Source organism: Armigeres subalbatus, chromosome 1 (assembly GCF_024139115.2).
Source record: "Armigeres subalbatus isolate Guangzhou_Male chromosome 1, GZ_Asu_2, whole genome shotgun sequence".
Classification (NCBI taxonomy): Eukaryota; Metazoa; Arthropoda; class Insecta; order Diptera; family Culicidae; genus Armigeres; species Armigeres subalbatus.
Window position 1 is genome coordinate 212163425 of NC_085139.1, and position 144179 is coordinate 212307603.

The 144179-nt window shown below is 41.5% G+C and overlaps 4 protein-coding genes across 9 annotated transcripts; 1 reads left to right on the forward strand and 3 right to left on the reverse strand.

Annotated features, from left to right (window-relative positions):
- Nucleotides 1–13364: 13364 nt before the first annotated feature.
- Nucleotides 13365–73952, reverse strand: LOC134210602 (uncharacterized). 2 transcript variants are annotated; one of them, XM_062686735.1, is made up of 7 exons: nucleotides 72585–73952; nucleotides 47014–47335; nucleotides 46835–46930; nucleotides 14645–14816; nucleotides 14422–14583; nucleotides 14238–14364; nucleotides 13365–14051 (listed from the first exon to the last, which is right to left on the reverse strand). In XM_062686735.1, exons 1-7 carry the CDS (start codon nucleotides 73462–73464, stop codon nucleotides 13816–13818), a joined length of 1995 nt encoding a protein of 664 aa, XP_062542719.1. In that variant the 5' UTR covers nucleotides 73465–73952; the 3' UTR covers nucleotides 13365–13815. The 2 variants fall into 2 exon arrangements, with proteins under 2 accessions (XP_062542719.1, XP_062542710.1); XM_062686726.1 differs by having other exon boundaries at nucleotides 14118–14364.
- Nucleotides 73953–89333: 15381 nt separating this feature from the next.
- Nucleotides 89334–90076, reverse strand: LOC134210611 (peptidoglycan-recognition protein 2-like). The gene is made up of 2 exons (XM_062686749.1): nucleotides 89736–90076; nucleotides 89334–89673 (listed from the first exon to the last, which is right to left on the reverse strand). Exons 1-2 carry the CDS (start codon nucleotides 90011–90013, stop codon nucleotides 89364–89366), a joined length of 588 nt encoding a protein of 195 aa, XP_062542733.1. The 5' UTR covers nucleotides 90014–90076; the 3' UTR covers nucleotides 89334–89363.
- Nucleotides 90077–99983: 9907 nt separating this feature from the next.
- Nucleotides 99984–102300, reverse strand: LOC134210617 (uncharacterized). Its single transcript, XM_062686762.1, has 2 exons — nucleotides 100721–102300; nucleotides 99984–100663 (listed from the first exon to the last, which is right to left on the reverse strand). Exons 1-2 carry the CDS (start codon nucleotides 102182–102184, stop codon nucleotides 100460–100462), a joined length of 1668 nt encoding a protein of 555 aa, XP_062542746.1. The 5' UTR covers nucleotides 102185–102300; the 3' UTR covers nucleotides 99984–100459.
- A 14313-nt stretch (nucleotides 102301–116613) lies between these two features.
- On the forward strand, nucleotides 116614–136167 carry LOC134205742 (bis(5'-adenosyl)-triphosphatase enpp4-like). Of its 5 annotated transcripts, none has more exons than XM_062681308.1 (5): nucleotides 116614–116688; nucleotides 117047–117484; nucleotides 117579–118260; nucleotides 134805–135080; nucleotides 135167–136167. In XM_062681308.1, the coding sequence occupies exons 2-5, from the start codon at nucleotides 117092–117094 to the stop codon at nucleotides 135448–135450; spliced, it is 1635 nt and encodes a 544-aa protein (XP_062537292.1). In that variant the 5' UTR covers nucleotides 116614–116688; nucleotides 117047–117091; the 3' UTR covers nucleotides 135451–136167. The 5 variants fall into 5 exon arrangements, with proteins under 5 accessions (XP_062537292.1, XP_062537289.1, XP_062537288.1 ...); XM_062681305.1 differs by lacking the exon at nucleotides 116614–116688 and adding an exon at nucleotides 116709–116768 and having other exon boundaries at nucleotides 117081–117484; XM_062681304.1 differs by lacking the exon at nucleotides 116614–116688 and adding an exon at nucleotides 116710–116918 and having other exon boundaries at nucleotides 117081–117484.
- Nucleotides 136168–144179: the final 8012 nt, after the last annotated feature.

Sequence of the window (144179 nt, forward strand, 5' to 3'; positions counted from 1 at the left end):
TTCTCCAAAATTTCTGTCACTCGGTTGCGCACAAATACTTCTAGAGATTATAACGGCTTTTTCAACCAAGCAAGCACTACCTGACTATCACACCATAAATTAACGTTGGATATTTGCAGTTGGAGACAGTTCAGTACTTTAACCAGCAGACGGGATAATAACCGGGCACCAAGCAACTCCTTACGCGGAATACTCATTTCTGCAATCGGGGATACTTTGGATTTGCTGCAGAGCATGTTGACTGTGATCGTATCATTCGGCAAAATACAGCGAAGATAGATGACTGCTCCATATGCAACTAGGGATGCATCGGAGAAACCATGGATTTCTATGGCGGTGACACCATATGGTATTGTGCATCGAGGAATCTTGACTTTGTTTATCTGGATCAAAGCTTCGCGAAACTGTTGCCAGGATTGGTACAGTTCTCCTTCCAGCGGATCATCCCACGTTAATCCGGCCTTCCAAATCCTCTGCATTATCAACTTGGCTATGACAGTAACCGGAGTTACGAGACCTAATGGATCGAATAGCTTACCGATTTCAGAGAGTACTGATCGTTTTGTGAGTTGTTTTGCTTCTTGATTGGGATGGTTGACTTTAAATAAGAATTGATCTTGTTGCGGGCTCCAGATCAGACCGAGTGTCTTCATTACATTCGTGGTGGTGTTGTCTAGATGCACTAACCTTTCACGTTCGGCTTCCGGAATCGAATTCAAAACTTCCGAGGTGTTGGAGCTCCATTTGTGGACGGGGAATCCACCTCTTGCAAGCAACTGTTGTATTTGTCTCTGACTTTCTACGGCTTCTTCCACGGTATCTGCACCAGAAATTACGTCGTCGATGTAACAGTCCACTCGAATTATACGAGCTGCAAGCGGGAAAGAACTGCCTTCATCGTCACAGAGCTGGAATACACTGGTGGAAATAAGTATAAAGACAAGCTCGGTTTCCATACAAAATGGCCATATTGGGAAGTCAATATCTCGATTCTTAGCGATTCGATTGGGCTGATTTTTTGCCAACAAAATAAAGACAGTTCCGTTGTATGGAGCTCCATATAAAAAAGTGGTGTCTTTATAATTATTTCCAGATTTTGAGGTCAGAATCAACAGAGATGTATACAATTTACTCAAAAATCGAAAGTTCAAGTTAAAAACAGGTGCCTAGTAAAATTTCAGCCAAATCGAATCGCTACGAATCGAGATATCGATCGTCAATCATGATGAAAATGTATGAAAGTCATGCTTGTCTTTATACTTATTTCCGGCGGTATAGACATCTAGTTGCCAAATATGGGGCGGCAGCTGTCCCATAGGTTACTGTTGTGAGTTCCAGGACACGAAGAGACTCTTCCGGATTTGTTCTCCAGCAAATTCGTTGGAAGCGTGCGTGCTCCGGTTCAATCCGTATCTGCCGATAGATTTTCGTGATGTCAGCAGTGAATACGATCTGATGTTTGCGAAACCGTAATAAGATGCTGAATATATCACTTTGTAGTGTTTCTCCGACATGTAGAACGTTATTCAATAACTTTTCAGCGGGAGCTGCCTTTGCTGACGCATCAAAAACTTCTCGGATTTTGGTTGTAGAACTTGATGGACGAAGAACGGCTTGATGGGGCAAGTAGTAAACGCCTTGGTTGGTAGCATTGGATACGTTTACTTCGTGGCAGTGCCCCATTTCTTTATACTCATCGATAAATTGACAATATTGCTTCTTTAGTTCCGGATTTTTCTTGAATCTTCTCTCCAACGAAAGAAATCTACGCATCGCCAAATTTCGGTTGTTCCCAAGTTGATTCACCGACTCATTAAATGGAAGACTTACTATATATCTGCCTGATTCATCTCGACGATGAGTCAACTGGAACATTTTCTCACATTCATCTTGATCGGATACTGGTTTTGCTGACTCTGATATTTCCTCTATTTCCCAGAATTGACGAAGAATGTCGGAAACAGGATCCACTGTCGCAGCTAGGCATTGCTGAGAAACCGAAACTTCGTCGATGTCTCCGGCAATCACCCATCCAAAATGGGTTTCTTGAAGTTCGGGTAACGTATCATTCAATTGAAGACGTCCAGATTTCAGCAACCGCAAGAAATGGGAAACTCCAATCAACATATCAATTTGAGAAGGAATATTGAATTTAGGGTCTGCCAAAGGTAGATCGATATTAATTGGCCATGCAGAAATGTCGATTTTCGCTGCAGGAATAGTTCCCGTTATTTTAGGAACTACGAGGCATTCGATGTTGGTAGAGAAATCGGAATACCGAGACTCCACTTCCACTATTAGCTTTTCCTTGGCGTAGGTTTTGACTCCACCAATTCCAGCGATGGGTATGTGTGCCTGTAGTCTTTTATTTGCCAAACGATCGGCCATTGCCTTACAAAGGAAGTTTACTTGGGACCCGCTGTCCAACAGCACACGACAGGGAACTGTCCATCCTCGAGGGTCCTTGATGTGCACCACGGCAGTCATAAGCATCACGGTTTTGGCAGCCTGGGATTGACTGCACGACACAACAGCATCGGAAACTTGTTGCGGGATTTGGGCTTGGATGGCTTCTTCGTCGTCTTTTTCTTCAAAAGCGGCTCGCTCCTTCGATGTCGATGATGTTCGTTCTTCATGCAATAGTGTATGATGCCTCCTTTGGCAGCGGGAGCACGTCTTTTTTGATGAGCAGTTAAGGGATCGATGACCTGGGCGAAGACAGTTGAAGCAGATTTTCAACTTGGTGACTTCCTCCCTCCGTTCAGCTGGTGTCAATTTGTTGAATTCCGGGCATTCGAAGTGGCGATGGATTTCACTACAGAATTGACAGGAACCGGTGATGGTCACAGTGGTTGCAGCGTGTGATTTGTGTCGTTGAGAGGGTTCCTTCAAGGGTAGATGGTGCCTATTTTGAAATCGTTCCAAAACCTGGCATTCGCTTCGTAGAAACTGCATCGTATCTTCAAATTTGGGTAGCTTGGCGTGCTGCTGGGTCTTTTCCCACAGTTGGAGTGTTTGGTCATCCAATCGCAAAGTAAGGATCTTCGTAAGTATGAGACCAGAAAGTTCACCAACTACTAGTCCCTGGTACTCGAGACCGCCAACATGACGGTTGAATGTCTTCACAAGTTCGAGTAAGTCCTTATGACTGCGTTTGGTCATCGATTTCATCTCAAGCAGCCCTTCGAGATGAGTATCGACGATTACTCTGGGATTCTCGTATTGGTCGCTCAGCTGTTTCCATGTTTGCTGGTAGTTATTTTCAACAATCATCTTTGCCGTGATCCACCCGGCGGCGTCACCGATTAATGCTTTGTCCAGATGATGAAGCTTGACTGCATCAGAATCACGGCTACGGCCAACAATATCCTCAAACATTGTCCGAAATTTCGGCCAATTTTCCGCTTTTCCGTCAAATGAAGGAACTGGAGCTCTTAATGGTTGTTGCTGAACGATAACAGACGGATTCTCTCCTCCGGAACCAGATGGAGATAGCTTCTCGGTGAGATCCTCAAGTACAGCAAGAGTGTCGGTGTGAAGAGCGTCGAAAATATCCAAAACTTTATCTTCTTCCTCAATTTGTGCTGCAGGGGTAACGGCAACGACCGCTTGATGAGCTGCGAGAAATTCATTATAGTGCATTTCAAGCTTCTTTGCATACACCTTCAACAAGGATGCACTGATTCTTCTTGGGTCGTCGACGGCTTCTTCCAGTGATCGGCTTATCGAATTTACTCTGGTCTGGATTTTGTCGCGCTGGTGAACCAAAGATGTTTTGAAATCTTCCTCGTTCTTCATCGGACTGGTTTTCTTCGGTGTGCGTTGCATTTTTGGAGGCATTTCTTACTCACGTTGTCGGAGCCACGGAGACGCTCTGATTCCACTTGATTTTACTTTTACACGTTGTTTGACCCACGTGAGACGCTCTAAACTTCACTTTTGGAAATTTCCACCATGGCGTATTCGGTTGCGCTGGTGGAATCCGGTTCGAAGGACCATTTGTTGGGGACAGGATTGCCCCAAGCGGGTTTTTTGTCAACTGCGGTTTGGCTTTCCAAGACCCTTAGAAGAATACAGGTTTTTGTTTTGCAGAGCTTTAGCCAGCTCAAGTTTATTCACTTAATCTTCACAGTTCGCCGGTTCGAAAAATACTGAATAAGAATGGAATTCCCTAGCGCTATTTATACTTAATAAATTAATTCTAGAATGTTCTGTAAAATCGTAGTTGGCAATTGTTAGGTGTCGCTGTTTGTGGTCGGTCACGTTATTTATCTTCGGTATCCATGGAAATTTGTGTTGCTAGTGTCGTAACTATGGTTGCTGCAGGTTTGTTATGTTTATTCCGGAGCAGTCGATTCGGCGCGGATTGCTGATTGTGGTTTGAAACTATATATTTATTTTGATGTGGGTTTTATATCCACCGAGAAACGCAAGACGATAAAATAGCAACACTCGAATAGAGACAGTGAGTGTTCTGCTGGAAAGTCTAGCGGTCGTATTCCGAGAGGTTTTTAGGCAAACCGGAATGGTGTGAAGTGGAATGTGTTTTTGCCCGAGAACCCATTTTGAAAGTTTTCTGCCGTGAGGTCACAGAGCAAACCTTATCCCGCATAACATCGTACTTGTCAGATTGTCCTAGCATCACTTCCTCGCTGACAAAACATTCCTTCCTCCCATCAATACGGCGTGCTGTGGAAGGAGTTGTCGAAGCTCCGGGCCAGCTACGGCGTTTCCTGCAGCAGAAATTAACCACACGCGACGGCCGGTCTAAAGCCGACGTATAGCTCCAGCAAATTCCCAGAGATTCTATGCTGACAAAATCAAACCACTGAAGGTCGCCAGCTGTTCGAGAATGACCCGAGAGCTTCCGTTGACTTAATTCCATAAGCTTGAGGCTTAGACACGACTCCTTCTGAGACGGAGCAGAACTTCCAGTGTCAAAGCAGCAAAGACCTTCTCCTTCAGATGAAATGTTGGTTCTCCACTTTACTGACAAGCTTCCAGTGAGAGTGAATTCAGAAGACTTTTTTCCATGGCAAGGGTATCCGAAATTAATTTCACCTTACATTGCTTTGTCAAACCTTTCCTATCTCTGAAATGAAGCATTGAAAATTAAAATGTAATCATGTAAAATGTGAAAAGTGTAAAGTTTGATACTCAATTAGATTGTTGACGAAAAAATAACAAATTTTGGGTTGTCGTTGGCGACGAAGAACATCAATGCATGCTTAGACGATGATTTCAGTTCAGTGTCTGGAAGCAGTTAGTGTCAAACTTTTTATAGCATCCGCCATTATGGCGAGCATGGAAAGCTGGATCCAGCTTTCCACGCTCGCCATAATGGCGGCTGCTATAATAAAAGTGACATTAACTGCTTCCCGACACTGAACTGAAATTCCGGTCTAAGCAATCGTTGAATATTCTGGTAACCAATGACTTCAAATGAGTTGTTTATTCCTCTATCAACAAACAATATGCACCAGAATTGAAATCTTATAATTTATTTTTTTTTCTTCTATTTTTACCTGGCACTTCTCTATTTCAGCAATTTTTGGATAAAATAAAACAATGTGACCACAGATTGGATCATGGAACATTCAACGTTTATCGCTGATGTGTAAATTATTATGCAATATTCAAGCACATTCAAGGCCGCCATCTGAATTTATTACGAAAGGATTCACTAAAAACGAAAGGTGAAGCTTAATGGGCTTTCGGAACGATGAACCTCCTTCTGTTTATCCGGCATGACCATTCAAAAATTGCCGATATTGGGAAGACATTCTATAAAACTGTTCAATTAGTCATGTCATACTCACGCTCATACGGTACCTAGTCCAGACAACCACGGATGAAAGTTCCTAGGTTCTAGATGATAGCGTAAAATTTGATTTGTTCCTTTTTTTAAAGCGGTCATCTTATAATGATTGCAATCTATTTCGATATTCAAACATGGATGTTTGCTATATTATTATACACTGTGAAGTATTTCCTATAAATTTGTCACAGGTTCTGGTACCAAGTACTGTGCAAACTAATGTGGTCTCATGTCTCCTCATATGAACACTAATAATAAAACATTCTTCAATCAGATACGCTTCTCAATCAGATAGATTTGTGCTTTTCAAGTTTTTCTACGAATAGTTGTCCAGCTTCTTCTTCTTCTTCTTCTTCTTCTTATATGGCTCTTCATTCTATATTCTCGACCGAACCGAGAATCGAGCTCGCCATCTCCGGCTTGGGAATCCACGTCTTTGCTCGCAAGGCTAGCTGGAGACCACGAATTCAGCTATTTACCCATATTTCTTACGTACACCGGAACTTTTCTGATTCATTTAAACTTAAACTTTTATTATAGGTCTTGAAGTAGGATACGAGAGATTGTATAAAGGAATACATTCATTTATAACCATGTGAAGCCAGCATTCACGATTTCAATTGTGTCGTTAAGTAGCACTAAATATTCGGGAAATCATCGCCAACATTTGCTCAAATGAATGACTCTCATTAATTTTAAGACGGCAATTGATCCATTGACTGATAAACTATATACAAATGTCTAACTGGAAATAATGCTGATGTAATAATGTTTTAATTTGCAATTTATTAATAATGTGTCAGCTTATGTATTGACATCAGAATAAGTTTGGTAGGGTGGTAAATATGCAATCCGATTCACTTTGTGAAGTAAAGGGGCCTGGAAATGGGCCATTTTTTTTGACGAATGAAAATATATCCAAAAAGCAGGGAGAGAACCAAAAGTTGCAGCTGATGAATATTTTCAATAGTTATTGTCAAATTGTTCCAATAAATTATCTGAAATGTGCGTATATGATAAGTTAACTATGTAGTTGATTGAAAAATATTTAACGATTTTTGAAACAGACTTAACTGACGTGACTTATCGAACAGTTTTATAGAAGGATGTTGCAATCAGAAGGATGTTCATCGTTCCAAAAGCCCATGAAGGTGCACTTTTCGATTTTAGTGAATCATTTCGCAACAAGTTCAGACGGCGGCCTTGAATGGTCTTGAATATTGCATTTTAATTTCAACATCAGTGATGAACGTTGAGTGTTCATCTATGATCCAATTTGTTGTCATATTGTTTCACTTTTATTCAATAATCGCTGAAATAGAGAAGTGCCAGGTAAAATTAGTAAAAAAGATTTTAAGCTATGAGATTTAAATTCTGGTGCATATTGTTTGTTGATAGATAAATAAACAACTCATTTGAAGTTATTGGTTACCAGTAAACTTAACGATTGCTTAGACCAGAATTTCAGTTCAGTGTCGGGAAGCAGTTAATGTCACTTTTATTATAGCAGCCGCCATTATGGCGAGCGTGGAAAGCTGGATTGTTACAAAGTGACCCATATAGGTTGGGTCAGTGTATATGAAAAGATAGAACATTTTGCTGGGAAAGATGAACAAATGTAAAAATGCTATGTTTCCATGAATTCTGAAGAAAACCATCAAGCTCAAACTGAAATCCATCTACAGGGCTACGCTGTCATCCACTGAACGATTTACAGTAAGGCCGAAAAAAAAAACCCGAGCGAGATCGGGCAGGTTTGACTACACTTGTCATAAGACGAGTTTGTACCATCCCAATTAATTCAACCATATACGACATATACGTATTCGGAACTCAACAGTAAGGTCGTCTTCAGTGTCTCGTACTTGATTCGACTAGGTTTGACTAGTTTTTGCCTTTCTCGTACAACTAAGTTGTACCGAAAGGCTATCATTTCACTCCGAAAACGAACTTTTTATAGAACTCTCTGAGACCCATAGTATTATATACCAATCGACTCAGCTCGACGAGCTGAGCACATGTCTGTCTGTCCGTGTGTATGTGTGTGTATGTGTGTGTGTATGTGTGCGTATGTGTGTGACAACTTTTCGTATAGTAATCCTTAACCGATTTTCTCGCAACAAGTTTCATTCGACAGGGGACAAAGCCTTGTTGATCACTATTGAATTTTATAACGATCGGTCATTTCGTTTCAAAGTTATGAAGAAAATGGTACATTGGACCATATAAACCCCATATAAGGTTGGTGTCTTAACGAAATGCGAGAAAGGCACCACCAACGCTAGGTGGATTGAGCTGGGTTTTTATATTAACAATTGGGCAATAACGGGAGAATCTTTTGAATTTCACCTCAAAATTTTGACGAGAGATTTCCAATTTTTCCAGAATATTCATTTGAAATTTTTTTTTTTTTATTTCAGTGCGTGATTTCTCTTGTGTCGGACTGCAGAACGATGACGCGATCGGCCGAAATATTTGTTCTGCATTTCGAGGCCGGTAATAAAAATCAGTTCAGTGCGAGATTTCTCTTGTTTCGGACTGCAGAACGATGACGCGATCGGTCGAAATATTTGTTCTGCATTTCGCGGCCGGTAATAAAAATCAGTTCAGTGCGTGATTTCTCTTGTTTCGGACTGCAGAACGATGACGCGATCGGCCGAAATATTTGTTCTGCATTTCGGGGCCGGTAATAAAAATCAGTTCAGTGCGTGATTTCTCTTGTTTCGGACTGCAGAACGATGACGCGATCGGCCGAAATATTTGTTCTGCATTGCGCGGCCGGTAATAATAGTAGCTATCGAACAAGTAAGTGCAGTGCGTGTTTTAGTAGTAGGGAAAGAAATAAAGTATCTATCTTGTGTTCGGTGGCTCATGCGCATGTCGCGCGCGGTCGAGTTTTTCAATAGTTTGCTGTAGCCATCGAACAAGTGAGTACGGAGTGCTGCGCTTTCGTGCGGTCGTCCAAAACGCGAATCTCCTTTGCTTTCATATGCCACCGGGCGTGCATGTTTTTTAACTTTTAACTCGTATTAGTGTCATTTCCCATCCCATAGATCGCATCGCTTACCAAAGTGAATCCAGATAAATTATCCTTTGTAACTAAGACGATATCCTATCCCAAGACAATCGTGGAGATCCAGAGGTATACTCGGTCTCTAGTAGCAACGAGAGTCCGACTAACAATCCTTCCATTCCTATATGACCGTAAGGACGTGGCCGGCGCCGTTATTGACTTTAAATATTTGAGATCCCGAAACGTGTACATTGAGAATGGGTAGCTAATCCCAAGCCCCATTCATTGTGTTCTCTGTACAATTTCGCAAGTTCAGTCAATCACGGATTTTCCACGAGAGTGTGTCGAGTGTGTCGAGAGTGTCGAGGACTCTTTAGATTTACCAAAGAAAATTGTTTGGAGATTTACATGAGAATTCATTGGAATTTTTCCGGGAAGTTGTTCCAAATTTCTACAGGATAATATTTGGAATATCCACGGAAAGTTCCTTTTGAGTTTCTGTTGAGTATTCTTTGAAATTCACACAGAAAATTGTGACTGGTAAAAGAGGTGCTTTAACGTTGACTTCCCCAATCTAGATTAATTCAGACATTTAGTTTTTTTATCCTTTAGTAGAGTGTTTTTTTCGCAGAAAGAAATTCATCACTAAACGGCTGGTTTGGCATAGTCAACTTTAAAGCACAGACAAACAGACGTAACACTCGTCGAATTTCCATCGTTTACTGATTTACTGGTCAATTCAAATAATCATTAGTTGGCCAATCGGACACTAGTGGCGCGCGTATCGGATTTGTTCGAGTTTGACATTTGCTCACTACCGCCATCTGGTTCGTGATTTGCCCAACTAACTGAAACCAACAGATGTCGTTAATGTTTAAATGACGATGAATTTGATGAGTAAATGTTCAATGTGTTATGTCTGTTTGTCTGTGTTTAAAGCATCGACATTAATAAAGTTAAAAAAAATTAAAACGTCGGAAAAATGGTCGAAATTTTTGAGGATTTTTTTGGATTTTTTCAGAAAATTCTTTCTATTTTCGATTAGAAATTCTTGGTAAGTTCCATTGACCGAAAGCGACAGACCGAAAAAGCCGTTTGCCCTAACATGTTGTCCGGCCAAATCGATCGTTGGCCAAAAATGCCATTTAGCAGAAATAGTTTTTTGACAGAATGGGCCATTTGGCCCAACGGCCAAATTTCAATGACTGAACCGCGTACTGAACGGGTAATATAATCAGAAATGGCAATTTGTTTGGCGAAATGGTCTTTTTGTCAATTGACCATTGAACAAAATTCCGTGGCCTCTCTATTAAGTCGATAACATTAAACCAGGTATCATTTAGCAAAACTAAACGTTCAACGGAAACTTTTATCAGATCAAACTGGTTTGACCGAAAATGTAGTTTGGCCGAAAGCAGTGGACAGCCAAAAGGAAAATTTGGCCGGAAAAGTTGTTCACCCTAAACAGGCCATTTGGGTGAATATGCCATTCGGATGAAAAAGTCGTTTAACCGAATATAGATCTTTTGATAAAAGATGCCTTTTGGTAAAAAATGTCATTTGGCAGAAAGAGCCATTCGGCCCAAAAATGTACTTTTTGCAACCTTCTTTGAAAAGTGTCGTTCGGCTGAATTGATCATTTTGCTAAAAAGACGTTTATCCAAATAGATTCGGATGAACGTTCAATTCGGCCTAATAGGATTTGGTTAGATGGCTTTTGGCTTGAAGGCCAGTATTGACTTAAAAAGTAGAGGGGATACTAAATTTCGTTCAGCGGTCGTTTGACAATAGGCTTTTTCAACGTAAACATCAAGGCCAAACTGATGAATATTTTTGATTAAATTACCCGTTCAGTTGTTGACATTTGGCCGTATAAGCTGTTGGCCTAAACGATATTTTCGGACAAACGTTCCATTCTGTCAAATGACCAATTCGGCCAAGTAGCATTTTTTGGCCGATGACCTATTCGGACAAACGACCTGTAAGAGAAAACGACTTTTTCGGCCAAATTACCGATTTGGTTAATGGAATTTCCCAAGATTTTTTTATGGATAATACAATAGTCGTTCGATAACTGCAACATGTTTTCGTTTCAGTTAGCAAATGGCGTTCGATAATTGCGACGCATTCTAGACGGCAAACAATTGAACCGTTTGTTTGAGAAACTGCATATGTGACATTTTTGGCCAAAATGAGATTTTCATATATTCTGAATCCTTGTCCAATAATACGTATTCTGGCAAAAAAACACGAAATTTTTTTTTAGGAAATGTTGGAAGAATTTTTCGTTTGTTTGAGAAACTACATATGTACAGGCACTTTGAAGAGCAATTGAACCGTTTGTTTCGAGAAACTGCATATGTAACATTTTTGGTCAAAATGAGATTTTGAGGATTCGGAATACCTCGTCCAAAAATACGTATTCTGGCAAAAAATACGAAAAAAAATTTTTGTTCAGGAAAGTATGAATTTTTTTTCGTTTGTTTGAGAAACTACATATCTAGATCAACATTTGAAAATAGCGTAACAGCCAAAAATTATTCCTTCTGATTCTTCGTCTACATATATGGCTATATAACGGAATATAGCCATATATGTAGACGAAGAATCAGAAGAAATATTTTTTTGGCTGTTACGCCCTTTTCAAATATTGGTCTAGATATGTCCACTTACTTTGAAGGGCAATTGTGGAGTACTGCTTACATTTTTTGCAGTTTTTTGTTGTTTTCTCGGTGTAAAATGGACTTATGCAGTTTCTCAAACAAATGATTCAATTATGAAGTACTGCTTGCAGTTTTCAAACTGGAAGTGCCTCAGGATGTTGAGTTTTGCCAAAAACTATTGATCTGTATCGAAGAAATCAAAAGATTCGGTGCCAATTTGTTCAAAAACAGTTTTTTGTTGTTTTCTCGGAATTGTGAAAAATGAATATATGCAGTTTCTCAAACAAATGATTCAATTGTCAGACGACGTCAGTATAGAAGTGCACCTAATCGCTTCAGATTTTGACATCGTTTTGAAGCTCAGCTGTCCGATAACTGCAAAACTGATGTGTCGGATTTCATTTTTATTTTCTTCACTAACAACTATCGAAGTGCAGTTAAAAGCATTTCAGTAAAATTACATTCAGTTATTGGATGTCTACTGTACAAAGAATTTCCCGTAGAAATCCAATAATTTCGAACAATTTTTCGTTGAGACATTTTGAACAATCCTCCGCAGAAATTCTAAAAAAGTTTCCGTTAAACTTACGGAGAATTTCTCGTTAACATTCCAGAGAGTTTTTCTTGAAAACTCCTTAGAGTCTCCCGCGGAAATACTTTACTGTTTTATCATTGACCATGGCAAGCTAGCCTACAATTATCAAGCATTTTCTGTGAAAATTTTGAAGTATACTCAACAGAAACTCAACAGGAACTTTTCGTAAATTTCATAAGTTTTTCCTGTAGAAGCACAGAACTTTTTTTTTTGTGAAATTTCTGAAGTTTTTCGTGTAAATGGCGACCACGTGAACAGATTTTGGTCAGTTTTATATACCCTCCTCCTAAGCATGGACAATTGCTCAATTTTTTTTTTTAAATTGTATGAACCGTGGACATTCGCAGTATCCCCCCTCCCCCTTAACTGTCCACGTGGTATATGGACAGCCCCTTATAGATTTTTCTGGAGAAGTTCATTAGATTTTTCATGCGAAATTCAAAAGATTCTTCTTTTAATGTCTTGAAAATATCCCGAAAAAATGCAAAAAAAATCTTAGAAAAACGTAATGAAAAAACAGCCACGCCGATTCACGCCGACCGAAATTCTGACAAACGCCGCCGCCGATGAATATCGGACCGGCGCACACCTCTTTCTGGAATGCAGTGGTACCAACCAGCATGGGAATCACATGGCATGATATGGTTTATTCAAGAGGCTATAACAAGAACGCGGATCTCGAGATCGTTCTGCTCTTCCAAACAGGTTCAATTAAATTTTCTTTTCAACGACTCTACGACACGAAAGGAAACCATAAATACCACGAGCATAACTAATCCTCCCACCCTAACTAATTTGGCATGAAACATTGCAGGAGATTGAAGCAGCTATTCGAAGCATGAAATCCAACAAAGGTCCTGGGGTCGATCGCATTTCAGCAGAAACTACAGCGCTGGTGGCCTACTGAACAAAGTTAGTCCTCTTTAGGTGCCTGTTTGCAAAAAAAACATGAGTTTGGGCTATGCAGAATAGATTGTTATTATTTGATCCTTACCTTATAAATTTTCTATTTCTCATAGCGTAATTTATATTTCGAAGCTCCTAAAACCTGTCAATCACACATACCGCGCTGGACCCAATTCACTTTCACCGAAACACCTCTCTGAGCTGTGAACCAAACCGAAAGAGGTTCAATAAATCCATATGTTGGAGAATTTGCATACATTTTCGATGGGGAGATTTTTTATACATCCGACAACTACCACAGCATACTTTCCCCACAGATATTATAGAGTTCCTGATATTGAAATAAACAACAACACGTGTATTCCTCATTTTAAAAGTTTAATTGAATGGTATTTTGTACAGAGATTTTGCACGTTTCTGTTGATAGAGCTCAATTCCCAAGCATGCGAAGAAGGAAATTACAACTCATTGACTAGAACTGTTTTTACTGTTGTACTGAGCGCGCCCAGCTAACACTATTTACATGATTAGAAGTTTAATATACATTATGATTAAAGTAATTTAAATATTGAAATTAACAAAAAACTAAATGAAAACAATCACACGGACTAGAAATCGGTTGCACTGCACACAAACTCTCCTTTGATTTTTTTTTTTTTCAAACATTATTTTCCGCTCTGTCCAAACAGTTTTCGGCAACCGTATTGGCAAATCCTGTAGAATCTAAGCTCACAACTTCCGGTGAAACCGCTTCTTCACAGCTCTGTTGCAGAGGCATCGCCAGGTGGACGTTGCTGCTGGTAGAACCGGTGGCACGTCGTCAAGTCATAATGTTGTTGCCGAAGTAGTTGAGATTGAAATCGTCCTCGAACAGGATCTGATCCTCGTCCTGACTGGTGCTCATGTTGATACCCAGCTCGATCGGATCGATCGTGGTGATGTAGTAGTCGGTTGGCGGGGCGGCGTCCGACCGATGAACAGCCGCCGATCGCAGTCCACATTCCTGGACGATCTCCTCCTTCGAAACCGGATTCAGGTAGTCCGCTAGATAGTAATCTGAAAAATGTCGTGGACAGGGATTTCATGAGAAGGAAACAACGGTTCGGGTGGAGGATCAAGTACCGGAATCGAGCAATGCATACGCCTGGAAGTTGTTTGAATTGATCGGATGGACAATCTGAACTTCGACATTTCGTCGAATGCCATTCAGAATTTCACCGGCTGATCGTTTCAGTTCCTCACCTTGAACGACCTCGTATTGGTTAGTCTGGATGTTGGCATACATTGGTTGTTGCTGCTGGGGTTGACCAAGAGCGGACTGCATGTGTTGCCCCGATGATCCGGGCTGAGCGTGTCGGTAGTCTAAGGCCTGTATTGTATTGAAATTAGATATCGATTTATTGAATTACTCAGCTCATGAATTTACCTCACTGACATGCACGTGAGCTGGAGAATGTGGCTCATACTGTGCTAAGCTGGCTGTGGCTGCCGCAATTTCTTCCGAAGTGGGTGATCCCGGTGGCGGATCTCTCTGGTTCTTAGCATTGGCTGCCTCCATTTTAAAGAACAATTCTAATCGTTGCCGTTTCTGAAAAACGAGTTTTAATTCACAAGCCACTTATTAATCGTTAACAATTCTTTTTACTCACGTGTTCCCATGCAAGGAAATTTGCCTCTGAATCCCTGCTGGAGATGGTCCATAGATGACCAGCACCTTGTGGAGCCTTGTTTCCTTTCCGAAAGTGTGGGTTGATCGACAGGTTATGGCGGACTGAGTTCTTCCACCGGTCATCGTTTGATTTATAGAACGGAAAATGATCCCTGAAAATAAGAAACATATTTGTTACAATATTGGTCTTCATATCAAGCTTCTTCAAAGCATTTCAAACAGTCGAGATAAATCCAATTCTAGTAGCTTTTTTGCCTATACACGCAACAACTTGGCACAAATGTGCACCCTCGGTAGAGTAATCGATCGACGAGATAATTTACGACTTCAACCTGTCCTGTCTCGCATGCCACATCAGGAGCTCCGGTGCTCCCTAACTGTCCCTTTCCGTGTCCCAGTCGATGACGAAAGTTTCCCGGTATATCGGCAGTGCTATCTATTTCATATGTACGGCAATAAAAATTAAGGAATGATAGCGACTTCACCAGTAGCGGCAATCATAGAGCGAACACGGAAGCCTGGGCCTACTGGTTCCACATGAATAAACATTTACATTTATGGACTGCGGATATTGGTTTCCTCATTCCCCTTCTGTGCCCGGGTGAGCTACGCGCAGGATCTTCGTCCTGTTCCAACTATAGATAAATGCATAAATAGAATCGTGTGGATTTTTTGGTGCATGATTAATGGTTTCAGCGTTAACATTTCGTGGGGTTCTGAACTGGCCCCCGTGGGCGCAGAAAAGAATGAGCTGAAACACGTGCTGAAGGGTATAAAAAGCACAGAAACATTCAACAAGGCACAGTGCATACCGGCTCGAATAGATACAGGTGTGTAATGGCTACTCGGGGTGCAGTTAAGTGTAGCATTTTCATGGTTCACTGAGCATCGTCCATCGGTCACGAATGGAATAGAAGGAAAGGACATTTAAGGCTCTTTGAAAGGGTAGGGAACGATGACGCTTTATCCGAGGCAAGGTACGTCCTGACGGACAAATTACCGTTGAATTGACGTTGTAGGTTCGAGCGTCATGTTTCCTTTACCAGGGGAGACAGATTCGTTTAAAGGGCATGATACGACGGCTGACGCTTCGGTTAAGCTCGGTCAGTGAGGCGTGAGAACTTCTGCAATGCGACAGTTTGAAAACAGTTTAAAAAGATCATTCATATACATATAAAAAATATTATTAGTTTTCATTACAGGGCGATGAAACTTAGTTTTAATACAAATAGTAATGTTTTATATGAAATAATTGAGCTAGTAGAAGCACAGAATATGTTATGGAAGTAGTGTGAGAATTTCGAGATGAGAACTTAGCTGCAAAATTCTACTTTCCTCAAATGGTGTTAACGATTAGCACTCGTCGTACTCTTTAACAGAAAAATGGAAAACATGTATGTTGTAAAATGGCGCATACGTCACTTTTTCAGATTACGGCAGTATAATAGCTTTGTGGTGTTGACAAGATCTTAAATATTCATTGCTTGAAATGCCTTATTCAATTGAGGTAATTAACTTTACAAAAAAGTTAATAGTTTCTAATGAAAAAAAAACAAAGTATTATGGGTAGGATAAAAGTTGTCAGATGTAAGCTTTTCATTGAAGAATGAAAGATATTCATATTTTTTTATAGGTAGACATAAAATCCACTATTTTTACTGAAAAGGTTTTCAATGTTTCTACAAATAAAGAAACAGATTAATACACCTAGCGTTGATAGCACATTTCTTGTGCACTATTGAAAAAATGGGAAAAACACATAAAATAGGCCAAAACAGCACATTTGAGAATTGATTACAATTTGCATCTTTTTTAACGATTGCACTGCCCACGATCACCTGTTTTTAACTATCAACAAAAGTAGGCATGGGAGAATTGGAAGGATAATGTTTGAGAAACGCATGAGTATGGAAATCCAAATGATTTTCCAAAAATTGTTACAAATTACATAAAAACTTTTTCCACGATGACTATTACTCAATAACACCTTTTTCGGAAAATGGTTAAAACGTCACTTTTTCAGATTACGGCAACGACTACGAATTGGCTGATGGCTTGCAATCTTCGCTCAACGACGCTCTGATATGCAGAGTAAGCTCAACGATCTTGCCGAGCACTCCTCATCAGCAGGTTTAGTCATCAACGTAAACAAACTCAAATCGTTGGATGTAAACACGATGACCCTTTCCAGTTTCACAGGGCAACCGGTGGAGAATGTTGAAAGCTTTCAATATCTAGCCAAATTGCGTCAGACGGCGGTACCAACATCGGCATAGGCGCACGAATCAAGAGAGCAAGGGCTGGCTTTGCAAGTTTAAGAAATACCTGGAAAAACAGGCAGAGAAGTGAACACACAAAAAAAAAATTTTTCAACTCTAACGTGAAATCTGAGCTGTTATACGCTAGCGAAACATAGTGTGTATCAGTGGAGAACACTCAACGGCTGTAGGTGTTCATTAACAGATGTCTGCAGTATATAATTTGGGCCTGGTGGCCTCACAATTGGATCTCAAACAACGAGCTCCATCGTCATTGTTACCATAGGCCGATAGCAACAGAAATTCGTGATCGGAAGTGTGGCTGGGTTGGCTGGACTGTAACCCAGCGGGACATCGTAACAGAGGCAGACCCAGAGGCTCATGGCGGCGAATCCTCAATAAAGAAATAAAAGAGTCGACTGAAATCTAACCTGGTAACAGGTTAAAGCACCACCGGAGCTGTACAGAAAGCAAGTTAGCTTAGCTTAGATTGACGGTACATATCAATGGATGCTACTCCGTGATTTTCAGAGGCCCAAAAGAATTCAGGTCGGTTACTCAGGAGAATTCCGTGCGGAAGTTCAACACAATGTCATTCGAAAGCCCTAAAGAACCGGATTTTTTTTAAGTACAAGAGAATTCCATACGGTGGTATTCTGATTGAATTTATTCGGAAACGCAAAAGAGTTCCTTTAAAAGTTCAAAAGAGTTTTGTTCGAAAACCCAAAAGCATTCCGTTTTTATTTTCGTTCTTAACCCAAAAAGAAGCCCAAAAAGAAGGATTCTCTAGTAACATTGACGGATTTATTAGCGTTTTTTAGCACACTTGAAGGGTAAATCGATGTCTTCAAGTGCCTTAAACCATAAAAGCTATTTGGTTTCCGTTCAGAAGCCCAAAAAATCCATTTTGAAGCAAAAAAGAATTCTGTTCATAGCATAGCATGGAACCCTTGCACAAATCATAGATAGAGTTGCAGATATAAGCATATCCACTGTCATTGTAAATCTGCCACAATCTACAATTAAGCGGACCCGATTTTCTCCACACATCTGGCTACGTCCTGTTTTTATTTTTTAATAGTCCTATCATCTGCATAGAAAGGCACTTGGTTCCGAAACAGCTTTCTTTTAAAAAGACAGAATCACCGTCTTCGACCAGAGGTCGCACAGACTGAACACTTAACATCTAGCATGAGACAACGGACAGGACATTTACACAACACCCAGTGGACCAGTGGAGAACTTTTCGCTTTACGAAAAATTGTTTCCTTACCGGGGCGGGAATCGAACCCACACTCCACAACACATGCATCTAGACGATTGCCGTCGCTAACCGCACGGCCACGAAGCCCACTTTCACAGATGAAGGGGAGAAAAAAGAATGGCAAACATATATTTAAAAGTGTGAGTTATTTTGAATTATATGATGGATATACTGAATCTACGATTAAATATATGGATGAGTGCTATCCACCGATACAATTTCAATAGAGAACAAAAAATAATATACAAGAGCATTGGTTTGATCTCACCAAATTCCGTTCGAGACCTGATGAAAACCTTTGATTCCCATCCTTCAGAAACGGTTTATCCTATAAATATTTTCTGGATGGCACGGAAGTGCGTAAAAGTGGACTTCAAAATTGCAATACTGAAACTTGATAAATCATCCAAACCCGGTGCCATCATCGCGTCTAGAAAGTTACTGGAGCATTCGTCCCATTTTGACGTCAATAAATTAAAGCAATCGTTATTTTAGTTAAAAAGAATCCCGTTCCTGGACTAAAAGGATTCCTTTCAGAAGGCCAAAAGGATTTTGTTTGTAACGACCAAACGACCAAAACGATTCTTATAGGAAGTTAAAAAAGATAATCTGGCCCCGGAGCTGATAATCGTGCCCTACCCTGTGTTTTCTTGGCAATGTGGCTTTGCCAAAAGTCCACAGTAAGCACATCGTAATCAGCGGTGCGAGCCGGAGAGTCGTCTTGATAAGGTTCTACCGGAAAATGTTTGTTCAGAAATTCGATTGCGAGATTGGTGTCATCATGAATGAAAATGTATTCGGTCCTTCTTTTCCCTCCTGTAAGCATTCGTAGTTGGCCCCACACGACGGCCGAGGGTGTTTGTGGATCAATACTGGTGACGAAATCCTGGAACTTCGCCCTCGATGATTCCTTCTTTATTCTGACAAAGATCGCTTCCTTTTTCTTGAAATCCAACAGTTCCTTGATTCCTCCAGTTCTATTGAATAGCATCCTGGCAGCTTTTTTGTCCTTCCAGGCTTGCTCAACTTCGTCTGTCCACCAGAATTTCGGCGAGTGTTTGTTCTTCTGTTTGGAATTCTTTAGAATCGATCTTGTTTCTCGTTGAAGATCTGCCATGGTAGTTACGCTTTCAGCATCCACGTTTTTAATCTCTTCGAAGACTTTTTTCCTGTTGATGAAATGTTCTGGTTTTCGCGGAATGTTTAGTTGAACCACTGTCTCCAAGGCCACATGGTGACTGCCAACTCCATAGTCCAGAATTGTTGTAGTCGTATCTAGAAGCAATGCAGATGACACCAGCACTAGGTCTATGGCTGAAGGGCGCTTATTCACATCGACCGGGTAAAAAGTTGGTTGTCCATTATTCATAATGACCAAATTTTCATTATTCACAAGATCGAACAATATCGAACCTTTTCCATCCGAATGCCGCGAGTCCCATGAGAAATGGTGAGCGTTGAAGTCCCCTCCAATTATCACCTTTCTGTATCCGGTAACCTGACGAAAGATTTGTTTTAACTGGCTCTCGAAGTCGGTAGCGGTTATACTTGGCGCCACATACAGCGATACAACCAGTATATCCGCAGCCAACAGATGACGACCAACCGCTTGAATTCTAGGGAAATTAGGTAGGAAAAAAACCCTGGTATTTTGTATTTCGTTTGCTCTAATTCTAGTTTACTCCTTACACTCTGAGATGAGAGCTATGGTATAGTCCTCTTTGATTAATACTCGTGTTAGCTCTTCCTTATGTTTTTCTAAACTCTGAATGTTTATTTGAAAAAATCTGACTTCTGACTCTGACATTTACTTACGGTTTACATGCTTCGTTGGATTTGTCTCTCAACCTGCTCCTACTCCGCGATCTTTCCTTGCTCTTCTTTTCGGTGTTGATGCTTCTATTCATCGCGCCCAGGGATTTGGACACGCCTTCTGCTCCGCTGCTACTGGCACTGGCATCAGATAGTTGTTGATTAATCTCCTGTGATCGCTGTTTCGCCGTTTTTTGTGCCCACCTCTCAAAGTCCGTAACACGAAACTTGTTGAAGAGAACGATTCCGTTGTTGCTTGATTCGGATGCTTTTTTCTTTCTGTCTGCGAAAACTTCAACTTAATCCACAATCACCACTTCTTCTAGCGGACGCTTTGTCCTCTGAGGTTTTGGCCTGAAGCTGGGTTTCTCTATGTACTCTCTCATACTCTCCGGCAACCATGGCGGAGTATGATTGTGGCAATGCTGGATACTCTTCCTCGTTCGATAGTATGTCGTACCGATTTTGGGTCAAGATGGGACATTTTTTTTGGGTTATCACATTCTCCTGTCTGCAAACCTTCGTGTACTGCTGCACAATTGGGACAGCGTTTCTTCGATCTGCAGTTTTCTGTTTGGTGGTTGTATCTCAGGCAGTTGAGACACAATATCGGCCTGTTAACGAAAGGACGGACGGTGTTGATGCAGCAGAACATGCGAACCTCTCTTGGCAGCTGACTCGCGCGGAAAATTATTCCAATTCGGCTCGTTGGGATTTTCCTTCCTCCTTCAAAGCGGTGCAGTCTGTTGATATTTAGGATCGGGCACATGTCCACCGGAACTCCGGCTACCACTCCGGAGACAGAAACGAAACTGCGCGGGATGTACGCTTTGTAGTTATGCTCGTTCAGCACAGGGTCTTTCTTCAGTTGGTTTGCTGCCTGCAAGTCTCCCAAGAAAACGATCAGCTTGTATTTACCGAGAGTTCGGATGTTGGTGATGTTCTGTCGGTATGTTTCCGTTTTCGTTATCAGTTGTCCAAATGTCAGTTTGTTTATATGAACGGCTCCATCCTTGTCGTCTAATAGCTGGACGATAACGTGACAGGGCGCCACGTCGTTTTTGTTGTATTCATATTCTTGGTACGTTTTGCCGTCGGGCGGCTTCCCCATCTTGCCGGTCACTTCCACACTTCTTCTATCAATCGGGTTTTGCACAGTCAAAAAAGAACGTAGACCCCGTTTCTGACTATTTCTTCACCTCCCCAGTGATTTACACACCGGTCACTTTTTTATTTGTTCCGAATTCACCCGGAAAAATAAGAATTTTCGCACTACAAACGATAACAGCACAGACAAACAGACGTAACTCTTCATATAAATTGTTCGAAAAATTATCGTTATACCTTTTCAGAAAACACTACTGCCATCTATTATCAGAATCGCGAGAAACACAGTCGATCATGATTATTTCCTATTTGACGTTTGCTCCTAACACATACTTCTATATGAATCATCATCATCATCGTCATCAACACATAAAACATTCAGCAGCATATACACTAATCAAATGTCAAAGCGATTGAACACTAGCGCCTCTCTTGGCACAATCGCGTAACACAGATGAATTTCAAATCAACCGTTAAACACGTGAACGATGTTGAAATGAGAAGTGTTACGTCTGTTTGTCTGTGATAACAGTATGGCGACACACCGAAAGTGATACTTTAACTTTTAACATTCTGACAACACTGCTATGTTTGTTTGACTTGTTGTTTTTGTTCATAACTTATATCCATTTCGTAAAAAAATTGTGATCGTTTAGTAATAGTCGAGTGACTACCCAAGTACTACAAAATTTTCGATTGATTAGATGCTTTAATTAATGCTTGGTGGTTACTTGGGTAGTGTATCCAGTTGGATACTGATGTATCTCTATTCGAAACGGTGTATAAAACAGCGGCGGATCGTTCGCTGTGCGTGAAATTCGTTTCAATCAATGCAATGCAGGAGTCACTAAATAAAAACACGGATCCGCGTAGATTCCATTATTCCATTATTCAGTGGAAGTGTAAATGACGGTTGCCGGTAGCAATGTGCAATACATCCGAGTATTTGACTTGCCTCCAGAACTGCCAGATAATGTACTTGAATAGCGTCTTTCGGAGTACGGAAAAGTGGATCGTGTGGTCCGGGAAAAATTTCCGATTAATTTAGGTTTGGATCATTTATACACCGGTGTGCGAGGTTTCTACAATTGATGTCCAAAAGGAAATTCCTACATCGCTGGAAGTTTCGAACTGGAAAGGGAACGCGTTCTACCAAAGTTTGAGGGACAAATGCTTTTTATGCCGAGCGGAAGGGCATCGTAAATCAAAAAACCCAGATTAATCCACCTACAGTAAGATTTTGACCCTTCCTTAGTTATAAGGATTTTTTTTCCAGACTCCAGTATTTAAAACGAGATAAAACTACTCGGCTTCCCACGGCGATTTACCGTGAAAGTGACAAAATAATTGCCTACCCAAAGGCGGATGTCATGGGTTGAGTGACAACTCAACGAATGATAACGTACTGTACTTCATGCGGCCTATCTATAAGGCGCTCGTCGGATTGAATAACTATCCTGCTTTCCACGCTCGGTAATGGCGGCTTATCGGTGTGTAAAAATCAATCGGTCGCTGTACTGTTTGACACTAGCTGGAGGAAAACACACTGTCGAAAAGGCCTTTTTTCCCTTCCCCTCACCCAGGAACGCCAGTGGGCTTTCCTCCAGCTAGTGTCAAACAGTACAGTGACCAATTGATTTTTACACACCGATAAGCCGCCATTACCGAGCGTGAAAAGCTGGATTGTGACATGGTTAGCAACTATCGTAACACTGGTTGCATATATTGTACTCGTAACTTCCAGAGACCTCGATATTAATAATTCCAGAACTAACTAAATCAGTCATTGATCTGAGCAAAACTCAATAGCGTTCAATAATAACATATATTTCGCCTTATGGATGCCTAATTTGGTAAAACTAAACTTGTTCAATACCTTAAAAACAAGCGAGATTTTTATGGTAGTAAATTTCAGAATTTGCACACATACGCACACATACATGCATACAAGTGATCTATTAGTGTCTCAAAACATGCTCACATTTGCTATCTAGCTTCCACTGAAGAAATTTTTGAAATCCCTTTCAATTTATACGTTTTTGCTTTCCTGAGAAGATTTTTTTGTACATGCTTCTATATGTTCCTCAATTAAAATCATTTGTTTCTTTGAAACAAATCAGAAAAATAGGCATAACTCCATGTTATATCATTTGTTATAATTATACTTTCAATGTCAAAGTGAATTTGTTTAAAATACCATACATTTTATTTAATAATTCACGAGATTTCTTGATATAGAGTAGAGTGGGGCAAGAGTGCGCGTGGGGTAAGAGTACGTTTTCGATTTTTTGAAGTAATAAAAAAAGATCAACTAGCAGCACTGCATCAGTTTGACAGGTATTCTGACCAACAATTATCATGTGTAATTGTAAGCGATTTGAATAAACAACAAGGGAGATATGGAGTTAGATAGCTTTTTGGTCATTTTGCTAAAAATAATTGGATTTCCGCAACTAGTATTTTATTACCATGTATACGTTCAATCAGGTGAACATTATACCATTTCGATAACCTATTGTATAGAGTACTTTATGGTACAGAACACCAATCCGGTTGGTTTTCCAAGAAGTCAAAACCATTACTTGAATAATTTTTGGGACTGTGGGGTAAAAGTACGCAGGAACCGGTGGGGCAAGAGTACGCAAATGAATTTTTAAATTATGATGTCAAACCCGTATCTCCGGTCGAAATAAGACTTCTTACAAAGCGTAAAGATCCACAACTAAGAAAAAAGGGACAGAATTCGAAATTATCACAAGTTTTTAGGATAAGTTGAAGTAATTCGGTGTTAAAAAGGACTTAGCGAACAAAGCACTGAAGCGAAATAATGAAATTGTATTAGGACTTGTTGTACACCTAAACATAGTACGAAAACACAATTTCATCTAAATGATCATTTCATTTAATCAAAAGAAACATTCATAAATTACGCAACGTTTAGCTGGGAGGGTTTGCAAGATGTGTGACGATCCATATAATTTTTGAGGATTCATACAAATCTCGCTTAACTTTTCAAAAGGACCTAAGTAACATTTTTTTCATGAATTAATTTGAATACTGCAATCAATAGCTTTTATGTTGTTCTGTTGATTGCGCTATTCAAATTAATTCATGAAAAAAATGTTACTTAGGACCTTTTGAAAAGTTAAGCGAGAAATAGTGTAAGATAAGGGGGAGAGGTGATGAAATAGCCTACTTTTACGTTACGTGATTGGTGGACTTTCTTTAAGGAAAATGCCTTTGTATACGCCACGCGAAACCTGATATATATTTTTACCTCTGTAGTTTTTTGTATATATAAAAAACAATGTTTTTTCGTATGAAAGTGCACATTTTTAGGACCCCCTCCCCCTTTAAGAGTTACGTAATCTTTAAACATTCCCTAATATATGCTCATTAAACATCAATTAAATGTTATTAACTCTTATTTGTGTAAATATATACTTAAAGCACATGATTGGATAAATGCGTACTCTTACCCCACCCGATGCGCACTTTTACCCCACCGGTGGGGTAAGAGTGCGTTTTTCACTTGTCTTGCAATAAGGGTTCTACTAAAACGAATCTCAATAATTTCAATATTTTTTTTACTGAGTAACATAAAGGAAGATTATATGAATCATCGACACAGATTTGATATGCAGAAGCTTGCATCATAAGGGCCACATGATCGATTGAAAACTAAGTGCGTACTCTTGCCCCACTCTACTCTATTAATACGTGACACACCTGCGTAACGCATACAAAGTGAAATTATATACACTTCCGAAGGAAGGGTCAAAAAGAAGCAAACAGACGGAATAGAAGTGGAAAGGCAAGACAAGCAACGGAAATCATACTCCGGTGTAGTTGTCGGATTTGAAGCAACGAAGAATGTAATTGAAGTGCCAGAGGAAGATGTGGTCGTGTTGGATATTGGCTCAACAGAAAGAGCGGAAACATTCGAAATCCCCAACTCGATGGTAGAACGAGAGAAGCTAGCGGAGACGATGACCAAAAACAAGACAGACAGGATTTGGTTTGTTAAGAAGGGAGTAATGGGCTATACTGATCACTATCAAAAAATGAAAGAAGAAGAGGAAAGAAAGCAACAAGCGCAGTCAACGAGTCAGCGACGGGACCATTTTGTTACTGCAGGGGCGGTGGACCGTTCACCACCGAAGAAGACATCGCGCAGAAATACATCTGAAACTTTTTCGGAATAATTTATTATCTTCGAAGTTTGTGGCTCCGTAGAGTTTTTTTATTAAACAATTGAGCCTAATAAATAAACGAAATAGTAAAAAAAAAAAATTAAATGCAAAACTTTGCTTACCTAAAAACTAAATTCAAAATAACGTTCCCTCTTTGCTGAATTTTATTTACGCTTCCCAGTTTTGGGCGCAATAAGAGCATCGCTGATTTGACTGTTATTTGTAGCATCTTAGAACAACTGAACCTAGGGTTAACCCTCTAAAACCCAAATTTTTGTTTTCGCTCAAAATCACTATTTTGCTTCCTAAAATCGATCTAATCACGGTTTGGGTATTACATTTTTTTTAATGCGCGATTCCATCAATTTCACATTTTGATTTTTTAGAATTCTGTTTTTCGGTTTTTTTTTCCAATCAAATAATTTCTTGATTCTATTAATATTTATTGATTTTTCAACATATTTAGAGTTTGAAGATACTCATCCAATGCTGACTAATTGCAATTTTTAAATTTTCAATGCTATTTTTTTTATTTTTCGTGTAACGAGTTGGATACATAATTTAGAGTGTAACATTCACAACTATAACCTTTTATTAAATAAGGTTAGTTGTAGAAAAATACTAAACTACAAATATTTCACTCCTAATGAGGTATACGAGCGAAAACACAGAGGAGCAAAATATCACTCAATTTTAATTTTTTTTAAATTTGTAGAACTTTGAAAACTAACTTTAAATTACATTTAAACATGCATTAAAGTTCATATTATTGCGTTGCGTTGCGTTGTAACGGAGTATTTCGTAGATTGCATACTGATAATTGTCATGTATATTCTTTACCTTTCTTACCCCAATTGCTTATGGATTTCCATTTGGGATTCAATGGAAATCCAATTGGGGGTCCAAATGATAAAACATGAAAGCTATCATTGCCGGCCACGCCCATCTTCTCCGTTACTAGGAAAGGGAAGGAAATGATGATATGACATCTACTTAACGAGAGGCCAGCGATTCACCGACGCCCTCATAGATGTCAAGGAATTGGATGGTGGGTAGGGTATGTGGTTTAGGAGTATCATTATAAGCAAATGATAGAAAATTTGTGGAAATACGTTGGGAGTGACTTTGCTAAGAAATTTATGTCACTCCATTATCCTTGTCGATGATTTTCCTCGGATGGGGCGAAGGTACTAGCCTTGCCCTGGCTAATAGCCTAGGTTTAAGCGCCTTTGCTCGCTCTCTGAAACGAAAAAAGAGCAAAAAGAAATTAAATTAAATTCCCCTTCCCCCCTGATATGATGCGTACGAACTATCTGCTTACTGAGCAGAAACACGACAAAACAGGCACTGATTGGTTTTCATTTCGACCGCACAAAGCAACAAAATCGGCCCGCGCGAACTATCTGCTTACTCAAAACGAATATGCCAACATAACTGAAGATTTACTCGTATTACTATTTTACGTAATTGAGCCTCCTTACAGTGGAATTAATTAATATTCAAATATTTATTGAGAAATTGGCTCTTGTACTAGGGGTTAATCTGATATTAAACCGATTCAAACTTTTTTTTTTTTATTAAAGTTCATATTATTGAACAACATCAAAAACTTTTCGAAATCTGATCAATTGAAAACTACAAAAACCAAAATACCCCGTCTAACTAAAGGCGGTATTGAGCACTAGAGGGTTAATTGTTTAGGTTCAAGATTCAAAAACTTCACATATAAAAAACTGAACATTTTATTTTCCTTAGTGAGTAAGGGGCGCCCAATGTAGGTTCCACCAAGGGCGCTGACCACGCCACGGCTCTGAATATAATATATTAGAACTTTGCCGAATCAAAATTGCTTAATTATCCTAATCTGTAACTGATGGAAACAGGTTCTAACTTATGAAGATGAAATAAGGATTCGAAATACGAACGACAACAAAAGATATTTCAACGACGAAAATAAGCAAGCCCATATCGGAAAATCTATCGTTACGAAACCACAAAATCAATATGTCATTCGCGGGGCACATAAATTGGACACCGCATTTTTCATTTTTCCTCGCCTTGCGCTGAACCTTTTTCTTACAACCACCCGCGCTGTCATGTCAGGAACGATGTAAATCACCTATCTCCGCTTTTGACGAATGGCTTTCTTCCGTGTGATGCGCGAAACGAATATTATTATTACTGGGTATCTACCATTGCGCGATTTCCCGCAACGTGATTGATTTTCCACCGACGACGACGACCACCGCCCAAATGGAGCTGGAGGTTGCAGAATTTCTCTCTGCGCTAGGATACTGCGTTCGCAGTAGACCCCGTTTCCTTAGCTGTCATACTCGGTGACATGTGATTTATATGAGCGTGTTTCTGCCATTTGTAGTAAACTGTCTTTCGTTTCTTAGTCATTGCCTAACACACAGTAATAGTGCCGTGCAATGATTAAGAACTGCTCCTGTTGAATCCATGTAGCTGTACTCGGCAAAAAAAACACAAATCTTTACTATGTGTATAACGTTCGTCAGTATTATTCGTTTTACCAAAAAGTGAACTAAAACGATCATCTAAGTTATAATGAGAAAAAAGCTGAGATCCTCGCGAGCTTTGACCATAACCAAGAGTTTGTGGGGTATTACGATATACGTTTGGATATAATAGCAGGACTCCACTTTGCTTTCTTTCCTTATTCGTTCTTGTCTTATTTCCTCAATATTTTTCTTTTGTCTTGGTCTTCTTTTCCATTTTCAATTTTTCTTCTTCCTTTTCCCTCTTAAGTACCTACTTAACACTTTTCATAATCTAGAAAAGAATTGTCTAATAACTTATTTCTCATTTCACACTTCTCGATTCTCACCTTCTTCTAACTTGTTTCAATTGTTGGAAAAACAACTCAGAACTAGGTAGAGCATGCTGCGTTCAATTTTATCTGCATCAAATTTGAACACGTAGTTACAATGTTAGATCTTTATTCACTTTCATATATCTATTGTGTTATGGCATTTTGTAATAACGAATGCATTTTGTGTACAACATTATAAAATTTGAATCAAAAAATGTTATAAAAAAAAAAAAAAAATCTAATTGCAAAAATGATAAAGAGCAGATTTAATCTAATTCATGTAAGATAGTAGATGATTTTCTTCCAGATTAACGCATGTCACGATGCGAGATAGCTTTTACATGCACAAATGATGGCAATCGATTTGTTATTTGGCATAATGTATGCAGAGAAGAAATTCAGTTTGTTTCTCTGAAACGTTATTAGATATAGAAAAATTCTTTAACCTCTTTTAATGAAATGTCTTCAACTGTCTAAGACGAGTATAGTACTTTCCATTGAATTCCACTACGTTTTATTAGCTTCACAGATACGTATTTCAACCTCAATTGTGAGGCTATCATCAGTACTTGGTACTGGTACTGGTACTTGACTCGACTTAGTCGTCGAGTCAGATACGAGAAACTGAACACGGCCTCACTGTTGAGGTCGAAATGCGTATGTGTAAAGATAACAAAAAGGAGTGGAATTAAATGGAAAGTACTAGTCTTAGATAGTTATTAGATCTGAAAATTCGTTGTCGCATTATGTGATTATTAAATTGTGAAACGAAATTAGATTCCGATGAAATCTATATACCTAATTAGTATTAGATTTATTAATGGTTTTTATTCTTTGTTTTGTCCGGTGCATAGTCAGAACGAATTAATTGACATTCAATTGAAGGCAGGACCAGTTGGGTGATAGTTTCGGATACGAGAGCTATTATACACAAATTTTAGCTCAGTTCACCCATCACCATAATGAAGCGAAAAACCATTCGTGCTCACGTGAACTCTATAACTTTCCATGTGACAATTTCTCTACCCGCACGATATTTCGAGCTGCTATAATCGTCGTCATCGATCGATTGATGCACCCGAAAAGGTACAAGTTATGCGATGGCGATATCACCCACCATGCAAGCTTTATTATAGAGAGAGCGGCCAATTCTTAGATTTGTGGCCGAGCAAAATAGATTTGATCTCATCCTTTCTACAGTGTGTGTGTCAAGAATGGAACCTCTGGTGGTGATTCGCCATCGATACCCTATCCGTGCATGTCTGGAGTCAATTTGGCTATTCAACTACTTATGCTACTAGTTTTACTACAGTTTGAATGCTTTCGTGCAACGCTGACACTGGCACGGTCGGTTGGAAAGGGGCTATCGAAAGGAAAATTCTCCGCCCCAAAAGTTTTTCCCTGTCCATTTTCTAGCCTTCATCGCTATACCGAAAGGAAAGCAAGCCGTCCAATAATGCTGATGTCGTATTCAAAACGAAATACTGGAAGTGGACACGCGCCTGTGCGGCATATTCGTTTTTATTTTTTCTAGATTATGATGCCACCCAACCAACCGAGGTGTGTGAGTTGAATGTATCTGCTTTTGATAGGTTTTGTGGTCAAATGAGAAAAAATATTTAGAGCTTTTTAGTGGAATGTCTCTACTTGCCATAAGACGAGTTAGTTGCATTCAATTCCATCACTTCATTGTAATTTTAAAAATACGTATTTCGACCTCCTACTTGACACTGAAGACGGCCTTACTGTTGGGGTCGAAATACGTATCTGTTGAATTACAATCAAGTGTTTCCAACTCATCTTAAGATCTATTTTTTTTTAAATGCATAAATCAGACTTATTTTTATCCTTCAATAAGGCTTCCGAAACATGATCATCGTAGTATTTTTCCTAAACAAAGAAAAATGAGCTCAATATAAATGAGAGAAGACCTCATTTACCTATCACAATCAGTATAAAAGATTAAAAGAATGGTTAACAGTTCTCTATGAGCTCAAGGCTGGAATACCACAATTGTTGAAGGTATATCTATTTTTCCTATGGATCACACGAGCTTCATCCATTTTTCAAAAAGTTATTAGAGGCCGGATACGAAATGGTAAGCTGACATTTGGGAATGAGCGTCAAACATAGCCCTGGTCCTCACAAGTTCCAATTCTCACGCTTCCACGGGTCTGCCGATGGCAATAGACCGCCAATTATGGGTTGCGTACTTAGCCTGGGCACTGAGTTGCCCTTCTGACATCAGCTAGAGTGAAGGGTCTGCCTAGGATATGGTGGAGATTGCAAAAGCAGGCCCTGTCAAAGCAACCATGTGTCGCTTAACCCTCTAATGCCCAAGACCGTCTTTAGACGGGGTATTTTGATTATTTTTTTGTAATTTTTAATTGATTAGATTTCGAAAAGTTTCTGATCTTGATCAATAATATAAACTTTAATAAAGACAGGAACACCGTCTTCGACCAGAGGTCGTACAGACTGAACACTTAACACCTAGCATTAGACAACGGACAGGACACATAACACCCAGTGGACCAGTGGAGAATTTTTCGATCACGAAAAGTTTCCTCCTTACCGGGGCGGGAATCGAACCCGCGCTCCCTAGCACATGCGTCTAGACGATTGACGTCGCTAACCGCACGGCCACGAAGCCCACGATGTGTTTAAATGTGGTTTGAAGTCAATTTTTAAAGTTCTACAAAAGTTTCTATTTATGGAAAAGTATTAAAAATTGAGTAATATTTTGTTCTTCCGTGTTTTTGTTCGTATACCTTATAAGAGTGAAATATTTGTAGTTTAGTATTTTTCTAGAAGTAACCTTATCCAAAATAAGGTTATAGTGATGAATGTTACACTCTAAAATATTTATCCAACTCGTTACACGGAAAATTAAAAAAATAACCCTGAAAATATAAAAATTGCAATAAGCAGCATTGGATAGGAATTTCCAAAATATAAATATGTTAAAAAATCAAAAAAGATCAATAGATTCAAGGAACTATTAAATTTTGAAAATCAGATTTTGATTGAATAAAAAAAGTTGAAAAATAAAATTCCAGAAAATCAAAGTGTGAAATTGATAAAATTGCGAATTAGAAATTTTAAATGCCCAAACCGTGTTTAGATCGATTTTAAAAAGCAAAATAGTGATTTTGAGCGATAACAAAAATTGAAGCGCACTAGCCTAGTCCTGAAGTGGGGGAACTTTAATCAAACCTACATGAGCGTCTGTTTCCCATGTTAGGGGCAGCCCAAAACAGCGTCTGATCTTTAACGGGCGGCTGAACAAGAAATGCGGTGTCATGTCAGCTATTCCTAAGATGGCAGCCCCATTACGTAACTAGGCATCGCAGCCCTGGAAAGGCGGCATACCGAAAAGTCAACAATCTACCCCGAAAAATGTAATCAAAAATACCCTTCTTGTTCACACGAGTTGCCCTTCTTGTTCGAGAGCTGAAAAAGGTGAAGATGGAGGTTGCAGCAATTCAGAAGGTCCGATAGCGAGGGACAGTAAAAGGGGAATTCCGCGCAATTGATCCAATAGTGGGTACTTTTGTAAGTATCACATATACTACAGTGGCGGTGAGAAGGCGGAGCACGGATTTGGTTTCGTAGTACTTGGTAAGCGGCAGTGTCGGGCAAGGGCAAGTTCTTCAACTACAGCTTGATCAATGGATACGCACCAACCAACGACAAACCCGATGATGTGAAGGACGAGTTCTATGAGCGTCTAGACAAGACCTACGGAGAATGCCTAGAACACGACGTGCAATTCATCATCGGTGACGCAAATGCAGAGGTCGGAAGGGAAGAGTTCTTTCGCCAGAGTCATTGGAAAGGAGATCCTCCACGCAACTACTAATGACAACGGTCTGAGGCTAATCAATTTACCGCAGCCAGAGGAATGGCTCTCTATAGCACTTAATTTGCAAGCAAGAATATTCGAAAGCACACCTGAGGATACCAAAATGGCAATACGTGTTCTAGAATCGATCAGGTTTTTTTTCCGAAACCCAAATATCGATTCTGACCACTATCTGGTGGTATGTTAGAGTCGCGCCTACTACGGCGAAAAAGTACCCTCGGAGGCAGAGGGAAGCTTAGCCAGAGAAGTTGATTCAGAAGTATAAGATTGCTAATGTCGTTCCTGTTCGCGTGACTAACATCTAGGTTACTTTGACCTGGCAGCCAAAGTACTGGTACTACAAATGTCAAACCGATTTTGGTGATGAAACCAAACATGCACTACAACATGATGTATAAATTATGGCCAATTGAAGCTTGTTGAAGCCTAATTTGGCAAAATAATTTAAATGACTACAGCGTCACTAGCGTTCTAGTACTTATGCTTCTACTGCCAGAAACGACGCACGGATATTCTACGAAAGATCAACAACAAGCATAAGAAAAGCGCACCGGCGCCAGTCATGATCGATGACAGCTCCGGAAATCTGTTGACCGACCAAGCAGGGGTGGCTGCTAGGTGGAAGGAGCAATTTGAATTATTGTTTTATGGACAAACGGACAGAGAGGGCACAAACAGAATCAGGTTTGAGGATGATGGACAAGCAGTGGAACCTCCAACGCTAGACGAAGTGAGAAAGGCTGTTCGAGAGCTGAAGAACGGCAAGGCCGCTGGGATGAACGGAATCCCGGCCGAGCTTCTGAAAGTTGGAAATAACTGGCTGAATGATTAAAAATTCACCAAGTGATCGAAATGATTTGGGAGGGAGAATAAATGCCTTCGAGCTGGCTTGATGGCCTCACATGTCCTATCTACACTAAAGGACACAAGAACACTCCTTAAAACCGCCTACAAGGTAATCTTCCGAATTCTGTTTAGCAGACTGCGTCCGTTTGCGAAGACCTTTGTCGGCGAATATCAAAGCGGTTTTTGAGAAGGACGATCAACAATGGACCAGATGTTTACTCTGCGACAAATCCTTGAAAATTCTGGGAATACAACTTGCGGATTCATCATCTGTTTGTAGATTTCAAGGGAGTGTGCGACTCAGTGAAACGGAACGAACTGGGCACAAATATAATGCTCGAACATGGCTTTCTGGCAAAGCTTATTAGGTTGATTCATGTGACGCCCGTTGTTGAAGGTGTTCTATGGATCAAAAAGGAAAAGAATAACAACACTTTTAAGTTTTCACCCATGTTGGCCTAAGGCCTATTCTTTAGGAAATTCTTGGATGGCCTGGAATAGAACTGGCATTGAAAGCGAATCTAAATGGGTTGAATAGATCAAATAAGCCAGGAACCAGTATAAAAAAGACATAACAACCTTTTGGTGGAAGATGCATACTACATAGTTCTTCAAGTCTCTTAAAGTGCCTTCAGATAGGTTTACTTTTGGTTGTCAATAATGCTTAAAATTCTTTTTATGTCACAAGACGTAAAAAGGAGACCGTTAATCGAAGTGACGTAAGGTACACCGGGGCAGGTTGAAATGCGGGGTAAGTTGAAACTGAAGCTGTAATTTAGAAAAGAAGTAACTGAATGGTTTGGTTATATTTTTCAACAAACTGCTCCCCTAGACATACCTTTTGACTGTCATTCCCGGAAGATTGTAGCTACTCAAAGCACTCCTTGCCATTGTTTACTTTTCGCCCTTTGCAAAATCCAAACCAACTTTTTGGCGTGCCAATGAAGTAGGTTTCAAAACATTGTTTGGAGGATTTTTTACTTAAAATTTTGACGGTAGGTAATCTCTCTATTATAAATAAGCATAATGATTATGAAAAATCGATGTTAGGCCTGAAATGTCTTAGAACTTCTTAGAACTCATCGGGGAAAATAGAAATGCGAGCTGCGGGGCAAGTTGAGATAACGATTCAAAACGTCGTAAATAAAAGTAATATTATATTCCAGACTTCAACATGGTCCATTAATACATCCGGAAAGCTAGCTTAGCAACAAATATGCTCAGCTCACCAATAATTGAATACCCTTCTTGGAATTAGAAAACTATTTGCACTATACACAAGCTTTGGAGTATCAATAATTTAAGACCAAGAACGATGCCGGCAACGTCATCACATTGATTTTAAGCAGGGTTTCGACTTTTCGTTTCAATGAGACCAAAGCAAGCGTTTTTCGGGCCAAGGGAAAATCTTGTTTCGTTGTTTATGTTGAGGATCATCTTTCACCCATCAATCTTTTCTCTAGAATTAGCATTGGAAGATGATCGAAAATCTTGCCTATTAGATGAAAATTCTTTTTCGTTTCATTGCTTTTACCTCTCACTCACTTTTCGCGAGAATTATCACAGAACAATAACAAAATTGTATAGTCGCGCCGGGATTCGAACCCAGAATAGTAACAATAATAGCTGTGGGGATGCGCTTACTTTAGCCACACCACCACGCTATCTGTATAAAAGCGTTAAGTTATTTGTTCCACATAAGCTACTACCATTTGCATTGATGATGCCACGAAAAGACTCGAATATGAAAGAAAAAGAGCAAACCAACGTTTAGCGGCAATCAAAGTGAGCGAAAAATTGTTATCACCCTCCAGGCTGTTTTTCTTTCCCGAAAAGCGATTTCTCCCCGAAAACTTTCGTGAGGGAAAATCATGTGCTCCTGAGATTGAGTGAGCATAACGTACCCTGATTTTAAGATTAGGAGAGGAAAGTTAGTTCAACATTCATTGCTACAAGAGACCAAGGAATCCTCTGCATCTCCTTGAGCGCCACGGGAGAGGGATAGTTGGTTAGATGAGAAGATAATTCAAAGGAAACCGCCTTGGGAAGCGAAAGAATAATTATTTTGTACAGTACAGTGAGCGCTCTCCAACTCGATGTTCTGCTTCTCAATATTTTCCCCTGCTCGTTGATATTCAAAGTCCCTTGAATCTAGCATACTGCGTTCCCTCCGTAAGTCGATTTCTTTCTTACTCGATATTCTCTAAGTCGAAGTAATTTCTCATCTCGCCAAGTCGATGTTTTCAGAATCAGTACATATGCATGATATAGTTGTAAGTTAGAAGTGATAAATGATAGGGGGATTCCGTAGCGTAGTTGGCTACACGTTCGCCTTATGAACGAATGGTCATGGGTTCGATTCCCAGCCCCTCCACCAAACCCTCGTCAGTCCCCGGATGCGCAGCCCATGCGGTAGCGTAACAATAATGGCAATGGAAATCTAAAAATAGATTCTGTGTCACGGTGTGTCTGTGACCATTATTAACGAAAAAAAATGTCCATCCATTCTGAACTCGCCTTTCGAAAGATATAATATCCAGGCGTCTGCTATGAAAATTTCAAAATCTTTCATCTAGGGAATCGAAAGTTATAGCAGTTACAAATTTAATGATTTTTGCGTTAGATATCTCACTAATATGCAACCATATATACCGTGAATTTCCTCCTGATTACATCCAAATAAATTATCATCAAATATGCAATTTGCAACCTCAATCAACTATAACCTAAAACCTATTCTTTGAATAATAGAAAAAAATAGCAAAGGATGTTAGAGATAACATTGTACAAATATCGATGGCAAAATAGACAATACAACCAAAATACAGTATTCGGAATTATTGCACTTCAATCTTCAAATCATACCAAATTGTCTATGACAGACAAGTAACTACACTCTGTATGATGATTCTGCTTTAATAAAAATGATAATAGTTGATAACATAGAATACCGTGCTGAAACAATGTTGTATTTCATGGGTACTGGGTAGTTAGTAAGACTAGTAACCAACATTTAAACAACAACGTGCATCATTTGTTATCAGTTATACAACCATCATCCTGTTCGATTCAAGCAGTGGTACGAAAACGAGTTCCATTTGGAAAAAAAAGGCTAGGAAAGGCTAGATCACCCGAGGAAAACCGCCTTTTCCGAGAACGGTACACGGAAAAAGCATATATGCAACACTTCGGAACGTCTCAACAATTTAACTGACTTGCTGAACTACGATACATTTACTTCATAAATTAACTGACACAGGGAATACTAGTGTCCGACTAGAAGATAGAAACCATCGCATTTCCATGAATTCAGGTAAGAAAATGAGAGATTTCAAAAGACTGAAACTATTTAAGAAATATACTGTCATGAGACGATTTTAGTACAATTCCATTTAATTCCACCAAATCATATTAAATACCGTATTTCGACCTCAACTGTATGGTCGTCTTCAGTGTCTCGTACTTGACTCGACTCAAGTCGAGACACTGAAGACGACCTTACAAGTCAACAGACTAAATACTCACGCTCCTCTAATGTGGACGTGTACTATACACATATGGAAGTTGGCTTGACAAATGGATTGCGAGTGATTTGACTATGCGTCCAATTTAGGAATCTCGAGCTCATTCAGTAGCCTCTAGGTTGCGAAGGCCGATGGAGGTCCTTCGTAGCTTAGTTGGTTAAAGCACTAGTCTAGCGTTCTGTAGGGTCGTGGGGTCGAGTCCTACCGAAGGGAAAGTGGTTACCTCCAATACATTTTCAAATCATTATCTTCCACAAAATGTACATATTCACATATAAGTTTTCATAACATTGTAAATTAATTTATGTAGTAAATGCATTATTTTATGAAGTAAATGCATCGTTTTTCAGCAAATCAGTTAAATTGTTGAGACGTTCCGAAGTGTTGCATATATGCTTTTTCCGTGTACCGTTCTCGCAAAAGGCGGTTTTCCTCGGGTGATCTAGAGTTTCCCATTTTTTCCAAATGAAACTCGTTTTCGTACCACTGCTTGAATCGAACTGGATGATGGTTGTATAACTGACAACAAATGATGCACATTGTTGTTTAAATGTTGGTTACTAGTCTTACTAACTACCCAGTACCCATGAAAGACAACATTGTTTCAGCACGGTATTCTATGTTACCAACTATTATCATATTTAAAAAGCAGAATCATCATACAGAGTGTAGTTACTTGTCTGTCATAGACAATATTTACACTTTGGTATGATTAGGAGATTGAAGTGCAATAATTCTGTAATTTGAATACTGTATTTTGGTTGTATTGTCTATTTTGCCATCGATATTTGTACAATGTCATCCCTAACATCCTTTGCTATTATTTTCTATTATTCAAAGAATAGGTTTTAGGTTATAGTTGATTGAGGTTGCAAATTGCATATTTGATGATAATTTATTTGGATGTAATCAGGAGGAAATTCACGGTATATATGGTTGCATATTAGTGAGATATCTAACGCAAAAATCATTAAATTTGTAACTGCTATAACTTTCGATTCCCTAGATGAAAGATTTTGAAATTTTCATAGCAGACGCCTGGATATTATATCTTTCGAAAGGCGAGTTCAGAATGAATGGACATTTTTTTTCGTTAATAATGGTCACAGACACACCGTGTGTGTGGATTCTGCACAGCAGAGTACCACAGTAGATCTCGGCACAGTAGCGTTTAAGTAACGCAGAGTGCCTGAATTAATAAATAGAGGAATAGAAAAAAAATGTGATAAATGATAAGTGAGAAGTGAGAAATGATAAGTTAGAAGTGAGAAATAAAAGGTTAGTAGTGAGAAATGAAAAGTGAGAATGAGAAGTGAGGAGATCGAAGTAAAAAGTGAGATGTAAAAATTAACAAGTCAAAAGTGAGAAGTGAGAAGTGAAAAGTAATAAGATAGAAATTAGAAGTCAGCAAGATATAAGAAGTTATAAGTGAGAAATGAGTAGTGAGAAATAATATATTATAAGTAAGAAGTGCAAAGATCGAAATCAAAAGTGAGAAGTGCGAAATAAGAAGTGAGGAATGAGTAGAAGAGAGTGAGAAATGAAAAGTGAGATGTCAGAATTGAAAAATTCTAAATGCGAAGTAGTACGGAGAAGTGAAAAGTGAAATGTTAGAAGTTAGAAGAGAGAAGTGAAAAATGTGAAATGAGATACAAGAAGTTATAAGTGAGAAGTGAAAAATGTAAAGTGAAAAATGAGAAGTGAGAAGGGTTAAATGTGAAGTGAGATGTGCCTAGTGAGAAATGAGAAATTAATGATGAGAAAAGCAAAGTGAGGAGTGAGAAGCGAGATGTGCGAAGAGAGTGAGAAATGAGAAGTTAATTGTTAGAAAAGAGTAGTAAGATAACTGAAGACCGAGAAACGATAGGAGAGGAACAAGATTCTTTCTCTTTCCTTTTTTTTCGTTCTTCTACTTTCCTTTTTTCTTTGTCTCATGTCCTTCCAGTCAATTCTCGCTACTCAACATCTCGTTTCTCACTTCTTAATTATCATCGCTCACTTCTCACCTCTTGCTTCTGTTTATTTCACTACTTATATCGAACTTTTCACTACTAATTTCTCACCACTCATTCTCACTTCTCATTTCTCACTTTTCACTACTCACATGTCACTGCAGGCATCTCACTACTCAATATTTTTTTCTGTTTCTCAGTACTCATTTTTCACTACTCTGTACTCATTTCGAACATCTCATATCTCACTACTCGGTTCTCGTTGTTTACTATTCACTTCGAACATCTCACTTTTCACTTCACTTAATAAGAAAACAAATGTCAACTATTCGACCAAACGGCACTCGGCAAAATATAAATGTGTTCCCTATCGTGATACCTCCATAACTCGATGGTAATATCGAGTAAGGGAGAGTGCAATGTAAATCATTCTGCGTTCAATAGAAAACAAAACCAAACGTACACTCTGGTCCGTCAATACATCCGGAAAGCATAAATTTATTAAAAGGCTCACATTTCTGAAAATAAATTTAATATATTTACGTCCCTTTCTTTTGTATTCAATAATGCAACCTTTCCACAATGTCCATGAAAGAATTATATGAGAAAAGATCATGATTAAACTACATGTTTGGCCAATTCTGGATTTTTGGGGCTGTTTTGAAAGATAATACCTCGCGAGTAAGAGTTTTCGCAAGAAAGGGTACAAAACAATGATTTTTCATGCTTATTTTACTTATATCTGAAAATCATACCCATTTTGAGCTGCACCTTTTCAAAAAGGTTATGCAGAAGGACGGGTGCTTTGACATGAGGGATTGATTAGTTTAGATCTCACATGGACAGTATACTCAAATAAAACTGCTCACTAGCGTTGCCTCTTGAAAAAGGTGCTCATTACACTGAGTACCGCTTTGTAGTCCTGCACATCCTGAACAATTTGGCCGAATACAACTTGGGTGTAAGTACGAAGGACCTCAAGCTAGAGCAATATTTCACACATGCCAGAATATTGCAAGCACACTACCGCCGGCAATTTGTAAAATTCCTATTTATTTTTTCCGTCACAAGATGTACCCAACAAATTTGAGAAAATGAATATTTACAATGTAGAACATTCCATACTTCGGAATATCTTGAGTTAGTCTAAAATAATGATTTTATATATACCACCACCTAGCGGCAATACGCCTTCCTGCGTAACCTTTTTGAAAAGGTGCAGTTCAAAACGGGTCTGATTTTCAAATATAAGCAAAATAAGCAGAAAAAATCACTGTTTTTTAATCCTTTCTAAAAAAAAACCTCCACGCCAGGTTCCATTCCATCTATGATCAATCTTAGGTAACGTCCTGAAAGATGATTAAATTATCTTCCGAAACTGTCCAAAAATCCAAAATTGGCCCAACAAAAAAACAGTTATAGCAATTTCAATTTGGGGTCAATATGACCCCAGAACACGGACAACGTGAGCTCTTTTGGGCACACATAGACGGTTAAAAGGTTTATGAGTGAGTCTACAATTATTATGAATTTATTACGAAGCTACAACCGAATTATCAAGCGCACTATTTAAACGAACCACATAAAAAAAACATCCTCTAAAGTAATCCGAGTTGTCACCTGCAAGAGGTATTCAAACGAATAACTTTTCAAATGAGGTTTACACTGCATCTGCAATCCGAACGCTTGATTTCGAGCCATCCTGCGTTGCACGTATCAGTCTAATAAGTTTCGCCGGAAAACCATGTTCGGACATTATCTGCCACAGCTCATTTCTTTTCACTGAAAAGTGCGCTGCTTTGAAATCAATGAACAGATGGTGAGTTTGCAAGTTGTACTTAGAGGTGAGCCAGCCAAGGGCTGAAAACATCTTTAATAAAGACGATAATAATAAGTTGTACTACCAGAATTTATCAAGGTTCATCCGCAGACTAAACATCTAAACATCGTCGTTGATCGGTCCTCACGAAAACCTGCCTGGTATTCGCCGACGAAGGACTACTCATTTGGTCTCAGTCTGGTAAACAGGTAAACAGGATTTTGTACGCCGAGATCAGAAGGGTGATCCCTCTGTAATTGGCACACTCTAGTCAGTGCTCTTTCTTATAGATTGGGTATATGGGGCCGTCCGGCTGGTTGGCTTTATCCTACCATTTTTTTCTGGATAATGTGGTGGATTGGTCGATGCAGCTGCTCACTTTCGTGTTTGAGAAGCTCGACCGGGATCTCATCCATCCCAGCAGCTTTACTGTTTTCAGCTCTTTTAGAGCTTTCTTTACCTCGTCCAGCGTTGTTGGTTCCACAGCTCGACCGTCGCCGACTATGTCCGTCCTAGTCATTAATACACCTTCATTTCCACCGTTCAATAAATCTTCGAAGTGCTTCTTCCACCTGGCTGCCACCATAGTCTTGTCTGTCAGCAAATTCCCCTCTCGGTCATTGCACATGGCGGGCACTGGTGCAGTCTTATGCCGCGCGCAATTGACAGTTGCGTAAAACCTCCGCATATCGTTTCTATCCATGTTCTCCTGCGCTTCAGCTATCAAACATACACGCTTCGTGTTGCCTTTTTTGCGGTGGATTCGTTTCTCTTCTGCCATAGCTACACCCTCAGCAACTCCTTCAACTGACTAGCGTTGGATATTGGATTCTTGATGAAAGCTAATAATAATGCTAGGCGTGAAACGGGTCTTGGTCATTTGGCATAAGAACATTTGACATAAAGGCCATTGGGTATAATGGTCATTTGGTATAATGGACATTTGGCATAATTTCTAACTGTGAAAGCGAAAGGGATATTTTATGTTATGTTTAGCGTAGATAAACTAGGTCGAGGCTGTTTTCTGATAAATTTAGACTGATGGTAGACATCTTCCGGATGAACCAAATAACAAAACGGCAGATTTACTTCCGAGGGAGGGATTACATCCATTATTGACTTATTCCATCCACATGCTTACTTCTAAAGTTGGCATTACATCCACCATTGCTTCAATCCGGGCATGCGAAGGCATTTTAAAGAAGGTATCACATCCTCCATTGCCATAATCCACGCAAGCGCCTACCTTTATAGAAGGGATCGCATCCATCGTGACCTTAATCCGGGCAAGCGCCTACTTTTAAATAAGAGATCATGGCCTTCATTGCTATAATCCGGCCACACACCAACTTTTAAAGAGCGGATTACATCCACCACTGCTCTAATCTGGACATGCGCTTACATTTGCATTGCATTGCAAATGCATTCTTTCCACGAGAGGATAATGCTTTTTTAATATTGTTATCGACGGGTGTTACCCAAGTAGCACAACTCACACTGATTTGGTTGCAGCAACTCAAATGTGACCAAATATGGTTACATATGAGTTACTGTAACTTCTCTACAACATGTGTGCTACTTGGGTATATTTACTATTTCGGGGTGTTTCCCGCACCACTTAGTCACCATTTAGCGAACGCAAAGAAAAATTATGCCAAATGTCCGTTATACCAAAAGACCCTCACTTTTGACGCTGGTCACAATTATCTATGCCAAATGTCCGTTATGCCAAATGACCTTATGCCAAATGGTGTTATGCCAAATAAGCCGCTCCCACGTGAAACACGACGGCGCTTTATCTGTCGTGCTTTCATGGGTTCTAGACAAAAATGCAATTCACTTCCGTCCGCATCAAATGTATCTTGGAAAAAACGCCCATAGGACCGGTAATCCTCTACGGACATGATACTTAGACCATGCCCGAGGAGTGGAGTGGGTTATTTTGCATAACGCCATTTGACATAAGGTCATTTGGCATAAAGTCCATTTGGAATAACGGGCATTTTGGCATAATTGTAAAGAACATCAAAAGTGCGGGTCATTTGGTATAACGGACATTTGGCCTATTTTTTTCTGTGTTCACTAAATTAGTTGCTTGGCTTGATTCCATCTTTAAATGTAGTCGTTTGTTTGGAATATGTCAGTGGTGGAAGTGATCCCTTTTTTCAAAGTAGGCTTTTCCCTAATTATGGAAATGGGGGATGTGATCCCTTATTAAGAAGTTGGTACTTGCTCAGATTAAGTCAATGGTGGATGTGAAGCTTTCTTAAAAAAAGGCACTTGCCCGAATTAAGGAAATAGTCGATGTGATCCTTTCTTTAAAAGGAGGCGCTTGCCCAGTTTTAGGCAATTGTGGATGTGATCTCTTCTTTAAAAATTGGTGTTTGCGCGGATTAAGGCAATAGTGGATGTGACCCCTTCTTTAAAAGGATGCATTTGCCCTGAATAAGTCGTTGATGGTTGTGATTCTTTATTTAAGAAGTAGACATTTGCCAAAAATGAGAAAATGATGTCCTTTAGATGTTGGCGTTTGCCTGGAATAAGGTGATGGCGAATTTGATCCCTTTTTTAAAAGTTGGCATTTGCCTGGCATAAGTGATAGATGGTCCCTTCCTCGAAAGCAGTTTCGTTTGTCCGTCTTTCCAAATAACGTGTACCGTCAGTCTAAATTTATCAGGCGATATCTCCGATCTACATTATCTATGTGAAAAAATACATCAAATAATGACTAAGAATAGTCTTCTACAGCTAAAAAATAGTTTATCCAGCTAAAATTGTTTGTTAGGCAGACTCCCCGAGGAGGACTTGTAAGCATTTGGAGTTAATGGATATCTTTCCGCCATTGCTAATCAAACCAGTTAGTGATGGCCATGGATCGCGTGTATCACCTATCCCTCCATGTCGATAAATGATGAAATAAACTTTAATCATTTCTTCTGTAAAAAAAACTTGATGTCTACGTAATTCAAATGGGAGACAGTGACATTTTTCACTTAGGTATTTAAAACACCGAATGTAATTCTAGGATATATGTACTTAGTGTAGGTGAAACAAATATACACACAAACCCAATAAATCATAAACATAATTTGTATTTGCAATTTCATAATATTATGTCTAGCTATATCTTCCACGAAAGAGGCATCATCGTAAAGTTTGAAATTTGCTTTCGCTTCCACACTCATTTCCTTTTTCATCATGAAAAAAAATATATTTTCATGCCAGAAATCCACCAATGCAGTGACTGTCTATTCTCGCTTTAGAGTTTGTTCACAGATAAACGGACATTTTACGATTGGATTCACCTCTACTGAAACGCTTATTAGTTGAACAATTTGAGCCTGGTGGCAGTGTAAAGAGCGAACTCTAAAAATTCTGCTTTGATTACAATAAGGGGTTGCTTAACCATCAAACAAATATTTCAAATGACCAGTCAATTTAAATGTGTTGAAATGTGAACGAATGTTCTGTCTGTGTTTGTTCGAATCGATAACTGCTTCATTACTAAAAAGAGCAACGAATCTCTTGTCATGTCTTGGAACAAAAAGCAAATGGACTTGGTCTACCCAACCCATGCTCTTCGAACCACCCACCACATCATAGGTTGGTTTGATTTAGAAACTAATTGCACAATGGTGGACAGCAAACATGGCGACCACCCTCGATCCACCCAACGGTTTCTCCATAGTAGTGGACATGCGCACAAAGCGTTCTCAGCAGTCAGTGAACGGACTCGTCCTTTCCGAAGCGTTAAAATGGGGACGTAGAAAAATGATAAGCATCTTTTGCGGTTGAAGGGGATGTAACAGGGCGCGTACTATTCCCGTTTACGGCCAATGACAACGAAGCATGAGATATTGTACACAAAGGCAAAATGAGGTTAAATGGATGCCATGTGGATCCATTGCAAACGATTTTATTCGAGGTAGAGGTCGTAAAATGATATGACAGTGATAATGCCTAATGATGATCGTTTATTATGCGGAATCATAAAACGAGGTGGAAAATGGCGCGTGAGCTCTTAGGCAAGGAACATCCGATCCCAATCATAATTAATTTACGTTCGCTACTCCCTTTTGAAAACATTGCTTGCGTGCAGAAATTTGTTTACATTTTCCGCCAATCGAACCACCATCAATCATCCGTTCAGCTGGGGTTCATTTACCCATTTACCCAGATATAGCGAACGATTCCGCCACTGATGGCGAGGATAGTGAATTTTCCTTGACTTTGGCCAAGGCCGTCGCCTAGGAGCGCAAAAACGGCGTGACTCCCAATCCGGAAAACATATATTTAACTCTTTGCCCGGTTCCGACAACTACCCTGCCGTTCAATGGAGTTCAGTGTCGCTAACAACAACGACGTCCTTAAACATATTGTGCCACAATGCCAAGCAACATTACCGGCAATTAGATATGCAATCTGGTTTGCTTCCTGCCCTCTGGAGGATCTGTTACGAGCTGAGTTGCCAAACGATTTATTCATAAACTGTAGAATGGTGTTCCTAAGCCAAGTAAAAAATGTATTAACAAATACATATTCCTTTCCCTTCTTGACAGAGAATATTGCTTGTCATAAGACGAGTTTGTACCTTCCCATTTAATTCCACTTGATTGTACCTTGACAGATACGTTTTTTGACCTCAACAGTAAGGTGTAAGGTCGTCTTCAGTGTCTCGTACTTGACTCGACTTGTCAAGGTACAATCAAGTGGTGGAATTAATTGGGAAGGTACAAACTCGTCTTATGACTTGAAGACATTCCACTAAGAAGCTCAAATTATTTTTCTTAAGAGAATGTGTGTGAGTAAGCGGAAGTGTTCAAATAGAAGGTTTTTGATGTACATACTTTTATTATAACTAAGTCAATCAATTCGAACAATCTCGCCAAAGCATCCCAAATCAATATCTGTAGTAACGGATGGAAGTGATGCTACTCTCATACAATAGTCCAGGCTTGTACCACCTACGAATTTGTGCGAATTGCTCAATGCTAATGCTAATATGAATAGGACACCCTGCAAGGATGGGACAAATGTGCGATCAGTTTAATCCACTGGAAGTTTAGCAATGGTTTTATATTTAATTGGAAGGTTCCAAAGTGTTTATTAGCTTTTCCAAGATTACTCTGTTTATTTATGCTTTAGACACTGAATTATAGTCGACTCTCTACACGGACAGATAAATCAACCCAAACTTTGAGTTCAATATACGCACTGATGAGAATATCGCAGAAAAACTACCCATATTTGGGTAGTTTTCCCTTTCTTTCCCATGATTGCTATCAAAACTAGAGCAAGATGCAAACACCTCACCGAGGTTGCTCAGCCCAATAACCCAAAATTGAGAAAATTCAATATTCTCTATTTTGGGTTGATTAAGGTCCGCTTCTGATAAATTAAACTCAGCTTTGGGTAAATTGTTTCCATGGGATTAAAGGCAAACTACCTAGTGCCAAAAAAGTCATTTTACTCAAATTTGGGTTATTGGCCCAAACTACGATTTTGAGTGCAAATAACCCACTTTTGGGTAGTTTTGGTTTTCAGTGTACATTTTGATATTGAAGGGGCCATCGAGATAAGGAAAGATCGAGGAATGGAAGAAACATTGAGGTGGGTACTAGATTGTAAAAAGCTCGTTGCTATGAAAAACGATAACAGAACAAATGTCATTTCTTCTGTTGATGTGTTTGTTACTGGCCAAAGACGGTCTAGTAACGTAGAAATTTGATTATATCGATATGAGGAGAGTGAATCTTGAAAAAAAAACTTGATTAGAACGCATCGAGATGAAAAAATATCCAGATAGGGAGGTTAACGAGAAATAGAAAGCATAAATGTTCGTGGATTGAAGGGAACGAGAAAGTCATCGACATATAGCAAGAGATATCGAGATATGAAACATCGAGATGTAGAGAGTCGACTGTATATTTTAATGGCTAATGCATTTGGTAGAGTTTTAAAAATCTTTTAGCTAATTTATTGTAGAATTTGAATTACAAAGTAGTAAAACCTTTGCAAACAATACCCAAATGTGAGTCCTTACATGATTGAAAAGTTAGCAATCATTTGGAAATACTGTCTTGTCTTGCATCTCGGGCAACTCTGGCATCTCTGTTTCCAGTTTGCCAATGGTTGAGCTTGTAATGCGCGGAACGGAGGGCGCGAGACTTGGCAGGAATTCGGCCAGACATACCCACACTGCGCCGGGATACGCGTGTTTTTTTTCGCACGCCATATGCCACCACTATGACGCGATTTTTGTTTACAAACGCCAAACAGATTACCCACCCATCGTAGCACACAGCTGCTTCAATTACAATTAGGCCAAAGCTATCCGCCGAACATCAGCTGATTCCGGTATCCCGGGATCTGCCGCTTGGAGGAACAGCAGCACCTTGTTTATTGTTTGTAAATATTTGCAGTGGCTTCCTATTTAAAATAATCATTCGCGTCGAGGGCGACGGATGGTGGCGGTCGGAGTTTGTTGATTGGCCTTTTGGCGTTGTTGTGATGATGAGAAGTGCTTTTTATTCTACACGTTTGATGTATAGGATAACGGATAACACCTGAACCGTGTAAACAAATAGCAACATGTGCCTCTTGAAACAAGCGAGTCTCAATGTCAAAAGCCTTTGACCGGAAAAACGAAACCCGGAAGGTCACGTGGTTAAACAATTTTGAAGAAAGGTCTACTTACGAGATCCATTGGTAGATGCCGGAAACCGTGAGTTCGCCCTTGTCCTCCAATGCGTATTCGATGAGTTCGGTGTACGTGAATGGCGGCTTCTTGGTCCTGTTGGGATAGACATAGCAAAACATATCCAAATTACAATTCCATTATGCAACAGTAAAAAGTACTAAAACAACGCTACTCACACTTTGGTGGTGGTAGCTGATGCTGCGGCAGCGCTATTCTCGATGGTTACATTCTCTGCCACATTCATGTCGTCTTCCTCAATGGCCGCGGTCTGATCCAGCGCTGAATCGGATTCCAGATGGCTGCTAAGCGGTCCAGTTATCGTGGAGCTCGCTGATGTGGAAGTGGCCGACGGGCCACCGGATGTCGGTCCAGTGCCATTTTTCGGTGCCTGTTTGCGTTTGGCTTCCGGTGACAGATGTGGCAAATCTTCCAGCTTGAAGTTGAACAACCAGGAGAGGTTCTTGTCTTCGATGTCTTCGGGGATTTCAGGGGTTATGGCTGTAGAAAAGTAATAAAATAATGGCTGTAACTTATTGAAAACCAGATTCGTTGTTGGGGGACTGTTTCAAGACAAAATTTTCAAAACGACTTACCTGCTTTTGTAAACAAAGATTCAAACGACGATTTGACGAATTTGATAGCTCTCCCACAGGTAGCGGAAACCTTCACCTACCTATTGGTGGTGTTGGTTTGCGTGGGAGAGCTATCAGATTCGTCAATTCGTCGTTTGAATCTTTGTTTACAAAAGCAGATAAGTCGTTTTGAAAATTTTGTCTTGGTTTCGTAGTGACTTGTGACTAGTGACTAGTGATCACATATCCGAGGAGAGGTGAAAATCAGTAGAAATTTAATTTGGGCGCGTTGGATTTATTATCTCCTAATCATGTCATTGTCTCCTAGTCGCCATTTCTGCTGCTCTTACGGAGTATAATGCTAAAACCAAAAATGAAATCAAATTTTGCCCAAAAGACTTTTTTAACTATGTCAAAACCAAGCCATTTTCCAATAAAATCCAGCAATTTTCCATCGAAAATGACTCAACCTTGTTTCAAGAGACATATACCGAATATTCCGAGAATGATCGTGATTATGAATATTGTTTCACATTATTGGTGTAAACCAAAATAATGTAACTGACATTCTGTCTTTTCTACAGAATTTGGATGCCTCAAAAAGATCCGGACCAGATGGTATTCCACCAATGTTTTAGAAAAAGTTGGCAAGCGAATTCCACACCTTTATTTCAGTTATTCCAATTATATTTAGAAACCAGTAGCTTTCCAAAAGAATAGAAGAAGTATTCTAATATCCATTTCTAAATCGTAATTGTAATTGTAATTTATCAGTCTTCACCCTGGCCGACACCGTCCGCCCATCTACACTTAAGATAAGTGAAGACCTACCAAGCCTTCACCGTTAACATGCACTAGACCGTATAGCACACCGGTTCCTAATCACAAGCAGGCGCTGGGCTTAACCAGCCCAAAAGTTTTGGATACATACAAGAAAAGAAAGTTGATAGGAAAGGGAAAGATTAGTGTAGAAGAATTGTGCTTTTGCTCAAACGAGCCAAATGAATTATGATTAGTATAGTAATTGTGCACCGCTGAGGGATGCTAATTCTAGATGTTTAATTCCACGCCTTTCTTCCAAGCGGTGGCATCTGTAACGACGTCTATGTTGGCTGGCAGTATCATCTCTGTATTCATATGGATGAACATTTTCTTCAAATGCCGGTCGTTTGTGACAAAAATAATAACAGGGCCTCCACCATTTGACCCCGGAAAATTAATTATTGATGATGATGATGATGATGATACTACCATCTATTGTAGCAAGGCACCTACCCATAGCACTGGCCATATCTGACTAACGATTTGATCATGATTATACTATTGTATGTATTTCATCAAACTCCTGTATGATGATGATGATGATGATGATGATGACTACCATCTATTGTAGCAAGGCACCTGCCGATAGCACTGGTCATATCTGAGAAACGATTTGATCATGATTATACTACTGTTTGTATTTCATCAAACTCCTGTATGAAGGGCCAAAAATGGGTGGGGTGGTTCCATAAGCAGAGACACTTATGCGAATCCACGGGATGAATAGAGAATCTCCTTCCAGAAGAAAGTTCGTACATCTTCTATGTGTATGTGTATCTTCAATCTAACTCCCACTGTCCGGCAGTGGTATTATGGAAGAAAGCTATCTTTAATAAAGTCAGCTGTAGCCCGGGAGTTAGAAGGTGTTAGCTCTACTGCAGCTCCAGTGAGAAATGGGTATCAGGATCATCATCAAAGGCTCAAATGATAATATCTTTCCAGAGTGCTCTTTGATTAGGGATAATATCTTTGCACAGATAAAGATAATATCCTGTGCTCAGACGATATTGCAATGCCTGCCCATTTCAGACTGCCTGGTAGCTCACGTCCAGTCCGAGGTCACTTTCACTTGCCTGCCCCCTTTCAAGCCCCGCCTGTTTATGCTACCATTATCAATTGGATAATGGATCCATAAACAAACTTCCGGATTTTTAAGGTGGTTATACAACAAAGCCACAAATCGGCCATCTTGGAAACCACGTGCTTTTTCTAGTGATTTTTCAAGAGCACGAATTGAGAGAACCATAACCCCCATGGGAATGAAACATCCGTAGATTGTTTGCTTACTCATGCTAAACAATCGACTTTAATTTCAGCATTGTACGACAATTATTACGCTAGATTTGAACTTTTGATAATAGGAGTAGAAACCCGTGTGGTGAATTTGAAATTCACCACATGGCCTGATTGTATAATCACCTTAAATCCAGCGCGTATTTAGTTTTGGAATCATATAAAAACATATTGAAACAATCTCACCAAATTGATCCAATTCCGGATAAATGAACTGAGGAAGAGAAGACCACAACTAGTGTCCACGAAAAAATCACTACTCTTCCAGCGCTATTCCGAGCAATTTTTTTATCCATATTTTCCTGGTATTATCACACATTCATACATATTTTCACCAAATACATCCCCGTATTTAAACTACACAAACGATTTATCACGCTCAAATACACTACAAGAATACACTTGAGTAAAAGTCACCAAACTCTTAAATCTCAAACTCTAGATCACTTAAGGTCACTCCTGACGGAATCCAAGTTTAAAAGTGCTCACGTTTTTGGGAGCACACCACTAGACACGGAAGCATCGCACAACTGTCATTTTTATTATTTCACGCATGCTGCGACGCAGCAAAGCTAAATCAACAAAAATGACAGCTGTGCGCCGTCTCTGAATCGAGTGGTGTGAAGAAAGTTCGTACATCTTCTATTACGCTTTTTGGACTTTATAAGAGTTTAGCGAGATTTTTTTTCTCACAGTCATCTTTTTCTCACACTCAATACACTCAAAAAAGTTTGATTTTCCGTGTATAATTTTTGTGTGTGAGTGCTCAATCTGAAAACAAATAGACGTCAAATCATGGCGGGAATCGATTTAGTGTACACGCTTGCATGTGACTAACGAGTAATGGATTATAATTGGGTAAATTCCTGTAACAAAAATCGATCAACCCGATATGAGAGTGAGTGTGAGAAAAAGAAGCGGGCAAATCGCAATCTACACATAACTCTTCAAATTGGTGAAATCGGCAATCTTATATATAAAAATGGAATGGTCTGTGTTCGTATCCGCATAACTCGAAAACAGCTGGATGGATTCACTTCACTCCTTCAGCAGATATGTTCGTTATCGTTTCCGACGGGTTTATATGATATTTTCTCATGCGAAAATCACGCGCAGGGTTGAGCAAATCGTGAAAAACTAAAATTATGAATCGTATGGATATTTCGCATGGGCAGCTCCGAACGCACATTTTCGCCTACTATGCAGGACAACGTCTGCAGGGTCGACTAGTACAATAATATAATCTAGCCCTCGTTACCCAGATTGACCCAGATGGGGAGAAGAGCCCGCCCTTTATTTACGAGATGTTAACAATAGGATCAATAGGATAGTTGGCGATTCCACTCTTCCTATCCAAATCCAAATCGATTTTGATATAAAATTACTCGTCACATAATTGACACCATTGCTAGTAGAAACTTTGGTCTTCCTATTATCGTTATTAGTTTTCTCTTAGTCTAATTCTATAGGGTTAAGGCAGCCATTTTCGTCTTTTCGTCATAGCCTTGAAAGCCAATATAAGAGACGCTTTTCCCCAAACTCATCCGTACCAAATCATAAGATCAGGAAAACGCTCTGCTATAGTGGAGTTCCAGCAAATGGACGTTACTTTCGTTGGTTTTGGCCCCTACGACACGTTGGACGGAAATACCTGACGTGTCCCTACCAGATTGTTTGCCGAAACATCAATAAGGCCGTTACAAATATTTAATTAAAATTATGTCCTACTGCTCTCCGAAAGGTGGTAACATGCACACGTCCGACGGCCTCGCGATAGCTGCAAAACAGCTGACAAAGTCGCCGCACGGAATGGAAACAAAAATCTATCTCCATGTAAATCACGTCACACAGAGCACAACACACCACAACAGAACAGTCGTCGCAGAAACCCCAGAAGAAAGCCAGATCTCACTCTCTCGATTTAAGAGGGCAGTTGAAAAACCACGTGCCTAGAGCACAGTATCATCTAATAGTAAAGTAGTACTGGTTATCAAACGTACCATAATTAGGTACCTGGAACCCTATATAATCACTTGGTCCCGGAGTTATTCCGGATTGTACTGTGATAGTTTTTTTTCCTGTGGGTATTGCCGACTGAAACTTTAGTCTATGGTGTTAAAATTACCTAATACTATGATTGGTTAACTCGGGAATGTATATCGGACATGTTCTGCCCGTAATAGAACTTTTTCTAACCAGTCTAGGGATTATTCGATCTTCCGGAACCGCTTATAAGGGATCTATATCCCGTGATGGCCAATTTGGAAAGGAAATTCCAAATATGACGACACATCATATAACATAATTTTGCGATCAGGAGCTCAAGAGTGGCCTCTGGGAATTGATATGGTCTAACCTGGCCACATTGACATGGTCCTAGGGCATCCGGAATCCGGTCCCGGTGGAGTACTTTTGCGAAAATTCCAAATATGGCTTGCGACACATCGTATGTCATAATTTTGCGATCAGCAGCTGGAAAGTGACCTCCAGGAATTGATATGGCCAAGCCTGACCACATTGACATGGTTAAGATGTTAACGGATGTGCTGTATCTTCCGGAGGACCGTTTTTGTGGCATTTAGAGATCACATAAGATTCTCCCCCCGTAACGCTGGGCAGACACCTTTGCGTGGTGTGTTACGGTGTAAGATCTACCACGGTCACATTGTCAGCTACAGGCAAATCCTGACCCAACGAATACCTTCCCCAATATCCAACTCCGTGGTACTTATGAGGGTGTCGCTGAGTCGGGGGCCTCTCGTTAAGTAAGTACTATATCAACACTTCGTTCCTCTCCCAAGTTACGGTGAAGATGGGCGTGGCCAGGAGTAGTAATCCTCATGCTTTTGTGATTTTAATCCTGGATTGAAATCAAGGACCATACCCACCTTGATTTCTGATAGCAATCTGAATAAGGATTTCAAAAGAAAAACATGAGTATCACTAGTGTCCAATCTACGAAGTACACCGTAACTATGCTGTGCTATGCATTTAGAGGTCACATAAGATTCTCATTATTGATTGCATCCATAATTCACCAGGATATATTATTGTGAAAAAATTACAAAGCTCTGGAATGAACTTTTGGAATTGACCATTTTACGGATGTTCCGGATCTTCCGGAGAACCATTTCTGGGCCATTTTGAAGGACACAGAAAACATTTACTATTGATTGCACCCACAATTTGCCAGAAAGAATGGTTACGAAAAAATCGCGAAGCTCTGGGATTAACTTTTAGAATTGGCCAATTTTACGCAAATTCCGGATCTACCAGAGGGCTTTCCGATGACCGCTCGAGGGATAAATTTGCCCAGAAATTATTTATACAATATAGCAAACACAGTTGGGATCATCAGAGCATATATTTTCAAGCAGTTTTATGTTTCATAACACGAAACTCTAAAATTTGGTGCCAAATCGAGAAGCTCAAACAGTACCTCTTTAGTACAGGTTCCCCGGGGACTAGAGTGGTCAATTTGGGTGTATCACCACGTGGGCTTGTTATTGGAACGTACAGCTTTCGTTTGGTGCCTAAAGATCGAAAATCGTTTGAAATTTGAGTTTTTGTGATCGTGATGAAATCTTGGGTCCAAATAGACCCCAATACACAATGTGTCACTTTTTTGTGGCCCATCTCCTAGATGTCGCTGGAAGCTGATTTTTTAGGGAATTTTAGTTTCCTAAAGTTATAAAAAGTCAAAATTTTTCAGATTTTGTTTCTCGTTGCGTTACAAAGTTAAAGCGGTGTTCTGGGTGTGCTTGGGTCGAAATGGACCCCAATGCACCCAAGGTTAACTGACCGCCAACAAATGAACCGGTGCCAGCGAAAGTGGTACATTGAGTAAATTTTTCAGGAGACGCATTTTCCCAAAATCATCGAATAATAAATTCATATTTACAATTATCTAAAACTTAACTGTACCAACATGTTATGACTTATGTGCCTAAAGATAGTAGTAAAAATAGGCGAAGTTCCTTGACAAATTTCAAGTTTATTGAAACAAATTGCACATGTACCACTATTATTGGGAACAAAATTTAACAGAAACCGAAAATCGTTGACAGTAAAAGTGGTACATGTACATTTTTAAAATCATTCGAAACGCCAGTAAACTATCTTGATATTCAAAATTGGATTAAAATCTCTTGCGAAAACATTAATGTTGTCGAATTTTCTTTTAAATAAGCTGATAGTTTAAATAAGCTTTTAGTGGGTAGAACTGTACATGTACCACTTTTTCTGGCAACGAAATGGACACTGTGATGTATACCAGAAAATGAAATGTCTATATCACCAGATTTAGTTGACAAAAATCACTTTTTCGTTATTCCCTTACTAGATCTTTGCAAATAGAAGCCGTTGGTGTAAAAAACTCAAAATTGACAAAAATGGTTTATGTACCACTTTCGCTGGCACCGGTTCAAATAGTACGGTTCAAATGGAAACAGTCGCTTCCATTCATTGTGATATCTGGGGTGCCCCAAGGCTCGCATATAAGACCTCTTCTATTAACATTGTTTGTAAACGATATTTCCCTCATACTTAAGCATCTTAAAATCCTTATTTATGCGGACGATATGAAACTATTTATGGAAATACAAAATACTATTGACAATGACATCGATTTTAACGAAATACGCATACTTGATAATTGGTTTAACAAAAGCTTACTGCAACTCAGGGCCGGTTTAGGCGGAAGGGGGCCCCGGGGCCGGGAGGATAGTTTGTGGGGGCTCTAAAATGTACAAAAAGGGTTTTTTTTTTATAAAAAGAAAAGAAAAGTCGAGTCAAGTACGAGACACTGAAGACGGCCTTACTTTTGAGGTCGAAATACGTATCTGTCAAGTGGAATTCAATGGGATTGTATAAACTCGTCTTATGACAGGGTTTTTTTTGTTGGGGCGTAGAACCACTGCGTCCAGTGAGTTGAACTATTTTGGTACATAATATTTGTGGGGGGGCGGGGCCACGCCAGACCATCGACCCCCCCCCCTCCCCCTAAATCTTGCCCTGGTCAACTTAATGTCAAGAAATATAATTTGACTTTTAGTAGAAAACGGAGCACACCATCGATAAATGTAACTCTAGGACAGCGGTTCTCAACCTTTTTCTTGAGAGGTACCCCTTCGAACTTTTGCATTAATTGAGGTACCCCCTCTTGAAAGTAGGCTTCCACGTATCTTGTTGAGAGGCTTTGCATATTGAAAGGACACTTCAAAGCCTCTTGAAAGTACGCTTCCGAGCCTCTTGAAGGTAGAATTCCGATCCTCTTGAAAAGAGCTAACCGAGCCTTTTGAAAGGAACATTTCGAGACGCTTGAAAAGAGACCTTTCAAAAGGAGGCTTCCGAGCCTCTTAAAAGTAGGCTTCCGGGCCTCTTGAAATTAGGCTTCCGGGCCCCTTAAAAGGAGGCTTACGAGTCACTTAGAAGCAGGCTTTCGAGCCTTTTGTAAAGAGCTTTCTGAGTCTTTAGAAAAGAACCTTCCGAATCTCTTGAAAGGAGCCTTTTGAGGTTTTTGAAAGAAGACTTCTGAGCCTCTTGAAAAGAGGTTTTCAGGCTTCTTAACACGAGGCTTTCGGGTTTCTTGAAACCAGGCTTCCGAGCGTCTTGATAAAAGGCTTCTGAACCTCTTGTAGAGAAGCTTCCTAGACTCTTGAAAGGAGCTTTCCGAGCCTTTGGAAAGGAGGATTCCAAGCCTTTGGAAAGGAGGATTCCAGGCCTATTCAAATGAGGCTTCCAGGCCTCTTGAAAGGAGGCTTCCAGGCCTCTTGAAAGGAGGCTTCCAGGCCTCTTGGAAGGAGGCTTCCAGGCCTCTTGAAAGGAGGCTTCCAGGCCTCATGAAAGGAGGCTTCCAGGCCTCATGAAAGGAGGCTTCCAGGCCTCTTGAAAGGAGGCTTCCAGGCCTCTTGAAAGGAGGCTTCCAGGCCTCATGAAAGGAGGCTTCCAGGCCTCTTGAAAGGAGGCTTCCAGGCCTCTTGAAAGGAGGCTTCCAGGCCTCTTGAAAGGAGGCTTCCAGGCCTCTTGAAAGAAGGCTTCCAGGCCTCTTGAAAGGAGGCTTCCAGGCCTCTTGAAAGGAGGCTTCCAGGCCTCTTGGGAGGAGGCTTCAGGGCCTCTTGAAAGGAGGCTTCCAGGCCTCTTGAAAGGAGGCTTCCAGGCCTCTTGAAAGGAGGCTTCCAGGCCTCTTGAAAGGAGGCTTCCAGGCCTCTTGAAAGGAGGCTTCCAGGCCTCTTGAAAGGAGGCTTCCAGGCCTCTTGAAAGGAGGCTTCCAGGCCTCTTGAAAGGAGGCTTCCAGACCTCTTGAAAGGAGGCTTCCAGGCCTCTTGAAAGGAGGCTTCCAGGCCTCTTGAAAGGAGGCTTCCAGGCCTCTTGAAAGGAGGCTTCCAGGCCTCTTGAAAGGAGGCTTCCAGGCCTCTTGAAAGGAGGCTTCCAGGCCTCTTGAAAGGAGGCTTCCAGGCCTCTTGAAAGGAGGCTTCCAGGCCTCTTGAAAGGAGGCTTCCAGGCCTCTTGAAAGAAGGCTTCCAGGCCTCTTGAAAGAAGGCTTCCAGGCCTCTTGAAAGGAGGCTTCCAGGCCTCTTGAAAGGAGGCTTCCAGGCCTCTTGAAAGGAGGCTTCCAGGCCTCTTGAAAGGAGGCTTCCAGGCCTCTTGAAAGGAGGCTTCCAGGCCTCTTGAAAGGAGGCTTCCAGGCCTCTTGAAAGGAGGCTTCCAGGCCTCTTGAAAGGAGGCTTCCAGGCCTCTTGAAAGGAGGCTTCCAGGCCTCTTGAAAGGAGGCTTCCAGGCCTCTTGAAAGGAGGCTTCCAGACCTCTTGAAAGGAGGCTTCCAGACCTCTTGAAAGGAGGCTTCCAGGCCTCTTGAAAGGAGGCTTCCAGGCCTCTTGAAAGGAGGCTTCCAGGCCTCTTGAAAGGAGGCTTCCAGGCCTCTTGAAAGGAGGCTTCCAGGCCTCTTGAAAGGAGGCTTCCAGGCCTCTTGAAAGAAGGCTTCCAGGCCTCTTGAAAGAAGGCTTCCAGGCCTCTTGAAAGGAGGCTTCCAGGCCTCTTGAAAGGAGGCTTCCAGGCCTCTTGAAAGGAGGCTTCCAGGCCTCTTGAAAGGAGGCTTCCAGGCCTCTTGAAAGGAGGCTTCCAGGCCTCTTGAAAGGAGGCTTCCAGGCCTCTTGAAAGGAGGCTTCCAGGCCTCTTGAAAGGAGGCTTCCAGGCCTCTTGAAAGGAGGCTTCCAGGCCTCTTGAAAGGAGGCTTCCAGGCCTCTTGAAAGGAGGCTTCCAGGCCTCTTGAAAGGAGGCTTCCAGACCTCTTGAAAGGAGGCTTCCAGACCTCTTGAAAGGAGGCTTCCAGGCCTCTTGAAAGGAGGCTTCCAGGCCTCTTGAAAGGAGGCTTCCAGGCCTCTTGAAAGGAGGCTTCCAGGCCTCTTGAAAGGAGGCTTCCAGGCCTCTTGAAAGGAGGCTTCCAGGCCTCTTGAAAGGAGGCTTCCAGGCCTCTTGAAAGGAGGCTTCCAGGTCTCTTGAAAGGAGGCTTCCAGGTCTCTTGAAAGGAGGCTTCCAGGTCTCTTGAAAGGAGGCTTCCAGGTCTCTTGAAAGGAGGCTTCCAGGCCTCTTGAAAGGAGGCTTCCAGGCCTCTTGAAAGGAGGCTTCCAGGCCTCTTGAAAGGAGGCTTCCAGGCCTCTTGAAAGGAGGCTTCCAGGCCTCTTGAAAGGAGGCTTCCAGGCCTCTTGAAAGGAGGCTTCCAGGCCTCTTGAAAGGAGGCTTCCAGGCCTCTTGAAAGGAGGCTTCCAGGCCTCTTGAAAGGAGGCTTCCAGGCCTCTTGAAAGGAGGCTTCCAGGCCTCTTGAAAGGAGGCTTCCAGGCCTCTTGAAAGGAGGCTTCCAGGCCTCTTGAAAGGAGGCTTCCAGGCCTCTTGACAGGAGGCTTCCAGGCCTCTTGAAAGGAGGCTTCCAGGCCTCTTGAAAGGAGGCTTCCAGGCCTCTTGAAAGGAGGCTTCCAGGCCTCTTGAAAGGAGGCTTCCAGGCCTCTTGAAAGGAGGCTTCCAGGCCTCTTGAAAGGAGGCTTCCAGGCCTCTTGAAAGGAGGCTTCCAGGCCTCTCGAAAGGAAGCTTCCAGGCCTCTTGAAAGGAGGCTTCCAGGCCTCTTGAAAGGAGGCTTCCAGGCCTCTTGAAAGAAGGCTTCCAGGCCTCTTGAAAGGAGGCTTCCGAGCCTCTTGAAAGGAGGCTTCCAGGCCTCTTGAAAGGAGGCTTCCAGGCCCCTTGAAAGGAGGCTTCCAGGCCTCTTAAAAGGAGGCTTTCAGGCCTCTTGAAAGGAGGCTTTCAGGCCTCTTGGAAGGAGGCTTTCTGGCCTCTTGGAAGGAGGTTTCCAAGCTTCCGAACCTTTTGAAAAAAGGCTTCTGAACAACTTGAAAGGAGTCCTCCTTCCGAGCCTTTTGTAAGGAAGCCTTCGAGCTGCTTGGAAGAAATCTGTTCTGGTTGTGGAGAGCAGGATTCTATTGGATTTACTAATCGTCATTCATATTATGTACAAAACTAAGTTTTGAAATAAAAAAAATACACAATTATCAAAACTTTATCAATAAATTTTGATTGGAATTGTAATTCGTCCGCCATTACGAATTTATGTTCGAGGTACCCCCTAGGGCCAGCGAAGGTACCCCCAGGGGTACATGTACCCCAGGTTGAGAACCGCTGCTCTAGGAAATCAATCATTAAAAAAAAACAGATTACCCTTCCGGGACTCGCATTGTTGTAAAAGTACAACACATTGAGTAAAAATGAGATATCTTTTCATGTAATTTCTAAGTAATTTCAGACGGTGATCTTAGAGTTAATACACAGTTCTTACTCTGCTATGATCGCCGGTGTCCACCAGATGGCCTTCCGGATATTCCGGAACGTCCGTAAAAATCGTCATATTGAGAAGTTTGTCCTAGAGCAGCGCAATTTGATGGGGATATTTTAGCTAAAACACAGTTCTCACTTTGCTATGACCGAATGTGGCCACCAGACGGCCTTCCGGATAATCCGGACCATCCGTAAAAATGGTCATTTTAGAAAGTTTGTCCTAGAGTAGCGCATTTTCTTCTATACCATTTCTGACAACAACCTTGAAGTTAAAACACAGTTCTTACTTGCTATGACCGCAGGTGACCAAGAGATGGCTTTCCGGATAATCTGGAACGACCGAAAAACGGTCATTTTGGGGAGTTCGTCCTAGAGCAACGCATTTTTTCTAAACCATTTCCGAATGTGATATTTGAGCTAATGCATACACAGCAAATAATTTTGAAAATTCAACGACGTGTAAAATTGCAGCTTATCCCATCAAACGAATTAACATTCGATATTCTATTAAATATGATTGAATTTTACAGCCAAGCAGTGTTTACATTTATTTCGATTTAAAAGAATAGTGAGATCGATTTAATATTACGTTTATTTGCATGCTCCAAATATGTGCATGAAAATACATTTAAAATCACAACATATTTTTATCTGTGTAGTTCTTACAATGCTACGACCGCATGTGGCCACCAGACGGTCTTCCGGATAATCCGGAACGTCCGTAAAAATGGTCATTTTGGATAAATCGAGTCAAGTACGAGACACTGAAGACGGCCTCACAGTTGAGGTCGAGATACGTATCTGCAAAGATAACAAAACGTAGTGGCGTTAAATGGAAAGTACTAAACTCGTCTTAGACGGTTGTCATTTTGGATAGTTCGTCCTAGAGTAGCGCAATTTTTTCTAAGCCATTTCTGACGAAGATCTTAGTGTTAATTCATAGTTCTTACTCTGCAATGGCCGCAGGTGACTACCAGACGGCCTTTCCGCCAATCTGGAACGTCCGTGAAAATGGTGGTTTTGTACAGCGGATGTAATCCAAACTCAACAGTTTTTCAGAATAGTGGTTTTCATTCTCTGTAGAAGACTGCCAATCTCTAATATCATAGATTCGGGGATATATAACCAAGCTGGTGATCTCAGATGCACTAGCACTACTCTATGGATGAATTTTAAACTTCATAATTTTTCAATATACATATTAGTTTACCTTTTTTGGTCTACTAAACCGTAGTTTTATAGTAGTTTTATAAAAACCCATGAATATTAACTCATGAAACCAAATCCAAACCAAATCGAAACAATAATGGATTTAAAAATGCGTGATTTATTGATCATCAGATATTTAAAAAAAAAGTGAGAAAAATATTAACGAACTTAGTATTCAGAAAGAATATAAAATCGGCTATAACAATTATTTTAAAAATCCTGCATTCTTCCATAAGTTTAAAAAAACTAGAACCATACATCTGAATTTCTAAACAAATCCTCTGTGAAATATTATTTATTTTAAAATAGGCAGAAAAATCAATATGCAAGCTTTCTCCAGGAATTCCTTCGACAATTGCTCCTGGCATTCTATCCGAAATTCTATCAGGGATTCTTTAGAAATGCCTCCAGCAACTTCTTCGGCAGTGTCTTCAGGAATTCCACCATAAATTTTACCGGGAATTGATCCGAAAATTCCACCATTATTTACTCCAAGAAAATCTTCACGAACTTCTTTATAAGTTCTGCAAAATTCCCTGCAATAACTCAAATAATTTCGTTTCCCATAATTTTTAAGAATAAGAATATTCCGTGGAAATTCCGCAGAATTGCCAGTAAACATTCCTGAGAATTTCAATTTTCCGTGAATTGTTTCGAATAATTTCTTGTGAAAATTTCAAAGAATTTCTCCAGGAATTCCACCGGAAATTTATGAAGAAACTAGCTTTATGTACCCGGCCTTGCTCGGAGTTGCCAGTTTAATTCGCAGTTTTTTTCACCATCGGAATTGGAATAGGTCAAAAGGATAATTGTGTTTTCTTATTGATATTTCATCATTTGATTAAAAGAAGGTAGATTACATTTGAAAACATTGACTGATTTTGAAAATGGGATCAAACCCAAAATCGCTTTATTCCGGGCAAACGTCTATTTCTAAAGAAGGAAAAACATACACCGATGCCTTATTCCGGAAAAACGTCTATTTTTAAAGAAATGATCACATTTACCGTCCAGAAGGAAACACTTTAATCATTGCTTTTCTCTGGGCAAACCATGATTTCGATGAAGTGTTGAGTTGATCGATCCCTGTCATCTTCGCCTTCTTAAGAAAAAGAATGTTTGTTCCAAATTTGGTTGAAATCGGGCAAGGGTACAGAAGTTATGCTGGAACATTGGATCATTGCATACCTTGCTTTTATTTATTAATCTTGAATCATTATCATATAATTATCATACCTTTTAAAATTTGGAATAAAGGTTACTCGATTATGGATCACTATGCAATTTGATCATTCATAATCATCAATCATTAATCATATCGATCGTTAATCATTAACCATACACATAGTGTGTCAACATTTAATCACGATCGGTAATCGTTAATCATAATCCAACGGTTTTTTCATCTATTATTCATAATCGTTAATTATTGTCAAAAATGAATTTAATCATTAATCATTATCAGTCATCATTTTCAAAAATTATAATTCATTAATCATAATCTTTAATCATAGAGTTGAATGATTTAATCATTTAATCTGCTTAGAATTGGTCCTGGGGTCAGGAGTTACACTGAATTGCCCGTTTTCTAAAGACAACCGCTTTCCCTTTACCCTTCCTCTTTTCTCAACGGCCATTTCACCCCTTTGTTATCTTCTCCTAGGGATAGAAAATGTGTGTACCAAATTTGGTTGAAATCGGTACAGGGGTTCAGAAGTTACACTAAATTGCCCGTTTTCTGAACAATACCCCTCCTTCAGACCCCTACCCCCTTATCCAAATTTCCCTCCCGTACGATCGGCTCCTCATAGTGAATATGTGTACAAAATTTGATTGAAATCGGTCCTGGGGTTGGGAGTTACACTGAGTTGCTCGTTTTCCAAAGACAACACCTCCCCTATACCCTCCCCTTTTTTCCAATGACCATCCCATCCCCTTTGTTATCTTTTCCTTATGATGTAGAATGTGTGTACCAAATTTGGTTGAAATCGGTACAGGGGTTCATGATTTACTTTGAATTGCCCGTTTTCTAAACAAAACCCTCCTCCAGACCCTCCCCTTTCCCAAATCCTCCCATATGATTACCTCCTCGTAGTGAATATGTGTACAAAATTTGGTTGAAATCGGTCCTGGGAGTTGAAAGTTACACAGAATTGTTCGTTTTCTGAACAAAACCCTCCCACCACCCCTCCCCTTTTCTACATGACCATCCCACCCCTTTGTTAACTTCCTCTGAGGATAGAGAATGTCTGTACCAAATTTGGTTGAAATCGGTCCTGGGAGTTGAAAGTTACACAGAATTGTTCGTTTTCTGAACAAAACCCCTCCCACCACCCTCCCCTTTTCTACATGACCATCCCACCCCTTTGTTAACTTCCTCTGAGGATAGAGAATGTCTGTACCAAATTTGGTTGAAATCGGTCCTGGGAGTTGAAAGTTACACAGAATTGTTCGTTTTCTGAACAAAACCCCTCCCACCACCCTCCCCTTTTCTACATGACCATCCCACCCCTTTGTTAACTTCCTCTGAGGATAGAGAATGTCTGTACCAAATTTGGTTGAAATCGGCCAAGTGGTTCAGAAGTAGTTAGCGAACATACATACATAGATTGGTTTTTATATATATAGATTAAGATTATACCGAAAATGAAATCATCAATGGAATTTTCGGAGGAATTCCTAGATTAATTTGCAATGAAATCCTGAAAGAATTCCTTCAAGATTTCCACTGGGAGATCCTCCAGGAGTTCCTCCGAAAATTCCTCCTGGAATTTTTCCAGGAGTTCCACCGGCATTTCCACCAAGAATTTCTCTAGGATTTCCTTCGAGAATTATTCCGGTAGTTCTATCGGCAGTACCTCTGAAAATTCTTCCGGGAATTTCGGCAGAATTGGAATTTATATAGGCTTCTTCGGGAATTTATATAGATTTTTCACCAGAAGCTCCTCCGAGAATTTCTCTGCGAGCTCTTCAGTGAATTCGCCGGTAGGTCCTCTGATGATGATGATGGTCCAGCTACAAACCCCAACAAAGGTTTCAGCTAGACGAGATTTATAAGATGAATTCTCTTGTTTCCGAGAATGCTTCTGGTAGTTTCCCCGGGGTTCCTTTGAAAATTTTCCCGGGAGTTTCATCAGAAATTCTTCCAGAAAATACCTTCGAGAGTTCCTCCGGGAATTCCATCAGCAATTCATCCGGGAGTTTCACCAGAAGCTATTCCAGGAAATTATTCAGGCTTTTTTCAAGAAATCCTTTAGGCTTTCTTCAGAAATTAAGCTGGAAATTTCTCCCGAAATTCTCCCGATAGTTTCTCTGGGAGCTCATCCGGGAAGTCCTCTAGGAATCCTTCTAGGAGTTCCTCCTGAAATTCCTCCGGGAGTTCTTACGGGAGCTCCTCCGGCAGTTCCTTCGGGAATTCCTCCGGGAGATCCACCAGCAGTTTCTACGAGAATCTCTCCGGGAGTTTCACCGGCAGTTTCTCCGGGTGTTTCTCTGAAAAGGAACTCCCGGAGGAACTCCCAGAGTAATTTCCGGAGGAACTCCCGGGGGATTTTCTATAGGAATTTCCGGAGAAATTATCAGAGGAATTCTCGGAGGAACTGCCGGTGGAACTTCTGGAGGAATTTATTGAAGAACTACAGAAAGAATTTCCGGAGGAAATCCTGGAGGAACTCTCGTAAGAATTCTAGGATGAACTCCCCAAGGAACTTCCGTAAGAATTCCAGGAGGAACTTAAAAGAACCTCCCGGAGGAATTCCCGTAAGAACTCCCAGAGAAATTCTCCGAGGAACTTCTGGAGGAATTTGTAGATAAATGCCTAAAGAAATGCTAAATGAATTCCTGGAAGAAAGCCTGATTGAATTCCCGAAGGAACTACTGGTGGAACTTCAGAGGAACATCTGGTGGAATACCCTAGAGGAAGAGAAAAAATATTTCTGAAGAAACTTCCGAAATCCAATTTCCCGTGAAATTCCTGCCGAATATCGCCCAGGGATTCCCTGTGAAGTTCCTGGAGGTATTACCGGAGAATTTCTTGGAAAAACTCCTGGAAGAACTCCCGGAGGATCTCCCACAAGCACTTCCGGAGGAATTCCCACATGGAAGTCCTTAAATAATTCTTAGAGAAGTTCCTAAAGGAATTTCCGAAAAAATGTCTGAAGGAATTCCCAGAAAAATACCAGGAGGAATTAATGCAAAAATTCCCAAATGAAATCCTGAAAGTATTCCCAGATGAAATCCCTGCGGATTGTTCCGAAGACATTTCTGGAAGAACTTTTGGCAGATATCCGAGTAAATTCCGAGTGAAGTCCGAAAGGAATTCTAGTACACTTCCACGTAAAATCTTCCGGAGAAATTCCTGGAGAAGTACCTAAAGAAACTCCCGAAAAAATACCTGTAAGAATTTCTGGGGAAATGCTTGGACGAATTCCGGGAGAAATTCATGAAGATATTTCTTAAGGATTTCTTGAAGGATATTCTGAAGTAATTGCGAAAAGAATTCCAGATTGGATTTTCCATTCCATTCCATTTCCGATTCCAGATTGATTTCGCTATTGAATGTTTGGAGGTATTTCAGGAAAATTTCCTGGAAGTAATCCCGGAGGAATTAAAAGAAGAGTTCCGAGATTTCTTATAGATTTACAAGTGAAATTATGGAGCTAAATCGGAGGATTTCCGTCATAAATTTTTAAAGAAACTTCTGGTAGAATTTTGGGAAATAATCCGTATGTATTCTTGACGGAACTCTTGAATGCATGCCTGAAGGAAATGCCGGATTATTCCTGAAGAGAGAATAGCCGAAGAAATATCTAGAAGTAAATTCTGGAGAGAAGAAAAGAAATCTTCAAGGAATTTCCTCGTGAATTTCCTAAAAAAAACTTAGTGGGGGGTTTCCAGATAAGGAAGAATTAAAATTACATGAGAAGGATTTTCGAACGATTTTCAGAGGAATTTGTGGATAACTTTCCGGAGGAATTCAGAAGTTCCCAGGGGAGCTTCTAGAAGGATTTCAAGGAGAATTTTTGAGCCCGAAATGTTTCGAGTTGTTTTGAACTTTCATATATTATGGATCCTGGATGCCCTAATAAGTTTTAGGAATCTTTTGAATTTCAACCACCTATTTCTGTATATGATTGGATCGTAAAGTGCACATGTTTGAGGGAATTCATTTCAGTATCCGTTCAATCTTTCCACAATTTAGAGGGGGGGACTGCCCCCCTCTGGCTACGCCCTTGTAAGAAACATGGCGCCATTTATTGAGTAAATCGACTTCCGGAAGACCAGCCGAACATCCATTGGACCTAAAAAATGTCCTCAATGAGAGTATATATCCCCTTTATTATTTTCCCGGAAAAATCACATTGATATCATTCGAATTGGCTTCATGTTAACGGATTTTTGGTCTGTTGTACTTTTTACAACACGCGAGTTCTCTTGTAATGAAAGTTGTAGCGAGTTGCGGAAGGTTAATCCACCTAGCGGTGATGATGCCTTTCTCGCCCATTATAAAATGTATCGAGAAAAGTACTTTGGAGAGGTCAATTTTTTTATGGTGTTTTACTGGCGGGACTCTGAATATAGTAGAAACCTCTGCATCAGGCCTTTGATGATACCGTAGCATAATTCCATTCGAAGCAGTTTGCCAGCCGTACACGGAACATGTCGTCCAAGAAGACGCGGGAATTACGTTCATAAATAGTCAGAGAGGTCTCATAATAACCAGCATCGTAATAGTTTAAAGTCATTTTTGTCATTTTCTTGTCAGAGTCAAATTATTTTGTCAGTTTTTATGCTATTTAGACGTCTATTGTCATTGTACGCGCTAAAAATCGACCGAAGCAGTTTTTTCGACTCACATGGAACTTGTTGCCCAATGCTTCATCTTAGAATCTGAGTCGAAAGTTTTTTTTAATCAAATATCAGAAAGTGTTCAATGCCCGATTTATAAAAATGACAAGTTAATAACTTTTGAAGCAGTTTTTCAGCCGTACAAGAATCATGTCGTCCATTAAGACACTGTTGAACTGGCTCAAACTGGCCCTTCATGATTTTTGTTCTGTGTCAATTTAATGTAACTTATGTCTTGTAAAAAGTGGAAACTGTTCGTACATTTAGTCTATTTTATTGTCATTCCTTTGTCAAGGAAGTCTAGGACTATAATAAGTAGCTTATTCGATTCCAAACTAACTGTTATTATCTAACTATTAGTAAAATATTAGAGAATGAAGCCGTCGTAAGATTGTTCATATACCATCATTATAATGTGTGGTAAATTTTATTATATCAAGCTCTATCTGAAATAAGGGCGAATGTCGCAAGAGAGAATTCTCTTTGCCGATTTCCCTTTTTTTAAATTAAAGTGACAAGCAGACGATTTGTTTGCGGTTTCTTCACTCAGAATGAAAGAAAACAATGAAAACTTGCATTCTGAGGTGATAAACCGCGATGAAATCCTCTGCTTGTCACTTTTATTTAAAAGAGGGGAAGTCGACGAAGAGAATCCTCTCTTGCGACATTCGCCCTTTTACCAGATAGAGCTTGATATCTTTTCGAAGTGAGACATAACAAAGTAAGACAGGCACTACGTTCCTAGTTAAAAAAAATACTCAGTGAATCCTACAGTCAATTCTCTGCGAATGTCTTGAATATATTGTTTATCTATAAATGCCTAGCTAGCTAGAAATAAGCGTAACCTGGGAGCTGCGGACTCGAACGATTCTAATTTTCAAGATATTTTGCTTGAAACCCGAAAATTCCCTCTCAGTGTTCGATGTACACGCTACGATTTTCTCATATCGAATTATTATTATGATTATCTTTTAAAAAATAATTTCAAAGATTTCGTCGATTTGCTACATTGCATAAATTATTGTGCCGATCGTAGAATTAAATCATGCTGTTCACTTATTGAAATTCCTCGATAGGTTTGAAATGACACTAAATAACTGAGTTTTGATAGAAATCAACTATAATTAGTATGAGTTGATTTACGCGTGTACTCTCTCGACTGCGCTCAGAATGCTCACAAACTCTCTCGATGCGATGGATACTTTTTGATAGCTTGCTTTCGAGATTTTTTGACAATCGTTTCGACTCTATCCACAGCTCCCAGAGCGTAACTACGACTCATCGTCACATGGAAGGCATCAGAAAAGTATTGCCGAAAAGAAGAGAACTCATCATTATCACTGATGAAAAAGGCCTCTGCCTGACTGCACTACCATTCAAGGCTCCAAGACACGATGTCCATTGGATCACATGCACATGCGGTAAATCAGTGCACCAATGCCAGATATGTGACGCGGCACCAAACAAAAATAGTCAACATGTGATACCCAACCCCGTGAAACAAGCACTAGTTCTTGAAGCCACCGTTTGTTGGTGTGGCGCTAGTGCTGTTCTTGGAATTTAAAGCTCCGTTCATATTGTACCGTACATTTCGCGCGGGTATTCAATTATGTATCGCAAAATGATTTTCGTGAAAATTTAAATTTCAATAAAGTTATATTGTTCTGTTTTCGTCATTTATCCAGCATTTTACGTGCGGTAATAGGGTAAAATGCCCAATAGTGGACCCCCTAGTAGCGGAATTTTGCTCTTCCTGTCATACGGCTTAGAAATTTTCAAAACATTAACTCTGCATCCTTTCTTCACGATACATACATAAAACATCCAAATACACGACGTTATTCGTTGAAATTAACATTTCAAAGTCTAACTAAATTCTCCCTATAGTAGACCCCCTGGGGGTCCATAATAGGAAATTGCTTCCCTATAGTCGACACTTCATTTGATTTTCATGTCCCGTTTCGGGACGTTCTTCTTCCCTATTATGGACCCCCAAAATATTCCTATAATGGACACTCTCGTGTTTATTTTTTATAGAATTGTAAAAAATCATCTAATTTGACTTTCCATAGCATTTCCAACGCATGTAATCAAATCATAGGACTGTAAGGTAGGTTCTCCCGATAGAATTTCATAGCAAAATGTTGACATTGTGCAGTAATAATGCAAAAATGGCTGGAGGGTCCACTATTGGTTGGGGGTCCACCAATGGTCACTTTACCCTAGCTGCCACAATATAATTATCATCAAAATCAGCCGAAATTATTACCGAGAAAAAAACAATAAATTAATTTCGATAGCCGTCACAATTTAACATGTTCTGGTAAAGGGAAATCTATTCGTTTGTCATCGCAGCGATCATCATCATCCTCATGAATTTATCATTATTGGCGAATAAAGGTTCCACGAAGAAGAAGAAGTCAAAGGATAATATTTGAAAATAATTGCGCGGGGAAACATACGGGAAGTTTTTTAAAACTCTTCTCAAAAATTTTAGGAGCAATTTAATTAAAAACGGTTAGCAGTACGGGGCTAGACTTTCCTTCTACCGCATAATAAACGCATTTTTTGATTTCAAATTTTATTTTGTGAAATCACACTAGATACACAGAATGAGAAAATTCCAACCCCGTAAGATGCTGTACATGACCACATTAACTGGGTGAGGCTAATTTTGAGAGAAATTAAATAAATATATTGTAACTCTGTCAATTATTATCCACCCCCATGAAACGGCTGTCATCCACGAACAACTCGCCTGAAGCCGAAAACATGGTGCTGCAACATGGTGCTGGATGTAAACATTGCCGGTTAAGCAATAAACACACGAAGTCAGTATGTTGAAATCGGATGCGTAAGCGGCATGTGTTGTATTGTTAAATTATATTCAACGAGATGTATTGCATTGTTGCGTGATTCTAGGCGTGATTAATTGGCGCTTTGATGTTGCATGAAGAAGAAGAAGCAGAAAGATGATATTTAAAAATTTTCGCACGGGAAAACATACGAAGATATCTCTGAAATTCTAGAGGCAATCTAATTAAAAACGGTAAACAGTACGGGGTTGGACTTTTCTTATACTGTGTATTAAGTATGATATCACAGAGTAAAAATTGAAATTGAAATATTGTGTTTATTGTGCAGTAGAAAACAAGTCTAACCCCGTACTGCTTACCGTTTTTAATTTAATTGCTTCTTGAATTTTAAAGAAGAAGTTCAAAAATTTCTTCGTATGTTTTCCCGTGCGAATATTTTTGATTATCATCTTTCTGCTTCTTCTTCTTCATGCAACATCAAAGCGCCAATCGCAAATTCTCTCGCGGCAGTATGAACGGAGCTTAAAATAGGAAAGGCAACACTAGCGCCACCCAATCGGTAGACGGCTTCAAGAACTACATCTCATTTCAGGGGGGTGTTATTTCCGATTTTAACAATTTAGGGATGCCTAAACCGGAAATTTTATATTGTTTCACAGTATGTTTACAAGGCCGGCTAAGGTCCTTCGAGAAATAAGTTTATCAGAATCCAAATGAAAACAAATATCAAGGTCCATCTCATTTACCGAAAAATTAGGGTAACTAACTTGATTGGGAACCCTACATATTTTGGACCCCCCTGTCGACATTTTCTTACGTTACGTTTCAAAGCATACATCATTGAATATCTCAGAACGAACACAATCAGTTCATGTTGACATTGCAAATTTAAATCGCTGCAATCTTCTCATCGATGCATGTCAATCGAAAGATAAGACTTTGCTTTAGCTCAAATGACCTGTGCAAATTGAAAATTCATTTTTGAATAGGCTAAAAGGGGTTTCCAAAATTTGTACATTTGGGGGTCCAAAATATGTTGCACTGTCCAAAACGAAGAATATTTTCATTTCGGATGGTTAAAATCTTAACGATTTATAAACATCCGAAGCCCATTTCAAACTTTATGGGAAGGACTTTCATATATGAAATTATGATTTTGGCTAGTATCACACGTCTCATTTGAAAGATATAAGCGGATATTGGATAAAATTTTGCTTTAAACTGAACCATTTTAGCTGACGAGAAACCTAACCATACTGCTCATGACGTAAATGTGTAACATTTGAATTTTTGCCGATTAATAGTTAATCTTAAGAAGACTGTTGCACAGCTTTGTTCTATTTTCCACAGATTGAATCACAAGATTCAAATGTTGTATGTTTTGGCGATTGAACGCGTTATTTTAACTACGGAATTCGGAACAATGTACTTTGCAATTACGCCGCATTTCTGAGAAGAAAAATATGTAAATAATTATTTTATTTATTCAAACATGAACAGAACACTGCTGGAGTTACCAGCGTTTTTGTTTCATTTTGCTTCAGATTCAAACGAGAATAGTGTTCTAAAATTTGGAGGAAAAATAAATCACTGCTGATCAATCAGTTAATTGGTTTGCAGTCTTATTTTTTTCTACTTGAAAAAAATTGGTTTTTTAACAGAACGATGCATTAGAAATTAAAGGCCCACTCTTTACCACAATGCCAAATATTTGTCAAATTCCTTTAGACATCTATCAAACTGTTTAGATATCGACATGGGTATCAGGCAGACTTCAAAAATTTGTTATTAATAATAATTTGGTATTTGTTATTGTGACAAATACAGTGCTGATCACTTCTGCGCTATTGCGCAACATGTGTATCTAAAATGAACGATTCAGCTATAGAGATAATTGTAATAAATTTATGAAACATATTTTAGATGGTGCGCTTTTTCTTTTAACAACAGCCTAAAATCGAGCTCAAAAAAAAATACTGTTTATTTATTTTTTATTCGAATTAAATCTCTCCTCGAGCGATATTGTCGCATGCGTCACTGTGTTCCGTGCTTAAAGACACAGCTTGACAGCTAGCACCAAGTTTAGTACCAAGTTTTCGGCTTCAATCCTATTGTATGCAGATGACAGCCGTTTCAGGGGGCTGGTGATACCACCACGACAGGATATGTCTTTGGTTGCCATATCAGTGCTAATGGCGTAAGCCGACCCACCGCGGCAAGGTAACATATCCGAAGGAAATCTCTGGGACACAATCGTTTCATTACTTTAAGCCACAAAATGAAAATTACATTATCGTGAAACGGTTTTCGTTTTCAGATGAAGAAAAGTCTATAGTCGTTGTGGTCCAACATTTCAAAAATCATGAAAAAACGAATATGTTGACCATTTTAGTAAATTTGAGTACACCAATGAACCAAACCAAAAAATTTAGTAAGAACTAGAAGTAATAAGCTTTCTATCCATAAAAAACATCGATCGAAAAACAAATCGATCCAGCGGTTCAAAAGTAAAAATAAATAAAAATAAATCGAAAAATAGCGATGGTAATCCTATATCAAATATGGTCACCCCAATAAAAAATAAAAAAATACGGGTTTAATTATTTTCGATGAAGAACATACCAAGCGATTTAGAGCAAAATAAGACAACTTTTTTTTTCAACTCTATTCTTTTCCCGTGGAATCGCTGATTTTATATAGAATGATAGTTCATATTAATGACAATTCTATTTTTGCTGAAGAGCAATTTGGTTTTCGCCATGGGCATGCAACCACTCATCAGTTACTAAGAGTTACGTATTTAATTCGACTCAACAAATCTGAAGGATATTCGACTGGAGTTGCTCTTCTTGATATAGAGAAAGCATTTGACATTGACAGTGTTGGTATGAAGGTTTGGTTGTATGTTGTACAACATTTTTACTTCTGACTTACCTGATTTACCATCAGACTGTCAAATATCGTTGTTTGCAGATGACGCGGGCCTTTCCGCCAAAGGGCAAACCCTTCGTGTCATCTGTGGTAGATTGCGGAAAAGTCTGAATATTTTTTCCATTTACTTGCAAAAATGGGAAAAAATCCCCGAATGCTTCAAAAACTCAGCTCATAATTTTCCCACATAAGCCGAGATCTTCTTATTTGCAACCTTCTACCCGACATGTTATGACTCCAATTCATTGGTCTATCGAAGCAACATGTTTAAGACTTCTGCTAGATCAAAAAAATACTTTTTTTAAATCACATTGAAGGCATTCAAGCCAAATGTAACAAATATATAAAGTGTCTATACCCACTTATAAGAAGAAAATCCAGCCATGTTGTATGCTGTGTAAATATGGACTAGTTGCTGCAACACCAGAAAGAAGGCACTTCAGAGGATTCAAAATAAAATCTTGAAAATGATTCTGAAGTTGTCTCCCTGGCATAGTACCAATGAATTTCATAGAATTTCTTACATTGAGACATTGCAACAAATGTCCAATAAAATAATTTCCAATTTTAGACAAAATTCTTTGCAATCTTCTATTCTATCAATTATTTCCTTGTACCCTTAGTTTAAATTAGGTTAAGTTTAGTTTAATTTTAAAACATTGTGATTGCTACATGATTTATTTTAACCTGAGGAAAATCCTAACTGCCAAAGGCAATTGAATTGTATTAATAATAACTAAAAGTGTATCATAGCAAATAAGGATGATAGAGTTAAGAGAACACGGAATACTTAGGCTAAGAGATTGAAGAAAAGAAAACCACAAATAACACATATTATGTAACGCTGTTAGAGCGTATCAGGTCAAGAGTTCCAATTCATACAAAAAATAAGTACCAAAATCATTAAATTGAGCGTTACTTAACCCTAAGATCTCTAAGTGATTGCACTAGAAACTTTAACCACTTGCTTGGAGTGATTAGTAAATCATATAACCGAAATATAGTTCAGCGAGACAGTATTTGGAATACTAGGTTTCGTTTGTCATTTGATCTCATAAAATTCTGCACTATTTAAGGTTGGTTCGTTAATGATGGGAAATATTAATGGATTAACAGAGGAATTGTCGATCAAATTATGTTAATAAAACATGAGCGGGAATACGTACACTCATATACATGTATATACAATCATCGTACTAATGTCTATTTCACGCTTCGATGATTTAATTATTGTCTCTGTTTTGATCCTCACGTCCACCGTCCACCGTTTATTGCCCCATAATTTTCACCCGTAACGATAAATTTCACTGATCATGTCAACACACGTGTCCAGTCGGCGTCGCGTGAAACCATATCCACCCAATATGCAGCAACAAAACGTCGGGCGCGCACATGGGAGACAGGAAATTACGATTTAAATACCGGTTAAAAACTTACCTCGCCGAATGTTCCCTGCTGCAATGCCGGTGCCGATGGGACCTGACAAAACGGCAGTCGTCGGTGTCCTGCCGCCGCCGCCGCCGCCACCTCCGCCACAGCTGGACGTAACGATCGTCAGCTCTTGCGTTTTCGTGTGATTGTTGCCGTACTGAGAAGAGGGGTGTAGCGATTGATGAGCGTGGAATTCACTCTGCTGCTGCTGTTGGTGCTGCTGATGATGATGGTGTTGGTGATGTTGGTGATTATGGTGATTGAGATGATCCTGATGGATCTGCTGCGGCTGTTGGTGGTGATGCTGATGGTGTTCTGAGCTCACTATTGGAAATGCATTGTGACTATCGGTTTGTATGGTGAGGGTTGGCTTCCGGTCAAGATCCAGCAGTTCTTGAGTACTAGTCCAGGTAGACGAGCTGATATCAGTTAAGACGATCCCATTACTAGAGGCAGGAATATCTTGAGCAATCATTTGTGCCTCGGGAACCGGAATGACTGGTACACCACTGCCTCCACCGGCAACTTCGTAAATATAACCCATTTGCTGTTGCTCTTGGTGGATATGGTTCTGATTATTGTTGCCATCGCTAGCGGCGATGACCTGAAATTCGGTTGTCGGACCATGGAATGCCTGTCCAAACCCGTGGAAATGATCCACGTCTTGCAACTGTAGATGATTATCCTTGCGAACTTTGTGAATCGAATGGCCCTGTTCTTGATAGTGATACGGCAGAAAGCGTTCCTCACTGTGTTTCCGTTTGAGCTGTCGCATTGCGGAGATCTGGTCAGTTTGTTCCGCTCCGTATTGTTCAATGGGAACCACTACCGAACCACTTGCACTGCCACTTGCCACCATTGCAAAAGGTGGCGAAGAACGACGCATTTTGACTCCTAATACAATTGCACTGTTATTCACTATTTAGAACTTTGACATCTCAAACAAATTGGTCCTCACAGCCTTCTTGGATATTGTGGAACAACCTTCAAACTACCATCCCGCCGCTCTCTTCGATTGCACAATTAAACACATTTCCAAAACCATCCTCCATGTTTGATTTCCCTTTCTACGCCTTGCAAACCAGGCTAGATGCAGAGCGATAAGAAATTTTCCACCGTCTTGGCCCAAATTCAAAATGGCCGACGAAGTTATTCGAGGGCACAAGAAAAAAACTACTGAAGACGATCTACTTATCGATTTCAGTTAACTACTTAAAATATATCTACCGCGATTTTTCTCTATGGCACTTGTGAAGTCTTATTCTTTCCACTAGATTTCACCTCGATTCACTAAAAAAAGTTTGACATATTCTTCATTGAGGACCTAACCCAAGGACCTCAAGATTTCCAGTCACTCTGAACCGCAACTGGCAAGTGTCCGTACGAGACTGAATTGGCTCTCGCTGCCAGTCGGCGTGGTGTCCTGAATCCGCGAGCGCGAACCGAACCTCTGTACCTATGTAAATATGTATCCTTTTTTTCGGGGGGACTCTTGATGCTTATTTGTGTTGGGGGTGTGGGCATAAAACTACCACGACCGACCGAACGGTGAGAACTAGTGAGGTGGAAAAACTATAACCGTTTCCGGTTGAGTGAGCTTCAGCGCGGGCGAGCGAACTCTGGATGTTCGCTCGCCCTCAAAGAAACAGCAGCCTCAGCAAGGGAAGGTGAATAAGGGGTTGATCGATAGTTTTATTGCATTGAATAATTCTCGCTTAACTTTTCAAAAGGTCCTAAGTAACATTTTTTTCATGAATTAATTTGAATAGCGCAATCAATAGAACAGCATAAAAGCTATTGATTGCTGTATTCAAATTAATTCATGAAAAAAATGTTACTTAGGACCTTTTGAAAAGTTAAGCGAGAATTGTGTGTCATTAGTTATTATTATGTGCTTTTTGAAAATTAAATCAAAAACATTACTTGAACACAAAAGTTTTAATTCAATGTATCCAGTTATTTCGTAAAACTGAAGGATCAATATGGCTTGATTCTCTTCTTATAAGCATTTTGTCCTCCACTGTAACATTGCCACCTCGCAGTTTTTTAATGTTCATTCAGCACATCCACAGTTATTAACTGTGAGGTTTCTAAGCCAAGTTACCATACTTGCATTCGTGTATCATCAGGCTAAAACGATGATATTGTTATGCCCAGGGAAGTCGAGAAAACTTTCAACCCGAAAATTTCCTAGACCGGACCGGGAATCGAACCCAGCCACCTTCAGAATGGTATTGCTTTGTAGTCGCGCATCTCGTCGCACGGCTAAGGAAAGCCCCAAACTATGGCTTGATTATAATATCAGAATAATAATAAAACAAAAATGATTAAATTTATCGTCATTATGTGTACTTTAGATATCCATACTACAATATATCTATCTATATATACATAAAAAGGAATTTCCCGGCAACTCGGAAACTACTGAACAGATCGGCGTGAAAATTTGTATGCAGAGGTTCTTGGATCCGGGGAAGGTTCTTAAGATGGTTCGAGATCCGAAACGAAGGCGAAACGAAGTTCGTTTGGGCTACTATTTCAAAATAGGTGTAGGGAGAGACTGTAGAAACACACCAAAAACGATCATTTGATGAACAGCTCCGGACTAGCCTTCTAGTAACTATCGACCCAGCTCAATAAACTGAGGCTACATCTGGACGTGTTCGGGATTTGTTGAGATGAGACGGCGACTGGACACGTGTGTTGACATGATCAGTGAAATTTATCGTTACGGGTGAAAATTATGGGGCAATAAACGGTGGACGGTGGACGTGAGGATCAAAACAGAGACAATAATTAAATCATCGAAGCGTGAAATAGACATTAGTACGTTGATTGTATATGCATGTATATGAGTGTACGTATTTCCGATAATATTTTATTGACATGATTTGATCGACAGTCCCGCTCTTAATCTATTCATATTTCCCGTCATTAACAAAACAACCTTAAATAGTGCAGAATTTTATGAGATCAAATGACAAACGAAACCTTGTATTCCAAATCCTGTCTCGATGAACTATATTTCGGTTATATGATACACAAATCACTCAAAGCAAGTGGTCAAAGTTACTAGTGCAATCACTTGGGAATCTTAGGGTTAAGTAACGCTCGATTAGACGACTTTGGTAGCTATTTTTTGTATGAATTAGAACTCTTGACCTGATCCGCTCGAACAGCGTTACAAAATTTGTGTTATTTGTTACATTTGGCTTGAATGCCTTCAATGTGATTTTTAAAAGTTAATTTTTGATCTAGCAGAAGTCTTAAACATTTTGCTTCGATAGACCAATTAATTGGGCCCCGTTCATAGTTATAACATGTCTGCTAAAAGGTTTCAAATAAGAAGATCTCGGTTTATGTGGGAAAATTATGGGCACTCTCGAACTGCTGAGCAAGTTTTTGAGCCTTTTCGCAATTTTTTAATGAAATTTTATTTCCCTCTTTAGGCGCTGGAATTGGAATTTCTCAGAATAGCGAAACTTTTTTTTTCTTTAACCATTTTGTTACCGACAAAAAAAAACACCCTTACGTTACCGACAGGGTACCCGGGTACACGGACTTAAAATGATCATAACATTGTCAGTTTTTCACCGATTTTGACGATTTTGGTTGCTACGGATGCAGGAACTTACCCGCTATTCGATACATGTTACAGAGAACCGATTCGGATTACCTGGTAACCGGAATTCCGGATTAACTGGGCCAAGTCCCAAAGTATGTGTGAATTGAAGATATATATTCAACCAAATGAAGATTTCTTGCGTGATGACTAATAAACTTCGTTGGAAATTTAAAGAATATAACTTAACTACGTTACAGGACCTTTTTATGAATTAATCCCGGAACGGTTATTCCGGAAACAGGTTCCCGTCGGGCCTAAAGTGGCCACAAACTCATTTTGAAGAAACCCTGGCAATATGGGTATCAAAATTCATGAAATTGTATCGGAAGCATGATCCGATAAGTAATTGGACCATAGGATGGATTGACAACGGACCGGTCATCCTGGAACAGGTTCCCGTGGGGCCTAAAGTGGCCACAAACTCATTCTGAAGAAACCCTGGCAATATGGGTATCAAAATTCATGAAATTGTATCGGAAGCATGATCCGATAAGTAATTGGACCATAGGATGGATTGACAACGGACCGGTCATCCTGGAACAGGTTCCCGTGGGGCCTAAAGTGGCCACAAACTCATTCTGAAGAAACCCTGGCAATATGGGTATCAAAATTCATGAAATTGTTTCGGAAGCATGATCTGATAAGTAATTGAACCATTGGATGGTTTGACAACGGACCGGTCATCCTGGAACAGGTTCTCGTGGGGCCTAAAGTGGCCACAAACTCATTCTGAAGAAACCCTGGCAATATGGGTATCAACATTCATTAAATTATTTCGGAAGCATGATCTGATAAGTAATTGAACCATTGGATGGTTTAACAACGGGCCGGTCATCCTGGAACAGGTTCCCGTGGGGCCTAAAGTGGCCACAAACTCATTTTGAAGAAACCCTGGCAATATGGGTATCAAAATGCATGAAATTGTTTCGGAAGCATGATCCGATAAGTAATTGGACCATAGGATGGTTTGAAAACGGGCCGGTCATCCTGGAACAGGTTCTCGTGGGGCCTAAAGTGGCCACAAACTCATTTTGAAGAAACCCTGGCAATATGGGTATCAAAATTCATGAAATTGTTTCGGAAGCATGATCTGATAAGTAATTGGACCATAGGATGGTTTGACGACGGACCGGTCATCCTGGAACAGGTTCCCGTGGGGCCTAAAGTGGCCACAAACTCATTCTGAAGAAACCCTGGCAATATGGGTATCAAAATTCATGAAATTGTTTCGGAAGCATGATCCGATAAGTAATTGGACCATAGGATGGTTTGAAAACGGGCCGGTCATCCTGGAACAGGTTCTCGTGGGGCCTAAAGTGGCCACAATCTCATTCTGAAGAAACCCTGGCAATATGGGTATCAAAATTCATGAAATTGTTTCGGAAGGATGATCTGATAAGTAATTGAACCATTGGATGGTTTGACAACGGACCGGTCATCCTGGAACAGGTTCCCGTGGGGCCTAAAGTGGCCACAAACTCATTTTGAAGAAGCCCAGGCAATGTGGGTATCAAAATTCATGAAATTGTCTCGGAAGCATGATCTTTTGGGTTATTAGGCCATAAGATGGTTTGACAATGGACCGGTCATTCTCACACAGGTTTCCGAGGGGACCCTCATTTAGAAGAAACACTTGCTCTCTTCTTTTCCCGTTATTTCTTGTCAAAACGACTTAAAAATTCTTGACAGGTACTCAGAAATGATTTATAATGAACCACAGATGCTGTAAGTATCATTGGTGTTTCCTGAATAATTAACAACATAAAAAGAACGACTGAAATTTTCGAAAAAATTTATGGATGCAAAATGGGTCAAAAACGTGACAAAAGCGGAACGTGAAGAAATCGGGTCGAAAATGTGATAAAGTCGGAGGTAGATAAAATCGGGGAGTGACAAAATCGGGTCAACACTGTGTAACTTTTCACTTCTCTCTTCTCATTTCTCTCATTTCACTTTTCACTTTTTACTTTCAATTTCTCACTGCTCACTTCTCACTATTCACTCCTCACTTCTCATTCGACCCAATAACCATTCGGCCTAACAGCCATTCAGCCTGATGATCCAACATCAGTCCCATCTTCTTGGAAAAACATGTTTCCGAAAATATTTCAAGAACTTTGATGCCAGGGTGTCTTCTAAATGAGTTTGTGGCCACTAAAGGCCTTTCGGGAGCTTGTTCTAGCATGACTGTTCTGGTTGATATCCATCCTATGGTTTCAACTTTATGAATAACATGTTTCAGGAAAAATTCCAAGAATTTTGATACCCATATTGCCAGGGATTCTCCCAAATGAATTTATGGTCACTGTAGGCCCTACGGGAACTTGTTCCAGAATGACCGTTCCGGTTGATATCCTGTGGTCTCAACTACATGGAAACGTGTTTCCGGAACAATTCCAAGAATATTGATACCCATTTTGCCAGGGTTTCTATCAAATGAATTAATGATCACTTTAGGCCATCCCCTCAGGGAACCTGTTCCAAAATGACCATTCCGGGTCATATCCAATCTATGGTCTCAAGTACATGGAAAACATGTTTCCGGAACAATTCCAAAAATTTTGATACCCATATTGCCAGGGTTTATTCTAAATGAGTGTTTGGCCCCTGCGGTCCCTCGGGGAACCTATTCCAGAATGACCGTTCCGGTTGATATCCATCCTATGGTCTCAACTACATGGAAATTATGTTTCCGGAACAATTCCAAGAATTTTGATACCCATATTGCTAGGGTTTATTCAAAATGAGTTTTTGGCCACTACGGGCCCTCCAGGAACCTGTTCCAGAATGACCGTTCCGGTTCATATCCATCCTATGGTTTCAACTATATGAATAACATGTTCCCGAAACAATTTCAAGAATTTTGATACCAATATTGCCAGGAATGAATTTGCGGCCACTATAGGGCCCACGGGAACCTATTCCGGGATGTCCGTTCCGAGTCCATATGATCACGTGGTCCTAATACGTTGGGAAGTCATAATCCTCGAATTTTCTGCGAAACTGGTAGCTCAGGGTACAAGAAATCATCATTTGGATTCTATAAGATTAACTTCTCCATTTTTGAGACATGGTCTAGCAAATCCGGAGCTCCGGTAACCAGGTAATCCGGATCGGTCCTATGTGACATGGAACGGATAGAGGATGAATTTCTTAATCCATAGCAAACGGAATCGTCCAAATCGGTTGAAAACTGACGAAGTTATGGTCATACCAAAACGTGGGTACCCGGGTACCCTGTCGGTACGTTACGAGGTAAAAATATTTAGAAGCCCCTCCCCAAGCCCCCCCTTACTGGATTTTCATTTTCGTACCACCCAAACCTTAATTTTGCCGAGTTTGAAGATGTCACGGAGTTTCAATTTCCTGCGATGTTCAGAACCCTAAAAAAATTTCACTTGAAAACGAAAAAGGTACCCGGGTACCCTGTCGGTAACAAAAGGGTTAGTGGTATTCAAACAACGAACCATTAGGCTGAGATGTAGAAAAACCTTCGCACTAGAAGTCCACCATACAACACATTTCGAAATTCAGCTTCTGGAATGAGTTATTGACAATCTACTAAATGATCGAACGCGAATTACTAAATGATCGATAATATCCTTGGTGTAGATTGTCTACAACAGGACTGGTTTGAGCTCCCGATGCCATACGTCTATTCAAATGATTCAGATGTCCTATTAGAATGTTATAGAAGGGCGCTTTTTCGTAGTACGGCTAACAACAAACCTTCAAAGTAGCATGTTTTCCGGACCCTATTTTTGGAAAACACATGTTATTTGTATAGAATTGAACTACGAACGATTCGATTACCAGATGTATGTTATCGCCAAAAAAAATCGCATCAAGATAAGCCATGTCGTTTGATGTCCTGAATTACTAGAGCCTAGCCTAGAATCTGCAGCACTAAGGATGAAAACCAGGATCGATTGAACAGAGTTGTATTTACCATATCTGAGGAGGTTGAACCTGTGATACACTCATTTTGGGGAAGCACTCATTAATGGTTGGTTGTATATCCAGAGTTGTAGAGTGTTAACGACGTTAACAATACTGCCGCTAACCGCATGTCAGACTTATCTGTATATGGCGCCCATATACAGATAAGTTTGACTTGCGGTTAGCGACAGAACAGCTGCCAACAAAGCAAAAATTGCTTATACTACACCTCCGGAAATAATTTTAATACCTTTGCTGATTTTCATACAAACATGTCATTGTTTTTTACTGTTTTTTACAAGTATCAAGTAAGTATGTCATTGTTTTTAGCAACTTTTTTAGAAATTCCTTTAAACTTTCCGAGATTTATTTTGGAATATTTTCGGACTTTCATTTGAACATTCCTTCGGGAATCTCTCAAAAAATATTTTAGAAATTTCATTTATATATTCTTTTGGGAATTCCATTGACAATCCTTTTAAATTTCCGTTAGAAACTCTTACGAAAACTCCTTTAGGATTTCCTATTTCATTCTTCAATAATTTTCCAGATGAATTCATTCAACAAAATTTCCGAAATAATTCCTGCAGGAATTTTAAAAGCAAAATATTAGATTGTTTTACTGACGGAATTTCTAGAGTTAATTATAACGGCTTTTGGGAAGTTATATGGATGAATCCCTAGAAGAATATTCAAAAGAATTGCTGGGAGAACTTTATAAATTATTTCTATAAGAGTTCCCGAAAGAATTTATGGGGGATTCTCTGGAGAAAGAATTACCTGCAGGAATTTTCAAATGTATTTCAGGAGGAATTTCGGAATAAAATCCTGAATGAATTTCCGAAGAACAACCTGAATAGATTTTCAAACATTAATTAAGGAATTTCCTAAAGAACTATTAAAGGAACCCACGAAATAATTTCCAATGGAATTTTCAAATAAATACCTACTGAAATTTTCGTATCAAGTTCTACATTTCTATATTCATACGGACATTACTTCAGAAACTCTCGCAAGAATTCCGTCATGGACATCTAAAGGAATTCCTTCGGAAAATCCTGCGGAAATCCAGATAGTAATTAAACAAAACCCTGTTTTAAATCTGGAACTAAGATATCAAACCAAAAATGTAAACCCAAAACTGTCGGGATTGCTGTCGATCCATCATCATACTTCTTTGGATGTTCTCAAACATTCATTGGGAATTTACTTCAGGAGATGCTTCGGAAATTTCTCCAGAGAAAAAGAATATTTATCCGGGTGATATTCATGAATTTATTCAAAAGTTCGTTCGGAATAAAATACCCCTAGGAAATAATTTGATTTGTCGATTATGTAGTTGCTTGAACTTCTCCAAGAATTTATTAGGAATTTCCTCCAGGGATTCTTTCGGCCAATTCTCAGGAAATTACTTCGAAAATAGATACCTGAATTCATTTAGAAAGCATCAAGATATTCCTTAAAAAATTTAAAGAAGTAATTCCTACAGAATTACTCTAAGGATTTTCTTCAAACATTGATGTGGGAAAAGCTGTGGAAAATCTTAAAGAACACTTGAGGGGGTGTAAGAGCACCTCCACGGGAGTCCCTCCTACACCGGTAGCATCCAAAAGGGAATGTAAAATGAGAACGCAACTCAAAATTAGACGTGAGTTTACAAATTTAGCGCCCCATGCTAGGTTACTAAACTTCTATACAGGGTTGCTATTTTGTGAAACGTCACTTTACTATTGATAAAAATTGCAGGAAATCTGCTTTTCTTTTTCGAAACAATTTCGGCGTATGTAAATTAATAGCAAGGGAAGTAGAAGTAATTATAATAAAAGATCAGCGACAATGAGGAGCATACACACCGGCGCCCGCTAGAGCCCACAATATTTATGGATTTTTCGTGAAAGAAAATACTACTGATTTCCGATCTCCATCTCACTGAACATATATTCATCTCATCGCGAAACAAAGAAATACGGCACCAATTTCGTGGTTTCTTTAAGTAAACATGCGTGTTCACTGCCGGAAAAAATCACAAATATGAGAAATAAATCAAATACCTTTCCATTGCTTTGTTTTTGATGGGATGAATATCGGAGCCATGAGATGAAATCCAGAAGAAGTTCCCCTACATGATTTGCTTTGGAAATTCATTCATGGATCCCTGGAAGATTTCTCCGGGAGTTCTCCAGCAATCATTGAGAATCTCTAGCAGTTCCCCCAGAATAGTTTTAGGATTTCTTTCAGAATGTTTTGGAATTGTCCTACAATCTCTTTTGTGGTTTCAAAAAAACTTTGCAAGACAATTCGCCGGATTCTTTCGGAAGATGTTTTGAGGTAAATTTCAGGAGGAGGGAAATCTAGAAGGAATAACTGTAAAAAAATAAAAAATAAACTTGTACTATGACGGGGCTTAAGTTAGCTTTGCGAGCAAAAGCGTAGGATTAATGCCAGTTGGCGTCCGGAGATGGCGGAATCTAGTTCCAATTCGGTCAAGGGTGTTTTTGAATGGGCTCCCTGGGCATAGTGTATCCATTGTGCTTGTTACACAAAATACATACTCATGCAAATACGGGCATAAAAAACTTTCAATTAACAACTGTAAAGGGATGTAAAGGGGTGTAAGTGGCAAAACCTTAGTTTCGAGAAAAATTGGTGTGAAGCTTTTCAATATTTTTTCGTTCCGTACAAATCGTATGAGAGTTTAAAAAATAACTAGATTTCTGTGAATTTTCACATTGTTTACAAATAACGTACAAACTTTATCAACATATTGCCACTAAGCTCTAAAACCAAAGCTCTTTTTGCTGTACTCTACTCAAATTTGACCAAAATTTCGTTTCTAACCCTCCCACTTCGGAAATTTCTCAAGAAATTTCCTCAAAATTTTCTAAATTTCTTTTTTAAAAGATTTTCTTCGGAGACACCTTTGGAAATTTGGTCGGAATTCCTATTGTTCGGAAGTATCTACGGAAATTGTATTAAAGAAACCTCCCGAAATTCTCTTAGGAGATTTCTTTAGGATTTTTTTTTTCAATTATGTAGAGGAAGTGTTCCATTTTCCATCTCACTGAACATATATTCATCTCATCGCAAATCAAATTTCCAAAAGAATTTCCTAAGGGAAGTAAATAATAACTATTTGGAGAAATTTCTGATGAAGTTATTGAAATCAAATAAATGCCTAGGGGAATGTCCAAAGGAGTCTCCAAAGAAATTCGTGGAAGACGTTAGGATGGAACCTATGGATAAATTTCCTAGGTAATTCTAGTAGGTATTTCCTAAGGAGAGCCTCAAGGAATTTCGAAAACTTTTTCGAAACGATTTCTTACAGAGTTTTGGTGCAGTTCCCAAAGTAACTCCATGAGCAATTTCTGAAAGAGTTCTTAAAGGAATTTCCGAGGCAATTCCTGGGGGAAGATCATTAGCAACATCTGGAGTAATTTCCGAAGAAGGAGTCCTGGATAAATTTCAGTGGCATGTCAAGAAAAATTTTCCTGAGGCATGTCAATAAGGAATTCCAAAATGAATTTTCGAAATAATTTTTAAAGGAGTTCTTGGGAGAGTTTCTAAAGAAATTTTTGGAGGAATATAACTAGTAACTCCTTGAGGAACTGCTGAAAGAATTCCTAGAGGAATTTTCCTGGTAATTTTTGGGGGAAAAATTAAGCACCATACGGAGATATTTCTAATGAGGTTATTGAAGTAATTTCCAAATAAAGGCCAGGAATATTGTCCGAAAGAGTAAATTCCTCGAATACTCCAGGAAGGAATCATTCTATGAGTTTCCTAAGAAATTTCAGGAGGTATTTCTCTAGCAATTTCTTATGGAATTTCCGAAAGAATTTATTGAAGAATATTCAAAGAAATTTCCTAAATAATTCCTTGAGCGAAGGCATTTCTGGAGGAATTTCCAAGGCACTTCTTGAGAGAAATTCATAACCAACGTTTGGAAGAACTTCCGAATAAATTCCTGTAAGAAAAGGTGCAGCCAAATCGGGTTGTACGCAGAAGTGACGTAGGACTACGTAGCTATACGAAATGGATGATATTTGTCATCATAGTATGTGTCTCTTTAACAACATTGATATTTCACTCTCCCGAAAATCTCAGTATAAGGTCTTTTTTCCATATCTAAGATTGGTGGTGTTTGTTCAAGTTTTCGATGGGAATCTGTGAATTCTGGTTAGTTCTGGTGGATGCTGATGTCCATTTTCCCTGTTTCGGTAAACATTTGATAGATGAGCTTCTGTAAAGAAATAAATAAACAAGGTAAAATTATTTTATATTAATTTTTATTTCTGAGATTAACGCACGAATGCCACTAAAATTGGGTAATAAGAAGTTTTCTGCCTCCGATGAATACTCTGTCAACGATAATAAGAAAACTAGATAAGTTAACCATTTTGGGACTCGTGCTAGATTTTCGGATCTGTCAAAAAGTGTAATTAATATGAGGTATCGGGTTCAATAAATGATGACAATATGATACAAGAACAAGCGGGATAATGCTTATTGGTGTGTTCTGTAATAAGAAAAGTTGAAATGAAACAATTATAGATTTAGTGAGTTTTCACATTCAGCCTTAATCACCTGAACATCGGGAACTTCCACTAGATCCCGACGAGTGAAACCGGAAGAAAACCAGAGCCGTTTAATGCGGTCGGTAATGTCAGAACGAGACAAAGCTGAACCGGAGGAGAGCCGAAGCGCTCAACGGGCAAAGATGACCCAACTGGGGGAAGAAGACCTTGTATAGTGATGCGTTGGCTGCTGCTATTGGCTGCTATCGGAACGAGAAGGAGTTCAACCAGAGACATGCTGAATCCTCCAAGTAACAAGAAAGCATGTACGAAGATCATCGTCATTGGTGTTTTCTGTAATCAGAATAACTATTCGGCCTTACCGTCTAAGACGTAGACGAGTTTAGTACTTTCCAAAACGGTTAAATGCATTTCATTTAAAAATGGGATAAAATAAAAAAAGGATAAAATATTTCTTCTGATATTCGGCTTAAGTTTTCGAATTTTCTCCGATTCCTTATTTTCAATCATGCTCCTTTTCGAACACTAACAGCAGATAACGATATGTTCCACTAAGGTGGCGGCTTCATCGGTTTGGCTGTTTCTGGCAAGCGCGCGTTGAAGGAAGATTATGTAATAAGTTTGTTCAAATGGCTGATTCTGGCAATATTCTGATTTTTTTGCTGTTAAGGATTGAAAAGTCGCATTATTGAAAATGTATCGGTTCTTTGCTGCACCATTATTTTACACAAGGGGTTAGATCCGGGAATTTTCTTCTAAGTGCAAAATTTATCATTTGGCGACGACAGAAAGTTGCTCTTCGGTAGCAGAATCACAAGCGCGTGTCAGAGGGAGATGATGCAATAAATTTGTTCAAATGAATAACTAACTGCTTCCAAACGCGCCAAAACTTTGCGTTGAAATTGTCCGACCGCCACTTGATGACTTTTCGCTAAGCCTCCAACATTTGGAATAAATTTTCAGCATTGCCACTGCTATCCACGCCTTCGTGCTGCTGTGTCACTAAAACGTTGTTGCGTCTATTTTCCGACGTTTCGGTGTATATTTCACCTTCCTCAGGGATTTAGAAGCTACGTTTTGTTGTGTATGTGTGTGTCCTGTATGACATGACGTTGTCAATTAGGAATGGCGTTTCTCTCTAATGGATGGTTCTCCCAACAGCTGATGCAACTCGTGGTTCATTCGCCTCCTCCACGTACCGTCCGCCATCTGCACCCCACCATAGATGGTACGCAACACTTTCCTTTCGAAAACTCCGAGTGCGCGTTGGTCCTCCACGAGCATCGTGCAAGTCTCGTGTCCGTAGAGAACTACCGGTTTATCGCCCGCGCACTAGTGATGGTGTATCTATCTGTTTAATTGACAACGTTATGTCATACAGGACAAACACTTATACAACAAAACGTAGCCTATAAATCCCTGAAGAAGGTGAAATATACACTGAAACAAAGGAATTTACGAAGAAATGTTTAATGAATTTTCCGTACAAATAGCTATTGGTATTTAAACAGAAGTTCCTATATTTTTTCCAGGAATTTCTTCAAAAGTCCGGACAGCAGTAAAACAAACTCAGTTTTGACTCTAGAATTAAGACGACATGCCAAGAAAAACTTCCAAAATATCGAGATTGCGGATATTCTGATATTCTCAGAAATTCCTTGGGAATGTACAGCACGAGTTTCTTCGAAAATTTCTTCAGATTTTTTTTCATAAATACTTTAAATAATTCCCTAGGAAATATATTCAGGAATAAATTTGGTAAACCATCAAGAAACTCATTCAAAAATTCCATCAGGAGTTCGATCGAGAATTTCTCCAGGAATTCCTTCCAAACCAGGGTTTTATTCGAAATTCCCCTCAGGAATTGCTTCGAAACTTCTTAGGACCGGACCTTAAGAAATTTTTTAAAGAATTCTTCTGGAAATTCCTTCATAAATTTTTCTAAGATTAATTCTGACCATTCCATCAGGAATTCCTGCAGACATTCTTTTTATAATGCTTTTAATAATTTTCACTCATGTAGATGGGTACACTTCCCCACAGTTGTAATGGATCCGACGCGACCTTCCTCAAAGAAGCCATGCTTCGGAAAGCTCAAAAAGGATTGCGAATTTATTTATTGGTCTGTTGGATTATATTGTTGAAAGGAGATTCTCTCTATCCCGTGGGCATCGCGTAAGTGTCTCTGCTTACGGGTCCGTCACCTCCGTTTTTGCCCTGCACACAGCAGTGCATTGAAAGCAGAACGGTAATTAAATTAGATTGTACTATTGGGTGGAGCCGCATGCAGAGAAAGACTTAAGCCAGGATGATGGATAACTACATACATGCATACATGCTTTAAAAAAATCTTACAAAATTCCTTCGGAAATTATTTTAACTATTCCACTGGATTTTTTCCATTCCCTCGGAAATTCATCTAGTAATTCCTTCGAAATTATCTCCGCCATTTCCTTCCAAAACTCTAGGACGAATTTTCAGATATTTCCTTACGAATTCCTAGAGCCATATCCAAAGGACCTCCTAAAGGAATTACCGACATTCTTAAATTTCTTAAAGAATTTTTTTTTGACATTCCGCTAAGAATTCTACCAGAATTTTCTCCATTTTTTTCCTTATTTGGTATCTCAATCACTGTGACCATTTTTTGAATCTATTGTGATATATGCCCTATTTTATGTAGCTATGTTTAGTTAACGCATCATTACTATGTAGAGTAATTGCATCATCTTGACTATATACCAGCGTTTTCGTAATTGGCATTCAAACAATCCCAATCATCTTGAACTTTCCCTAACAGTTTTAAGTGATATCGGCTCGGATAATGGCCTGTTATAAGAACTGTATATGCGTTAAGATCTGATTTTGAAAGATCCACAATTTTGCGAGTGATAAACATGTTTGGTGTGACTAAACATTTAGCCAAGATTTTTTTATGTACAGGTTATCCGACTTCGTCAGTAGATGGGAATAACCAGCACGGGGGGGAAACATACATTTTCAGTGCAATACGTAAACAAACGAGCATAAATTCCATACAAAAATCCAAGATGGCTGAGTTGGGGATATTGACAAGTCGGCTAACCTGTATACATAAAAAAAATCTTGCATTTAACCTGCCTTGCAATCAAGGTGTTTTTCCAGAAGTCTTCTATTCTAGAATGTTCCTCAGGTATGAGTTTCATTCTAAGAGAACACGCTGATACGCCATAAAATTATTCGGGACCTATGAATGGTCGAGAAGAGCCAAGTCTTGCCAGCATATCAGCTTGATCGTTGGGTCATATTAACCCCAGAGCACAGACAAAAGGTTAAGGGCCGATGTTCACGTAGCGGTTTTTTTGCGCTGCGTGCACGCCGCGTCCACGCAAGGTTCCCAGCATCAAATGTAGTCGTGCACACGTTTACGTGTGCATTACTCCATTTGATGCTTGGTACCTTGCGTGAACGCGTCGTGCAAGCAGCGTAAAAAACCGCTACGTGGACATCGGCCCTAATGTGGCCTGAAGGCATTCAGTAACCCCGATTTGTAGCCATACATGTTATTTTTTTGTTGATAGTGTTGTTTTACACTAGGGGAGCAGGTTTTATTGTGGGCAACCCTACGTATCGTTTGACAGATAATAGATGCTCTCATTCTGACAACTGTCATTTGTTTGCTATAGTAACATGATGTTTTATACTCAATATCGAACCAGAATACATCGCTACTTTGAACTAAGACAAATCTTAGTTTTACAAGAAAAACAACACAATTTTGTGTGTGCTTTTTTGAAAGAATCATAAAGTGAAGTAATTTAATTCTAAATAAAGTACCAATGCGTATTTATACAGCAAATTTAATCTTTTTTAAGGTTCAATGACAATTGCTATAAACAAATTCTGTTGTCGGCACTTTCATTGGATCGGTTATGGGTACCTTTATTTTATTGACAAATCATTCAATATCGCTGTAGTTGTCCCCGTTTTATGGAGTTTTAATAGGTTATTATTTAATTATGTGATTGAAACAATGAGTTTAATCGATACTTGTGTTTTTTTGGCATACCTACACAGAAAAAAAAAATGTTGCGGTGGAAACTGCCATTCCGAGGGTTATTTTAAGAATACGCGCCGACGATTTTCAGCAGATAACAAACCTGTTTGATTTTACCATGCGCGTAGTAAAAATCAACTGTGGTCCCTGTGGATTGTTGTCACATGAACTGAATCAGTGGTGAATTTCTCTGAAACCATGGTTATTTTGACTGAAATTTTATAGTAGTTTCAAAAACAAGGCGTAGTCTACGAAATAGTAACTTTTACCATGAATTTTTTTTCTGTGTAGTAGTCCAGTCGTTTAGTGTCGGATTACTGCCCGTTAAGCTCCAAGTGACACAGTTAACCGTGTGCGCCGGATCGGATTGCCATTAGAACACGTGTTACAATCTCTGGCCGTTTTGCGCCGAAAGAGTTCCCTGAAGGCCCTGGTGGTTTGGCGGCGAATAAGTTCCCGCTTCATCCCAGAACAGTTACCTCAATAGATTACCACCAAATTAATGACCGCTTGTCGAAGTTTTACTTCCACTACACAGACCAAGATCGAAACGAGATCAAAGCCTGACTGGATATGCTAAATATTTGACGTTCTGACGAAGTATACAAAGTACTTATATATTATTCATGGATAATTTTATTGTCTAATTTCTATAGCACTGGTGACGAATCGTAATGGTCCCACTCCTGTAGCTCATTGTACAAAGCTTTTCCTGGACTAGCAGTAGCCGAAATCTGTCTCGCACCATACAACTGATAGTTCTTATCCAGCTCTCCCATGTTCACTCCACACTGGAGCAATTTGTGAACGGCACGCAAAGCTTTCGCCGAAGGAAGATCCTTCGTAAAGTCACCAATAAACGCAATTCCTATGGACTTGACGTTGTACCCACGGGTGTGGGCTCCAACACGATGCCACCCGATTCCTTCGTACGCATTGCCTCCGTTAGCAATCAGAAAACTGCAAATAAATTTGTTTGTTTAGCAGTTCATCCAACTCAACATTTCATCGTCAGTGCCGACTTGTAACCAATATCACTCCACTGGTTGTTCTTCTGATGCTGGTCCTGAATCGATTTGACTATCTCCTTACAAACCGGCATTTCGTTGCAACTCTGGGTAGCCGTGTGGTGAATCACCACGTACTGCACGGGCTTGATCTGATAGGTAACGTTCGTAGATTTGGAAGCACTCCAGCCAGCCCGTTTGATAATGTTGGGACACCCATTGGAATCCTGCGATAGAACAGTCCATGCGTGCAAGCTAATCACTAAAACGAAGATTCTGCCGAATGTAGGCATCTTATCGCACCGGTTGGTTGGCTGAGACTGAGCGGAACAGATAAACCAGTTTCAAGTGATGTGAGCAGCTACAATAAAAAACAAAAATAAAGGTACTCTAGAATGAAGCAACATAAAGGGGAATCTTTAGGGGATTCACCATGTGCTGCTAAGATAGAATACTTATTGTTTGCTGTCTCACTCTGAATGTAGGGAATACTTGGGAGATTTCATCTTAATTACTCATGTTCAATATATATATACAGTCGACTCTCTACATCTCGATGTTCTGTATCTCGATATCTCTCCCTTTGTCGATGGTTTCCTCGGTCCCTTCAAACTACATACATTTGGGCACTCTACATCTCGATAACCTCCTTATCTCGATGTCTCTCTATCTCGATGTGTTCTGATCATATTTTGCTCTGGATTCACTCTCCTTATGTCAATATGTTCAAATTTTTAGGCTACTAGACCATATGTGGATAATAACAAACATATCAACAACATGATATGATATTTGTTTTGTTGTCGTTTTTCATAGCAACGAGCTTTTTTGGATCTAGTACCCATTTCAATTTTCCTTCTATTCCTCGATCTCTCCCTATCTCGATGGTCCCTTCAATATCGAGATGTGGAGAGGCGACTGTATATCAGTAAAAAAATAATAATTTAATAAGCTTATTTCAAGGGCTTATGAGAAACATACAATTACAGTTTGAAGTTTTGACGTAGAACTTACGTCTTTTTGCCTTACTTCGCGTATACTAAGTATACGTAAAGGCTAGGATCACTACAAAGCCGAACTTTTGATAGAAGGCTCGGAGGCCCATAGTGCTACATACCAATCGACTCAGCATGACGAATTGAGGTAATGTCTGTATGTTTGTATGTATGTATGTGTGTATGCAAATAAAAAATGTGAGACGCACTTTTTTGTACTTAGCCTCATCCGATTTGCTTGCAACGGGTTGCATTTGACGCGGAATCCTTCCCAAATTTTCGCTATTGAAAATTGGCCCAATCGGTCATTGCGTTCCGGGGTTATTGAAAAAACATTGTTTTTCCCATTTATTCCACGGCACCACCCCCTTAAAAACTGCTGCAATGCATTCAAATGAATGCAAATAAATGTGAATTGATGGAAATAACTTTTTTTTTTAAACTAATTTTATTTGCTAATTATCTAATACATGCACAGATAGAAAAAGTTGTTGAAATTTACACGAAAGTAATGCACATAAAGGGAATGCCAAAAAGAGCGTAAATTTAAACGATATTATCGTCTGAATGTATGCAATTTGTATTGTATTATGACACTTTTTATACGAAAAAGTGTCATAATGCTATGTAAATTGCATACATTTAGGGGAAACTTGTTGGAAAAGATTCACACACTTAGTTCAGCTCGGCATTTTTTGATTCTTTTGCCGAGATCCGCACAGCCGACCGCTCGGTTGCTGACTTTTTGCTGATATCTCAGCTGAAAAAGTAATTTGTTTACTGCGGCACTCGAAGAAGCCGCCGTAATCAAACGTCCATTCAACTGATATTTCAGCAAACGAACTTAAACCACAGAGAACAGACATGGAGGCTCGAACAAAATTTCTTGCAAAACATGTGTAAACAAACACACCGAACCTCAACGCCATCGACGTCGACATTGCAACTCACAATCTCATTTTGACAACACGATGGCGCTGGTATGCTCTTGCTTGCATAACGACACTAGCGCACAGTGGCATTCTTTGATGACGCTAGCGCTGATTATGCACGGGATAACGGCGACATTCCAAAGTTATTCAAAATGAACAGTAAAAAGTTATCACAACATGGCGAGTGCAGCTTCAACGTCTGTTCTCTGTGCTTAAACCGAGAATCGCACAGCCGAGATCGGTGAAAAAATTTAAGTGTGCATGTACACCCAAAACAGTGTAATTTTCCACGTCTTTATTATTTACGCGTCGATTACTTTTCATTATTTCTTTCTGTGTGCATTCATCTCTTAGACTAGGTGTTCCATGTCTTCTTAACACTATCATCCTTATTTGCTATGTCATATTTTTAGTTAGTATTAATACATTTCAATTGCCTCTGGCAGTTAGAATTTTTTTTCCACTGGTTGAATTGAACCATGTGGGAATTACAATGTTTTCAACTTAAACTAAACTTAACTTATTTTATACTAAGGGTACAAGGAGTTAATCGTTGCAATAGAAGATTGCAACGTTTTTTGTCTAAAATTGGAAATTATTTTGTTGGACATTTGTTGCAATGTCTCAATATTAGAAATTCTATGAAGTTCATTGGTACTATACCACGGAGGCAACTTCAGAATCATTTTCAAAGAAGAAGTCGCCCATTTTTATTTTGTACAAATGTCAAAACAAAAAAGGAGGAAAACCAAAAAACAGATGACACATTGCATCATGACGTCATTGACAATTTTTTTTTACCCGTGTTCAAATGGCGAGTGAAGTTTCATGAGGGCAATGTTTACATTTTTTTTCATATGGAGTTTTTGGCTTGTGCAATCGTCTATACAAATGTAGCATGCATGTGCGACGCTACACATTTTGCAGACAGGGGGTATAAATAGAAGGGCCCATGCCATACTTCGTTCACTTTTTTGACGGACGCGCAAGCAGACGGAAGCAGTCAGTAGCCCAGCGGATCATCGGCAGCATCGGAAAGAGACGGCACTCCAGGCTCGCAGTAGCCTCGCTCTCTCTGTGGAACAATTCGGGCAGCACCGGAAGAGACGGCACTCCAGGCCCGCAGTGGCCTCGCTCTCTCACCAGCACCGGCAAGAGACGGCACTCCAGGCTCGTAGTAGCCTCGCTCTCTCTGTAAATTACCAGCAGTATAGGAAAGAGACGGCACTCCAGGCCCGCAGTGGCCTCGCTCTCTCTGTAAATTACCAGCAGTATAGGAAAGAGACGGCACTCCAGGCTCGCAGTAGCCTCGCTCTCTCTGTGGAACAATTCGGGCAGCACCGGAAGAGACGGCACTCCAGGCCCGCAGTGGCCTCGCTCTCTCTGTGGATCACCAGCACCGGCAAGAGACGGCACTCCAGGCTCGCAGTAGCCTCGCTCTCTCTGTGGAATAATTCGGACAGCATCGGCAAGAGGCGGCACTCCAAGCACGCAGTGGCCTCGCCATCTCTGTGCATTCACTAGAAGCATCGTCAAGAATGGACAGTCGAGATTGGACTGTGAAGAATATGGCAGTTCGCGACACTGTTGAGATTTCGATGAAATTTCACAGAAATCTGCGATTTATTTTAAGTGTGTATGCTTTACGGCTGCTTCCATGGAGGGACCGTGTCAGTCTCCTACCGTACACTGCCCGGTATTGTTAGCTTGGAATCGAAACGCTCGAACAACGGCGGACCATTCAACAAGCTGTGACTTCTGCCAAGGCGCTGAACGGTGAAATAGACTCTCCGAATCTTCTTGCAAGGTTATCTCTGAATGCTCCTAATAGGATACTACGTAGAAGCCTTGAACGGATGCTCGCTACAAATTTTCATCGATCTTTATATGGCTATTATGAACCGATGTCCTCTATAATAACAAGACAAAATTTTCAAAACGACTTATCTGCTTTTGTAAACAAAGATTCAAACGACGATTTGACGAATCTGATAGCTCTCCTACGCAAACCAATACCATCAACAGGTAGCGGAAACCTTCACCTACCTATTGATGGTGTTGGTTTGCGTGGGAGAACTATCAGATTCGTCAAATCGTCGTTTGAATCTTTGTTTACAAAAGCAGATAAGTCGTTTTGAAAATTTTGTCTTGATAAGTGCCTCCAATGTTGTGGCTCTACGCCCTAGTAGTGGAGGCAAAGTCCGAGTGGAGGACTCTACTAGAAGCCAGTACGAGTGTGGAGCAAGAAATCCGCACGGACGAGCGGAAGCTGGTGGGACTCCAGGTGGAGAAGGTCAAACAGAAGGCTTTGTCTCCTTGCCGGATTCGTCTCCTTGCCGAAGGGAAACGGCTGGCGGAGAGCCAGACCGAGGAGCTCCGTAGGTGGATGGCCATGACAGGGGCGACTCCGAAGCTTAGTAAGGTTACGAGAAGTCAGCAGCTACTAAGCGGGAAAGACGGGAGAAGATCGAGCGGAAGGCTGACCCTCCCAAGATGGAGAAACCGTGCCTCTAGCAGCGAGTCCCACTGAAGCTCGTCGGGAGGAAGACCTACCTTGGAGGGAGGTCGTGAACCCCAAAAAGGCGAGAAGGAGTCGGTAGCAGGCCGCAAAGAGTGCGGTAGGTGGAACGGTGCGCACCACTGCTAAGAAGGGTAGAGCCCAGGAGAAGACGGGTGCGCCTGCGTCAAGACTGACGATAAAAGCTACGTGGAAGCCTTGAAGGCCATGAGAATTAACGATAAACGCTATGGCCTAGGAGGGGATGTCAACTGCATCCGAAGGACTCGGAAAGGCGAGATGATTCTCGTTTTGAAGCGGGATGCTGCTCAGGATAGTTCTGAGTACAAAAAGTTGACGGAGGAGGTGTGTGATGGGGTTCAAGCAAGAGCCTTATGCCTGGATGAAGTAACCAAGACCAGATACCTGGTCGACGCACTGAGAGATCAGTACAATATCGAGATCCAGGAATCTGCGGCTCGGTTACGCAAAAGATACGAGGGAGTGCAGGTTGCCTCATTCCAAGTACCTCAGGCTGAGGCCAAGAAGGTAATGGATAAGGCTAAACTGCAAGTAGGTTGGTCGGTATGCCCGCTGAGCATAATCCAACTGCTTCAGGCCTGCTTCAGGCAACGGTCATAAGTCTTATGACTGTAAAGGCCCTGATCGCAGTAAGCTATGCCGTAGGTGTGGAGCTGAAGGCCACAGAGCTCGCACCAAGTTGTCTGATCTGTCCTCCGGGTACAGACAATAGACACCTTACCGGTATTCAAGCCTGTCCAGCCTCTAGATGGATCCAGACACGTAGGTAACTCAGCTAAACCTAAACCATTGTGAGGCGGCTCAACTGCTGCTATAACAGTCGGTTACTGAGGGCAAAGTTGATGTAGCCTTGCTGTCCGATCAATACCGCATCCCTGCTGGAAGCGGCAGTTGGATTGCGGACAAGTCCCAGATGGTGGCCATCTGGTCTTGCGGTCGATACCCCATGCAGGAGATATTATTATCACCTGATGATGAGGGTTTCGTCATAGCAAAGGTGTTTACTTTTGTAGCTGCTACTGTCCTCCCAGGTGAAGTATAGTGCAGTTTACTAGGGTAGTCGATATTCTTGCAGTGAAACTAACTGGCTTAAAACCATTAGTTGTAGTAGGCGACTTCAATGCGTGGGCAGTGGACTGGGGATTCCGGTCCACCAACGCTAGTGGTCATTCCCTGCTAGCGTCACTAGCGGTATTGAACGTAGTCCTGCTGAACGAAGGCCAAGTGCCAACGTTCAGGGGATCGAGCGGTGATTCATGTGACCTTCTGCAGCGCGGTATGGACGGTGGCGCCAGAATGGAAGGTTCATGAGGGGCATATCTCCAGTGGTTATCAGGTAATTAGTTTTATGGTCCGATATACCTCCGTCTTAACTACAAGGCGGATCAGCAAAGCCGATCTAACCCATGTATGGAATGTGATGATGCCTAGTATGACCAAACATCCCGGAAATCGACAACCAGTGTACTGGTGGACAGACACAATTGCAGATCTTCGTAGAATCTATCTTCGAGCTAAGAGAAGGTTGCGACGTACCAGAACAGACGCTGAAAAGGTCGATAGACGCCGGTTGTTCCAGACAGCGAGCAGAGCTCTGAAACTCGAGATTAAATGTAGTAAGAGAGCCTGCTTTGAACAGGTGTTTTTTTTTTTTTTTTTTTTTTTACAAGGGAGAATGCATTTACACACTAACCCAGTACACGTGCATTGTAGTTGCCAAACTACCACACGGAAGTGTACTGGAGTGTCGGACTCGACCATACCGGTAATACCGACTAAACTCCCTTGGGCTCCACCATCGTTTCCCCCAGGAACTACCTCGCAGTACTACTTCTGGGGGATGGCAGTACTAAGCGTACTCGCTCATTATCGCTCACACAGGCACTCGTCCCACGCGAGACTGACTTGGGTGCTCGCACACCATTCACTCCATTTGAGTCTTACTTGGATGCTCTCCCGGGCGCTCCGCTGCCATGCCTCGAGGTGTCAATAGCGGTAACTGCCTGGGCCTACAGATATTACGCTACGACACTCCTGCCTCAGCACGAGCAGATTAATCACACCACTGCCGAAGCAGACCACACGCTACCCTGCCGAAGCAGGGACACTCCCCATGCACCACATGTGCACAACTGTAGGTGTGTGGGTACAACCCACTGCTACCCTGCCGCCGAAGCAGCTTCTCCAAAGACCATTCGCTCCATGTGACCCTCTTCGCCTGCTCGCCCTACCACCCCTCTGCCATGCCTCGAGGTGTCGATAAGGTACCTCGACTCCTACCTCAGCATGTGCAGTCCATACTCAGACTTCTGCTGCGCTTCGAGGTGTCAATAGCGGTAACTGCCTGGGCCGACAGATATTACGCCTCGACGCTCCTGCCACAGCACGAGCGGATCAATCACACCACTGCCGGAGCAGACCACACGCTACCCTGCCAAAGCAGGGACACTCCCCATGCACCACATGTGCACAACTGTAGGTGTGGGTACAACCCACTGCTACCCTGCCGCCGAAGCAGCTTCTCCAAAGACCATTCACTCCATGTGACCCTTTTCAGGTGCTCACTCTAACACTCCACTGCAATGCCTCGAGGTGTCGATGGGTACCTCGACTCCTACCTCGGCATGTGCAGTCCATACTCAGACTTCTGCTGCGCTTCGAGGTGACAATAGCGGCGACACGCTATGACACTCCTGTCTCAGCACAACCAGATCACTCACTCCCTGCCGAAGCAGCTCACGCGCTACCCTACCGAAGTAGGGACACTCCCCAACTCACTCTAACACTCCACTGCCATGCCTCGAGGTGTCGATAGCGGTATGTAGGGACCAATCAACGATACTACGCTACGACACTCTTACCTTAGCATGTGCAGTCCATACTCAGACTTCTGCTGCGCTTCGAGGTGACAATAGCGGTGACGCGCTATGACACTCCTGCCTCAGCACAACCAGATCACTCACTCCCTGCCGAAGCAGCTCACGCGCTACCCTACCGGAGTAGGGACACTCCCCATGCCAATTGGCACTCCCTGGGCTTGTGCTTTTGAAGCGGCACACAGTCGCTTTGATAGAGTCTGATTACGGGCACTTGTGGTTTTTTGGGAGGGATTTTAGCAGAGCCCACTGCTAAATCCCACCACGCCCTAGGCAGTTCTTCCTGACTCGCAGACAGCTGGGGAGGGGTCGTCAAGCCCTTGGACATGGTCCATGCTGTCCCTGCTGTCCCTGCTGCCCCCTTTGAACAGGTGTGCAGGATGGTGAACGACCAGGGTTACTGATTCCTACATAGCATCATCTTTCGCTTGAGACGCACTCAGTTATGAATACCACAACTTGTGTTCGTATGTCTTCGTCACACATGAGAACACGATACGCAATGAACCAAACCATACATTTTGGGCTTCCCTTTTCATCCGTGCTTTTGCCAATCACTGAGTTACCAATATCTGCAAATTGGAAGCAAAAGACACTCACCAGTTACTCGTATCTGCACGGATTCTTGCTTTGCGTATAAAGTGTTCATCGCATTCCTTGTTGATTGCATCACGAGCGATGGATCGCCAAAACGCATCGCGAGTGATGATGATTGGGTATGATTGGAAGTTGTAGGGAGCGTTACACAGGATTCTCTTATGGATATAAACCTATAGAGGTTCTGCGTTAGCCTTTCGAAACATTTGAAACGCGAGAACACGCGCTTTGTATTTAGTACTTTCGGGCGTTAATTTTTGTTATATCGCTTCAAACTTAAGAGATAGACGCATACAGTCTTCATCAAAGTTATTTGGGAGATCTAGGGCTTCTATGTGAAGATGAGTTTAGGTATGCAATATGCATCCGCTTGACAGCGCTAACGCATGTGCGACGACGTAATGGGGTCGAAACTTATACGATTTAACCCTTTATAGGGAGGCGAATCTAAACAATAAATTAACAAAACCAACAAAAACTCACTGTTTGCATGGTATTAAACTCGAATGTATGTTTGTTATACATTAAACAGTTCAGAAACATTATAAAATTGGTGGCACTGCACTGGTGGAGAACAGCCTTGAAGAAATTTAAAGTAAATACCTAGAGTTTAGTATGGAGACACAATTAAAGCTTTTTTATTGTTTTGAACTGAAGAATGAGTCAGTGGTACAAAAAAACTATTAAATATTTCATGCATTTTTTGTCCGAATTTTATATCGATGCGTAGTTGGTGAATAAGTGATTTGTCCATACAAAGAAATTAATTATACTTTAAATGTTGAGGCGCCATCTCTTCTAAACAGCTTCATTTCTATAGTACAGGCTCCCTGAAGACAAATTGGAAGAAGCACTCCGCGCCCTATTTTAGAAATCTAAGACGTTTGGTGCCAACATATCGAAAACCTTTTGGAATATGTCTTTGCTATCACGTTGAAATCTTGGGTAATGTTTTACTTTATCCCAATTCATAATTTCTTCCATGCATTAGAATAATTCAATTCTTTGAACAGTGCTAATCACATAAACCAATGTGGTAGAATGATGCACAGCACACTCTGTTTTTGTTCTTAATAAGAAATGCAAAAATGCTAAGCCATGTTTACCAGTATTAAATATATCCGCATAACAATCTCAATAGAAACTTACATAAGCAATAATTAAATTACGTTCAATTTGTTATGCTATAAGTACCTAATCTATGCTAAACTACGACGAGCAGCTATATCATTTGAACCTCGCTCCATACCTCCCATACCTGGGTAGGTATATTATTCTCCATTCGCATCGCTTGCTGTCCGTTGCTATGTTTGCCGGCACACCGTGATGATTCAAATTTTCTATCATCATCACCACTCATCATCACATCCGATCGCAAATCTCCAAAATCTGCTGGAGATAAATCGAGGCCGTTGCAAAAGCAGTATGAACAGTACAACACTTTTGCACACACCAGAGTCACTCACCACATGGTGATGAATCAAACCCGAAGTTAATGCAGTACGAATAAATACGAATCATATTCATACAGGATTCACTCGTCAGCTTTGGGAAGATATATTTTGTGCGGTTCATTCGGGATGCATCGTTTATCGTTCTTTTCCGATTCCGTTCGCAAAATATGAGTGAATGCGAGATACTTGATGCGATTTCCAGTAACCCTGGCTGCAAGAAAACTTAAGCTCAATGAGGCACCAGGCCAGGATAACATTCCAAACCTTAAGACATGCTATTTTGCTGATCCAGATATGTTCAGGAGCTGCCTCCAAAGATGCATGGACGAAGGAAACTTCCCAGATCGCTGGAAACGGCAGAAAATGGTGCTATTACCGAAGCCCGGCAAACATCCGGGAGACCACTTGTCATATAGACCAATTTGCGTACTTGACAAAGCTGGAAAGCTGCTAGAGAGAATAGATTGTCGGCTTATACAGAGTGTGCTGGAGACTTATCTAGCAACCAGTATGGTTTCCGTAAGGGCTGAGCAATTCGATCGGTACCGCATACGGCTATGTTAGCAAGGCGAGGTATTAGATACTGCGCATTGATTACACTTGATGTAAAAAGTGCGTTTAATACCGCTAGCTGGGCAGCTATTGCTGATTCTCTGTACCGATTGAGGGTTTCGGACTATCTGTGCAGGATACTGAAAAGTTATTTTCAGAATAGGGTGTTGATATACGACACGAATGCTGTCCAGAAGTCTATCGAAGTGTCAGTGGGTGTTCCACAGGAATCGATCCTCGGACCGGTTCTGTGGAATATTTCATTCGTTCGAAAATATCGTAAACAAGAACATGGGTGGTTGTTATCAAACAAAAGACTTGTTAAGATTTTGGTTACTTTTTATTAAAAAACTTGTTTTTAAAAAAGACAAAAATTAACAAATGTAATATCATTCTTTCAACGATCCGATTTCCATGTAAAGTAACATAACATTTAGTAACGAAAATTATAAAAAAAAACCTGATTTGAATCTGTATCAGATGGTACATCATTTTTTATATTCCTTTGAAAATCATTTCCTGCATACGGATCCCAATATCGAGATTGCGATGAAACAAGATACAGATAAAGTGTAAACAGCTATTGCAATATGTGAATCCATCTGCCGGTCGTAACCAGTACTATGTTTGAATGAAAGCTTTGAAATGACTCACACACACTCTTTGTTGGTACATTTCGCTTTTGTATTGGTTCACAGCGATATATGTTTGTATACATAAAAGAGATTTATAAATATTATGATTAAGAAATAACAGCCTGTTGTTGAATCACGACAATTCAGCCTTCGTGGCAATCAATCACAATCCTTGGACGAGTAGCTGCAACAATTTTCACTCTTGATACAAATGACCCGATGTGGTTCGTCCGGAGAAAAGACGTATGCCCCGAATGCAACGTCCATCACCTTGACGTGGCGCAGCTCGAAAGTTTCCAGCTCTGGTGGTAGCTGTAGCGGGAACGACTTCCCCGTTATGGTCAATCCGAACATTTTCAGTGACTGAAATGATCACAGAGTTATTGCTTGATTACATAATCTACTAATAAAGTGAAATACCTTCAAATTTCGATTACGAAAGATCTGTGCAAACACCGGGAAGGACAGTTCCAGGTTTGGGTTAAAGCCACACAATGTCATTGCTTTGACATCATTGCAGTTTTTGAAGATCTCGTTCAGCATTTGATCGCATTGGAGTGGGGCATTGTACGCTATTAGTGTAAACTCTTTAATGCTGCGGAAGTAGGGAATCATCCGATCCAAGTCAGGCCTAGCGGAGCTAACGCGAATGCTGAGTTCTTGCATGTTCGGGAATGGTTGGAAAAAGTGTCCCGGGATATCCGATGCGTAAAGATCAAGTTGAAGCTTTTCTAATGGTGGTTTACAGCTCAGTGTAAAATCAGAAGCGCCGTTTCTCGACTGTCGAATAGATCGTAGCATTGGTGCGGCCAAAATCAATGTCTGGTTATTCTGATTCACAACATTAAACCACTCGAGATGCTTCAGGATGGGTAGATGGAGAGTCTTATTGGATTGAATTTTGGCTGTTTCCAATCGGAGGTGCTCGAGTAAAGGAAAGTGTCTGTCTTCTAATAGGAATCCTATTATGTCTGCATTCTCTAGTAAAAGTACGCGTAGCTTTCGACAATGACGATTTATTGCTTCCAAAATAGCGTCATTAGCTTCCCACATTTGAATTGACTTCAAGTTTGGCATATTGCAAAACACAGCGTTCCAATCTCGAGATCTAAGATCCTGCGTCTTATGAGCAATCGTCAGATGCTCCAAGGTTTCCAACTTCTGTTCGAAAAAGCGATTCCACATTCTTTGATGGAGGTGAACTTTCAGGGCCTTCAAACATGCACTATCACGAAGTTCCATAACGCTGTTGTGCCAAACGGCCCCTCTTCCTGAATCAGAGTCACCGAATTTCACGACCGCAGAATGTAGTTTGGGTGCTTCTATTACTATCAACGGACTTTCGTTCTGCAGAAAATCGTGCGATGAAACCTCCCTCCAGAATAACGTTTCTAATTGACCCATTTTCAATACACATCGTTCCATCAAAAGTCTGTTATCTATCGTTTCAGTTGAGACTTGAAGTTTTCGAATGCGCGTTAGCAGCTCTCCATGCGTATGCAAAAAATCGGACATCATTTGCCCGAGGGGCGCATCGATAATAAGTCCCTCCAGTAAGCATTTTCCTTCAAGTTTTCTCAGTAACCGACTTATTGAACGCAACACTTCCGGTCCCGAATCCGTACACCACTTCACATATGCCACACGATAGTCACGTTCACTCTCTTTTACCACCGCTTCATCCACCAGGACCACCTGTTCCTTGTCTCCACTGGGTCCCCAGTCGCCGCGACTTAATTCGATGCACAGTTGGCGACATAGCGAGCGTGAAAAGACGACCTGATTCCACCGACGACACACCAACGACAATGGTTTTCGGTCCCAAAAGTTAAGATTTTTGAAGATATGTTCGTACAGCTCCAGCGGTAGACTTTCCCAGGACATAGCGCTCAACTGGTTCGACTCCAAACAATCCAATCACGAACGAGTACCGACAGGGATCAGACAAAGTGACGACAACTCAGCATAGACAGTTTTGCACTCAATCGAAGCGTGCTGACGACTGGTAGTCGGTTGCGATACTAAACTGCGTTTGCAGTGGGAGTGAATGTGTATCGCACTATCGCGAAGAAAATGTCGAGTAGCTTCTAGAAGAATCGGTGGAAGGAAGGAAGGAAGCTTTTCGAGGCGGGATTGAGACTCTTTGTTTGCTACCAGATGGCTTTGGATGCTTCGCATCTACAGAGCTGCAAGGAAAAGATATTTGGATGGGATTTTAATTAGTTTTAGATTGGATTGGAAATTCTATTATTTGGATTGGATTCGGTTTGGATTTGGAATGGAATGGAAAAGATTTTGATTGGATTTGGAATAATTCTGGTTTGGGATTTGAAATCGATTTGGGTTGCATTTGGAATGGATTGAATTTGGATAAAATTTGTATTGGATTTGGATTGCGCTTGGATTGGATTTGGTTTGGATTTAAAATAAATTTAGATTGGATTTGAATTTGGATTGGATTTGAATTGGATTTGAATTTGATTTGGATTGGATTTGGAATGGATTTGGATTGGATTTGGATTGGATTTGGAATGGATTTGGAATGGATCTGGACTGACTCTGGACCGACTGGACTGACCTGGACTGACTGGACCTGACTGGATCTGACCTGGACTGACCTGGACTGGATCTGACTGATCTTGACTGGATCTGGACTGACCTGGACTGGATCTGGACTGGATCTGGACTGACCTGGACTGGATCTGGACTGACCTGGACTGATCTGGAACGGATCTGGAAAACTGACCTGGACTGGATCTGGACTGATTGACTGGACCTGATCTGACTGGATTTGGACTGATCTGGACTGGATCTGACTGGATTTGACTGGATCTGGACTGACCTGACTGGATTGATCTGGACTGACCTGGACTGGACCTTGGACTGGACCTGGACTGGATCTGGACTGAACCTGGACTGACTCTGACTGACTCTGACTGACCTGGACTGACCTGGACTGACTTGACTGGATCTGGACTGACCTGACTGGATCTGGACTGATCTGACTGGATCTGGACTGACCTGGACTGATCTGGCCTGACTCAAAACAATCTTCGACTGGATCTGAACCTGACTGGATCTGAACTGGATCTGAACATAACCTGACTAGATCTGGAAACGGACCTGGAACTGGATCTGGACCTGACTGGACTGGATCTGGACTGACCTGGACTGGATCGACTGACTGGACTGACTGACTGACCTGGACCGACTGACTGGAACTGACCTGGATCTGGACTGGATCGACTGGATCTGACCTGGACTGACTTGACTGGATCTGACTGACCTGGACTGACTGGATCTGGACCTGACTGGACCTGACTTGGACTGGACTGGATCTGACCGATCTGGACCGGATCTTGACTGACCTTGGACTGGATCTGGACTGGATCTGGACTGGATCTGGACTGACCTGGACTGGATCTGGACTGATCTTGACTGACCTGGACTGGATCTGGCCTGACTTAAACAAACTCGACTGGATCTTGAACCTGACTGGATCTTGAACTGACTCTGAACCTTAACCTGGACTAGATCTGGAAACGGATCTGGAAACGGATCTGGAAACGGATCTGGACTGGATCTGGACTGGATCTGGACTGGATCTGGACTGACCTGAACATAACCTGATCAGATCTGGAAACGGATCTGGAAACGGATCTGGAAACGGATCTGGAAACGGACCTGGACTGGATCTGGACTGACCTGACTGGATCTGGACTGATCTGGACTGGATCTGGACTGACCTGGACTGGATCTGGACTGACCTGGACTGGATCTGGACTGACCTGGACTGACTGACCTGGCCTTGACTGGATCTGGACCTGGACTGACTTCGACTGGATCTGGACTGGACTTTGACTGGATCAGGACTGGATCTGGAAACGGATCTGGACTGGATCGATCTGACTGATCTGACTGATCTGGAAACGACCTGGATTTGGCCTTGGATCGATCTGGACTGACCTGGACTGGACCGATCGACTGGACTGGATCTGGACTCCTGACTGGATCTGGATTGACTGACTCGATCTGACCTGGACTGATCTGGACTGACCTGGACTGGACCTGGACTGGATCTGGACTGACCTGACCGACCTGGACTGGACCTGGACTGGATCTGACTGGATCTGGACTGGATCTGGACTGACCTGACTGACTTGGACTGGATCTGACCGACTGACCTGACTGGATCTGGACTGGATCTGGACTGGATCTGGACTGGATCTGACTGACCTGGACTGACCTGGACTGGACTTGGACTGGATCTTGGACTGATCTGGACTGACCTGGACTGGATCTGACTGGACCTGGACTGACTGACTGGACCTGACTGACCTGGACTGGATCAGGACTGGATCTGACTAGACTGGACTGACCTGGACTGGACCTGGACTGACTTCGACTGGATCTGGACTGGAGCCGACTGACCTGACCTGGACCGACTGGATCTGGACTGGATCTGACTGACTTAGACTGGATCTTGACTGACCTTGAACCTGGACCTGGACCGACCTGAAACGGATCTGGACTGACCTGGACTGACTCGATCTTGACTGACCTGGACTGGACTCGACTGGATCTTGAACCTGGACTGGATCTGAACTGACCTGAACCTAATCCTGACTGACCTGGACTGATCTGGAAACGGATCTGGAACCCGGACCTGGACTGACCTGGACTGGATCTGGACTGACTGACTGGATCTGAACTGGCCCTGAACTGTACCTGGACTGGATCTGGAACGGATCTGGACTGACTGGATCTGGACTGACCTGACTGACTGGACTGACTGGACCTGGACTGGATCTGACTGAACCTGGACTGATCTGGACTGGACCTGGACTGGATCTGACTGACCTGACTGACCTGGACTGGATCGGATCTGGACTGACCTGGACTGGACCTGGACTGGATCTGGACTGACCTGACCGATCTGGACCTCGATCTGGACTGGACCTGACTGAACCTGACTGGATCTGGACTGGATCTGGACTGACCTGGACTAGATCTTGGACTGGATCTGGACTGGATCTGGACTGACCTGGACTGGATCTGACCGATCTGGACTGACTGACTGGATCTGGATCTTGACTGAACTTGACCTGGACTGGATCTGGACTGGATCTGGACTGGATCTGGATCAGATCTGGACTGATCTGGACTGGATCTGGACTGGATCTGGACTGGATCTGGACTGACCTGGACTGGATCTGGACTGGATCTGGACTGACCTGGACTGATCTGGATCTGACTGGACTGACCGTGACCTGACCTGGATCTGACCTGACTGACTCTAGACTGGACCTGACTGGACCTGGACTGGATCTGGACTGGATCTGACCGACTGGACTGGACTGATCTGGAAACGGACCTGGACTGACCTGGACTGGATCTGACTGGATCTGGACTGGAACCGACTGGACCTGGACTGGATCTGGACTGGACCTGGACTGACCTGGACTGGATCTGGACCAGACCTGGATCTGACCTGGACTGGATCTGGACTGGACTGACTCTGGACCGATCTGGACCGATCTGACCTGGACTGAGACCTGGACTGACTGGACTGATCGATCTGGACCTGAACGGATCTGGAAACGGATCTGGAACGGATCTGGACTGATCTGGACTGACCTTGACTGAACCTGGACTGACCTGGACCGGATCTGGATCAGATCTGGACTAGATCTGGACTAGACCTGGACTGACCTGGACTGGATCTGGACTGACCTGGACTGATCTGGACTGGACCTGGACTGGACCTGACCGATCTGGATCTGGACCTGACTGATCTGACTGGATCTGGACTGGATCTGGACTGATCTGACTGGATCTGGACTGACCTGACTGGATCTGGACTGATCTGGACTGACCTGGACTGGACTTGGACTGACCTGGACTGGACCTGGACTGACCTTGACCGACCTGGATCGATCTGGACTGGATCTGGACTGACCTGGACTGACTGGACTGGACCTGGACTGACCTGGACTGACTGGATCTGGCCCTGGACTGGACCTGGACTGGATCTGGAACGGATCTGGAACCGATCTGACTGGACCTGGACTGACCTGGACTGGATCTGGACTGATCTGGACTGACCTGGACTGGATCTGGACTGGACCTGACTGACCTGGACTGGATCTGACTGGATCTGACTGACCTGACTGACCTGACTGGATCTGGACTGACCTGACTGGATCTGGACTGGATCTGACTGACCTGGACTGACCTGGACTGACCTGACTGGATCTGACCTGGAACCGACCTGGACTGGACCTGGACTGACTCTGGACCGATCTGGACTGGATCTGGACTGGATCTGACTGGATCTGGACTGACCTGGACTGGACTTGGACTGGATCTGGACTGACCTGGACTGACCTGACTGACCTGGACTGATCTGGACTGGATCTGACTGGATCTGGACTGGATCTGGACTGGACCTGGACTGGACCTGGACTGACTCTGACTGGATCTGGACTGGATCTGGACTGACCTGGACTGACCTGGACTGGATCTGGACTGGACCTGACTGGACTGGATCTGACTGATCTGGATTGACCTGGACTGACTCTGACCGGACTCTGACTGACCTGGACTGGATCTGACTGGATCTGGACTGACCTGGACTGGACTGACCTGGACTGGATCTGGACTCAGACTGGATCTGGCCTTGGACCGGATCTGGACTGGACTTGGAAACGGATCTGGACTGGATCTGGAACGGAACAGAAAGATCTTGACTGGACTTGGAACAACCCTGGCCTGGGATCTGGAAACCCGATCTTGAACCTGGGCCGCACCTGAAACGGACTGGATCTGGACTAAAATCCGTACAGGATCTGGACTGGACTTAAAACAAACTTCAGATCTGAACCTGAACTCAGATCTTTAAACTCAGACTTAACCTGACTGATCTGGAACGATCTGGAAACGGATCTTTAACCTGACCTGGACTGGACCTGGACTGGATCTGACTGGACCTGGACCTGACCTGGACTGGATCTGGACCGACCTGGACTGGATCTGACTGGACTTGGACTCCTATTCGACTAAACCTGACTGGACTGATCTGGCCTTGACTGACCTGGACAGGACTCCTGACTGGACTTGACTGACTTGGACTGGACCTGGACTGGATCCGGACTGACTAGGACTGGATCTGGACCGACCTGGACCGGATCTGGACTGACCTGGACTGACCTGACTGGATCTGACTGACTGACCTGGACTGACCGACTTGGACTGGATCTGGACTGACTTGGACTGGATCTGGACTGACCTGGACCGAACCTGACCTGGACTGATCTGGACTGGACTCTGACTGGACCTGGACCTGGACTGGACTGATCGATCTGGACTGGACTTTGACTGACCTGGACTGGACTTAGACTGATCTGGACTGACCTGGACTGGATCTGGACTGGATCTGGACTGGATCTGGACTGGGCCTGGACTGGACCTGACTGATCTGACTGACCTGGACTGACCTGACTGGATCTGGACTGGACTGACTGACTGACTGGACTGACCGATCTGGACTGGATCTGGACTGACCTGGACTGGATCTGGACTGACCTGGACTGACCTGGACTGGATCTGGACTGACCTGGACTGGATCTGGACTGACCTGACCGACCTGGACTGACTGACCGATCGACTGGACCTGGACTGACCTGACTGATCTGGACTGACCTGGACTGGGCCTGGACTGATCGACTGACCTGGACTGACTTGGACTGGATCTGGACTGGATCTGGACTGGATCTGGACTGGATCTGGACTGATCTGGACCTGATCTGGACTGATCTGGCCTGACTCAAAACAACCTGACTGGATCTGAACCTGACTGGATCTGAACTGGATCTGGAACCTAATCTGACTAGATCTGGAAACGATCTGGAAACGGATCTGGAAACGGATCTGGACTGACCTGGACTGGATCTGGACTGACCTGACCGACTGATCTGGACTGATCTGGACTGGACCTGGACTGGACCTGGACTGACCTGGAACGGATCTGGAAACGGATCTGGAAACGGATCTGGACTGACCTGGATCCGATCTTGACTGGATCTGGACTGACTTGACCTGGATCTGGACTGGATCTGGATCGATCTGGAGACTGGACTGACTTGGACTGACCTGGACTGGATCTGGACTGGATCTGGACTGGATCTGGACTGATCTGGACTGGATCTGACTGACCTGATCGACTGGACTGACTTGGCCCAGCCGATCTGGACTGGATCTGGACTGACTGACTGGATCTGACTGGATCTGACTGGACTAGGACTGGACCTGGAAACGGATCTGGACTGAACCTGGAAACGGATCTGGAACGGATCTTTAACTGACCTGACTGGATCTGGACTGACCTGGACTGGACTTGACTGACCTGACTGGACTGACTGGATCTGGACTGACCTGACCGACCTGGACTGGATCTGGACGGACTGGATCTGGCCTGGACTGGATCTGACTGATCTGACGGGACGGACCTGGACTGACCTGGACTGACTGACCTGGACTGACCTGGACTGGACCTGGACCGACCTGGACTGACCTGGACTGACCTGGACTGGACCTGACCGATCTGGACTGACTAGGACTGGACCTGACCAGATCTGACTGGATCTGGACTGGATCTGGACTGACCTGGACTGGATCTGGACTGACCTGGACTGACCTGGACTAGATCTGGACTGACCTGACTGGATCTGGACTGACCTGGACTGGACCTGGACTGGATCTGACCGACCTGGACTGAACCTTTACTGGGCCTGACCTGACTGGATCTGGACTGGATCTGACCTGGACTGGACTGACTAGGACTGATCTGGACTGGACTCGACTGACTCGACTGATCTGGACTGAGCCGGACTGACCTGGATCTGGACTGACCTGGACTGATCTGGACTGACTCCAGACTGATCTGGACTGACCTGAACTGACCTGGACTGGATCTGGAAACGGATCTGGACTGGATCTGACTGATCTTGACTGGACTGGACTGACCTGGACTGGATCTGCCTGACTCCAAAACAAACTCGACTGGATCTGAACCTGACTGACCTGAACCGATCTGAACTCTAACCTGGACTGACCTGGACCGACCTGGAAACGGATCTTGGAAACCTGACCTGGACTGGACTGGACTGACCTGGACTGACTGGGACCGACCTGGACTGGATCTGACCGACTGGATCTGGACTGACCTGGACTGGATCTGATCAGATCTGGACTGGATCTTGACTGACCTGGACTGGATCTGACTGACCTGGACTGGACCTGGACTGGACCTGACTGAACCTGACTGGGCCTGACTGACCTGGACTGGACTGACTGACCTGGACCGACTGGACTGACTGACCTGGACTGGACTTGACTGGACTCGACTGGACTCTGACTGACCTGGACTGGATCTGACCTGGACTGGATCTGGACTGGACCTGGACTGACTTGACTGGATCTAGACTGATCTGGACTGGATCTGGACTGGATCTGGACTGACCTTGGACTGACCTGACTGGATCTTGACTGGACCTGGACTGACCTGGACTGGATCTGGACTGACTGGCCTGACTCAAAAACAAACTCGACTGGATCTGAACCTGGATCTGAACTGATCTGAACCTTAACCTGACTGGATCTGGACTGGATCTGGAAACGGATCTGGAACCTGACCTGGACTGACCTGGACTGGACCTGGACTGACCTGGAAACGGATCTGACTGACTGACTGGATCTGGACTGGATCTGGACTGGACCTGACTGGATCTGGACTGACCTGGACTGAACCTGGACTGACCTGGACCGACCTGACTGATCTGGACTGACCTGACTGGATCTGGACTGACCTGGACTGGATCTGACTGGACCTGACTGGACCTGATCTGGACTGGATCTGACCGACTGATCTGACTGACTGAAACGGATCTGGAACGGATCTGGAAACGGACCTGACTGGATCTGGACTGGATCTTGACTGAACCTGACTGATCTGGACTGGACCTGGACTAGATCTGGACTAGATCTGGACTGGATCTGGACCAGACCTGACTAGATCTGGACTGGACCTGGACTGATTTGACTGGACCGACCTGGACTGACCTGGACCGACTGGACTGACTGGACTGACCTGATCGACCTGGATCTGGACTGGATCTGACTGATCGGGACTGACTGATCTGACTGACCTGGACTGACCTGACTGGATCTGGACTGGATCTGACTGGACTGACTGGATCTGGACTGGATTTGGACTGGATCTGACTGGACTGGATCTGACTGATCTGGATCGGATCTGGATCTGGACTGGACCTGGACTGATCTGGACTGATCTAGGACTGGATCTGGACTGGATCTGACTGGATCTGGACTGACCTGGACTGGACCTGACTGGATCTGGACTGGATCTGGACTGGATCTGACCTGACTGACCGACTGGATCTGGACTGACTGGACTGACCTGGACTGACCTGGACTGGATCTGGACTGACCTGGACTGACCTGACTGGATCTGGACTGACTTGGACCTGGATCTGGACTGATCTGGATCTGACCTGGACTGGACTGACCTGGACTGATCTGGACTGGATCTGGACTGGATCTGGACTGACCTGGACTGGATCTGGACTGACTGGAAATGGATCTGGAACGACCTGGAAACGGATCTGGACTGACTGGATTTGGAAACGGAACGAAAAGACTTTGACTGGATCTGGAACAACCTGGCCTGGGATCTGAAACCGATCTGAACTCTGGGTTACTGGAAACGGACTGGACTGGACTAAACCTGTACAGGATCTGGACTGACTCTAAAAACAAACTCAGACTTGAACCTGAACTCAGACTCTAAACCTGGATCTGAACCTGACCGATCTGGGAAACGGATCTGGAAACGGATCTTAACTGACCTGGACTGACCTGGACTGGACCTGGACTAGATCTGGACTAGATCTGGACTGGATCTATGCGCTGGACTGGGCCTGAACCTGGAACAAACCTGTACTGGACTGGACATGAACCAGGCGAACTGGACTCTGGACTGGACCTGGACTGACTCTTGATCAGATCCGACTGGACTTTGCCTGGTCTGGAACCTGATCTGGACTGGAACCAGATCTGACCTGGACTGGATCCGAACTGGCCTTTGACCGACTCAGGCCTGACCTGGACCTGGACTGACTGACTGCATCTGGCCTGATCTGGACTGGACCTGGACTGACTCAGCCGACCTGGAGCCGATCTGGAAACGGACTTAGCCTGACCTGAGCCGACCTGACTAGATCTGGACTAGGACCTGAACCGACTCGACTAGACCTGAGCCGGATCTGGACTGACTTGACCGATCTGGACCGACCTGGACTGACCTGGACTGGACCTGGACTGACCTGGACTGACCTGACTGGATCTGGACTGACCTGGACTGACCTGACTGACTGGACTGGACTGACCTGGACTGACCTGGACTGGACTGACCTGACTGGACTGATCTGGATCCGACTGACCTGGACTGACCTGACTGGACTGGACTGACCTGGAACTGACCTGGACTGGATCTGGACTGACCTGGACTGGATCTGGACTGACCTGACTGGACCTGGACTGACCTGGACTGACCTGACTGGATCTGGACCGATCTGACCGACTGGATCTGGACTGACTGACCTGGACTGGATCTGGACTGATCTGGACTGATCTTGACTCATCTGGACTGGATCTGACTGGACCTGATCTGGTACTGCAATTGACTGACCTGGACCGGACTCTGACGAGGACCTGGAGCTGGACTGGACCTGAACTGAACCTGACTCTAGACTGGACTGACTCAGACTGATCTGCACTTGTTCCGCATCTGTATCCGATCTTGACTGGACCTGACCGCACTGGACTGGATCTGAACTGGCTTTGGACAATGATCCGAACTGGATCTGGACTGGCCTGACCTGAACTAGATCTGGACTGATCTGACTGGATCCGGACTGATCTGGAAACGATCCGGACTGGATCTGGACTGACTTAACTGACCTGGACTGACCTGACCTGATCTGGGCTGACCTGGACTGGACTTTAACCTGATCTGGACTGATCTGGACCTGACCTGGACTGGACCTGACTGGATCCGGACCGATCTGGAAACGATCCGGACTGGATCTTTGACTGACCTGGAAACGGACTTTAACTGGACCTGACTGATCTGGACCTGATCTGGACTGGACTTAGACTGAACCTGGACTGGATCTGGACCGACCTGGACCGACCTGGACTGATCTGGAACCTTATCTGGACCTGACCTGGACCTGATCTGGACTGGACCTGGACTGACCTGACCGGATCTGGACCGACCTGGACTATTATACCTGGACCGAACCTGGACTGACTTTATCTTTATCTGGACTGGATCTGGGGCCGGATCTGGATTACATCTGGACTGGATCTGGACTGGACCTGGGGTCGGGCCTGGACTAGATCTGGATCTGGACCTGGACTAGACTTGACTGGACTCTCGACCAGGACCTGAGCCAGATCTTTATCTGGACTGGATCCTGACCTGGACTTACATCTGACCGACTCCATATCTGGACCGACCTGGACAAGACTTACACTGGATCTGGACTGGACTGACTGACCTGGATCCGATCTGGACTGGATCTGGACTGGACCAAACCGCAAACTGGACTGACTAGATCTGGACAGGACCTGGACCTATTCTTTAGACTGGATCTGGACTGACCTGGACTAGACCTGGACCGATATTGACTAGATCTGGACTGGATCTGGACTAGATCTGGAACTAGATCCGGACTGGACCTGGGCTTGACCTGGCCTTGATCTGGACTAGATTTGGACTGGATTTTGACTGGACTGGATCTGGATCTGACTTGACTGAACTGGATTTGACCTGACTTATACCTGGACTGATCTGTACTTCTGACTGGATCAGGACTGAACCTTGACTGGACATGGACTGAACCTGGACTGGATATGGACTGGACATGGATCGGACATGGACTGACTGGATTTGGATCTGGTTTTGGATCTGAACTTAACTCTAGACTGACTTTGATCTGATCCAGATCCGATCTGGATCTGATATCAATAAACAAATTAAACTATCAATAATCCAAAACAAAGACTTAGACTGAACCTGACCTGAACCGGACTAGACCTGGACTGAACTGCCTGTACTGCAGCTGACTGACTGGACTGGATCTGGACTGACCTGGACTGGATCTGACTGACCTGGACTTGACTGACCTGGACTGGATCTGACTGACCTGGACTGACTGGATCTGGACTGGACCTGGACTGACCTGGACTGGATCTGGACTGGATCTGGACTGACTCCTGACTGACCTTGACTGGATCTGGACTGACCTGGACTGACCTGGACTGGATCTGACTGGATCTGACTGACTCTTTATCTGGACTGGACTGACCTGACTGGACCTGGACTGGACTCGAGGATCTGGAGCTGACTGGACCTGAACCGAACCTGGACTCCAGACTGGACTGACTTAGACTGATCTGCACCTGTCCCGCATCTGCATCCGATCTTGACTGACTGGACCTGACCTGCACCTGGACTGACCTGAACTGGTTCCTGGACACGATCCGCACCGACCTGGACCTGGCCTGACCTGAACTAGATCTGGACTGGACCTGGACTGGATCCGGACCGACCTGGAACGGATCCGGACTGGATCTGGACTGACTTAACTGGATCTGGACTGACCTGGACCTGATCTGGGCTGGATCTGGACTGACTCTTAACCTGATCTGGACTGGACCTGACCTGATCTGGACTGGATCTTTGACTGGAACCTGACTGACCTGGAAACGGATCCTGACTGGACTTGACTGACCTGGAAACGGATCTTAACTCGACCTGGACTGACCTGGACCTGATCTGGACTGACTCTAGACTGAACCTGGACTGATCTGGACTGGATCTGGACTGGACCTGGACTGACTTTGAACCTCATCTGGACCTGATCTGGACCTGACCTGGACTGGACCTGGACTGGACCTGGACTGATCTGACCTGATCTGGACTATATCTGGACCTGAACCTGGACCGACTTTACTCTATCTGGACCGACCTGGGGCCGACTCTGGATCATACCTGGACTGGATCTGGACCGACTCAAATGGACCTGGACCAGATCTTGGACCTGGACTCTGGATCAGATCTTTGACTGGACTCGACCAGGATCTGGAGCCAGATCTATCTGGACTGGATCCTGACCTGACTCATACCTGGACTGGACTATATCTGACTGGATCTGGACAAGACTCATACCGATCTGGACTGACTCGACTGACCTGGATCCGATCTGGACTGGATCTGGACTGACCTGGACTGCAAACTGGACTGACTTAGACTGGACAGGATCTGGACCTATTTTAGATTGGATTTGGATTGGATTTGGATTAGATTTGGATTGGATATTGATTAGATTTGGATTGGATTTGGATTAGATTTAAATTAGATCTGGATTGGATTTGGGTTGGATTTGGTTTAGATTTGGATTAGATTTGGATTGGATTTCGATTTGGATTGGATTTGGATTTGATTTGGATTGGATTTTGATCGGATTTATATTTGGATTGGATTTGTATTTGGATTGGATTAGGATTGAATTTGGATTGGATATGGATTGAATTTGGATTGGATATGGATTGGATATGGATTGGATATGGATTGGATTGGATTTGGATTTGGTTTTGGATTTGAATTTAATTTAGATTGGATTTTGATTTGATTCAGATTCGATTTGGATTTGATATTAATAAATATAAATTAATATTAATAATTCAAAATAAAAAGATTTAGATTGAATTTGGATTTGAATCGGATTAGATTTGGATTGAATTTGTGTTTGTATTGCAGTTGGATTGTATTTGAATTGGGTTTAGATTTGTATTGGTTGTATTTGGGGTTAGATCGAATTTGGAATAAATTTTGAATAAATTTGGGAGTTTTACTTGGATTTTGTCTGGATTAGCTTTGGTTGGTAGGGGAACTGTTCCGATCTTCATCTCACTGTACATATATTCATCTCATCGCTAAACAAAGAAATACGGCACCAAATTCGTCGCTTCTTTTTGTCAACATGCGTGCTCACTGCTGAAAAAAATCACAAAAATAATATACAAACCAAATTCCTTTCCATTGCTTTGTTTTTGATTGGATTGAAATAGGTGCTATGAGATGAAGTGGCGAACCGTTCCCCTATTTGGATTTGATTGGATTGGACTCGGAACGGATTCCTAACAAACAATTTAAGCTGAATAAGCTAGTTTTACAGTTGTTCGAGACTTTTTTTGATTGAAAAAGCACTCAATCAGCTTTCTGCGTTGGACTTGTGTTGCATTGAATTAGTTTTAGATTGGGATTGGATTTTTTTGTGTGGTAGACATGACTGCCCTGGCACCTTAGAGGGATGTCAGTTTTCGATGGTTAAGATATTTGAAGACATCAGCTGTTTTAGGTTTCTATCTTCAACCGAATTTTGTCTGCGTAGCACCAAATTAGAATTCGGAAGTCGGGACTTCCGAACCAAGCCCCAAATTTTATCTATCAAACTAGGTTAAATTGATGCGATGTTTAGCGCATTGTTAGGCGAATACAGCGCACTACTTCCGAAGTTGAGTAAGTTGCCTGTATCTGGAGAAAAATCCAACTTCGTTACAAAAAGCTTCCTAACTTTGTTCCGGATAGACAATATATTTACAAACATAAAGCCTTATTTAACTACCTGCAAGTACTATTTCTCACCCTCAAATTGGTACATTGCTTTTTAGTTGGGTCTTGGGCCAACCAGCGGAGGCCCAACTAAAAGGACCCAAAAATGAAAATCCCAACCAGCGAATCACGACTGTAGCAACGGTCCTGACATTTTTTTTTTGTTTCTGGGCTGGCTCGTCTCCGGAGATCCTGACAATGTTTATGAAAACTACATTTTATAATAATCCTCTTGAAAAGAAACATGGAAATAATCTATCTATAAGGAGACATGTGGTGATGCTCAATCGTTTTAGCTCACCAGACCAGATTTGAATTGAACTTTGGTTTGATTTGATTTTGATTCGGGTCCGGCATCGTATATTTTGTATTTTCTGCTGCACCTGTTCAATCTGAGCTTGAAACTTTTACAGCTTTCGCTTTGCACGTAGTCCCTCTCGTGTCCAATGCCACAACTAACAACGCACAAAGCCTCGTCGAAGCTTAACCATCATCAGCTTCACCATCTCGCCATCATCGTCCGGATAAACAATCATTGTACAAACAGCTGCTGTCACTTCCTAGCGAAGAAAACAACAGATCCAACAACACAAAAACCACAAAAACGATTCAATCGAAATACAAAACAGTGAAAAACCATAATACATAGAAATAAAATTTAGTTAAATCGACGAAAAATCCTTCATTCGCAGTGGTGATTGCTATTCTGTAGGAGGAGAACCAGTCTGATGTGATATGTGAAAAGATATTTTAGTTACTAGATAAAGATTGTCGCTGTCGTCGCTGTCCGGAACATCTTTTGCTGGCGAGGATAGGGGAGCTAAATGTCAAAGAAGGAAAATCCATACGATTTGACAGGTATGTACCACACATGTTTCGGACAGCAGAACAAAGGGAACAGTAGCGACAATCTTTATCTAGTAACTAAAATGTCTTTTGATATGTGAGTTGGGATATTCAATTCATTTGTGCTTCTGTCCATAAAGATTTGGTCCCATCTTTGCTTTGGATGAATTACAGCTCCCAGTGTGATGGCCCGCAATGAATGTTACCGATGGCTACCATTGGTAGTACTGGTCCTAGCTCTGCTCCGAACATCTGCTGCACTTGCCACATCGTCGACGACGACAGCCACTTCCGATCCAGCAATCCTACTCGTAGTGTCCTATGACGCATTCCGGACCGAGTACCTGAGGCGCAATAGCACTTCTTTCATGAACGAACTGCGTCGAAATGGCACAACGACGGAATATCTGCGGAATGTGTTCCCCACGAAGACGTTCCCCAACCATCACAGCATTGCCACGGGAGTGTACCCGAATCAGCACGGGGTGATGGCCAACGAAATGTACGACCATGGTCGAGGGAAGCTCGAGTATTCGTACGAAATGTTTCACTACGATGACGACATCGTGCCAATCTGGGTTAGTATCAAGTGCTATCAAGCTTATCAGCGGCAGTGACGTAAGCTGTACGATGCGATTGAAACAAATTGATTACTTGCTTCTCCATTTACAGACACTTAACGAACTGAATGGCGGTCATTCCGGTTGTATGATGTGGCCGGGGTCAAACTTGCCGTACACCAAAGCCAGCGTGAATTGTACGTTCGTAAAAGCGTATAATTTATCGCTCCCGTGGAATGATCGGGTGGACACTGTTTTCCAATGGATTCGGGATCCTCAGCAACCAGCTAACCTGGTTATGATGTACATAGAGGAACCGGACTACTACGGTCACATCTATAGTCCGGATTCGGATCGGGTGGCACAGCTACTGGTCAAATTGAACGATCTAACGCGATATATTTACGAAAAGGTACGAGAGTTCAATCTGCTGGATCGGGTGAATGTGGTGCATTTGAGTGACCACGGAATGGACTCGTTGATGCTGAAGAACTTTATCAACCTGACCAACTTCGTGCCGACCGATATCAAGTACGATCGGTATGGAAATACGCCGGTTTTGCAAATTGTGCCCAAGGTGAAGCAACAAACGGCCGATCTGTACCGTGCGTTGAAGAATGCTTCCGAGAAGAATGGAAACTTCGATGTGTACACGTTGGAGAATCTGCCAATCAGATGGCATTTCAACAATTCGGAACGAACAGGACCCATTACGGCGGTGGCCCGACTGGGATATGGATTTGAGGATATGTGGGAGACGGTGGAGTACTACCGGAAGACGTACAATGTGTCAGGTGAGTTGCGTAGGGTGTGAATAGCATCCTTGTTGGACAAGAATAATCTTCGAAAGTTTTCTACACAATTGTAAGGGTATTACGTGAAAATTCGTAATTTGTATTTCACAGCGAGGCATTTCTCAAGAGTTTGGATCACTTAAACAAAATTAAACTGATCTAAATATCATGGATGGTTTGGAAAAGACCTTTATTATGCTGGGGCAAATTTCCTGAACCACTCGAAGTGCCATTAGGGTTATGGAACTAAACTGTGCAACATGGATGCTAATGCATGATTTACGGTGGATCATCTGAAATCCTGTGAGAGAAGAGAAAATTCAAATGTAATTTGTGTCGACCATTATAAGTCCATTTTTTTCAATGTCTTTCACACATTAATGTTTTGATTTATCGTTTCAAGTTAATTACGGGAAACATGTCTATAATAGATAAGATAAACATATAATGTCTTAATCTATTTTATTGGCAAACGAACGAGGATTTTATAGCAGGTCTGTACATGTTGGTTGTGCCTTCAATAAAATATTTATGATTTGTCATTAGTTGGCCGGTCGACTTAACCAAGTTGTTGAGTATTCGGATTGGGTTTACAGGAATGCGTAGACTTGCTTTTGGGAACGATCTAACCAGACTAAGACTGGTTGATTTATTTCAATGTCTTTTAAACGAGTACATGTTCATGTGTAGGTAATATATTGGATATGTGTATTAAGATTAGCGAGCTGTCAGTTGACAACACACGCTCTAATGATTTTAATCAGATCTGACCATATACTGTAACTCCTCATCCCTTTGGATGTTCTTCCTTCCTTGTTGTTTCCGACAACTAAACTAAGTATTATAATTCGAACATGATTTAATCATTCAGGTATTCGACAGAATTGTAAATTCAATAAGTATTTCAGAATCGTTTAACTTAAACCGATATTTTCAAAAAGATTACGCGTAAACATAAATATCGTCTTTTCTAATTTTCTTCGCCCGGGTTGATCTTCTCGGAGTAAAAGTTTGATCTATGATTTCATCGTGTTTTCTTTTACGTCTTGCTCGAGCGCTCACGTCTACTTGCGGAACATCGACCGTTGCCCTCCGCTGCCGCTGCGCAAGACTCTTTCTCCGCCACTCTGATCTTCCCTTCATCGCACCTCCTCAGGAGGATTACCAGATTTGGTTTACTTTGGTCCATGGCCTTATATCTCCGCACCTGGTCGCGGTGGGCCATGATTAACACGTTTCCAGTTTGCACCTGTAATATATTTTGAGAATGCCACTTAATAAAACTGGTCTTTATCCATTTAGCTTTAACGTGAGGGTTGTGGTTTTTATACCACAACTCGTCTCCCGCTGTCAGATTGCTCAATGGATCATTTGACCCCGTATGGACATCTCCATCCTTTTTAGGGATGTTAGTATCTTCATGCGGTGGCTGTTTTTGTAAATACTGTTTAAAATGCTTTTTTTTGGATGGACTAAATCTCGCGTAACATATGATTACGGCTTATAAACCAAAACCATGATTTTTGATTTTCTGGCATGAACGATTGCTTTGTAAATTATTCTTCATGCTAGTTAAAACTCCGCACTTGATATCTCTTAAGAAACACATTAATTGCTATTTTGAGTGAACGTCTCATGAACCATTTGCACCGTTGTGGTTTTTAAGTCCTTTGTTGGCGCCCTTATCAGGTATCAGAACGTCGGCTCAGGAGGCACGTTCCCCTCAATTTGGGAGATTTGTGCCATCGCCTTCACTGGCCTTTCTCATCATTTACCTGACGGAAAAGGAAGTGAAAAGGGGAAAGGAAGAGGAAATGAAGTTGGAAAGGAGAATGGGACCATTTATAGGAAAGCCAATTATGTAGACTCACACGCATTCAGCTAGGGACTAAAGAGAGGTGTCACAAAAACATAGAGGATATAACAATGGACGAACGTCAAAGACGAAACACAGAGTGCACTGTGAAAAATGCATAATGCGAATCCATATAGGTGACAATCACAAAGTACATTGTGAAAATCGCATAATGCGAATCCATATAAGTGGCAATTTGTTGAAATCTTAGTAAAACACATATTCATAACCCCATTCTTATTGAACCTCACGTCGAGATTGAACAAGAGTAGCCGAACCCGAACGTCAAGAACGAAACACAGAGTACACTGTGAAAAAACGTATAATGCGAATCCATATAGGTAACATACACAAAGTACATTGTAAAAAAACGCATAATGCGAATCCATATAGGTGACAATTTGTTGGAAAAAACTAAGTAAAAAAAACATTTTCATAACCCCACCCTTGTTCAACCTCAAGTTGAGATTAAACAAGAGTAGCTGAAGCCAAACATCAAAGACGAAACACAGATTACACTTTGAAAAACGCATAATACGAATCCATATAGGTGACAAACACAAAGTACATTGTAAAAAAACATAATGCGAATCCACATAGGTGAAAATTTGTTGAAAAACTAAGTAAAAAACATATTCATAACCCCGCCCTTATTCAACCTCGAGTTGAGATTAAACAAGAGTAGCTGAAGCCAAACGTCAAAGACGAAACACAGAGTACACTGTGAAAAGCGCATAATGCGAATCCATATAGGTGACAAACACATAGTACATTGCAAAAAAAAAAGCATAATGCGAATCCATATAGGTGGAAGTTTGTTGAAAACTAAGTAAAACACATATTCATAACCCCACTCTTATTTTACCTCACGTTGAGATTCAACAAGAGTAGCCGCAGCCAAACGTCAAGGACGAGACACAGAGTACACTGTGAAAAACGCATAATGCGAATCCATATAGGTAACATACACAAAGCACATTGTAAAAAACGCATAATGCGAATCCATATAGGTGACAATTTATTGAAAACTAATTAAAACACATATTCATAACCCCACTCTTATTAAACCTCACGATGAGGTTGAATAAGAGTAGCCGATTATCTCGGAGAAGTAAAAAGTCAACTACGCCATAGCTCCGGTTAGCGCAGCGAGGGCTAAAATACTGTGAAGGGGGCCCTGGTGCTTCACAGGCTCCGTTTGCGGTTAGGTTCTTACTAGACCCCCCTAACCATTCATTCGTAGGCACGGTAAGCATAAAGCCGCATCACACCGAGAATTAGGGGTCACCTGTATGGTGGACTTTTACCACTGGAACAGGCAATCCGTAATGTTATTCTTAGCCAGATAACCAGCTGCCGACACCACACGGCTATCTAGGCTGTTCGTGGAGAGAAGTTGACATTGACTTCACGTCAACTCTCAATGGGCCGAACAGCCGTTTAAAATTATTCTTCATGCTAGTTAAAACTCCGTACTTGATATCTCTTAAGAAACACATTAATTGCTATTTTGAGTGAACGTCTCATGAACCATTTGCACCGTTGTGGTTTTTAAGTCCTTTGTTGGCGTCCTTAACTACCATGCGGAATGTTTGCTTTGGTTTTTAGGCCGTTCACTTTGAATTGTTTATTTAGAAAAACTAACTTCAAGTTATTTTAAAATGTATATTCTTACTAGGTTTTCGATATATCGCATAGCAGAACTGCTCTGGCTAACAAATCTAAACAAATCCGATGGTGTAAGTAGCTTTGAAGTAGCGGCTTAAAAACCAGACGTGTTGCCGGTGATGCGAGTAAACGGCGCAATTTTTGTTTTAGCTGAAATTTTGTAGATTTCGAATGGTTTTTCAATTAATCTTGATCTGCTGTTATAATATAACCATTTACGTATAATATTGACATGGTTTTGGCAATGAAATGAGTTTCTAGTTCAATAATAATTCATTTATTGAACTAGAAACTCATTTCATTAGTCATAGAAAATTTGAACCTCATTTTTCTCGGTTCAGCTTTGTTGGTTTTTCGGCCCTAATCATATGTTGCTCGAGAAATCGATTAAAGTTTTTGGTTTGTACGAAAATATTCGTTCCGATGGACCTGTTCCATCCTCCGTTAGACAATTGTTCCTATATGTTATTAGAAACAAATTAATTTGCTTTTCCAAATCTAATTCCATTACATTTCGCTCTAATAAAAACTTTTTCATAACATCTTTTACCGTTCTTACAAACCTCTCGGCTTGACCATTACTGGATGGATGATAAGGTGGACTTTTCACTACTTTTATGCCCTGTCTTTCAAGAAAACTCACAAATGAAACCGAATTAAGTGGTGGGCCACCATCAGAGACTAATAAGTCTGCCAGTCCAAAACGTGCAAAAAATGCTACTAATTTATTAATAACTTTATTCGCATCAGTACCATTCTTCATCCACTCTATTTCTAACCATTTTGATTAACTATCTACTATCAGTAGGAAAACATGGTGTTCAAAGTAGAGTTCAAAGTATGTGAATTCTACTAAAAGGTCGAGTAGTTGGAATCCAATTAGAAAGTAGTTTAGGTTTAGGCACTATTGCCATGCTATTGCAAATATCGCAGGATGAAACATGTTTTTCAATGTCACAATTGATTCCAAACCAGTAAACATTGCGCCTTGCGAGCTGCTTCATTTTTACCATTCCAGCATGATTGGCATGGAGCAATTCCAATACTTTGTTCTGCATAAACCGTGGAATCACCACCCTATTTTGGTACAGCAAGCAGTCGTCAACTATTTCCAAGTCCTGGTGATTCGCGAAAATGTCAATAAAACGTCTTTCTAACTTTTTAGGCCAGCCTTTTTGTAAATATGCTATAACTCGTTGAAGAAAATCATCATCTTTCGACCATTTGGCTACTAGTTTGCAATCAATAGGTAATTCGTTTCCAAAATTTATACTTTTCACATAGAATTTTTTCCTTCCTTGCCAAATATGCCTACTAAGGGTTTATGATCCGTGAAAACTTGGAATTTTTGTCCATAAAGATATTTATGAAATTTTTTTATAGTACTCACTAAAGCCAAAGCCTCCAAGTGTAAAATAGGATATTTGCGCTGTGCTGAATTAAGTGAAAAGGATGTAAAACTTATCGGTTTTTCCACTTCGTCAATAATATGAGAAATTACTCCTCCCAAGCCATAGCTGGATGCGTCAGATACTATCACAATGGGTTTCTTGGGATCATAAAACTCCAAAAACTGTGCATTCATAAGTAAATTCTTACTTTCCTGAAAAGCTCTATCACAGTGTTCATCCCAAACAAATTTTACATTATTTTTCAATAAATTATATAAACGACACAATTTTGCAGACAACTGAGGATGAATTTGTTATAATAATTAATTAGGCCAAGGAATGATTTCAATTCCATCTCATTTGTTGGAGTTTTAGCTTTCTGTATAGTTAGGGTTTTGTCAGGACATGGTGACAGACCCTTATCGCTAATAATATGTCCCAAATAGTCAAGTTCCGTAACAAAAAAACGACATTTTTCCAAATTTACTTTAATGTTAACATCCGAAAGTCTTTGTAAAACCAACATTAATTTTTTATAACAATCCTCAAAACATTCTCCAGCAATTAGCACATCGTCCAAATAACAGTAAACAAATTCAATTCCTTGCAACACTTGATCCATTATCTGCTGAAAAATTGAGGCACTTGATGACGCTCCTTGCGGTAACCGATTATATATATAAAGGCCTTTAATGGTGTTAATAACCATAAACTTTCTACATCTTTTTGACAACATTAGCTGTGTATATGCTCCCTCCAGATCCAAGGAGCAAAACATTTTACGACCAGCTAAACCCGCAAACAAATCCTGAGCTGTTGGTAACGGATAATTGTTTGGTATTATAACTTTATTGATTTATACTTTACAATCAATTACCAATCGGATGTCATTATTTTTTTTCATAACGATCACAACGGGAGATGCCCATTCACTTGTTTTGATAGGTGTGATAACTTTTTGATCTTCCAGTTTATCCAAATATATCACTACTTTGTCCTTCAGTCGATAGGGAACATTATATGCTTTTTTTAAAAATTGGCACTTAATACTTCAAGACCAATTCAGCCTCTTATCCTTTAATTGGCAAGGAAAAATCCTTCGTAAAAACATTAGAAAACTTTTTTTTTATCTCATCAACTGTTGTTTCGCATTTATCAATCACCATATTATTAATATTACCAGAGTTTGTGAAATAATTCCTCCAACTCGGATAAAAAACATCTAACCATGTTCTGCCCATCAAAGGAATAAAATTGTAGTCGCTATTTAGAACCAAAATTTTGAAAATTCCTCTAAATTCAACCAAAACATTCGTTTCTCCTTCAATTTTAAGTTTGTCACCATTAACAACTATCTGTCTCCTTTTGCATTCTGATAAAGGTTTTTTAAATTTGTTCATATAGTCACTTTTGCCAATAACTGACACTGAGGCACCACAATTCACCTCCATTTGCAACGCTTTACCCTCCACAAGCAGATCTATTATACAAGGGTTATTATTAGTAGACGTCACATTCATACATTCAAAATCACCTGCATCCCAATCATCCTCACTTCCGGAATCATCCGCTTTCATCCTGTTGAAGAGCTCCTCCAAGCTGTCGTCCTTGTTTGGTATTGGATTCCCATGGTCCACGGAATTAACCGCGTCTCTTTTCATGTTTTTCAATTTAAAACACTTTCTCTTGATGTGTCCTTTGATTCCGCAGAAGTCACATACAAAATCTGCATAATATCCTCTTTGCTTATCCCTGGTGTTCTTCCATTCAGGTCGAGTCCTTGGATTGTATGGTCCCGAACGTTCACCATTTGTCCTTCTCCCAAAATTATTTGGTCTAAAACCCAGCCCCGATTTAACTGGTCCTCGACTATGGCCTTCTCCAGGATCTGTATTTTTGTTTCTTGTCAAGCTGAATGTCGCAAGGAGTTTTTCTAATCTCGTTATTGGTTTACTGGGTAATGCTATTGCAGCTACTCTGTCAATTTCACCATTTTCTGCTAAACCCCTAGTGTTCGCGCCAGCTACTTCCCAGGTAGCTATATTTTTTCTGCGGTAGCCAACGTTAAATTGTCTTCATTAAGAAGCCTCTGCTGGAGGGATTTCTCCCGAATGCCAGCAATAATGCGGTCCCTAATTGCTATCGATTTGTAATCGCCAAAAGTGCAAAACTCAGCCTGTAACTTGACTGCTAGCACAAGTTTTTCACCGATTCATTCTTCTGTTGAACACGGTTATTGAAATTGAGACGCTGGATTATATCTGGCGCTACCTTGTCAAACCTAGCTTTCAATTTGGAGATCATGTCATTGTACGCTATTGTGTTCAAATCAGTGTTGGGGTATAATAATTTCAACTCCGAATAAATGATAGGCCCCCCAAAGTAACCAAATATGCCTTCTTATGTTCCTCTCCAACAGAATTTATCAAGAACAAATATTCTAGTCTCTCTGCCCATTCACTAAAACCAGCTCCTTTTCTGTATGGCTCGATATGAGTTGCAAGTGCCGATTGCGCCATGTCACTTATTAAACCACAAAAACTATTGTCCACTCAATTGAATAAATTAAATAGATCTGTTCTTTAACAATAGATCCGATGACAATACACCAAAGGAGAAAAAGGTAAAATGAAAGAATATCCACTGATTGTAGCAATAACTATTCACTATCACAAAATAAGGAAAATCGACTCACCCTATAAATCAATCAATCCCGCTGACGTCACTGTGTTCGACGAACAGGCGTGCCGAATATTTACCGGCTATTCGGGGGAAATCTCTTTGCTCCAGCAATGGATCCGGGCAGCAATTAGATCACAGGGTTGGTTTGTCTCGATACTGCGCAATAGTCTTCAAATCGTCCTCTCGGCCGTCGTTCGTCACTTTTGTAAAAGAACGGTTCACAAAACCACAATTTGTGCTATACTCAATGAAAAGAAATAAAACACCTATTATTCACCATACAATGCCCAGACTCTATTGTTCACACATTTGCCATTATCTATTGTGTGAAACAGCGCGATAAGAATAAATGTCAATAGCTTCGTACACTAATGAAGCACTTTGATGTTTTTAGCATTAATTAGTTTGTTAGGTAGTTAATATTAATCACAATCGAGATGCGGCACAACTGCCTCGTAAATAGTTTACCGTTGCACTGTACTTACAACCGCTGTCCCGAAAACAAACCACAATGACTGGCTGCCAAGATATAACCTTCTCTACCGGAGCTGAAGTCCTTTTCCGGGAATGATATATGTTTGCTTCCTAGACGTGTGGTCACCACTGCTTACGGTTCTGCACCAGCTTCGTCGCCACTGTTGAGTATTCGGATTGGGTTTACAGGAATGCGTAGACTTGCTTTTGGGAACGATCTAACCAGACTAAGACTGGTTGATTTATTTCAATGTCTTTTAAACGAGTACATGTTCATGTGTAGGTAATATATTGGATATGTGTATTAAGATTAGCGAGCTGTCAGTTGACAACACACGCTCTAATGATTTTATTCAGATCTGACCATATACTATACAAGTCAGGTGAAATATGTACATAGTTTTGTCCAGTGAAGCTTGTTACATTTCCTTGGTTACGGCTACAACATATTTGGCGACGAGGAAAAGTTTGAAGACCACCAAGAAAAAAAGTCTAGAAAATGCCCAACGCGGATCTCAAAAACGCTATCCTTCAGATTACAAACTTCATCACGAGGCAACAGCAGCAACTTGAAGCACAGCCGTAACAGATTGAAAACCTGAGAAACCAAGGCAATCCAGCAGCCGGCAGTGAGAAGATTATCGAGTCTTTGGCAAGCGGAATCCTAGATTTTCAATATGATTCGGATGGAGGAATTTTCTTCGATGCTTGGAACGTAAGATACGAGGACGTCATTACACAGAATGGACAAAACCTAGAAGTCGCCGCCCGTGTGAGGTTACTTCTTCGCAAGCTAAGCACGCCTTTGTACGACAATTAGCGTACGCTGTACTTCCCAAGGTAGACGCAGAACTCGAAAGGTTCTTGAACAACGGTTCAATTTCTCTGGTTCGGTTTTCGGACTGGGCAGCTCCGATAGTCGTAGAACGCAAGGCAGACAAGGTTCGTGTTTGTGGACTATTTTACGGGATTGAACAATGCATTGGAATGTGATCGTTATCCACTGCCTCTTTGCGGAATTGGCTGGGGCGCGCTATTTCACACACCTTGACTTGGCTGACGCATACTTGCAGGTCGAGGTCGAGGAGGATTCACGAAAGCTCACCGTGGCTTGTTCTAGTACAATCGACTGCCCCTGGCGTTAAGCCGGCACCCTGCGCTTTCTCGCGCATTATCGACAGCATGGTGGCTGGCATTCTTGGTGTCAAGCCATATTTGGACGACATCTTTATCGCTGGTCGCACCAAAGAGGAACACTATCGCAAGCTTTACGCTGTCCTCGAACGTATGCGTAAGTATGGTTTTCATTTACGCCTCGAAAAATGTCGTTTCGGGCTGTCGCAAATTGAGTTCCTCGGACATATCGTAGACAAGGATGGTGTTCGACCTAACCCTGCAAAAACGGAAGCCATTTCCAAGATGCAGCCTCCGAACGATGTCAAGCAGCTCCGGTCCTATCTCGGCGCAGTCAACTATTATGATCGATTCGTCTAGCAGATGAAGCAATTAAGGGCTCCTCTAGATAACCTGCTCCAAAAGGACACCACATGGGACTAGACCCCTGAATGTCAAAAGTCTTTTGACTTACCCACTACGGCTCGTCCAAAGAGATCATAACTGCAGCGGACGCATCAACGTACAGTCTAGGTGCTGTCATTATGCATTGATTACCAACTGGTGAGATGAAGGCAATCGCTCATGCATCTCGCTAACTCACACCAGCTGAAATGAACTACGGCCAAGTAGAAAAAGAAGCATTAGCGCTCATTTTTGCGGTTACCCGTTTCCACAAGATGCTGTAAGGAAAGGACGCCACTTTCTCCTGCAGACCGATCATCAGCCACTTCTCAAAGTTTTAATGATTGTGGCTGAAACACGAAAGGATCCAGTTCTCCATCAAGTGAGAATAATTTCATAAACGAAGGTTGATCAGCACATGCAAAGTAAATCGACATTCCTGGCTTAAGAGGATATTAAGCTAGAAGAGAAGGACTTCAAGTCGTCGACGACTGTGTTATGTTCGGCGACCAAATCGTCATACCCTTCAAGTTCCACAAGCGTATTATTTGCCAACTTCATCGTGGACACCCAGGAATTGAGCGGATGAAAACTCTGGCCCGCAGTTACATCTACTGGCCACATATCGACGACAATGTAGCTGAAGCAGCAAAGTCTCCGAAGAAAACAGCATTGGAATCGTGGCCTTTCGCAATCAAGGAATGGCAACGTGTCCACATTGATTTTGCTGGCCCAATCGATGGATACTACTATTTCGTCATCGTTGATGCTTAATCCAAATGGCCTGAAATTTTTCGCACTCGAACCATCACAACATCTACAACTTTGGATATTTTCCCGTTTCGGTAATCCTGATATATGGTTTTGGATAATGGCACGGAATTCACCAATGGGCAGTTTCAGATGTTCTGCTGTGAAAATGGTATCACCCAAGGGGCAACTAACTCTAAACTTTCGACAGTATCCAAAAAATACTAACAAATACTAGCGAAAACCTACGTCGTATCTATGGTAAATTGATCGAAGAGCCCTGGTTGGGAAAGCATGAAACACAACGCCACCTAGTCGATACAGTCCACCCAAGTTTAGGCAACACATGATTACAGTTTCCTTTAAAGGAGACTGACTGGGTGGACTGTATCGACTGGGTGGCGAAACACTTTGGAGCTTGGATTCCGTCAGGAGTGACCTTAAATTCTTAAAAAATCACTGAATAACTATTTTTATTACTATTACTTTTTGAGCAACTTTTGGAGCCAACTTTTGGGTTTGATGGTATTAGAAACATGAAATGCGGTTTGAAAGTTTTCTAGAACCTGTGGAAGGTAGAAATCAGGTGTTTCCCATACGGGGGAGCACTGTGTTTCATCAACAATCCGACAAACGCCATAACAACCGACCTAGCAATCGTTTTATTGTTTGACGAAAATCGTGGATACTAGAAATATCACGAAATACTATTGCGGGACAATAAGTGATACTATCCCAAAGTTTAGAGTTACTTGCCCCTTGGTATCACCCATATCCGTACTGCTCCTTACAGTCCAAGGGCCAAGCAGAACGTTTCATCGATTCCTTCTAGCGTGGCCTTAAAAAGCTAAGTAAGGAGGAAGGCTCACCTAGATTAGAGCATTTGCACACATTTTTTTTCAGTGTATTGCTCCACTCCAAATCGAAATACACCGAAATCGACGTCTCCAGCAAAAGCGTTTCTCGGAAGACAAGTGCGCACCACGTTGGATCTTTAAAGTAAATCCGCTCCTGCTGCTACTCCAGCTGAAACGAACCACAAGTAAAAGGAGCAGTTCAATCGTCGGTAGAGGTGTGCGCCGGTCCAAAAATCGTCGTCGGCGGCGTTTGTCACAATTTTGGCCGGCGGCGGCAGCGTTTTCGGCGTCACGCCGAAAGCCATTTTAGCCGGCGGCGGCGGCGGCGTGAATCGGCGTGGCAATTTTTTATAACGATCAAATTTTTTTCAATTTCACGGGTAAAGTCTGAGGTACTTCCCCACAAAATTTACAAAGTTTTTCCAAAATATTCATTCTGAAATTATTTTTGAATTTTTCACGGAAACTATTTTGAAGTATCGAGAAATTTTCAGAATTTTCAAACGAAGCTTTTTAGAACTCGCAAGGAAAATTATTAGTGAAAAAATCTTCAGAAATTCTACGATAAATTAATTAAAATTTCTACAGGGAATGTTTAGAATATCCACGGAAAGTTTTTCGGAATTTCTGTTTAATAATTTCTATGGAAAAATCTCTGGAATTTTTACGAGATGCTGCGGAGCTTTCAAGGAAAATTCTTCAGAGTTTCCGCTGAAAACTGTTCGAAAATTCTATAGGAAATTAAATGGAATTTGCGTGTTTTTTTTAAGTTCTACACGAAGAAAAATGTGTTAGAATCAACCATACGGATTCTGCAATAATAACAATATTTGGTCGGGGTTCAGCCAAAACGCACCAAGCGCCAACGAAAAATTACCGATTTTTCTGCTCAAACTTTCGGTTAGCAGATTTAATTGATCGCAAATCGTATCGGATATCTCTCAACCCCATAACTGAGGATATCCTACTGCAAATGTGCGCTTTAATTGATATGAAACTATTTCCGTTGTCCTTTTACGAACAAAATATTACAAGTCAGTCGAAAAGCCGCTTGGTGCGGTTTGGCTGAACCCCGACCATTTATTGTGCTCGACCTGCTCTAGCGAAAAATGTGAGTGAAAGATGTTTCTCGCCACAGACTTTTTACTTACGAAATTTCTACCAAACTACTTTATCGAAAATATGATTGTTGTTTGATGCAGCAAACAAAACAGTTGTTTCAATCGTACAAGATTCTTCCGCGTGTATAGACATTTTTTCAAAATTTCCACGTAAACCTTTTCAGACTTTAAACTCTCAATTTTTATTTTTTTACGAAAAGCTGTTTTATTTTTCGGAATTTCGAACGAATTTCTTTAAACATTCTATGGCACATTCTTTGTTTGCTCATGGGAAATTCTTCAAAATTTTTTCAGAAATTCTTCAGCCTATCGATTTACTCCGAATTAGTGAAAGTGCAAAAAATAATTACTAAAACATTAATAAAACTAACAAAAAACGAAAAACATAACACGTGTATCAACTACCAAACACAAAAACGTGGCGCGGCGGCGCACACCTCTAATCGTCGGCATGGAGCAGTTAAAAGAAACTTTAAATAAGACGATCTGGTATATGTCCTACAGTATTCCCGGAACACCAAGTTCTGGATGCCCGGTCGAGTCATCGAACTTAAAGGTTCCGTACACCATATCATATCCCGGGAAATAAATGAAAGACAGAAGCTGGTAAGAGCGCATGGCAACTAAATGCGTCCTCGCTACTTTTCTGACAATCCAGAGCAGAAGATACAGCAGCTGCCTTGGAAAATCCTGCTCAATGAAATGCTTTTTCCAATCGCAACAGAATCAGTTTTGCCGTATAAAAATGAAGTTCATGTTCCCGCCAGAACTCATATATCAGACCTTTTTGAAGCTTCTGATCCGGTACAAGAAACATCTACAAACCCGTTTCCGCTGATTGAAGAAGTAACTGTAGAAGTTCAGCCTGAACCAGTTCCCGTATCAGAAACTCAATTACTAATCCAACTTCAAAGACTAAATTACCTATTAATCCAACTTCTGAACCGCCGCCGGCGCCAGCAGATGCGATCAAGTGACCCTCAACTGAAGCAAATAGTTGCATCATTCTGGATCCATATCCGCAATGAATGCGCGGATGGCCGCTTCAACGAATTTGAAACGCATAACAGTCAATCAGGTAGTGATTGGAACACCAGTGCATTGATCCGTTGATAATATCAACCAGTCTTTACCTGCTAACGATAACAACCAGCCCACCTGAAGAAATAGTTAAAATCGTTCTCAACCTTAAAGGAAAGCAAAAGTCGCTGATCATAATGGCATCCAAAACTGACTATTGAATCATCTTCCTAGGAAAGGCTGTGTGGTTCTATCAGAAAATGTCTGCGTGCTTCATACTGTGCAGCTTTCCTACTAATTGCAAACACGCATTAGTTAGTTTTTGCCATACCAGAAGCAAACAAGGATGCATCTTGTCCTTCAAACTTCAGACCCGTAAGCCTTTTATCAACTCGGAAGTCTCCTTCCAAGAGGCTCGGAAGCCTCCTTTCAAGATGCTGGGAAGCCTCCTTTCAAGAGGCTCGGAAGCCTCCTTTCAAGAGGCTTGGAAGCCTCCTTTCAAGAGGCTTGGAAGCCTCCTTTCAAGAGGCTTGGAAGCCTCCTTTCAAGAGGCTCGGAAGCCTCCTTTCAAGAGGCTCAGGCCTCCTTTCAAGAGGCTCAGAAGCCTCCTTTCAAGAGGCTCAGAAGCCTCCTTTCAAGAGGCTCAGAAGCCTCCTTTCAAGAGGCTCAGGAAGCCTCCTTTCAAGAGGCTCAGAAGCCTCCTTTCAAGAGGCTCAGGAAGCCTCCTTTCAAGAGGCTCAGAAGCCTCCTTCAAGAGGCTCAGGCCTCCTTCAAGAGGCCTCAGAAGCCTCCTTTCAAGAGGCTCAGGCCTCCTTTCAAGAGGCTCAGAGCCTCCTTTCAAGAGGCTCAGAGCCTCCTTTCAAGAGGCTCAGGAAGCCTCCTTTCAAGAGGCTCCAGCCTCCTTTCAAGAGGCCTGGAAGCCTCCTTTCAAGAGGCTCAGAGCCTCCTTTCAAGAGGCTCAGGAAGCCTCCTTTCAAGAGGCTCAGCCTCCTTTCAAGAGGCTCAGGCCTCCTTTCAAGAGGCCTGGAAGCCTCCTTTCAAGAGGCTCAAGCCTCCTTTCAAGAGGCTCAGGCCTCCTTTCAAGAGGCTCAGAGCCTCCTTTCAAGAGGCTCAGAAGCCTCCTTTCAAGAGGCTCAGGAAGCCTCCTTTCAAGAGGCTCAGAGCCTCCTTTCAAGAGGCTCAGCCTCCTTTCAAGAGGCTCAGAGCCTCCTTTCAAGAGGCTCGGAAGCCTCCTTTCAAGAGGCCTCAAGCCTCCTTTCAAGAGGCTCAAGCCTCCTTTCAAGAGGCTCAGAAGCCTCCTTTCAAGAGGCCCGGAAGCCTCCTTTCAAGAGGCCTCGAAGCCTCCTGTCAAGAGGCTCAAGCCTCCTTTCAAGAGGCTCAGAAGCCTCCTTTCAAGAGGCCTCAGAAGCCTCCTTTCAAGAGGCCTCAGAAGCCTCCTTTCAAGAGGCTCAGAGCCTCCTTTCAAGAGGCTCGGAAGCCTCCTTTCAAGAGGCTCAGAAGCCTCCTTTCAAGAGGCCTCAGAAGCCTCCTTTCAAGAGGCTCAGAAGCCTCCTTTCAAGAGGGCCTCAGGAAGCCTCCTTCCAAGAGGCCTCAGAAGCCTCCTTCCAAGAGGCTCAGAAGCCTCCTTCCAAGAGGCTCAAGCCTCCTTCCAAGAGGCTCAGGAAGCCTCCTTCCAAGAGGCCTGGAAGCCTCCTTCCAAGAGGCCCGGAAGCCTGCTTCCAAGAGGCTCAGAAGCCTCCTTCCAAGAGGCTCGGAAGCCTCCTTCAAGAGGCTCAGAAGCCTCCTTCCAAGAGGCTCTGGAAGCCTCCTTCAAGAGGCTCAGAAGCCTCCTTCAAGAGGCCTGGAAGCCTCCTTCCAAGAGGCTCGAAGCCTCCTTCCAAGAGGCTCAGAAGCCTCCTTCCAAGAGGCTCAAGCCTCCTTCCAAGAGGCTCAGAGCCTCCTTCCAAGAGGCTCAGGCCTCCTTCCAAGAGGCCTGGAAGCCTTCCAAGAGGCTCAGAAGCCTCCTTCCAAGAGGCTCAGAGCCTCCTTCAAGAGGCTCGGAAGCCTCCTTCCAAGAGGCCTCGAGCCTCCTTCCAAGAGGCTCAGGAAGCCTCCTTCCAAGAGGCCTCAGGAAGCCTCCTTCCAAGAGGCTCAGGCCTCCTTCAAGAGGCCTGGAAGCCTCCTTCCAAGAGGCTCAGAGCCTCCTTCCAAGAGGCTCAGAAGCCTCCTTCAAGAGGCTCAGAGCCTCCTTCCAAGAGGTCTGGAAGCCTCCTTCCAAGAGGCTCAGGCCTCCTTTCAAGAGGCTCAGGAAGCCTCCTTCCAAGAGGCCTGGAAGCTTCCTTCAAGAGGCCTGGAAGCTTCCTTTCAAGAGGCTCAGGCTTCCTTTCAAGAGGCTCGGAAGCCTCCTTTCAAGAGGCTCACAGCCTCCTTTCAAGAGGCCTCAAGCCTCCTTTCAAGAGGCCTGGAAGCCTCCTTTCAAGAGGCTCAGAAGCCTCCTTTCAAGAGGCCTGGAAGCCTCCTTCAAGAGGCTCGAGCCTCCTTTCAAGAGGCTCAAGCCTCCTTTCAAGAGGCTCGAGCCTCCTTTCAAGAGGCTCAAGCCTCCTTTCAAGAGGCTCAGCCTCCTTTCAAGAGGCTCAAGCCTCCTTTCAAGAGGCTCGGAAGCCTCCTTTCAAGAGGCTCGGAAGCCTCCTTTCAAGAGGCTCGGAAGCCTCCTTTTAAGAGGCTCGGAAGCCTCCTTTCAAGAGGCTCGGAAGCCTCCTTTCAAGAGGCTCGGAAGCCTCGTTTAAAGCGGCTGTATAGATGACTGGTTTCAGAGACTGGTACCGAAGTTCCTCCTAGGCTGAGATGGCCGAAAAGTTATATTAGAATTTAGTTTTTTCTTCCTTTTTTTCTCTAAGTAATTTCGAAGATTTTTTCAATTGTTAACTTTTTCATCTATGGTGTTCAGTAAAATGTTAATAGTTATTACTGAAATATACATTACATAAAAATTGAGAAGAAAAGTGAAAGATGTAGTCGAATCTATCACTTTCCAGGATTCTTTCACAAACTGGCTGTGACTACACTAATAGTTATTACTGAAATATAAACATGCTAAAAAGACACCAAAAAGAGAACCTTAACACAATGTTAGATAGCTGGCTAATCAATTTGTATAAGATATGTCGAAAGTTAAATAAATGAAATGAAATGAAAAAAAATAATAATAATAACAATTTATATTTTACAGTAACCCCGGAGTCCAGATACGGTGTCCATGGCTACGACAACGACCTCCCAGTTATGCATCCGATCTTTTTCGGCTACGGCCCTCGGATACGGGAAAGAACCACGGTGGATCCGTTCGACACGGTCGATCTCTACTATCTGTTCTGCGAGATTCTGAAGCTCAATGCCCCGTCCTACTTGGCCGGTCAACGGCAGCATATTGCGGGCGTACTGCGCAATGACTCGCGTGACGACGATGGAAACGATGACGGGTCCACGCGGGCCTCCACCCTCGTCGGTAAGAGTAAACATAAGACTTCATCGGGTTAACTCGTAGTTGCTAACCGGGGTGAGATCTTTCCATTTTTCCCATACTATTTACAGTCATTTTCGCCGGTAGCTTAGTGGGGTCATTTGCACTGGTGAGCCTGTTGGCAGGTTTTGTCCTGTGGCAGCGCCGCCGCCGGGAAAACATGGTACCGCACTATCTGTACGACGAAACGGAATCGTTTTTGGATGAGGGTAACAAGTTGCTACCAGCGGCCGCCCATCAGCAGCAACAGTCCCAGTACCAACACCCTCCCAGCAATCATCGCAGCCATCATCATCACCATCAGCTACGGTCCAGTTCGTCCATCAACGGGGATGTTGTTTCGATAGACGTTTGAGCACGGGACAGACCGCGGGATGGTATCGTTGTTCATTCCTAGTGTTTTCTGTTGTGTTGTTTTCCTTTTAACATGTATGTGCGTCTCACGATGTTTCCATATTCGCGCCCTGGTAGTTTTTTTTTTCGAGCGCAATGGTGGCTTGAAGAAGGAGATGGTCTTATGGCCAAACGGTAAGTGTCACTAATCGTACTTCCCATATAGGCACAATCCTATCTTACTCTACGTACCGATACATATCAGCTGTAGCAAAAGCGTAGATTTTAGTTCCCTCGTTCCTTTATCATTACCTGTTACCACAATTGTTAAGAGAATATTTTAGCATCCAGAACCTATGAGAATTCCGACAATACTTGGCTCGGGGAGCGATCCTGCAGGCACGTGAATTGAATTTTGTTTATTGGAAACTGTCTGCGAGGAAACTCCCCGGCCTACCAATCCTACCCTAGTGTTGTACAGTGTTTAGAATATTCCTTTCTGTCAATTAGTAGCTCCTGTTTCAACTGACTAACAGCGAGAGTATCTTTGTCCGAGGATTAATATTGTAGATTAGAAAGTATCATTTTGAAACGATCATGATAACAATACATACAATTCTTACATCGAAATATGCCAAGAACACTTGGACCATAGCGTAAGACATACATAAGCGAGAGTGGGTCAAGGGAAGACTGAACTGAATAGATGGATTTTTGAAAAACAGTATTCCATATCAAACCATGCTGATTCTACGTTGAGACTTTTAGAAGAAATCTGGACTATTATCAAAAATTAACCACAAACAGATATAACATCCGAGAATTTATTAACGTACATAGAACACAAATCGTTAACGTTTTGATAGTAGATATGCAGTTGGTATCAATGATTCGATTTGATGAAAAAGTGATTGATTATGATGTCATCTTCATTGTCAGTCATTCTATTCTGGTTTCATCTCTCCATAATTGCATATCCAGATTTCTCCAAAAAGTTTCAAAAACAGTGTAGGGGCCCGAAAATCAGTTTTATCAGCAATTAAAGAAACAGATTGATTCTGTTGAGATGACTATGGAAACGAGACGTAGAGAATTGAACAAAAGGAAGAATGAACTTCAGATCAGCCATAATAACAGTAAATATTTAATAATTTAACCATTGTATATTTTAATATTAGTCGATTATCAAATAGTTGGTATGTAAATAACGTGAAAAAATAGATGAAATATGGAACTCTATACAGATATCTTTATATTGTCGAACCTAACATGCGAAACATTGTCGCAAGCCAGAACAAACTATTCATTCGTATGTTAATTGATTTTCTACAAAAAGACAAATACAAAACGAACAAGATAAAGATTCAATTTATCGAAATGGTTTGTGAACTTGGAAGCAGACGGCAAAGGTGTAGTAGGAACGTAAAGAATAAACTTCTTGTGATATTTTTATACCGATAACAGAATATAAATCGTACTTCTTAAAGTTGTAGCAACACACCCAAACACACCTTCTAAGCTATTGTATTGAATGGGATTGGCTGGGTGGAACAAAGAAGAGGATGAGACTACATATATGTTCTAAATAAGTGATCAAAAACTCTACAACCCCTACTGGAACCTGACTTAAATGATTGATTATCTGATAATTATTATTCGCAGTGATTTATCCCTATGAATTAGCTTACCTTGTTCTGCAACTCGCTACTGTCAGGAGCACATCAACGTATGAATACCCTACGAAGAGTTTATTCATGGAAATTAGCTTAGAAGTAACCAGTATCAGCACGTGGCATGTGGAATAAAACAGAGATTTTATATTTTTTGGTTTCTAAATAGATTTGCTCGTGGTTACTCTGGCGAAATATTAGCTGCTGATGCAACGTACCATTGCGCATAGAAATGATTTGGATGATAAAATGTTGAGGTGTTAGGGGCCATCCACAAAGTACGTCACGCTCCTAGGGGGGAGGGGGGGTTCCGAGAAACGTGATTGAGAGGTTTAATACAAAAAGTGTGACGAAGGGGGGAGGGGGGGTTGAAAATCGCCATTTTTTGCGTGACGTACTTTATGGATCTTCCCTTATATACATGACCATTATTGTGGTGCCACTGCACTGTGGCAGTATTAAATATTTACAAGGAGTATCCCGTCCCTCATAAATAGATACGAATGAACTGAGTAAATTTGATTAATTTCATTCTTTCCAGTTACATAATCGAATGCTAATAGGTGAAAAGTTATTGATTTTGGTCATTTACCTTTTAAACATTGATTTAACATTAGTTTTTGTTATCTATATTTCAAAAATTATAATGATAAAAAAAATTTAGCTTTTTTTGTCATATCATACCGTCATACAGAAAAAGCAAAACAAAAAATTAAAAATTGTTTATCTTCTCTATATGTAAAAATGAGTTCACATTTCCTTCAAGACAATATAAATCACGAACGGATGGACCGATTTATAAGATTTCCTCACTGATTGATTAGTGTTTGTACATGTTAAAAGTTGATTAATTTGACGGGGAAAGTAGGAAAATTGTCAAAAATGCAAAAAAAAAAATAAATAAATGATAGACAGGTCGAAAATAAAACCCGAGCGAGATCGGGCAGGTTCGTCTAGTTTGTAATATTTTGTAGGTCCTACAAGCTCAGTAGGAATAGCACCTGTCTAGCGTACTGGGGTCGTGGAATCAAACCTCACCGAGGGAAGTGGTTACCTACAATATATTTGTTGGACTAAATCTTTCACATGTTGTGTAGATGTGCATCGAGTTTCGTACATTGTAATATTTTGTAGTTTTTAGACTTATTCTTGAAAAGTGGAATATATGTGACTTAACTGTTACCGTGCTTCTTCTTCTTATTGGCATTACATCCCCACATTGGGACAAAGCCGTCTCGCAGCTTAGTGTTCATTAAGCACTTACACAGTTATTAACTGCGAAGTTCCAATCCGAAAATTGCCTAGACCGGCACCGGGAATCGAACCCAGCCACCCTCAGCATGGTCTTGCTTTGTAGCCGTGCGTGTTACCGCCGGCGACTGACGATCATCCGTCTATAAGGCGAACGTGTAGGCAACTACGCTGAGGGACCCTCCTTTAACTAACCTAATCTTTTAGATAACTAACACGGAAAGTAACACACCCTTGAAATTAAAAAAAAAAAGAGCTTAGATAAATTTCAAGACGCAATATATTGGATTTCAATGGATCAATTAAAATTCGGGCATTGAGGGATTAAGCACGATGGTGTGATGATTACCTGTGTGTATAATGGAAATAATTGTGCATCAGCAGCTATGATTTCGGTTTTATTGAGTACGAGCAGCAAAATATACAAAACATAAACGGTTAAATAAAGTTTTTAAATCCACCTTCAACAAGAAACTTATCATAGTTCTGGAAAGAAATGACCTTGATGTTATAAAACAGAGTATTTATTTTAACAAAAAGATTATACTAATTGTTTTTACTTGGGGTTATCTCTACACTGAAAGAAAGGACATAGTAATGCGTACCATATTGAGGGTAAAATCAAAAACATTTTACCACTTGATTTCGGTAGAACGCAACACATAATTGACACTACTGTGTTTGTAGTAAAATTTACCGTGTTGATCTCGCCAAGGTATTTCAGCTGATTTGACTATTGTTGTTGTCGGTTTTACTATGCCAGGCGGTGACATCAGCATGGTAAATTCAACCACGACATTTTCCCAAAAAATATTATCAGTACTCATCAAATATTAACAACAACATCATTGAAATAAACCATTTTTTTAGGAAACAAATTTATGAAAATCAAACACAGCATTATGTACATATTTGTTTTACCGGTTTACTTTGCTACGTTCCAGTTCCAGTGTTCCTCGCTTGGCTTCGATGAAGGATGCTTCCGTTTGGTTGTCCTGATGTAGCTGGCGAATACAATTATGTTTTTGATTGGGTTGACAAAATTGATTATGTTTTTGGCTTTGTGGCGGCTAGATAGGTGGTTAATACTTACTGGTAAATATTTTAAATTGAAATTAGAAGCGCATCAGTCGAATATCATATTAGAATTCCACTCTTTCCTCAAGTATCGTATGCATCGTTATTATCGCTATACGACCGCTAATCCTTGCAGGTTAGCAGGTTAGAGTATGGAGACTTGACCAGCGCTTGCTTGGTTTTCGGTAGATCGTATCGATCAGAACCAGTATCACCGCCAAATCCTGTGATAGTAGGTTCTTGCATCACGGTTCTTACATTACGGAATATGATTCACATCCTAGAATTCGAATCAGCCATTTTAAAACAAGAAAATATGTATGCGTGCATAAAAATCTTCAATGTAAGCACACTTACCTTGTCATTTATAAATAATAAAATCATGAGTAATTTTCTCAAAAAAGTGGTTGAATAAAATCGTTGACGTAAAACATGGCGAATAAAATTGCAATTTTTTGTTTCTTGATTTTCTAAATATAATTTCAACTATAACTATGGATTGGCATTGTTAAAATTGTGATGAAATCCAGCTTTCCACGATCGCCATAATGGCGGATGCTATAAATTTTTTTGACATTAACTGCTTCCCGACACTGAACTGGAATTTTCGTCTAAGCAAGCGATGTTGTTCATTACCAGTGACAGCCTAGAGTTTGTTATCTTTTTTACGTTCCATTTTTACCTTTCAAAATATGAATTTAATACATTTTAACTAACATACTATTTATTTCTAGGTAAAATGCGGTAATTATGATCAAGGTAATAACCTTCCAGATGTCAACAGTCGGTAACACCTGTAACTGTAAAGCCTCAAACGCAATACAACGGAACGGCGACGGAAACGGAAAATTTGACAGTTATCCCATATATTTTCTGTCAAATTTGCCGTTTCCGTCGCCGTTCCGTTATATTGCGTTTGGGGCTTAAGGCTGTAAGCTGTTACTGTAACAGACTGTAAGTTCTTTTCTGGAGCTGAGCTCTCAGCTCCGTAGTAATCCAATACTACAAAGTTTCAAGTATTGTTGTTCGGTATTTCAGTATGAAGAAAAAAGCACCACATGTTGTTATCGGTTCCTCCTGATTGATGGTTCGGACGACAAATATGCATTCTTCTTAGCAGAAATTTTGTCGATACCTACGCTGTAGGCGAGACACGTCAAAGATTCTCTCAAGCTGTTCCATTTAAACATAATTGAAGAAGATCTAAACAAACACAATAAATACAGATTCCAGCCTTAAAACTTGCAAAATTTAACAGAGTTTCATCCGATGACAAGAAAAAATATCCAAATACAAAAGAAAAATCAGACGCTTCCGTCCTTATGCTTTATTACGGACGATAAAAGATTTCGAGTCAATCGAATACGTTCGATTCTAAATGCTTTATTCACACTTATATTCGGATGTTACGGTAACAATAATAAAAATAACTTAAAGATAAATGTGAAAGTGAACTGCTGCGGAAGTTCAAGCTACAATAGTAAACATTAATAAAGGTTTTAATGTTGCATCTACGGGACTGTTGGCCGTAGGTCCTAGAAAATGCATATAATTTTGAAACGCGTTGATTGGTCATAAATACCGAAATTTGTGACAAATCGAGTATCAGGAAAGTCCGGTATAACATAGCCCTCGAAGGACTGATGGTACCTGCCTTCACTTTCATTTTGGTGATTGGCAACGTCGAACCAAATGTATGAAGCGGGCAACCTCTAAGATTAGTCGATCAGCTTGCGGTTAAAAGTCCACTTTATAAACGTATTAGCTCCACACATTTCTTTATGATTAGCAATTATCTGAAATAAAATAAATATTTGAAAATGTAGAAGAAACAGAAGGTATTTTCAAAGACATGTTTTCCGACACCAGTTTTTTCTTGTTGACAGAAAATAACAAACTTTGGGATGCCATTGGTAATGAAGAACATTATCGCTTGCTTGAACGAAAATTTCAGCTGAGTGTCGGGAAGTAGTTAATGTCAAAAAAATTATAGCATCCTCCATTATGGCGATCGTGGAAAGCTGAATAGTATTCCTAATAACAAAATATGTGGTCGATTCAAATATGGTTGACGGTGACTTACCGATTGTCATTCCATAGTATGGTAGACCGAATCATAGTAATCTCAAAGGTCTTTTGATATCAACATTACTATTTTGTGGCATGGTAAAGCTAAACAGATATCTGTTTGTGGATTTACCACAATATTATTATCAGTGTATTAAATTTAATTTTCATCCTATACATTTTTCCAGTGTTGGTAGAATCATACTCAAATATCAATCATCGAGGCTTCATGCACGAGCTAACTCCCTTGCGATTCAAGAGGGAGAGCATCGCGTTTGAGTTTCTCGGACAGAATCGCATTGCTTCGCTCACGCGTCGAAAAATGATTTCGCTCTAAAAAGTGTCAAAACGCAATCGAGGCCAAGATTTTTTTATGTACAGGTTATCCGACTTGTCAATATCCCCAACTCAGCCATCTTGGATTTTTGTATGGAATTTATGTTCGTTTGTTTACGTTTTGCACTGAAAATGTATGTTTCCCCCCCCGCGCTGGTTATTATCTACTGACGAAGTCGGATAACCTGTACATAAAAAAATCTTGATCGAGGCGTTATGCTTTGTTCACATATGGATAATGGCACTCTGTGTTTCTTAACAGTTAATGCTCGGACGTTGTTAGGATAAGACGCGCGCAAACTGTCCTCGTGAATACTATCGAAGACTTATCTCTCGTGTACAAATAATCGCTCAATAAAGAAATCTGCTGCAAAGGAAGAAAATGGAAGCCACCAGGAAGAATATTTTGAAAATTGTGTTTGGTTCATCAACACGAGCTCCGAAACACCTGGACGTGTTACGTTTTGTTGGCGGCAAGCTGGACATACCGCCAGAGAGTGTGCACTCAGATTACAAAGATGAAAACGATCATGCCTTTTACATCAAGTTTCTTGATGAAAACGAGTTCAATTGTTTTGGAACTGGTTTAGAAGAGCAATACATGTTTGAATATGAGGATGGTACTAAGATACCAGTGCGAATCGACATAGCCAGTAAGCTGTTTCGGTACGTCAGAATTTTGAACCTGCCACCTAAGATCGAGGTCAAGGAGATAGCTACAGTATTGAGTCAATTTGGAAGCATCAGGCAACATGTAAGAGAAAGATATCCGGCAGATTTTGGCTACCACGTGTTCAGCGGAGTCAGAGGTGTCCACATGGAGATCGCTAAGGAGTTGCCTGCAAACATGTACATTGGCCACTTCAAGGTTCGCATTTTCTATGAAGGTTTGAGAAATCGATGTTTTTCCTGTACAAATGATGGACATCTCAAAGCAAACTGTCCAAAGTTGGCCAGTATAAAGTCAACTCAAAATGGCGGGCAATACAGCCAAGTACTGGCTAATGCTGCAATCGGGAGAAGTGCGACTGCGACGTCGTCTACCTCAGCGAAAATGACGTCAATACCTGTACCAACAAGATATAATTCAACAACGAAGACCAAAGCTGTGAGCAGTAAATCAGGGGAAGCTACAACCACGTCGGCGTCGTTTGGTCACTCCGAGATAGTGGCCAATGAAGCGGGAGATAATGGATCATCTGAAGAGCGAACGGAAGCTGTAGAGTAGGGCAGTTCAAATTTAAAAAATGTTCATATATGTCTATTGGCATCGTTTTGATAATATAGGAGTCAGGCAATTCGGTGGACATTTAGGGGTGGCGCGAAGTCAATTTATGTTTATATGGAAATTTGCATGGGAAAAATTTAAAAAAATTTCAAGCCTCTCTACAACTGACAAATTGTGATGAATTCAAATAAACCTCCTAAATTCAGACCTCCGGATAACACATTAGTTATGAGTGGATTGAACGGTTCTATTGACAGTCTGAATATGAGATGAATGGCTAAAGTGGTGTAATTAGCCTCAACTTAGCAGTGGAAATATAAATCCAAATTAATGAGTTGCCCACTGGTTGAGCTCAAATAGATTCCAAAAATGGAGGTTGGGGATGTTTATTTGAATTTATTACGACTTGAGTTGTAGGGGGATTTGAATAAATTTTAAGTTTTTCCCATAAAAATTTACATATAAACATAAATTGACTTCACGCCACCCCTAAATGGCCACTGAATTGCCTGAAATTTTGCCAGGACTCCTATATTATCAAAATTTTGCCAATAAACATATGGGAGTTGGAATTTTCGAACATTTTTGAAATGTGAGCTACCCTACTGTAGAGCAAATGGATGCTACATATAGGGTGAGTGATATTTTTTTTTATCTATTGTATTTATTTGACAGGCTCTGGTGTGTATAAAATTTAACGGAGCCGCGACTCTTACTGATATTTACAATCGATATCATCTTATTATCAACAGGTTAGATTGCGTAATCTGGTGATGGACGAGGTTGGGATTTAGGTTTGAGGTATTTCAGCTGCTCATCCGGGTATTTGACGTCATGTCTGGTTTGGCGTGGCGTCCTGCTCGGGTTTTGGTTTTTCAGGGAGCATCTTTCGGATGGCCAGAGCTTCATGGTACACTGAACAATAAGTAAGAGACAAGAAAAAAACTGAGAAAGAATAATAATGAAGTGTTAGACTTTGATGTCAGACAAGCAAAGAAAGGCATAGATTGCCTGCAAATAAACCACATAGCGATCTCCCAAAACACCTCTTAGTTCCCGGAAGGGTTGTTTACTTTGGGCCACAAGGGTATCCAATAGTTGCTTTCTTTAGGCGCCAATTTC

Excerpts from the sequence above, each read along its gene's own strand:
- LOC134210602 (XM_062686726.1), bottom strand. The coding sequence starts at position 73,464 with ATGCGTCGTTCTTCGCCACCTTTTGCAATGGTGGCAAGTGGCAGTGCA. Across the intron at positions 14,817-46,834 it reads GGCATCTACCAATGGATCTC|GGATCATTTTCCGTTCTATA; the intron begins GTAAGTAGACCT and ends TCTTATTTTCAG. Across the intron at positions 14,365-14,421 it reads CTCACGTGCATGTCAGTGAG|GCCTTAGACTACCGACACGC; the intron begins GTAAATTCATGA and ends AATACAATACAG.
- LOC134210611 (XM_062686749.1), bottom strand. The coding sequence starts at position 90,013 with ATGCCTACATTCGGCAGAATCTTCGTTTTAGTGATTAGCTTGCACGCA. Across the intron at positions 89,674-89,735 it reads TGGAGTGATATTGGTTACAA|TTTTCTGATTGCTAACGGAG; the intron begins GTCGGCACTGAC and ends ATTTATTTGCAG.
- LOC134210617 (XM_062686762.1), bottom strand. The coding sequence starts at position 102,184 with ATGTCCTGGGAAAGTCTACCGCTGGAGCTGTACGAACATATCTTCAAA. Across the intron at positions 100,664-100,720 it reads TTCGTAATCGAAATTTGAAG|TCACTGAAAATGTTCGGATT; the intron begins GTATTTCACTTT and ends TGATCATTTCAG.
- LOC134205742 (XM_062681304.1), top strand. The coding sequence starts at position 116,885 with ATGTCAAAGAAGGAAAATCCATACGATTTGACAG. Across the intron at positions 116,919-117,080 it reads AAATCCATACGATTTGACAG|CTCCCAGTGTGATGGCCCGC; the intron begins GTATGTACCACA and ends GATGAATTACAG. Across the intron at positions 117,485-117,578 it reads ACGACATCGTGCCAATCTGG|ACACTTAACGAACTGAATGG; the intron begins GTTAGTATCAAG and ends CTCCATTTACAG.